The sequence below is a fragment of the Erythrolamprus reginae genome, chromosome 1, assembly GCF_031021105.1.
Source record: "Erythrolamprus reginae isolate rEryReg1 chromosome 1, rEryReg1.hap1, whole genome shotgun sequence".
NCBI lineage: Eukaryota > Metazoa > Chordata > Lepidosauria > Squamata > Dipsadidae > Erythrolamprus > Erythrolamprus reginae.
Window position 1 is genome coordinate 10,215,952 of NC_091950.1, and position 144,179 is coordinate 10,360,130.

At 43.7% G+C, this 144,179-nt stretch overlaps 2 protein-coding genes and 1 pseudogene across 3 annotated transcripts in view; all 3 read left to right on the top strand.

Moving 5' to 3' along the window:
* The first annotated feature begins 13,427 nt into the window (after positions 1 to 13,427).
* LOC139158283 (U6 spliceosomal RNA) lies at positions 13,428 to 13,512 on the top strand (annotated as a pseudogene).
* A 2,533-nt stretch (positions 13,513 to 16,045) lies between these two features.
* On the top strand, positions 16,046 to 114,598 carry SEMA6B (semaphorin 6B). Its single transcript, XM_070732103.1, has 16 exons — positions 16,046 to 16,154; positions 18,156 to 18,282; positions 36,884 to 36,944; positions 40,964 to 41,026; positions 59,477 to 59,578; positions 62,322 to 62,412; positions 65,619 to 65,736; positions 72,743 to 72,833; positions 77,810 to 78,027; positions 81,492 to 81,623; positions 83,444 to 83,593; positions 89,640 to 89,834; positions 91,572 to 91,712; positions 105,706 to 105,783; positions 108,535 to 108,593; positions 113,166 to 114,598. Exons 1-16 carry the CDS (start codon positions 16,049 to 16,051, stop codon positions 114,149 to 114,151), a joined length of 2,718 nt encoding a protein of 905 aa, XP_070588204.1. The 5' UTR covers positions 16,046 to 16,048; the 3' UTR covers positions 114,152 to 114,598.
* A 25,493-nt stretch (positions 114,599 to 140,091) lies between these two features.
* The window catches only part of LOC139163278 (phospholipase A2 inhibitor beta-like), a 6,693-nt gene continuing 2,605 nt past the window's right edge, over positions 140,092 to 144,179 (top strand). The window contains exon 1 of one of the 2 annotated variants that reach the window (XM_070744223.1): positions 140,092 to 140,166. The gene's annotated coding sequence lies outside the window, so the exon portion shown is untranslated. The remainder of the gene's footprint in view (positions 140,167 to 144,179) is intronic. The other variant, XM_070744224.1, reaches the window with a different exon arrangement.

Sequence of the window (144,179 nt, forward strand, 5' to 3'; positions counted from 1 at the left end):
TCTCAAATGGCAAAATTCCTACAGTTATGTGCTTTTTGTATTCCACATTCTCCTTTTAAGAACGGTTCTGCCCTCTGTTATGTAAGTTTGGGGACACTTGTTTCCAAGCCATGTTTTGATGTTCTCTGACTGCAGGTCACAATGTCCCGATCGATAAAACCTGTCAAGATCCCCTTGTGGAAATCCGACGGAAGGTCGATCTCTCCATACCAAGAACCAAGGCCTAAAAATGCCTGGTTTTGCTCCGCAGTTCTATGCGCCGAAAACATGATGATTTTCTGGCTCGCTTACACACCCGCTTCTCAAATAAATGGAGATTTCAATAATTTATTCCCCACACCCCTGCAAATCCTCCTCTCTTCTTCTTTAAGGCAGGAAGGTGCCATTAAATCCCAATTCTCACTTTCCGTTCACAGGTATGAGCGGTGGGAGGTGACAGCTAAAGAGAGAAAGAAATAATAATTTTTTTAAAAAAAAGAAAAGGTCCAGGAGGCCTTTTAACTAGATTAAATACTAGAAAAGGAGATATAATTTATTCATTTTTTAAATTTGCTGATCGAATTTCAATGCAGCCCATCTCGCACTTAGGTGCTGCCGTTAGCTCTGTATAGAATATTGGATGTAGGGGAATTCTGTGTAAGTCTGGAGATGGGGGAGGTATAGTTTGGTCGAGTGGTGAAGGCATCAGGCCAGAAACTGGGAGATGGGGAGTTCTAGTTCTGCCTTAGGAATGAAATCCGGCTGGGTGACTTTGGGCCAATCATCAGGAGGGAGTTCTAGTTCCACCTTAGCCATGAAAGATGGCTGGGTGTCTTCGGGACAATCACTAGCAGACAGTGAGTTCTAGTTCCACCTTAGGCAAGAAAGACAGCTGGGTGGCTTTGGGCCAATCACTAGGAGATGAGGAGTTCTAGTTCCACCTTAGGCAAGAAAGACGGCTGCGTGGCTTTGGGCCAATCACTAGGAGATGAGGAGTTCTAGTTCCACCTTAGGCAAGAAAGACGGCTGCGTGGCTTTGGGCCAATCACTAGGAGATGAGGAGTTCTAGTTCCACTTTAGGCAAGAAAGATGAGTGGGTGGCTTTGGGCCAATCACTAGGAGATGAGGAGTTCTAGTTCCACTTTAGGCAGGAAAGACGGCTGGGTGGCTTTGGGCCAATCACTAGGAGATGAGGAGTTCTAGTTCCACTTTAGGCAAGAAAGATGACTGGGTGGCTTTGGGCCAGTCACTAGGAGACGAGGAGTTCTAGTTCCACTTTAGGCAAGAAAGATGGCTGGGTGGCTTTGGGCCAGTCACTAGGAGACTGCAAATTCTAGTTCCAGCTTAGACAGGAAAGACGGCTGGGTGGCTTTGGGCCAATCACTAGGAGATGAGGAATTCTAGTTCCACCTTAGCCAAGAAAGACAGCTGAGTGGCTTTGGGCCAGTCACTAGGAGATGAGGAATTCTAGTTCCAGCTTAGACAGGAAAGACGACTGAGTGGCTTTGGGCCAATCACTAGGAGACGAGGAATTCTAGTTCCACCTTAGGCAGGAAAGCCAAATGGGAGACTTTATCTGAAATGGGATAATGTCTCCAACTCTTGCGTATTTGTACCCAGACTATCATTAAGAGTTGCACCTTAATAGGTACAAGCCATGGTGGCACAGTGGTTAGAGTGCAGTACTGCAGGCTAATTCTGCTGATCACTAGAGCTGCCAGCAGTTTGGCAGATCGAATCTCACCAGGCTCAAGGTTGACTCAGACTTCCATCCTTCTGGGGTGAGTAAAATGAGGACCCAGATTGTTGGGGCCAATATGCTTACCCTCTGTAAACCGCTTAGAGAGGGCTGTAAAGCACTGTGAAGCTAAGTCTAAATGCTATGGCTATATTGCTATTGATACCTTATGATTCTTGACGAACACTACGAACACTTAAATATGTAAAAAATAATAATTACCGGTATATCTGATGAAAGCTAACAGAGCAAATAAGATAAAGCCATGAATCATTAAGTTAGATTATCATCTGATTTCTATGTTACTTATATATTTTGAATCTATTTTCTTTTCTGCATTATCTAAAAGAGACAAATTGATCTTTGACAATAACTATAACTGGGCTAAAGAGAATTTCCATAGTTTACATAGTCCTCAATCTGAGTATTGCATTGGCAGTTCTGTGTTAGCAAAAACTTCAGAAGAAAAGGATTTGGGGTAGTGATTTCTGACATTGTCAAAATGGGTGAGAAGTGCAGTCAGGCGGTTGGGAAAGCAATAAGGATGCTTGGCTGCATAGCTAGAGGTATAACAAGCAGGAAGAGGGAGATTATGATCCTGCTATATAGAGCGCTGGTGAGACCATATTTGGAATACTGTGTTCAGTTCTGGAGTCCTCACCTACAAAAAGATATTGACAAAATTGAATGGGTCCAAAGACGGGCTAAAAAAATGGAGGAAGGTCTTAAGCATAAAACGTATCAGGAAAGACTTCGTGAACTCAATCTGTATAGTCTGGAGGACAGAAGGAAAAGGGGGGACATGATCGAAACATTTAAATATGTTAAAGGATTAAATAAGGTCCAGGAGGGAAGTGTTTTTAAAAGAAAAGTGAACAAAAGAACAAGGGGACACAATCTGAAGTTAGTTGGGGGAAAGATCAAAAGCAACGTGAGAAAATATTATTTGACTGAAAGAGTAGTAGATCCTTGGAACAAACTTCCAGCAGACGTGGTAGACAAATCCACAGTGACTGAATTTAAACATGCCTGGGATAAACATAGACCCATCCTAAGATAAAATACAGAAAATAGTATAAGGGCAAACTAGATGGACCATGAGGACTTTTTCTGCTGTCAGACTTCTATGTTTCTATGTTTCGGAAGAATATATATAGACCGATCTTGTACTCGCCTATATTTTAATATATATTTTTGATGTATTGGGGGGGGGGGTTTGTATTACTTTTTTTCTTTTCTTTTTCTTTCTTTCTTTCCTTTTTCTATATTATAATTGTAAATAAAACTTGTTCAAATTTTTTTAAAAAAAATCTTTCCTTTTATATACGCTGAGAGTGCATGTACCAGAGACAAATTCCTTGTGTGTCGAATCACACTTGGCCAATAAAATATTCTAGTCTAGTCTAGTCTACATTCTACATTCTAGATTCTATTCTATTCTATTTTCCAATATTATCTCCTCTCCTCTATTGTGTTTTCTATTGTATTCTGTTATGTTCCCTTCCTTTTCCTCTTCTCTCTTCTCCTCTCTTCTCATCTACGGAGAGGGGCGGCATACAAATCTAATTAATAATAATAATAATCATCATCATCTCCTCCCTTGCCTTCTCTCCTCTCCTCTCCTCTCCTCTTCTCCAATACATTCTATTCTGTTCTATTCTATATTCTGTTGTGGTTGGCTCTGGCCCAGCTCATGCCCCAGGGAATGGGGAGGTGGATGCAGGGGAAAATTCAACATGTTATTGCGGACAGAATCAGTTCAGAGTTTAGTTTCCTCGGACGAAGAAGAAGGTGGGAGTGACTCGGCAGAGGAGGGCTTGGCACACAGCCCAGGCAGTCAATCTCCCTTGTCTTCCTTTGATTCAGATGATGACTTTTTGGATCCACGCAAGCGCAGAATTACGCGTAGAAGAGACCAAGTAAGAACATATTACAGGAAATAAGGGAGGCCACCTGTGTTTGGGTGGGGCTCCAGTAATTAGGGCTGCTGCTATAAATAGCAGCATGTGGGTTTGGCCGTTGTGGAAGAATATCTGATCGGAGTTCGTCAGGAATCTTGTGTGTTGCACTTTGTTGCTTTTTCACGCCTTTGAAACCAAAGCAGAGCAGTGTGTGTGTGTGTGTCTCCCTTCGTTGGAAGAAGAAGAGGTGTGAAGTTTCTTCACAGCTGCTAGCTAAGTACTTAATGACTGCTTAAGGGAAATGTGTGGTTGTTTTGGGAAGAGTGCTCTTTGCAATACAAAAAGAGTGCTTAGTTTATTTTGACTTTTGTGATAAAGAACATTGTTTTGAATTTTCAAACGTGTGTGTGTGTCTGAAATTTGTATCCTTGAATTTTCGGGAGGCTCCTATCAGAGAGCCCGACAGAACGTATTCTATATTCTATATTCTATATTCTACATTCTACATTCTACATTCTACATTCTATATTCTATACTCTATATTCTATACTCTATACTCTATACTCTATACTCTATACTCTATACTCTATATTCTATACTCTATATTCTATACTCTATATTCTATATTCTATACTCTATATTCTATACTCTATATTCTATATTCTGTATTCTGTATTCTATATTCTGTATTCTATATATATTCTGTATTCTATATTCCATTCTATTTCTATTTTTCTATTCCATTCCATTCTAGTAAGAGGGTTGGACTAGAAGACCTCCAAGGTCCTTTTCAGCTCTGTTTTTCTGCCTTGGGACGGAGGCAAAGCAGCAGCAAGGGCCAAATCCCAACTCGCCAGGTGCTGTCCATCAAACTCAATCCGATGGTGAAACTCACTTACGAGGCTTGTTCGGGTGGTGGCTGCTGTACACCACCTCTCAAGGCTGTGGGACTCCCTAAGTAGATTATGCGATGCCTGATGAAATATTTTCCTTTTTGTTTGTCCTCAATTGGCTGATTTCATTAGTTCTCCCAGCAACCCCCCATCAGTCGGTGCACCGGGCGGAGGGAAAATGATGTTGTCTCTTCTTTCACTCTGCTCGGCAGGCACTTCGGTGTCTTCTCAGTGGGGAAGAAAGAAAACCAGTGTTTTTCACACCTTTCCCATTCCAGTCCTCCCCCCCCCCCTTGCTATTCACTGCAATCGGAGGCTAGTTTGGTGCATTGGTTGGGCACCAGGACAATCACCAGCAGACAGTGAGTTCTAGTCCTGCCTTAGGCCGGCCGAGAGGTGACACGGAGCTGGGCCCAGGAGATTGTCAACACCTCCTTGGGGAGGGGGTCCTTTCCGGCCCTTTATAAGGAGGCACTTGTGCACCCCCTCCTCAAGAAGCCTTCCCTGGACCCAGCTGTGTTTAATAACTACCGTCCAGTCTCCAAGCTTCCCTTTATGGGGAAGGTTGTTGAGAAGGTGGTGGCGCTCCAACTCCAGCGGTCCTTGGAAGAAGCCGATTATCTAGGTCCTCAGCAGTCTGGATTCAGGCCCGGCTACAGCACGGAAACTGCTTTGGTCGCGTTGATGGATGATCTCTGGCAGGCCCAGGACAGGGGCTTGTCCTCTGTCCTGGTGCTTCTTGACCTCTCAGCGGCTTTCGATACCATCGACCATGGTATCCTGCATCGGCTGGAGGGGTTGGGAGTGGGAGGCACTGTTCTTCAGTGGTTCTCCTCCTACCTCTCCGGCCGGTCGCAGTCGGTGTTAGTGGGGGGTCAAAGGTCGACCTCTAGGTTTCTCCCTTGTGGGGTGCCTCAGTGGTCGGTCCTCTCCCCCCTGCTATTTAATATCTACATGAAACCGCTGGGTGAGATCATCCAAGGGCATGGGGTGAGGTATCATCAATACACCGATGATACCCAGCTATACATCTCCACCCCATGCCCAGTCAACGAAGCAGTGGAAGTGATGTGCCGGTGCCTGGAGGCTGTTGGGGCCTGGATGGGTGTCAACAAACTCAAACTCAACCCAGACAAGACGGAGTGGCTGTGGGTCTTGCCTCCCAAGGACAATTCCATCTGTCCGTCCATTACCCTGGGGGGGAACTACTGACCCCCTCAGAGAGGGTTCGCAACTTGGGCGTCCTCCTTGATCCACAGCTGACATTGGAACATCATCTTTCGGCTGTGACGAGGAGGGCGTTTGCCCAGGTTCGCCTGGTGCACCAGTTGCCGCCCTATTTGGACCGGGAGTCACTGCTCACAGTCACTCATGCCCTCAGCACCTCGAGGTTCGATTATGGCAACGCTCTCTACATGGGGCTACCTTTGAAAAGTGTTCAGAAAGTTCAGATCATGCAGAACGCAACAGCGAGAGCCATCGTGGGGCTTCCAAGATTCGCCCATGTTTCCTCAACACTCCGTGGCTTGCATTGGCCCTACATGGCTTTGGACCAAACTATCTCCGGAACCATCTGCTACCGCACGAATCCCAGCGACCGATAAGGTCCCACAGAGTTGGCCTTCTCCAGGTCCCGTCGTCTAAACAATGTCGTTTGGTGGACCCAGGGGAAGAGCCTTCTCTGTGGTGGCCCTGGCCCTCTGGAACCAACTCCCCCCGGAGATTAGAATTGCCCCCACCCTCCCTGTCTTTCGTAAACTACTCAAGACTCATTTATACTGCCAGGCATGGGGGAGTTGAGATAGCTCTTCCCCCTAGGCCATTACAATTTATGCATGGTATGTTTGTGTGTATGTTTGGTTTTATAATAAGGGTTTTTAGTTATTTTATTATTGGATTGTCACATGCTGTTTATATCATTGTTGTTAGCCGCCCCGAATCTACGGAGAGGGGCGGCATACAAATCCAATAAATTATTATTATTATTATTATTATTATTATTATTATTATTATTATTATCATCATCATCATCATCATCATCAAGGCCAGCTGGGAGACTTTGGGCCAACCAGGAGATGGGAGTTCTAGTTCTTCCTTCAGTATAAAAGCCAGCTGGGTGACTTTGGGCCCATCACCAGGAGATGGGAGTTGTAGTCCTGCCTTAGGCATTCAATCCAGCTGGGTGACTTTGGACCAATTACCAGGAGATGGGAGTTCTAGTCCTACCTTAGGCATGAAAGCTGCTTGGGTGACTTTGCGCCAGTTGCCAGGAGACAGTGAGTTCTAGTCCTGACTTAGGCATGAAAGCCAGCTGGGTGATTTTGCACCAGTCACCAGGAGACAATGAGTTCCAGTCCCACCTTAGGCACGAAAACCATCTGGGTGACTGAGCCAATCATGAAGAGACTAGGAGTTCTAGTTCTGATGTTATACTTATAAAAGCCAGCTGGGTGACTTTGGGCCAATCACCAGGAGACAGTGAGTTCTAGTCCCGCCTTGGACCAATCACTAGGACAGTGATTTTCAACCTTTCTTGAGTCGCGGCACATTTTTTTACATTTACAAAACCCTGGGGCACATTGAGCGGAGGGGGGGGGGTTTGCTAAAAAAAGTTTGGACAAAAAAAAATCTCTCTCTCTCTTCCTCCCTTTTGCTCTATTTCTCTCTCCCTCCCTCTTTCTCCATCTTTTCTCTCTCTCCATCCCTCTTTCTTTGTCTTCCTTCCTTCCTCTCTTTTTTGCTCTCTTTCTCTCTCCCTCCCTACCTCCCTCTATGTCTTTCTCTCTCTCTTCTTCCCTCCCTCTCTTTCTCTTTCTCTCCCTTGCTTTCTCTCTCTCTTTCTCTCTTTCTTTCTCTCTTGCTTTCTTTTTCTTGTTCTCTCTCTCTCTCTCTTGCTTTCTCTCTCTCTTCTCTTTCTCTCTCGCTCGCTCACTCTTTCTCTCTCTTGCTTTCTTTTTTTTCTCTCTCTCTCTTCCTTTCTTTCTCTCTCTGAGCTTCGCGGCACACCTGACCATGTCTCGCGGCACACTAGTGTGCCGCGGCACACTGGTTGAAAAACACTGCACTAGGAGACAGTGAGTTCTAGTTCTGCCTTAGGCACAAAAACCAGTTGGGTGACTTTGAGACAATTATGAAGAGACTGGGAGTTCTAGTTCTGCCTTCAGTATAAAAGACAGCTGGGTGACTTTGAGCCAATCACCAGGAGACACTGAGTTCTAGTCCCGCCTTAGGCACGAAAACCATCTGGATGATTTTGAGCCAATCACGAAGAGACTGGGATCCTTAGTCCCGCCTTAAGCATGAATGCCAGCTGGGTGGCTTTAATAATACTGTGTTCTTATCCCACCTTTGGCATGAAAGCTGGTTGGTTGACTTTGGGCCAATCACCAGGAGACCGTGAATTCTAGTCCCGCCTTAGGCCTGAAAGTCAACCAGGTGACTTTGGGCCAGTGGCTCTATCTCAGCCCAGCCCACCTCACAGGACCGCTGTGGGCAGTGATGGGCTCCTACGGGTACGGTCAGGTACGCATAACTGGTAGAAAAAAATTGAATTTTTTTCTTTTTTTCCCTTCTGGGCTCTGTGCATGTTTTTCCTATTGCAGTAAATGAGGTTGAATGTGTATAATTTTAGATGAGCTGTGTGTGTGTGTGTGTAGATACACATACACTTTATATAGTAGATAATGTATTTTTTGTGTGCCTACGTGTAATATGTATGTATCCATATGGCATATATACATAAATAGTGTATTTTGGATGTTCATTCATAGTAAATAGAGATGGAAATTGTAATTCTTTGAGGCGAGGAGAGGCCAGGCACCCTAATCCTAACCCTTGACGTGAGTGACATCAAGTTGGCCACCTTTAAGCCAGTCACGTGATCTTTAAGCCATCCCCCTGACACATGATCATCAAGCCACTCCCACCTGGTCACATGGTCAGCAAGCCACACCCACAAAATAAGGCACGCCCACAGTGTGGTAATAAAGGGGCGGCATACAAATCTAATAAATAAATAAATAATTTTTGCAGCCCTTCACTGGTTGTGGGGCAGCTGGGAGGCAGAAGGCGCTTTTAGAGATGTTCACCACCTACAGTTATTTCTGTCAATAATAAAAGCGAGATTTAAAAAAAAATCTTTAAAAAAACGTGATGGCATGTGAATCAATCCATCCATCACCGCAGGAACAGATGGTCTCCTGTGTGTCCCACTCCTGTTTTTTGACTGACAGATGACTCGCCAGTGGATTTTGCAAGGAGGAAAATTTTGCAAACCGCTAATTATTCATTCGGAGGACAATCGGTCCCCAACGAATTTAATATAGGACAATTTCTAGAACCGATGCCTTAAAATACCATTTGCAAGCATTCGGAATGTTATAAAATCTGTAATATATTTTATGAATGGCTATAAATGAGGAAAGTACAAAATCAGACATAATAGTGGAATCAATATAAAAGTCTAGAAATTTATTTTCTTTAAAGAATAATTTTGTTTAAAAATGATATTTGATAGAATGTATGAATGACGGTCTTGGTATATTCGGGTTTCTTCCCGTGTAGGATTTGGAAATTTCTGGCGACGTTTCGACGAGGTCCCACTCGTCATCTTCAGGCTGGTGTTTCTGTCCTTGTCCTAAGGCAAACACTGCGAGACCTGAGCTGCCTTCCTTCTATAAATACTGGTGGCTGGGTGTGGTTTGATGGCTCAGCAATTGCCTGCTGTGTAGAAACTTCCTGGTGAGTCAGTGGGGTAACATCTGGGGTCGTTGATGTAGCTGAAGATTAGTTAATGGTTGTTGATTAGGCGTGATATCCTGAGTAGTTGGAGCTTGCAGGCTACTTGAATTGTTTTGCAATGTGTGTTCTGAGTCTAGTTTCAGTTTTTAGGGCTGGGTTACGTTTCTTCCCATGTAGGATTTGGAAATTTCTGACGACATTTCGACGAGGTCCCACTCGTCATCTTCAGGCTGGTGCTTCTGTCCTTGTTCTAGGGTGAATACCCTAGAACAAGTTCATATTGTAATTAGCAAGGATTTTTTCTTTTTTCTAACCAGTGGTAGAGTAAATTCCAACAATCATAAAATTATGAGTCTTCTTTATCTTTAATTTTTAGACCCTAAGAATGTAATCTGTATTGCTGAGCAAATTATATATCCAGACAACACAAAGTCTACTCAGCACTAACAAATGTAAACAATAGAAAATTAATAAAATAACATTCGGAATGTTATAAAATCTGGAATATATTTTATGAATGGTTAGAAACGAGGAAAATACAAAATCAGACATAATAATGGAATAAATATCAAAGTCTAGAAATTTATTTTCTTTAGAGAATAATTTTGTTTAAAAATGGTATTTGATAGAATGTATAATTTGTATCAAATGGAACTATTGGGAAATGATAACAGAAAGGCGGTGGAAGTAGAACAATATTACCTATAATATAATTAACCAATATAATTAATATGATAGAAATAGCCGTAAGAAAACCCTATGGCGTGAGATTAACAGATTAACTGTTCTGACTGTCAGGAAATTTCTGTTTAGTTCTATGTTATTTCTCTCCTTGTTTAATTTCCACCCATTGCTTCTTGTTCTACACTCAAGTGTTTTGAGGGTGCATAAACAAAAATGTATTTATGCACCTTTCTGGACGGTTAGTATATTGGCCTGTGGCGGAAGGCTTAACTCCTTGAAAACAGCAATATCAGAATTGGGAATGTAACCAAAGAACGGGAATATTTTATCATATGTGGCGGGACTGGTGTAAAAGCAAAAAAAAAATTGGGTAAAAATACATAGATGGGTAGAAAAGATGATAGGGAAACATAGAGATTTAAAACCTGAGCTGTTTTTATTAGGCATAATACCCAGAAAAATATGCTAAAACAAAGTAGATATTTAATATTGCATGTCTTAACAGCAGCAAGGATTATATGCTCCAAAGCACCTGAGGGTAGAACAAAAAGCAATGGGTGGCAACTAAGCAAGGAGAGAAGCAACTTAGAACTAAGGAGAAATTTCCTGAGTTAGAATAATAAACCAGTGGAACAGCTTGCCCCCAGAAGTTGTGAATGCTCCAACACTGGAAGTTTTTAAGAAGATGTTGGATAACCATTTGTCTGAAGTGATATAGGGTTTCCTGCCTAAGCAGGGGGCTGGACTAGAAGACCTCCAGGGTCCCTTCCAATTCTGTTGTTGTTGTTACTGGTGTTGGTGTTGGTGTTGGCATTGGTATTGGTATTGGTACTGGTATTGGTATAGGTATTGGTAGGAAGAAAGATACTAGATTGTGCATAAATGTGTAGATGCACTGTACATTGAAAATTAAACGGAAAGAAGAGACAGAATAATATCAGACTATTCTGGGCATGCCAACAAACCAACTGGACATGGCTAATTTAATGCAAAAAAGGACCAGGGGAGACATGATAGCAGTCATCATGTCAATATCTCAGGGGTTGCCACAAAGAAGAGGGAGTCAAGCTATTCTCCAAAGCACCTGAGGGTAGAACAAAAAGCAATGGGTGGAAACTAAACAAGGAGAGAAGCAACTAAGAACTAAGGAGAAAATTCCTGACAGTTAAAACAATTGATCAGTGGAACAGCTTGCCTCCAGAAGTTGTAAATGCTCCACACTGGAAGTTTTAAAAAAGATGTTGGATAACCATTTGTCTCAAGTAGTGTAGAGTTTCCTGCCTAAGCAAGGAGTTGGACTAGAAGACCTCCAAGGTCCCTTCCAACTCTGTTGTAGTTATTATTGTTGTTCTGTCGGGCTCTCTGGTAGACTTCTCCCAAAAATTCACAGGTACAAATTTCACACACACACACGTTTGAAAATTCAAAACAATGTTCTTTATAATGAAAATTCACTTAAACCAAGCCCTCTTTTGGTATAGCAAAGAGCACTCATCTCCAAACAAACTGGTAATTTGTACAAGTCCCTTATCAGTTCTGAGATACTTAGCTTGCAGCTGTGAGGCAATTCACAGTCCTTCTTCTTTCACAAAGTGAAACACACTTTGCTCTGGTTTAGTTTCAAAGCGGGGAAAAATCAGCACACAAAAGGTCAAAGTCAGTAAAGCAGTCACGAAACACAAGGATCAGATAATCCTCCACAATGGCCAAACCCACAGGCTGCTCTTTATAGCAGCCTCACTAATGACCACAGCCCCACCCAACCACATGTGGCCTCATTTTCTTTGATAATAATCTCTCAGTTGTTGCTGCCTATGCATCGCTCTCCACATGCGTGGCTGTATCATTAACTCTTGTTCTAAATCCAAGGAGGAGCTAGATAATTGATCTCCCTCTGAGCTGTCTGCCACATTCTCCTCCTCCCTGTCACTCATGTCTTCTTGGTCAGAGGAGCCTTCATCAGCAGATTCCACCTGGGGCAAAACAGGCCTGCAGCATGTGGATGTCTCTCCCCGCATCCACAGTCCTTGGGGCAGGCGCTGGGCCAGAGCGAACCACAACATATTATTATTATTATTATTAGATGTGGAATTTATATTACTAGTGTTTGGGGAAAAGGGATGGATATTAAGAATGTAATCTGTATTGCTGAGCAAATTAAATATCCAGACAACACAAAGTCTACTCAGCACTAACAAATGTAAACAATAGAAAATTAATAAAATCTCTCTCTCTCTCACTCTCACTCTCTCTGTGTGTGTGTGTGTGTGTGTGTGTGTGTGTGAGTGAGTGTATGTCTAAAAGAATTGACCCCCGTTCTTCACTTCCACTGAACCAAGTGAGGTTAAAAATTTTCCCAATGGAATTCAAACGGAGGGAAAGCAGAAATCGGATGATAAATTGGTCCGACACAGGGGGTCATCTGAGGGTAGATCTATCTTAGCAACTGGCATCTTCATTTCCGTAGCCAACCACTAAGGGAAAGAGGACAGGGCAGGCAAGACAGGCAGTTGGATGGATTTTGGAAATCAATCAACAATAGAACGACAAGCGTAGGTGCCTGGCGTGGCCCGGGGTTCAAGCTATTCAGATGCTATCTGTCTTTATTTGGGTTTGTCCCCAAGTGATACAGATGGTTTAATGTTTGATTTCGTTGGCCTAAGAGCTTGATATTCTTCATATATGCCAAAGCACATATTTAGTATATTTATTTATTAGATTTGTATGCTGCCCCTCTCCGAAGACTCGGGGCGGCTCACATCAGCAATAAAAACAATATAGCAGTGGAACAAATCTAATATTAAAAAAAACATATAAAACCCTATCATTATTTAAAAAACCAAACAGCACATTCATACCAAACATAAAACAAAGTATAAAAGAGCCTGGGGGAAAGGTGTCTCAACTCCCCCATGCCTGGCGGTATAAGTGAGTCTTGAGTAGTTTACGAAAGACAGGAAGGGTGGGGGCAGTTCTAATCTCCAGGGGGGAGTTGGTTCCAGAGGGCCGGGGCTGCCACAGAGAAGGCTCTTCCCCTGGGGCCCGCCAAACATTATTTAGTCGACGGGACCCGGAGAAGGCCAACTCTGTGGGAACTTATTGGTCGCTGGGATTCGTGCGGTAGCAGGCGGTTACGGAGGTACTCTGGTCCAATGCCATGTAGGGTTTTAAAGGTCATGACCAACACTTTGAATTGTGACCGGAAACTGATCGGCAGCCAATGCAGGCCACAGAGTGTTGAAGAAACGTGGGTGAATCTAGGAAGCCCCACGATGGCTCTCGCGGCTGCGTTCTGCATGATCTGAAGTTTCCGAACACTTTTCAGAGGTAGCCCCATGTAGAGAGCGTTGCAGTAATCGAACCTCGAGGTGATGAGGACGTGAGCGACTGTGAGCAGTGACTCCCTGTCCAAATAGGGCCCCAACTGGTGCACCAGGCGGACCTGGGCAAACGCCCCCCTCGCCACAGCCGAAAGATGATGTTCCATGATATGTGTGCTTCGGCATACTAAAATTGGAGTGGTACAGAGAAGATTAGCATAGCCCCTGCGCAAATTCGTGAAGTGTTCCATATTTTTACTAGAAGAGCTCTCCACTCCTCCACGTGCAACGGAACACCCTACGCAACAAGACATACAATCCTAGGTTTAGAAATCTTGGAGCTTTGTCGCCTTAAACACGACCTAAGCATAGCCCATAAAATCATCTGCTACAACGTCCTTCCTGTCAAGGACATCAGCTTCAACCACAACAACACACGAGCACACAGCAAATAAAAACTTAAAATAAACTGCTCCAAACTCAACTGCAAGAAATACAACTTTAGATGGATGGAACTCACTACCTGACTCTATAGTATCATCGTCTAAACCCCCAAATTTTACCCTTAGTCTATTCACTGTTGACCTCACCCAATTCCTAAAAGATCAGTAAGGAGCATGCATAAGGGCCATGCACCCCCTGTCCTAATGTTTCTCTGTTATTAGTATCGTGAATATAAATATTATATCTCTGTATGCCATCAATACGTACTTGACAAAATAAAATAAATAAATATAAATTTATTTATTGGTATTGGTTGCCGATCTGTTTCCGGACACAATTCAAAGTGTTGGTTATGACCTATAAAGCCCTACATGGCATAGGACCAGACTATCTCCGAGACCGCCTCCTGCCGCACGAATCCCAGCGACCGGTGAGGTCCCACAGAGTTGGTCTCCTTAGGGTCCCGTCGACCAAGGAATGTCAGCTGGTGGGTCCTAGGGGAAGAGCCTTCTCTGTGGGGGCCCCGGACCTCTGGAATCAAATCCCCCAAGAGATTCGTACTGCCCCCTCTCTCCTTGCCTTCCGAAAGAGTTTAAAAACACATCTTTGCCACCAGGCGTGGGGATATTAGACCTTCCCCTGTCCAACGAATGTTGTTAGTGTGATTATTGAATGAATGAAAATGAATGTTTTAAGTTAGAATTTTAAGAACTTTGTAGTATATTAATTCAATATAATGCTCTTAGAACATAAGAACCTAAGAAGAGCCCTGCTGAATCAGGCCAAAGCCCATCGCGTCCAGGATTCTGTGTCACACAGTGGCCCACCAATTGTCCATGGGGATCTTGAGCAGAAAGAGAAGGCAAGACCCTCCCTTTCCCTCGACCCCCAACAAATGGGACTCAAGGGAATCCTGCCTGCCTCAAACAACATAGAGGCAGCACTTGGACATCCGTTTCAATAACCACCTATGATACACTTGGCATCCATCACTCTGTCTAATCCTGCCTTGAAGCTATCAAGGCTGACAGCTGTCACAACCTCTTCTGGAAGGGAATTCCATCAACCAAGGACCCTCTGGGTGAAGAAATGTTTCCCTTTATTTGTCCTCGCTTTCTTACCTGTGAGCTTTAGGGAGGGGCCCCTCGTCCTAGTATTGTGTGATAGAGAAAAGAATTTTTCTCTATCCACCTTTTCTATCCCATAAATGATTTTATACACTTCAATCAAGTCACCCCTTCAATGCTGTCTTTCAAGGCTGAAGAGACCAAGGCGTTGCAACCTGGTTTCATAAGGGAGGGGCTCCATTTCCTTCATCATTCTTGTTGCCCTTTGCACCTTTTCCAGTTCCATTGTATCCTTCTTGAGGCGCGGTGTCCAGAACTGTACAGAACTGTTGTTTTTGCTATATGTTGTGAGCCGCCCTGAGTCCATGCAGAGGAGCAGCATACAAGTCCAATCAATCAATCAATAAATAAATAAATAAATAACCTTTACATTGATCCCGCTATGTAGAGCGCTGGTGAGACCACATTTGTAATACTGTGCTCAGTTCTGGAGACCTCACCTACAAAAAGATATTGACAAAATTGAACAGGTCCAAAGACGGGCTACAAGAATGGTGGAAGGTCTTAAGCATAAAACGTATCAGGAAAGACTTCATGAACTCAATCTGTATACAGTAGTCTGGACTCTGGAGGACAGAAGGAAAAAGGGGGACATGATCGAAACATTTAAATAAGTCAAAGGGTTAAATAAGGTCCAGGAGAGAAGTGTTTTTAATAGAAAAGTGAACACAAGAACAAGGGGATACAATCTGAAGTTAATTGGGGGAAAGATCAAAAGCAACGTGAGAAAATATTATTTTACTGAAAGAGTAGTAGATCCTTGGAACAAACTTCCAGCAGACGTGGTTGATAAATCCACAGTCACTGAATTTAAACATGCCTGGGATAAACATATCTCCATCCTAAGATAAAATACAGAAAATAGTATAAGGGCAGACTAGATGGACCATGAGGTCTTTTTCTGCTATGTTTCTAAGAGACCAAGGCGTTGCAACCTGGTTTCATAAGGGAGGGGCTCCATTTCCTTGATCATTCTTGTTGCCTTTTTTTGCACATTTTCCAGTTCCATTGTATCCTTCTTGAGGTGCGGTGACCAGAACTGTACAGAACTGTTGTGTGTTTGCTATATCTTGTGAGCCACTCCGAGTCCACGGAGAGAGGCAGCATGCAAGTCCAATCAATCAATCAATCAATCAATCAATCAATCAATAAACAAATAAATAAATAAATAACCATTACATTTTTTTTTCCAGGGGTGCGAAGGGCACGCTGCGTGGAAGCCATGAGCCCTGCCTGCTTGCCTCTCATCTTCTTACTGCTGCTAGAGAGGACGTCTCGCGCCCACTTCCCCGAAGAATCTGGGCCCATCAGCGTCGCTCTGGAGGACTGTAAGTACCCAGCGGGAGAGCGGGGTTTTTTTCCCCAACTGGTGACGTTAACAGAATTTTGCAAATCGGGAAGTGTTGTGAGCACTCCTTGTCCACCACTGGTCATGTCAGATTTGAGGAGGAGGATCCAGGCCCTTCTGGATACCCTGGGCCAGGGGGTTTGCCAGCTGATGCAGAGAGGGAGAATGAGAGGGAGAATGACCTGAATGAACCCGATGAACCACTAGAGGGGGCTGATATATTTATTTATTTTATTTTATTTATTTATTAGATTTGTATGCCGCCCCTCTCCGATGACTCGGGGCGGCTAACAACAATATAAAAAGACAATGTAAACAAATGGGGGAGGGTCCCAGTCGGAGGATGAGGAAGACATTAGGGTGGATAGTCTGTGGATAGACCCTCGCTGTAGAAGATTGCTGAAAAACAGTGATGGGCTCCTACGGGTACAGTGAGGTACACAGAACTGGTAGAAAATTCTTGGTCAGATACGTAGAACTGGTAGAATTCTAGTCCCACCTTAAGCGTGAAAGCCAACTGAGTGACTTTGAGCCAATCCCAAAGGTCCTGGGAGTTTAAGTCCCGCCTTAAGGGTGAAAACCACCTGGGTCACTTTAAGGAGATTTCGTTCTAATCCCGCTTTAGGCATGAAAGCTGATTGGTTGACTTTCGGCCAATCACCAGGAGACGGTGAGTTCCAGTCTCGCTTTGGGCCAATCACTAGGAGACAGTGAGTTCTAGTTCTGCCTTAGGCACGAAAGCCAGTTGGGTGACATTGAGACAATCCTGAAGAGACTAGGAGTTCTAGTTCTGCCTTAAATATAAAAGCCAGCTGGGTGACTTTGAGCCAATCACCAGGAGGCAGTGAGTTCTAGTCCCGCCTTAGGCATGAAAACCAACTGGGTGATTTTGAGCCAATCACGAAGAGACTGGGAGCTTTAGTCCCACCTTAAGCATGAAAGCTACCTGGGTGGCTTTAAGGAGACTATGTTCTAATCCCATTTTAGGCATGAAAGCTGGTTGGTTGACATTGGGCCAATCACCAGGAGACCATGAATTCTAGTCCCGCCTTAGGCCGGAAAGTCAACCAGGTGACTTCGGGCCAGTCACTCTATCTCAGCCCAGCTCACCACATAGGACCATTGTGGGCAGTGATGGGCTCCTACGGGTACAGTCAGGTACGCAGAACTGGTAGAAATAATGAAGAGACTGGGAGTTCTAGTCCTGCCTTCAGTATAAAAGCCAGCTGGGTGACTCTGGGCCAATCACCAGGAGACGGTGAGTTCTAGTCCCGCCTTAGGCACGAAAGCCAACTGAGTGACTTTGAGCCAATCCCAAAGAGACTGGGATCCTTAGTCCCACCTTAAGCATGAAAGCTACCTGGGTGGCTTTAAGGAGACTACATTCTAATCCCATTTTAGGCATGAAAGCTGGTTGGTTGACATTGGGCCAATCACCAGGAGACGGAAAGTCAACTTGGTGACTTTGGGCCAGTCACTTTATCTCAGCCCAGCTCACCACATAGGACCGTTGTGGGCAGTGATGGGCTCCTACGGGTACGGTCAAGTACACCGAACCAATAGAAAACAATTGACTCCCCCCCCCCCCCCGCTTCTGGGCTCTGGGTATGTTTTTCCTATCGCAGTAAATGAGGCTGAATGTCCATTTATATTTATTGATTGATTGATTTATATCACCTCTATACTACTAATCTCAATTTGTTTTATTTTTCTTATTCAGCCATGCAGACCAATTTGTCCCAAATTATGTAAAAAGTCTGTTTCATCCTTTTCCCTTAGTCGCAGTATTAACCTACTCACTGCAACTGGATTACTACTTTAACAACTACAGTAACTCCCTTAACAACTGCTGTGGGAAAGGACATAAAATGAAGCAAAAAACTTAACAACGGTCTCACTTAGCAGCGGAAATGCTGGACTCTGTGGTGGTCATAAGTTCAGAACCGCTTGTGACTCCCCACCTGTCTTTGATTTCCTGCAGACGTGAAGCAATATGCAGTGTTTGTGGGCAACGGACTGGGCCGATTCACCGGCCAAGACGGCGGGGCCGAGCGCCTCCATATTCAACGGATGCTGACCATCAACCGGACTCTGTTTATTGGAGAGAGGTAACTTAATGCTGTGACTTTTCTGTGGCCTCTGACATCTGGAACTTTTCCTGGCGATCAGCTGGTACGATCGAAGATACTAGGGTCGGTCAGAAAGTAATGTGCCACATTTTATTGATTGATTGATTGATTGATTGGATTTGTATGCCGCCTCTCTCCGCAGACTCGGGGCGGCTAACAACAGTAATAAAACAGCATATAATAATAATCCAATACTAAAAACAGTTAAAAACCCATTATTATAAAAACCAAACATACATACAGATATACCATGCATAAAATTGTAAAGGCCTAGGGGGAAAGAGTATCTCAGTTCCCCCATGCCTGGCAGCAGAGGTGGGTTTTAAGGAGCTTACGAAAGGCGAGGAGGGTGGGGGCAATTCTAATCTCTGGGGGGAGTTGGTTCCAGAGGGCCGGGGCCGCCACAGAGAAGGCTCTTCCCCTGGGTCCCGCCAAGCAACATTGTTTAGGTGACGGGACCCGGAGAAGGCCCACTCTGTAGGACCAAACTGGTTGCTGGGATTCGTGCAGCAGAAGGCGGTCCCTTCAACAATTATTTATTGAACACAATGAAACACAATGAAAATGAACACAATGAAACTTACACACAAGAGAGAATGATGTTTCTTCTGTCAGAAATAGGTTTATTTCTTGAGGTAATATTACAATGCAAGAAAATGGTCTGTAACTATGGGGGAAGACTGATGGAAGCCATAATCAGTATGTAATCATGAGTTTGCTAATTGTGCTGCAACCTGATTGGCTGTAACCTATATATAAGGAGAAACACCCTTATATGGGTGTGGTTTGTTATAGTAGAGAGTGGTTTGTTATAGTGAGTGGTTTGTGCTGGGTGGTTTGTAGTGAGTGGTTTATTATAGTGGTTGGTGGTTGAGTGCTTAGTGGTTTGTGGATGGTTGCAGTGGTGGATGTAATAGTAGAGTATGATAGTGCTGTGATAGGTGGGTTTTTTTAGAGAAACATTTTGCTAAGAAGAAAAAGTAAAATATATTTTTACAAGAAAGCCTGCTGCAGTATTTTTCGTTGAAGACTTCAACTAGGTATAGTGATGAACTGTGGCTAGTTGCTGGGGTTTGTTTATTTATTATTTATTTATTGGATTTGTATGCCGCCCCTCTCCGTGGAATCAGGGCGGCTAACAACAGTGATAAAACAACATGTGACAATCCAATAGTAAAACAATTAAAAACCCTTATTATAAAACCAAACATACATACAAAACATACCATGCATAAATTGTAAAGGCCTAAGGGGGAAAGAATCTCAATTCCCCCATGCCTGACGGCAGAGGTGGGTTTTAAGAAGCTTACAAAAGGCAAGGAGGGTGGGGGCCATTCTAATCTCTGGGGGGAGTTGGTTCCAGAGGACCGGGGCCACCATAGAGAAGGCACTTCCCCGCCAAATGACATTGTTTAGTTGACGGGACCCGGAGAAGGCCCACTCTGTGGGACCTAACTGGTCGCTGGGATTCGTGCAGCAGAAGGCGGTCCCTGAGATAATCTGGTCTGGTTACCTTCCGCGTGTGCAAAATTCTCCCCCAACATCTTCTACACTCCCTATTTTTCCATGTAATCTCCGTCCCGTTCTATGACCTTCCTCCAGTGAGACAAAAGGGCGTGTATGCCCTGTCGGTACCACTCCTTGTTCTGGTTACCAAGCCATTTCCGTCTTCTAATGGCCTCACTCTCTGTGCCCAGCGACTAACCGTACTTCTGTCGACTGCAGATTCCCCATAAACTGCACACAAGCGTGTGTGAACTTTCCCAAGAGTTTCTTTCTCTGCAGTGAGGAATTCAATGACGACACGCTGCTTGTAACGTACATCACTTACAGACGCCGTTTTGAAACACTTTGTCCTCCCTTTCTTACCTATGAGCTTTAGGGAGGACCCCCTCGTCCTAGTATTGTGTGACAGAGAAAAGAATATTTCTCTATGCACCTTTTCTATCCCATGCATGATTTTATACCCTTCGATCAAGTCATCCCTTAAACGCCGTCTTTCAAGGCTGAAGAGACCAAGGCGTTGCAACCTGGTATCATAAGGGAGGGGCTCCATTTCCTTGATCATTCTTGTTGCCCTTTTTTGCACCTTTTCCAGTTCCATTATATCCTTCTTGAGGTGCAGTGACCAGAACTGTGCACAGTACTCCAAGTGTGGTCTCACCATCATGTTTATTTATTTATTTATTTATTAGATTTGTATGCCGCCCCTCTCCGAAGACTCAGGGCGGCTAACAACAATGAAAAGACAATGAAAACAAATCTAATATTAAAAATAATCTTTAAAAACCCAATTTAAAGAACCACTCATACATACAAGCATACCATGTATAAATTCTATAAGCCTAGGGGGAAGTGAAATTTCAATTCCCCCATGCCTGACGACAGAGGTGGGTTTTAAGGAGCTTGCGAAAGGCAAGGAGGGTGGGGGCAACTCTGATATATGGGGGAAGCTGGTTCCAGAGGGTCGAGGCCGCCACAGAAAAGGCTCTTCTCCTGGGTCCCGCCAAACGGCATTGTTTAGTTGACGGGACCCGGAGAAGGCCAACTCTGTGGGACCTAACCGGTCGCTGGGATTCGTGCGGCAGAAGGCGGTCCCGGAGATATTCTGGTCCGATGCCATGAAGGGCTTTATAGGTCATAACCAACACTTTGAATTGTGACCGGAAATTGATCGGCAACCAATGCAGACTGCGGAGTGTTGGTGTAACATGGGCATACCTGGGGAAGCCCATGATTGCTCTCGCAGCTGCATTCTATAGCCCCATGTAGAGAGCATTACAGTAGTCGAGCCTCGAGATGAAGAGGGCATGAGTGACTGTGAGCAGTGAGTCCCGGTCCAGATAGGGCCGCAACTGGTGCACCAGGCAAACCTGGTTTAGTTTCCATCCACTGCTTCTTCTTCTACTCTCAGGTGCTTTTGAGAATAGGTTGACTCCTTTTTCTTTGTGGCAACCCCTGAGATATTAGAAGACTGCTATCATGTCTCCCCTGGTTCTTCTTTTCATTAAATAGACCTATCCTGTTCCTGCAACGGTTCTTCATATGTTTTAGCCTCCAGTCCCCTAATTATCTTTGTTGCTCTTTTCTGCACTTTTTCTAGAGCCTCAACATCCTTTTTACCATATGTTATGTTATGGTTTGTTTTATGGAGTTGCTAAGAATCAACACCAACCTTAGACTTAGAATATCTTTATTGTCACTTTGAATGTACACTCATCGGCAAACATTAAAATGAAATTTCATTGCAATATTTGGAGGTGGTGGTGACCCTTTGAGAGCTGTAGGCAGCGAAATCTCATTTTGATGTTTGCCGATGAGTGTACATCCAAAATGACAATAAAGATATTCTAAGGTTGGTGTTGATCCTTAGCAACTCCATAAAACAAAAGATAAGAGGATAAATAAATACAAAATTATGCACATATTCCCACAGATATTATATGACACAGAGAAACAACATACAACCTGGCAGAATATAAACAGTTCAGAGCAGGGATCTTGAATCTTGGCAACCAGAGTTCTGGGAGCCGAAGTTAAATATGTTAAAGGGTTAAATAAGGTTCAGGAGGGAAGTGTTTTTAATAGGAAAGTGAACCCAAGCACAAGGGGACACAATCTGAAGTTAGTTGGGGGAAAGATCAAAGGCAACATGAGAAAATATTATTTGACTGAAAGAGTAGTAGATGCTTGGAACAAACTTCCAGCAGATGTGGTTGGTAAATCCACAGTAACTGAATTTAAACATGCCTGGGATAAACATATATCCATTGTAAGATAAAATACAGGAAATAGTATAAGGGCAGACTAGATGGAACAGGAGGTCTTTTTCTGCCGTCAGTCTTCCATATTTCTATGTTTCTATGTCCACAAGTCCTAAGGTTGCCAAGGTTGGAGACCCCTGGTTTAGAAGATCCCAGAACATAAGAGCTACGGTATTTAAATACTAGGATCCTGTCCTTCTACAGACCGGAATTAAGCTATTATTGGTGAAAAGGTGGGCCTGTGTTCATTTAGTAATTCTTCCATTTAACATCTCTGTAGGGCTAAATACAGTGATGGGTTCCTATGGATATGGTCAGGTACACAGAATCGGTACAAATAGTTTGATATTTTCCCCCCTTTTTTTTCCTTTCTGGGTTCTGGGTATGTTTTTCCTATTGCAGTAAATGAGTTGAATGTGTATAATTTTAGAAGAGCTGTGTGTGTGTGTGTGTGTGTGTGTGTGTGTGTACATACAGAGCCTTCTCTGTGGTGGCCCCGGCCCTCTGGAACCAACTCCCCCCAGAGATTAGAACTACCCCCACCCTCCTTGCCTTTCGTAAACAACTTAAAACCCACCTCTGCCGCCAAGCATGGGGGAATTGAGATCCTCTTTCCCCCTAGGCCTTTACAATTCTATGCATGGTATGTCTGTATGTATGTTTGGTTTTTATATTAATAGATTTTTAATCATTTCTAATACCAAATTACTACTGTACACTGTTTTATTGTCGCTGTTAGCCGCCCCGAGTCTACGGAGAGGGGCGGCATACAAATCCAAAAAATAAATAAATAAATAAACATACCATTTATATAGTAGATAATGTATATTTTTCTGTGCCTGTGTGTAATATGTATGTACCCATATGGCATATATACAAATCTAATAAATAAATAAATAAATAATATACATAGAATTAAATAGTATATTTTGGGTGTTCAGTAATAGTAAATAGAGAGGGAAATTGTATCCTTGAGGCGAGGAGAGGCCAGGCACCCTAACCCAAACCCTTGACATGAGTGGCATCATGTTTGCCACCTTTAAGCCAGTCACATGACCTTTAAGCCATCCCCCCGGTCACATGATCATCAAGCCACTCCCCACCTGGTCACATGGCTGGCAAGCCACACCCACAAAATAAGCCACACCCACAATGTGGTAACAACATTTTTTGCAGCCCTTCACTGGCTAAATGCATATTGCTTAGAAAGGTTCCCTTCACATGCTCAGAGGCTAGTGGGTTTGGAAACAGGTTGGCTTCTGGGGATCCTGCTCCATTTAAATATGTTAAAGAGTTAAATAAGGTCCAGGAGGGAAGTGTTTTTAATAGGAAAGTGAACACAAGAACAAGGGGACACAATCTGAAGTTAGTTGGGGGAAAGATCAAAGGCAACGTGAGAAAATATTATTTGACTGAAAGAGTAGTAGATGCTTGGAACAAACTTCCAGCAGACGTGGTAGATAAATCCACAGTCACTGAATTTAAACATGCCTGGGATAAACATATATCCATCCTAAGATAAAATACAGAAAATAGTATAAGGGCAGACTAGATGGACCATGAGGTCTCTTTCTGCCGTCAGACTTCTATGTTTCTATGTTTCTATGTTTCTATGTTTCTATGTTTCTATGTTTCTATGTTTCTATGTTTCAAAGGAAGCCCTGGAGTGGGGTTCACACCCCGGATTTGCGAGTCTGGATTCTTCAAGTTTTGCAAACGCAGGATGCTGAAAGGCAGAATGGAATGGAATAGAATAGAATAGAATAGAATAGAATTCTTTATTGGCCAAGTGTGATTGGAGACACAAGGAATTTGTCTTTGGTGCAGATGCTCTCAGTGTACATAAAAGAAAAGAGACATTAGAATAGAATAGAATAGAATAGAATAGAATAGAATTCTTTATTGGCCAAGTGTGATTGGGCACACAAGGAATTTGTCTTGGTGCATAAGCTCTCAGTGTACATAAAAGAAAAGATACATTTGTCAAGAATCATGAGGTACAACACTTAATGATTGTCATAGGGGTCAAATAAGCAATCAAGAAGCAATCAATGTTAATTAAAAATCTTAAGAATACAAGCAACAAGTTCAGTCATACAGTCATAAGTGGGATGAAATGGTTGATAGGAATGATGAGAAAAAATTATTAGGAATAGTAGTGCAGACTTAGTAAATAGTTTGACAGTGTTGAGGGAATTATTTGTTTAGCAGAGTGATGGCGTTCGGGGAAAAAACTGCTCTTGTGTCTAGTTGTCTTGGTGTGCAGTGCTCTGTAGCGACGTTTTGAGGGTAGGAGTTAAAACAGTTTGTGTCCAGGATTATTATTATTATTATTATTATTATTATTATTATTATTATTATTATTATTATTATTATTTATTAGATTTGTATGCCGCCCCTCTCCGTAGACTCGGGGCGGCTCACAACACAATAAAACAATTCATAACAAATCTAATAATTTACAATTTAAAATATTTTTAAAAACCCATTATTAAGCAGACATACGTACAAACATACCATACCATACATAAACTGTATAGGCCCGGGGGAGATATCTCAGTTCCCCCATGCCTGACGACAAAGGTGGGATTTGAGGAGTTTACGAAAGGCAAGGAGGGTGGGGGCAGTTCTAATCTCAGGGGGGAGCTGGTTCCAGAGAGTCGGGGCCGCCACAGAGAAGGCTCTTCCCCTGGGGCCCGCCAAACGACATTGTTTAGTCGACCGGACCCGGAGAAGGCCAACTCTGTGGGACCTAATCGGTCGCTGGGATTCGTGCAGCAGAAGGCGGTCTCGGAGATATTCTGGTCCGATGCCATGAAGGGCTTGCGAGGGGTCAGTAAATATTTTCCCCACCCTCTTTTTGACTCGTGCAGTCTACAGGTCCTCAATGGAAGGCAGGTTGGCAGCCATTGTTTTTGCTGCAGTTCTGATTCTCCTCTGAAGTCTTTGTCGCTCTCGTTGGGTTGCGGAACCAAACCAGACAGGAGAAAGCACTTGGCCCATGCAGCAGTTCCCTCTCATGGGCTTCCAGGGAGGCTTTGTTTTTATTATAATGGCTTGAAATCCCAGTTAAAGGAGGCCCTGCCTTAAGCTGGCACCACAGGGGCGAGAATAAGAGAGGCTTCTGTCATATGAGGCGATCTCGCATAGCGGTCTGATACCGGAGTAAGCAGGCCGGAGGATGGAGCCAGGGGCCTGCTGTGTTACCACGGCAACCTACGGACCACAGGAAGAAGCGCCTGAAAAGGGAGAACCAGGAAAGCGAGACAAATCAGCAACGGTGGTCAGGTTGCAAGCTGTAGGAAGGAGCGAGAGGTTTTTCGGAGGTTGCGGGAAAGAGACCGCTGCAACAACATTGCCATAAAGGCTTTAAGAGTTGTTAACCTAAATCCTTCACAGCTTCTTCTCTGGTAACACTGATCTGCTAACCAGAGCATGCAAAACATTTGTCAGACCAATCCTAGGATACAGCTCGCCTGTATGGAACCCACATCGTGCTTCATTGCTCTGACAACTCAAACAGAATTGTAGGTCTCTCAGGCAACTGCATGAGGACTAGCATCTTGGCTGGGCCAAAGAAAAATTAGCAACAACTGCACGGTCTTTCTGGGGTTGGCACCAGACATGGCCCGACAGGCTGCTTTTTCTACTGCGCACCGTGCCCAGCAAAGCATGGGATCATGGTGTTATATGAGGGTTTAAAAGGGCAGGCGGAGGGGCGAGCGGAGGGGGAGCGTGAATTTAATGAATTAATGCACCCGCTGTGACATCACATGCAGGCAATGTGAAGGGTTAAGCCTAGTGGTTAAGGCATCGGGGAAGAAAACAGGAGACAGTGAGTTCTAGTTCTGCCTTAGGCATGAAAGCTGGCTGGGTGACTTTGCTCCAACCGCTAGGAGTCTGTGAGTTCTAGTTCCTGTTTTAGGCATGAAAGCTGGTTGGGTGATTTTGGATTAAACACCAGGAGACAGTGAGTTCTAGTTCTGCCTTAGGCATGAAAGCTGGCTGGCTGATTTTAGGCCAATTATCAGGAGACAGTGAATTCTAGTCCTACCTTAAATATAATACCCAGCTGGTTCACTTTGAGCCAATCACCAGGCAACTGTGAGTTCTAGTCCTCCCATAGACATGAAAGCTAATTGGTTGATTTTAGTCCAAACACTGAGAGCCTGTGAGTTCTAGTCCTAACAGGCATAAAAACTAGGTAGGTGACTAATAGCCAGGAGACTGTGAATTCTAGTTCCATCCTAGGCCAGAAAGCCAGCTAAACTAAAGAATCTCTCCGGGTGTTGTTGTTGTTGTGGAGAAAAGAAGAAAAGATCCTTGTTAATTTTTTGTGTGTGTGTGGTGCAAGATCGCTTTATCTTACAGCCACGTTGTCTTGGTTCTGCAGCCTTTGCAACAATTACCGAAGTTTTCACCAGCTTCGCAGCCCCTGGACCTGCCGAAATCTGGGAATTAATTAATTTAGGTTTTGAGGGTATCTTTGCGAGTCGAGTTAATGGCGCCCTCACGCCTCAAAGAGCTTCGGTTGCCATTCTTCGAGTCCCAGATGCGATCAATTGGTGCGTAGGAAATAAGGACCAGGCGCCTCCTCGGGGGCAAATTCTCGTCTTTCTCCAGCTCAATTAGGCGAACGTGCTGCCGTCGGCGATGCGAAAAATCGAATTGCGCAGAATCCTAGAAATTGGCTGAGAGGAGAAAAATCCACCCGTCCCCCAAAGATTCTGTAGTTTGGAAATTAGGTCCCAAAAGTGAACATGTCAAAAAAGAAGATTTAGATCAGTAGTAAAAATTTCTTTTTTTAAATAGTCCTTTTCAGGAATAATTCCTTGGAGTTTTTCTTTAGGGAGAAGTCTACTTGCTTCTTCATTTATCCTTCCTTCCCTCTTTCTATCCTTCCTCCATTCCTTTTTATTTTTCCTTCCACCCTTTTTACCTCCCCCTTCCTCTTCCTCTTCCTATTTCTTTCTTCCCTCCCTCCTTCATCTACCTTTTCTATCCCTCCCTCCCCCTTTCCTTCTCTCTGCCTGCCTTAATCCCTCCCTTTCTCCCTTCTCTCTCCTTCCTTCCTCCCTCCCTTCTTCTTTCCCTCCTCCCTCTCTTCCTTCTTTTCCCCCTTCTCTCCTTCCTTCTCTCCTTTCTTACTCCCCCTCCCTTCTTCTTTTTATTCTATTTGACTTATATGACCGCCTATCTCAAGTACACTTAATTTATCTCCTTCCTTCCTTCCTTCCTTCCTTCCTTCCTTCCTTCCTCTATTCCTTTTTATTTTTCCTTCCACCCTTCTTACCACCCCTTCCGTTTCCTCTTTCTTTCCTCCCTCCCTCCTTCCATCTACTTTTTCCCTCCCTCCTTCCCCCATTCCTTCCCTCTGCCTGCCTTAATCCCTCCCTTTCTCCCCTCTCTCTCCTTCCTTAATAATAATAATAATTTAATAATAATTTATTAGATTTGTATGCCGCCCCTCTCCGAACACTTGGGGCTGCTCACAACAATAACAAAACAGTTCCTTCCTTCCTTCCTTCCTTCCTTCCTCACTCACTCACTCACTCACTTCTTCTTTCCCTCCTCCCTCCCTCCCTCTCTCTCTTCCTTCTTTTTTCCCTTCTCCCCTTTCTTCCTTCTCTCGTTTCTTATTCCCTCCCTCCCTCCTTCCTTCCCTCTTTTTATTTTGTTTGACTTATACGGCCACCTATCTCAAGTACACTTAATTTATCTCCTTCCTTCCTTGCTTACTCCATTCCTTTTTATTTTTCCTCCCACCCTTCTTACCTCCCCCTTCCTCTCCTCTTTCTTTCCTCCCTCCCTCCTTCCACCTACCTTTTCCTTCCTTCCCTCCCCCTTTCCTTCCATCTGCCTGCCTGCCTTCATCTCTGCCTTGCTCCCTTCTCTCTTTTTCCTTCCTTCCTTCCTTCATCCCTCACTCACTTCTTCTCTTTTTTCTTCCTTCTTTCCCTCCCTCCCCCTCTTCCTTCTTTTTCCCTTTTCTCCTTCCTTCCTTCCTTCCCTCCTTTCTTACTCCCTCTCTCCTTCCCTCTTTTTATTCTGTTTCATTTATATGGCCACCTATCTCAAGTACACTTAATTTATCTCTTTGTCGAATTTATACAGCCACCCATCTCACAAATGTGACTCTGGGCAGGGTACAATAAAATCAACAATTCAAACCATCTTAAATAACCATTAAAAGCCATTAAACCCAAATCTAAACAAGATCGCAGGAGGAAATACATGACTCTGAGCAACTCGCATCATTAAAAACAAATATATATCTATATATATACACCCCCACACACATCCCACACACATACAGTACAAGAAAATAAGAGCATGAAAATACACAGCTGGTGAAGAATCATTAAAAATGCTTTTCACAGAGCCGAGGGTCATATTCATTAGATGAGGAATAAGGATTAAGGAAAGAATAAAATAAGGAATAAAGAAAAAATAGAATGAAATGCAATGCAATGCAATAAGGAATAAGGAATAAGGAAAGAATAAAATAAGGAATAAAGAATGGAATGGAATAGAATAGAATAGAATAAGGAATAAGGGAAGAATAGAATGAGAAATAAAGAAAGAATAAAATGGGATAGAATGGAATAGAATAAGGTATAAGGAAAGAATAGAATAAGGAATAAAGAATGGAATAGAATAGAATAGAATAAGGAATAAGGGAAGAATAGAATGAGAAATAAAGAAAGAATAAAATGGGATAGAATGGAATAGAATAAGGTATAAGGAAAGAATAGAATAAGGAATAAAGAAAGAACAGAATAAGGAATAAAGAATGGAATGGAATAAGGAATAAAGAAAGAATGGAATGGAATAAGGAATAAAAAATAATGAATAAAGAAAGAATGGAATGGAATAAGGAATAAAGAAAGAATAGAATAAGGAATAAAGAAAGAATGGAATAAGGAATAAAAATAAGGAATAAAGAAAGAATGGAATAAGGAATAAAAAATAAAGAATAAAGAAAGAATGGAATAAGGAATAAAAAATAAGGAATAAAGAAAGAATAGAATAAGGAATAAAGAAAGAATGGAATGGAATAAGGAATAAAGAATAAGCAATAAAGAAAGAATGGAATGTAATTCAACGGAAGAGAACAAATGCTTTATCCTAGGCTGTTCTGGCTATGGAATTTTTATCTATTTATTTTTCCCACGGGAATGTTAAATCTGAAGCAACGCAGCAGAGGTCATGGGATAACAATACACAGACACCACATTTATAAACAACGCACCCTTCTCCCCATGGGTCCAGCTGCTCCCTGCAGCCAAACTGCCACATCTTCGTCAGCGACCCCTCCCTTCACCCACCCACCGCCACACCACATTGCCCCCTTTCTAGCGTGATCGCGGAAGGGTGGGTGGTGATTAGAAGAGCTTTGAACCGGGATGGTAGAAGATCTGCCTGGACCAGAAGACCTCTGAGGTGCCCTATGACTCTACGTACTAGGAATCATCCTAGCGAATGTGTAGATAACCTTGAGAGAAGAGAGGAACGGATGCTGCCTAGCAACCCACCAGATAAGAGATGCTTGGTTACCTAACAGCCAGAGGAAGACACTAGAAAAGAACCCACTCCAATGGATCAAGCAGTTCGACGTGGGTGGAGGGACATTGCTACCGGTGGTCCTCAACTTACAACCATAAGGAAACCCAAAATTTCCCTCGTTAAGGGAGTCGGTTGTAAAATGAGTTTTTCCCCATTTTCCTATCATGTCACCCCTTAATCCTTCTCTTCATTAGATTAAGATTTATTAGATTTGTATGCCCCCCTCTCCGAAGACTCGGGGCGGCTCACAACAACAACAATACAATACACAGAGTACAAATCCAATAGAGTTAAAAAACGAGATTTAAAACTCATAGATATTAAAAGCAATTATTGTCATAGGGGTCAAATAAGCAATGAAGAAACAATCAATATTAATAAAAATCTTAGGACACAAGCAACAAGTTACAGTCATACAGTCCTAAGTGGGAAGAAAAGGATGATAGGAATGATGAGAAAAACTAATAGAATAGAAGTGCAGATTTAGTAAAAAGTCTGACAGTGTTGAGGGAATTATTTGTTTAGCAGAGTGATGGCGTTCGGGGGGGAAACTGTTCTTGTGTCTAGTTGTCTTGGTATGCAGTGCTCTGTAGTGACGTTTTGAGGGTAGGAGTTGAAACAATTTGTGTCCAGTTTGTTATAAACAGTTTGTTTATTGTTGAAATGTCGTGAGTCTCGCCAAGTCCACAGAGAGGGGCAGCATACAAGTCCAATAAATAAATACATAAATAAATGATAGAAATATCCCAATATTTGAGGAGCTGCCATAAAGAAGAAGGGGTGTATCTATTCTCCAAAGCACTGGGGGGTCGAGCAAGAAGCAATGGATGGAAACAGATCAAGGAGAGAGGCAACCTGGAACCAAGGACTAATTAGAAGACTAGAGTCTTTGTAATATCGAAACTGGGTGCAATATTCCAAGTGTGGTCTTACCAAGGCATTGTAAAGCAGGACTAATAGGCACAGTTTCTGCTTCAATTGCTGCTTTGGTTTCACACTACAGAGGCTCAGAACAGGAAGCCAGTCAGAAAAAAATAGAATAGAAATAGAAATAATAGGAATAGAATAAGGAATAGAAAGGGAATAAAGAAAGAATGGAATGGAATAAAGAAAGAATAGAATAAGGAATGAAGAAAGAATGGAACGGGATGGAATAAGGAATAAAGAATAGAATTTTATTTTATTTTACTTATTTATTTTGTCCAATACACAATGAGGGTTTTAGTGGGTATATATCTATACACACATAGTAAAATACATGATGAAGGTTATAGAGGAGATACTCATAATAAAATATATCTATGAAAGAATAGAAAAGAAGATATAGTAATAGAACATATCAATGAAAGAATAGAAGAAGAGATATAGGAATAGAAGAAAGGTATAGGAGATATAGGAGAGCAATAGGACAGGGGACGGAAGGCACTCGAGTGCACTTGTACTTGCCCCTTACTGACCTCTTAGGAATCTGGATAGGTCAACCATGGATAATCTAAGGGTAAAGTGCTGGGGGTTTGGGGATGACACTATGGAGTCCGGTAATGAGTTTCTTGCTTCGACAACTCGGTTACTGAAGTCATATTTTTTACAGTCAAGTTTGGAGCGGTTATTATTAAGTTTAAATCTGTTGTGTGCTCTTGTGTTGTTGTGGTTGAAGCTGAAGTAGTCGCCGACAGGCAGGACGTTGCAGCATATGATCTTGTGGGCAATACTTAGATCTTGTTTAAGGCGTCTTAGTTCTAAACTTTCTAGGCCCAGGATTGAAAGTCTAGTCTCGTAGGGAATTCTGTTTCGAGTGGAGGAGTGAAGGGCTCTTCTGGTGAAGTATCTTTGGACATGGAATGAAGTGGAGTGGAGTGGAGTCGAAGGGAAGGGAAGAGAAGAGATTTACAGAATGGAAGAGAAGAAAGAAGAGAAGAGAAGAGATTTACAGAATGGAAGAGAAGAGAAGAGAGAAGAGAAGAGAAGAAGTAGGGAGGGACCTTGGAGGTCTTCTAGTCCATACCCCTGCACAGGCAGAAAACCCCATATTATTTCAGACCAATGGTTGTCCAATCTCTTCTTTAAAACATCCAGTGACAGAGCATTGACAACTTCTGAGGTCAACCCGTTCAACAGACTAATTGTTCCCTAACAGCCAGGAAACCCCTCCATAGTTCTAGCTTGCTTCTCTCCTTGATTAATATTTGGAGGTTCTCTGGTGTCTCGTTCTGCTGGCTCCGAAGGGAAAGCCCCAGCAACTGCTTCTTCAAGCCGTTCCGTCTCGTTTTTAATGGGGATGGTTAAAAGTTTAAAGAAGGACAGATGTGCGCAAGATGGGAACCAATTCCCTGGGGTGTACGTGGTCCTCGAACTGCAGTGGGAACAGACGCTTTGGAGGTGACACCGAAAGACGCCAGCTGCTGCTATAATTGCCTGGCAAGAGAAAGGTGATGGCCATTAGGTGGTGCGCCAAAGCAGTTCTTTCAATCATTCACCGTAAGTTTTCGCCTCCAGCTCCCAAATCCTCTTCGTTGCTCTTCTCTGCACCCATTCTGGAGTCTCAGCGTCTTTTTTGTGTTGTGGGTGCAGTATTCCAAGTGTGGCCACACTTAACATTTCTTGATATTGTAGGAAGCCCCCAGTTATGGGCTCCTATGGGAACGGTCAACAACGCAGTTCCGGTAGCAAAATTTGGAGCTCCACCCCAGAGCACCCAATTGGCAGTGAAAGATGTTGAAACAAAATGCATAAGCCACACCCACAGTGTAGCAGTAAAAATTTTGATAGCCCATCACTGGAAACCCCCCCCCCTTCACGAGGTGGCGCAGTGGTTAGAGTGCAGCACTGCAGGGTCCTTCAGCTATTAATTTATTTTTAAAAAATTTACAAATAAAAAATTTACACCGCCCTCGACACAATTCAAATACAGTAATCCTTCATTTTTCGTGTGGGATATTATGTCAAGTTTTGATTGATTTGAACATATTCAAACATTATGATGCCAAAAAGTCAGGTGTTTCCATTTTCTTGTCCACCCCCTGTATATACCACTTCGTAGTACTTTTTATAGCCCTCTCTAAGCGGTTTACAGAATCAGCCTCTTGCCCGCAACAATCTGGGTCCTCATTTGACCCACCTTGGAAGGATGGAAGTCTGAGTCAACCTGGAGCCGTGAGATTTGAACTGCTGAACTACAGCTAGCAGTTAGCTGTAGCACACAACAGATTTAAACTTAATATTTATTTATTTATTTATTTATTTATTTATTTACTCACTCATTCACTCACTCACTCACTCACTCACTTACTTACTAACTAACTTATTAAATTTGTATGCCGCCCCTCTCCATAGACTCGGGGCGGCTCACAACAGTAATAGAAAAAACAATGTAGAATACAAATCTAATAATTAAAACTAAAAACCCATAATTTAAAAAACATGCACACAACATACCATACATAAACAATATAGGCCTGGGGAAGTTATCTCAGTTCCCTCATGCCTGACAGCAGAGGTGGGTTTTAAGGAGTTTACGAAAGGCAAGGAGGGTGGGGGCAGTTCTAATTTCAGGGGGGCACTTACTTACCTTATTTGATTTCTATGCCACCCTTCTCCTGAGACTCGGGGAGGCTTAAAGCGAAGGTAATGTGTTAGAAATAGAACTAGACTTACAATCCTAGGTTTAGAAAGCTTAGAAATACGTCGCCTTAAATGTGTCCTGAGCAAAGCCCATATAATCATCTGCTGCAATGTCCTTCCTGTCAACGACTACTTCAGCTTCAACCACCACAACACACGAGCTCACAGCAGATACAAACTTAAAGTAAACTGCTCTGAACTCAACTGCAGGAAATACGACTTTAGTCACCGAGTAGTATGTTTATATGATATACCTTTAAGAGATGGATCATAGTTGGCCTTAAGAGGAAGCCAACGGAGTTCCTGTTTGGGGAGAGGGTTTTTTTTACTGATAGTCGCTCTGTGTCTAGAGCTGTGTATTGTATTGGATATTGAGATTGTATTTGTGATTAGACATGTAAAGAGATTATTCTACCTTATTACTCTTATATAATATATACTTTTGTACTGGTTTATGTGTCTGAACAGTCCATTACTATTACCGCTCACACCTCACGTTGTCTTTGAGTTGTTTTGTGGATATATTTTTCCCCAGGAGAAATGGAGAAAAATCTTAACAAAGGCAGAAAAACAGTCCCAACAGCCTCCATTAGATGCTTGAAGACTTTACAGAGGGATATTTGGGGCCTGTCAAGAAATCTAGCCTATTCGCAAACAAAATACCGTCAGCTGCTGTTGAAGGGAATAAGAATTTACCTTCCCTCCCCCACCCCACCACCCCAATTTTAAGAACAGGATGTGTAGCTCATAATCTGAGTATTGCATTGGCAGTTCTATGTTAGCAAAAACTTCAGAAGAGAAGGATTTAGGGGTACTGATTTCTGACAGTCTCAAAATGGGTGAGCAGTGTGGTCGGGCGGTAGGAAAAGCAAGTAGGATGCTTGGCTGCATAGCTAGAGGTATAACAAGCAGGAAGAGGGAGATTATGATCCCCTTATATAGAGTGCTGATGAGACCACATTTGGAATTCTGTGTTCAGTTCTGGAGACCTCACCTACAAAAAGATATTGACAAAATTGAACAGGTCCAAAGACGGGCTACAAGAATGGTGGAAGGTCTTAAGCATAAAATGTATCAGGAAAGACTTAATGAACTCAATCTGTATAGTCTGGAGGACAGAAGGGAAAGGGGGGACAGGATCGAAACATTTAAATATGTTAAAGGGTTAAATAAGGTTCAGGAGGGAAGTGTTTTTAATAGGAAAGTGAACACAAGAACAAGGGGACACAATCTGAACTTAGTTTGGGGAAAGATCAAAAGCAACGTGAGAAAATATTATTTTACCGAAAGAGTAGTAGATCCTTGGAACAAACGTCCAGCACACGTGGTTGGTAAATCCACAGTAACTGAATTTAAACATGCCTGGGATAAACATACTATATCCATTCTAAGATAAAATAGTATACGGGCAGACTAGATGGACCATGAGGTCTTTTTCTGCCGTCAGTCTTCTATGTTTCTATGTTTCTAATAGGATTAACTCACCATCATTAGAATAGCAAAAGGCCACAAGGCTCACTACATTGGACAACACCCCTGGAGTGTCTCAAAATCCTTGTACTCGTCCAACCAATTGGCCAGCTGCCCCAGAACTACACGCTGTTGTAGATTCTTCTCATCCTTCTTTCCAATCAGTCTCCCAGATTGGAACTGGACTGGATTTTTCTTCCTACAATATTATCCCGCTGTCCATACAGTTTAGGATTGCATTGGCTTTTTATGAGGTGCGGGGGGCTAACTCTGAGGTTTCAATGGCTCTCTTTGCCGAAAGAGAAGCCTGCCAGCTGGTGCTACATTCAAAGGATCAACTAGGCAGGGGGGGGGAAAGCTTTTTCCATCCATGCCTGGAGAGGCCTGCTATCCCCTAAGGGCGTGCAATCCAAGAACTCACATTTTCTAAGCATCCATCAAGCGCCTGGCAGGGCGGGAGAGAGAACAAACCTTTTGCATGATTTTAAAATCTCAAAAGAGGGCAAGCAGAGAGAATATTCACGCGCTGTTTAAGTTCCGACTTCAGATTTGAAGCGCCTGGCATGTTCTCGCTTTGCAAAACATTCTTTTAAAATTATTATTATTATTATTATTATTATTATTATTATTATTATTATTATTTCTTAGATTTGTATGCCGCCCCTCTCCGTAGACTCGGGGCGGCTCACAGCAATAGTAAAAACAATATACAATAACAAATCTAATAATTAAAATATCTAAAAAACACTTATTTAAAAGCAAGACGTACACACAAACATACCATGCATAAACTATATAGGCCAGGGGGAGATTTTATTTATTTTTTATTTATTTATTTTGTCCAATAGATAATACACATTGAAGAGAATAGATATGTAATAATATAAATAAAGAAAAGAATAGAAGAAAAGATATAAAAGTATAGGTGAACATATTTGAAAGGAAGAAAAGATAAATGAGATAAGGGGAGACAATTGGACAGGGGACGGAAGGTGTACTTATGCATGCCCCTTACTGACCTCTAAGGAACCTGGAGAGGTCAATTGTGGATAGTCTAAGGGAAAAATGTTGGGGGTTAGGGGTTGACACTATTCCCCCATGCCTGACGGCAGAGGTGGGTTTTAAGGAGTTTATGAAAGGCAAGGAGGGTGGGGGCAATCCTAATCTCCGGGGGGAGCTGGTTCCAGAGGGTCGGCGCCGCCACAGAGAAGGCTCTTCCCCTGGGTCCCGCCAGATGACATTGTTTAGTCGACGGGACCCGGAGAAGGCCAACTCTGTGGGACCTAACTGGTCGCTGGGATTCGTGCGGCAGAAGGCGGTCCCGGAGATATTCTGGTCCGATGCCATGAAGGGCTTTATAGGTCATAACCAACACTTTGAATTGTGACCGGAAACTGATCGGCAACCAATGCAGACTGCGGAGTGTTGGTGTAACATGGGCATTACTAGGGAAGCCCATGATTGCTCTCGCAGCTGCATTCTGCACGATCTGAAGTTTCCGAACACTTTTCAAAGGTAGCCCCATGTAGAGAGCATTACAGTAGTCGAGCCTCGAGGTGATGAGGGCATGAGTGACTGTGAGCAGTGACTCCCGGTCCAAATAGGGCCGCAACTGGTGCACCAGGCGAACCTGGGCAAACGCCCCCCTCGCCACAGCTGAGTTGCGAACCCTCTCTGAGGGGGGTCAATGATTCCTCCCCCAGGGTAATGGACGGACAGATAGAATTGTCCTTGGGAGGCAAGACCCACAGCCACTCCGTCTTATCAGGGTTGAGTTTGAGTTTGTTGACACCCATCCAGGCCCCAACAGCCTCTAGGCACCGGCACATCACTTCCACTTTTACAGACAGCTTCAAACATTGTTTCTTTATTATTGTGTTAAACTCACATTGCATTTTGAAGGTGCGCGCGCATGCCCGTGTGCACTTTTGGCGCTAGGTACGAAAAAGGTTCGCCAATACTAGTCTAGAGTTTCCTGCTCGAGCAGGGGGTTGGACTGGAAGACCTCCAAGGACCCTTCCAACTCTTGTTATTAAACGTGGTCTGGCTGTATTTGGGGAGGTCTCCAAGCTTTGACAAAGGATGAGGAAATGCAAAGTTCTTTCTCTCCGTGAGTTTCATGTTTTCTCCGTTCTCTCTCCCTCCTTCGTTCTCCGCAGGGATAATTTATACCGGATCAGCTTGGAATCTGCTGTGGCCGGAGAGATGCGATACCACCGGGTGAGTGCTGAAGCTTTCCCTCCTGCTGGTAAATTGGAGATTAGAAAGACAACCAATTGTAAACAATATTATTATTGCATTTTGGTCTATTGGTGACGGCTGGCTTTGCTGACTGAGTGAATCACCAGGAGACGGTGAGTTCTAATCCTGCCGTAGGTATGAAAGCTGGCTGGCTGACTTTGGGCCAATCATCAGGAGACGGTGAGTTCTAGTCCCGCCTTAGGCATGAAAGCTGTCTGAGTAACTGTGGGAACAGATGCCCGTCGTAAGTCGAGGTACTACCTGTATAACTCCAAGTAAATCAAACTTCTGTGAAATCAAACTGTCCATGTAGGAAGCAACACTGATTGACAATCAATTTCACCTGCTGTTGTGCACATTGAACTTTGCACAGAACGAAGGATTCGATGAGAATATTTCATTCATTTGTACCTAGGATGTCTAATTTGAGTGTTCCCTTTATTTTTTTTGAGCAGTATAGAAAACTAACTAAACTAAACATCACGCAGTCCTAGACGCTTGGGAAGTGATAGCCTTGTTATATTGTGATATAAAATCCAGCATAGTGATCTCGTTTGCTGTGTTGTATTGAAAAAAAATTAATAATTATTATTATTATTATTATTATTATTATCATTATAACAATAATAACAACAACAACAACAATAACAACAACAATAACAACAATAACAACAACAATAACAAAATAACAAAATAACAATAACAACAATAATAATAATAATAATAATAATAATAATAATAATAATAATAATAATAATAATAATATAAAAATAATATTCATCTGGCCATCAAAACTACATGGCTATGGATGAAACATAGAAACATAGAAGACTGACGGCAGAAAAAGACCTCATGGTCCACCTAGTCTGCCCTTATACTATTTTATGTATTTTATCTTAGGATAGATATATGTTTATCCCAGCCATGTTTAAATTCAGTTACTGTGGATTTATCTACCACGTCTGCTGGAAGTTTGGTCCAAGGATCTACTACTCTTTCAGTAAAATAATATTTTCTCATGTTGCTTTTGATCTTTCCCCCAACTAACTTCACATTGTGTCCCTTTGTTCTTGTGTTCACTTTCCTATTAAAAACACTTCCCTCCTGAACCTTATTTAACCCTTTGACATATTTAAATAGAAACATAGAAATGTTTTGATCATGTCCCCCCTTTCCCTTCTGTCCTCCAGACTATACAGATTGAGTTCATTAAGTCTTTCCTGATACGTTTTATGCTTAAGACCTTCCACCATTCTTGTAGCCCGTCTTTGGAGCCGTTCAATTTTATCAATGTCTTTTTGTAGGTGAGGTCTCCAGAATTGAACACAGTATTCCAAATGGGGTCTCACCAGCGCTCTACATAAGGGGATCACAATCTCCCTCTTCCTTCTTGTTAGGGTATCACATATAAAAGTGATACCCACTGTCACATCGGGGCACTTGCTACCATGTCCAGGAATTTCACAAAACACATCAAGAAATTGCAGCTTCCTGCAATAACACCAGCGGAGCTACAAAAAACTGCACTATTCGGAACATCTCCACACATGATGATACCTAGGATGCTGGCCTCCCCCTATGTCAACCCTCAGCACCAGTCAGTGGTATTTGTGACACTTTTTAAAACATTCATATTGACTGAGTTTCATATTTAATGGAGAAAGGTAATAATAATATGAATCAATAGCAGCCCACCGCCACTCAAACAATTTCTCCTTTTCCTACATACTCACTAAAACACTTGTCCAGATGGCATTAGAGAGGTATAACTGGCTTTTTATTGCTATCTTTCTAAATTTGCTCTTTTAATTCTCCAGTTGCTCGCCGCCAGTAATTTAATTTTTCCAGTCGCTTCGTCATGTTGAAACATCCACGTGTGCCTGTTTTAAAAATAAATTATCCATTCCTTCTTTTTTTTATTATTTGTTGAGAGAGAGAGAGCTATCTCAATGGTTCTCTGGAGAAAGGATCAGAAAGGGTTTATATTTTTCAGAGAGGCTCTCCAGAAAAATCTCATAAAAAGAAAATGCGTTTTTGCACTCTCTCAAAGGGAATATGGAGAAATATATTTGCTGTATGCATTTGAAAAGAAACTTAATGTGTTTTGCATTTTAGAACAATTCAAGCAATGTTTGCAAGGCTAGATTAGCAAACATTAGGAACAAATGTAGACATACTCAAAAAAAAATTATGTATAATATACGGTAATATAGCATAATTAATAGAATAGAATACAACACAATATAATTAACATATATTGCACTATATGCATTACATACATGGACATATGTATATGTGGATGTATGCATGTGGATGCATATATGTATGTATAATATATATGTATATGACATAATATACAGTATATGTATATGTATCCCAGTGACCAGTTAGGTCCCACAGAGTTGGCCTTCTTCGGGTCCCGTCAATTAAACAATGTTGTTTGGCAGGGCCCAGGGGAAGAGCCTTCTCTGTGGCGGCCCCAGCCCTCTGGAACCAACTCCCCCCAGAGATCAGAATTGCCCCCACCCTCCTCGCCTTTCGTAAGCTCCTTAAAACCCACCTCTGTCATCAGACATGAGGGAATTGAGATATACCTTCCCCCTAGACCTATACAATTTATGCATGGTATGTTTGTGTGTATGTTTGGTTTTTAATAAGGGTTTTTAGTAATTTAAATATTAGGTTTGTCATATGCTGTTTTTATTATTGTTGTTAGCCGCCCCGAGTCTACGGAGAGGGGCGGCATACAAATCTAATAAATAAATAAATGTATATTAAATATATTATTATAGTAATACAATACAATACACACACAAAAACATACAAATACACACATGTGTATATATATCTCTCTTCTGCCGGCGTGTCTCATCCGCCCGTAATTACAGGGTAATTAGTCCAGGAAGACACACACCACACGATAAAAGGAAAAGCCAAATGTTTTTATAAACAGAAAAACAGAAACAGCTCCCTTTTTAAATGTCAAAGGGGTTTTCTGGTACACACAAGGCACAGGTTAAATGCAGTCCAATTGCTCACCCAATAACTGGGAAATTGAGTCCAATTATAAAGTCCAGAGAGTCCACACACACAATCCTGAAGAGCAAAAACCACGATCTTGACGAAACAATGAATCAGATAAACTGCCATGAGGCTAAAACACCAGGCTGCAATTTTATCTGTAGCACTAATTACAGCAGCCCCACCCAACCACAGGTGGCCTCCTTTTCTCTTGTAATAATCCTTCAGTTGTTGTCTCCTATGCATCACTCCACGCATGCGTGGATGTGTCATTAATTCTTGTTCAGAATCCAGGGATGATACAGATGACTGATCTCCTGGGCTGTCTGCCAAACTCCCCACTTCCCTGTCACTCATACTTCCTTGGTTAGAGGAGACTTCGTCGGCAGATTCTACTGGGAGCAAAACAGGCCTGCGGCATGTGGATGTTTCCCCCACATCTACCTCCACATTCCTTGGGGCAGGAGCTAAGCCAGAGCTAACCACAACAACAACAACAACAACAACAACAACAACAACATATTATTATTATTATTATTATTATTATTATTATTATTATTATTATTATTATTATTTATTAGATTTGTATGCCGCCCCTCTCCGCAGACTCCGGGCAGTTATAATAATAATATTTTATAATAATAATAAAATCAACAATGCAATACAAAAACAATACTATCATTTTAAAAAAATATATACATTCTTGCAATCAATCAATCATTCAAAAACCACACATACCTGCCTTAACAAAATGAACTTCTTCTTTTTAAAACATTTTAAAGTTGCAGATTCACCTTGGCTGATCTGATGCAGAAAGATGTAAATGTTCGTTTTTGTCAGGGTATGTGGGTTGAGTTGGGGACAGGGTGTATGTTGAGAGGGAAGGGGGAGGCAGAATATATTTTTCTAAGCTATCCACGGTACCTTTTTTAAAAAAAATTGATGGGCTGTGTTTTTTTGTCCTGCTCTTGACACAGAAAATGACCTGGCGATCGAATAAACACGACATCAACATCTGTCACATGAAGGGAAAACACGAAGTAAGTAAAAAATTTCCATTTCAAATGATGCTCTGGGGTTTTCTGCAGGGTGGGGTTAGAAACATAGAAACATAGAAGATTGACGGCAGAAAAAGACCTCATGGTCCATCTAGTCTGCCCTTATACTATTTCCTGTATTTTATCTTAGGATGGATATATGTTTATCCCAGGCATGTTTAAATTCAGTTACTGTGGATTTACCAACCACGTCTGCTGGAAGTTTGTTCCAAGGATCTACTACTCTTTCAGTCAAATAATATTTTCTCAGGTTGCTTTTGATCTTTCCCCCAACTAACCTCAGATTGTACCTCCTTGTTCTTGTGTTCACTTTCCTATTAAAAACACTTCCCTCCTGAACCTTATTTAACCCTATAACATATTTAAATGTTTCGATCATGTCCCCCCTTTCCCTTCTGTCCTCCAGACTATACAGATTGGGCCACATGATTCTTGACAAATGTATCTTTTTCTTTTATGTACGCTGAGAGCATATGCACCAACACAAATTCCTTGTGTGTCCAATCACACTTGGCCAATAAAATTCTATTCTATTCTATTCTTCATGAAGTCTTTCCTGATAAGTTTTATGCTTAAGACCTTCCACCATTTTTGTAGGCTGTCCGAACAACTGTTTGAAGTTACGGCAGTGGTTAAAAAATGACTTATGATTGACGCTCATATTTAGGGTTTATTTGTAGCATCTCCATGTTCACATGATCAAGATTTGGGCATTTCACAACCAGCATGTACTATACAGCGAGATCACAATCTCCCTCTTCCTGCTTGTTATACCACTAGCTATGCAGCCAAGCATCCACCTGCTACCGCACGAATCCCAGCGAGTTGGCCTTCTCCGGGTCCCGTAGACTAAACAATGTCGTTTGGCGGGGCCCAGGGGAAGAGCCTTCTCTGTGGCGGCCCCGGCCCTCTGGAACCAACTCCCCCTGGAGATTAGAACTGCCCCCACCCTCCCTGTCTTTCGTAAACTACTCAAGACTCATTTATACCGCCGGGCATGGGGGAGTTGAGATAGCTCTTCCCCCTAGGCCATTACAAGTTATACATGGTATGTTTGTGTGTATGTTTGGTTTTTATAATAGGGGTTTTAGTTGTTTTTTTATTATTGGATTGTATATGTGGTTTTTATTATTGTTGTTAGCCACCCCGAGTCTACGGAGAGGGACGGCATACAAATCCAATAAATAATAATTATGATTATGATTATTATTAATAATAATAATATTAATTATTATTATCCTATTGCTTTTCCTACCACCTGACCGCACTGTTCACCCATTTGGAGACTGTCAGAAATCCCTACCCCTAAATCCTTCTCTTCTGAAGTTTTTGCTAACAGTTGAACTACAAGACCTCCAAGGTCCCCTCCAACTGTTCTGTTATTCTGTTACACCCAGTATTAGGTTCCAACCAGTACGGGCCACGCTGTAGCTCCAGTAGGGAAAATGGAGTTACACATGCAGCTGTGTGTCTCCAGCATGTGTGAGATTTCAGCGGTTTTTTGTTTCTGGGCATGCGCAGAAGCAAAAAAAAAATGCTGAAATCTCACGCACGTCCCCTCGCAAGATTTTCCTTCCTGTTCATGTGCAGAAGCAAAATCTCGCTCAGGTGTGCGCTGGAGTCACGGAGCTCCACAGGGAGTGGTGGCGGTAAGTGGAATCCATCCCTGGTTACATCCCGCTTTACCTCTTGAGAACCATAACTAGCAGGCATTGGATGGAGACATTCCGTCCCAAGGACCGTCCCATAGATTTCCACTGCTCTCCTCTCCTCTGCCTTCTGTGCATCAGGCACTGGACCCAGCTGTTCCTCCTCTTCTTCATCAGCCACCTCCAGGCCTGGGGGCTGTTGACTCTCCATTTGATGGCCCAGACTCCGCATCCACCTTTTGACCCAAAGGCATAAGAACCTAAGAGGAGCCCTGCTGAATCAGGCCAAAGCCCATCAAGTCCAGCATTCTGCGTCATACAGTGGCCCATCAATTGTCCATGGGGATCTTGAGCAGAAAGAGAAGGCAAGACCCTCCCTTTCCCCTGATCCCCAACAAATGGGACCCAAGGGAATCCTGCCTGCCTCAACCAACATAGAGGCGGCACATGGACATCCATTTCAATAATCATCTATATGCTTGGCATCCATGAATCTGTCTAATCCTGCCTTGAAGCTATCCAGGCTGACAGCTGTCACAACCTCTTCTGGAAGTGAATTCCATAAACCAACGAAAGGACCATCCCATAGATTTCCACTGCTCTGTTCTCCTCTCCTCTGCCTTCTGCGCATCAGGCACTGGACCCAGCTGTTCTTCCTCTTCTTCATCAACCACCTCCAGAACATAAGAAGAGCCATGCTGAATCGGACCAAAGCCCATCAAGTCCAGCATTCTGTGTCCCACAGTGGCCCACCAATTGTCCTTGGGGATCTTGAGCAGAAAGAGAAGGCAAGACCCTCCCTTTCCCCTGACCCCCAACAAATGGTACTCAAGGGAATCCTGCCTGCCTCAACCAACATAGAGGCGGCACATGGACATCCGTTCCAATATTCCCATTGAGCACAAAATTAAGCTCCCATTGAGCTTAAAAACCGTGGCATTTTTTTTCCTTTTAACAACCATTCTGTTCACTTTGCAATAGCGGTATTTGCTTTACGAGTCCTGCAAACATGTTGGTAAAATCTGGTGGATCACGTAGTTGTCTCAAATTACGACTGTCAAAGACCCACAAATAGAAATTCCAAGTTCCGTTACGTGATAAATCAAAGACTACCTGTATTTGTTTCTTGTTTCTTTAGAAAAAAGTTTATTAAATATATAAACATTTTAAAAATACATAATCTTTTTTCTCTATTTCATACTCGTTTGCACTAATATTGTGTTGTACAATGTCTTAAGCCAGACAAAACAAATATAGAAAGGAAAATAGCAGATAGAGATAGAGGAAAGAAAAAGGATCATAGAAACATAGAAATATATAACCATCAATGTTGTGGTTAGCTCTGGCCCTGCTCCTGCCCCAAGGACTGTGGATGTGGGGGAGACATCCACATGCTGCAGGCCTGTTTTGCCCCTGGTGGAATCTGCTGATGAAGGCTCCTCTGACCAAGAAGACATGAGTGACAGGGAGGAGGAGAGTGTGGCAGACAGCTCAGAAGGAGATCAATTATCTAGCTCCTCCTTGGATTCAGAACAAGAGTTAATGATACAGCCACGCATGCGGAGAGCGATGCATAGGCAACAACAACTGAGAGATTATGATCAAAGAAAATGAGGCCACCTGTGGTTGGATGGGGCTGTGGTAATTAGTGAGGCTGCTATAAATAGCAGCCTGTGGGTTTGGCCATTGTGGAGGATTATCTGATCGTTGTGTTTCGTGACTGCTTTACTGACTTTGACCTTTTGTGTGCTGATTTTTCCCCGCTTTGAAACTAAACCAGAGCAAAGTGTGTTTCACTTTGTGAAAGAAGAAGGACTGTGAATTGCCTCACAGCTGCAAGCTAAGTATCACAGAACTGATAAGGGACTTGTACAAATTACCAGTTTGTTTGGAGACGAGTGCTCTTTGCTCTACCAAAAGAGGGCTTGGTTTAAGTGAATTTTCATTATAAAGAACATTGTTTTGAATTTTCAAACGTGTGTGTGTCTGAAATTGTATCTGTGCATTTTTGGGAGGATTCTACCAGAGAGCTCGATAGAACAGTCAACCACCCACAAATGGAAATTCCAAGTTCTGTTACGGTGATAAATCAAGGACTACCTGTATTTGTTATGTTAAATTTTTTATTTGGTTCTCCGGATTTCAGATTCATGCAGCTAAGATCCTGTTTTCCAGGAAAATCCGCCTCTGCAGCTGGAATAAATGATGCGTTTCTGCAAATTTGCTAATAATTGTCATATTGGGGGCAGCGTGGCTCCCACGCTGATAAAGCAAAGCTGATAAACAAGAAAATTTCGTTGCAGCTTCTGGAAGTAGAAAAACAAAAAGTAAAAAAAACCCCAACCAGTTGGAGCAACATAATATGTGCAAAATGCTCCAGGGAAGGAAATTGAGTGTGTTTCACACCAGCCACAGAGGATGGAAATTGTGCTAAGCTCTTAAAGTGACCTTCGGCTTGCTTTGCCTTGGAGAAATTGCCAGCAAATCTGAAGGAAATTGCAAAATCTGTCTGGCCATAATTCCCAAATTTTGCAATTTAGACAAGTCTCTGAAACCTGCAATTATTCTGCAAGGTTCCTTTGCTCTCCTGGCTTGGGGAAATCATGTGGGTTTGCAACTTGAATGTCAGAAAGGAGGCAAAAATTTATCTCGGTTATATTTTTTAGATGGATAGATAGATAGATAGATAGATAGATAGATAGATAGATAGATAGATAGATAGATAGACAGACAGACAGACAGACAGACAGACAGACAGACAGACAGACAGACAGACAGACAGACAGACAGACAGATAGAGACAGAGGAAGGAAGGAAGGAAAGAGGGGAGGAAAGGGAAGGGAAGAAAGGAAGGGAAGGGAAGAGAAGAGGGAGGGAAGGAAGGAAGGAAAGAGGGGAGGAAAGGGAAGGGAAGAGGAAAGGAAGGAAGGAAGGAAGGAAGGAAGGAAGGAAGGAAGGAAGGAAGGAAGGAAGGAAGGAAGGAAGGAAGGAAAGTTGTTAGGGGCACTGAAAAATCCACCTTTGACTTTCAACAGTTCATTTAGTGACCGTTCCAAGTTACAATGGCACTGAGAACAGTGATACATGATCACTTTCCACACTTACGACCATCACAACATCCTCTTGGCCACATCATCAATATATATATATGTAGATAATATGTAAAAATAGAGGAGAAGATATATGAAAGGAAGAAAATATATATGATATATGAGATAAAGGAAAGACAATTGGACAGGGGACGAAAGACACACCAGTGCACTTATGTACGGCCCTTACTGACCTCTTAGGAACCTGGAGAGGTCAATCATGGAGAGTCTAAGGGAGAAATGTTAGGGGTTAGGGGTTGACACTACTGAGTCCGGTAATGAGTTCCACGCTTCGACAACTCGATTGTTAAAGTCATATTTTTTAGAGTCAAGTTTGGAGTGGTTAATATTAAGTTTGAATCTGTTGAGTGCTCTTGTGTTGTTGCGGTTGAAGCTGAAGTAGTCATTGACCGGTAGGACGTTGCAGCATATGATCTTGTGGGCAATACTTAAATCGTAGTTCTAGGCTTTCTAGACCCAGGATTGTTAGTCTATTTTCGTAGGGTATTCTGTTTCGAATAGAGGAATGAAGGGCTCTTCTGGTGAAATACCTTTGGACGTTTTCAAGGGTGTTGATGTCCGAGATGTGGTATGGGTTCCAGACAGATGAGCTGTATTCAAGGATGGGTCTGGCAAACGTTTTGTAGGCTCTTGTGAGTAGTGTGAAATTGCCGGAGCAGAAGCTACGTAGGATCAGGTCAACAACTCTAGAAGCCTTTTTGGCGATATTGTTGCAGTGGGCTTTAGCACTTAGGTCATTTGATATTAGTATTCCAAGGTCTTTTACTACTTACAAACTTTTCTACTTAAGAACCTGGTCACGGAACAGCTTAAGTTCTTAAGTAGAGGCACCACTCTATTTATTAACATTAGAAATCTTTGTGGGTTTCTGATTTCAGATTTTTCTTTCAATGCTTTTTCTCTTCCATATGCTAAATATTTAAACACCTCGCTGGAAGGATGGGTTGTCAGTCCTTTGAGTGCCACCATCTTTTTTCTTTAATTTTCAAATATTTTTTGCGTCCTGCACATGGACAGCAGCAAAATCTCACAAGAGGATGCTCGCATGCACGAGATTTTTTTGCTTCTGTGCATGTGCTGGAATTTTTTAAAACCACTGAAATTATGCACGCATGTCCCCTTGCAAGATTTTGGTGGATACACAGAAGCAAAAATTCACACTGGGGATGTGCATATGTGTGCATGTGTTAGCACATGTGTGTACACAAGAACACCCCCCCAAGTTGTGTGTGCACACATGTGCTAAGAAGCAGTGGGAGTGATGTGCCGGTGCCTGGAGGCTGTTGGGGCCTGGATGGGTGTCAACAGACTCAAACTCAACCCTGATAAGACGGAGTGGCTGTGGGTTCTGCCTCCCAGGGACAATTCCATCTGTCCGTCCATAACCCTTATTGACCCCCTCAGAGAGGGTCCGCAACATAGAAACATAGAAACATAGAAGTCTGACGGCAGAAAAAGACCTCATGGTTCATCTAGTCTGCCCTTATACTATTTTCTGTATTTTATCTTAGGATGGATATATGTTTATCCCAGGCATGTTTAAATTCAGTTACTGTGGATTTATCTACCACGTCTGCTGCAAGTTTGTTCCAAGGATCTACTACTCTTTCAGTAAAATAATATTTTCTCATGTTGCTTTTGATCTTTCCCCCAACTAACTTCAGATTGTGTCCCCTTGTTCTTGTGTTCACTTTCCTATTAAAAACACTTCCCTCCTGAACCTTATTTAACCCTTTAATATATTTAAATGTTTCAATCATGTCCCCCCTTTTCCTTCTGTCCTCCAGACTATACAGATTGAGTTCATTAAGTCTTTCCTGATACTTTTTATGCTTAAGACCTTCCACCATTCTTGTAGCCCGTCTTTGGACCTGTTCAATTTTGTCAATATCTTTTTGTAGGTGAGGTCTCCAGAACTGAACACAGTATTCCAAATGTGGTCTCACCAGCATTCTATATAGCGGGATCATAATCTCCCTCTCCCTGCTTGTTATACCTCTAGCTATGCAGCCAAGCATCCTACTTGCTTTCCCTACCGCCTGACTGCACTGTTCACCCATTTTGAGACTGTCAGAAATTATTACCCCTAAATCCTTTTCTTTTGAAGTATTTGCTAACACAGAACTGCCAATACAATACTCAGATTGAGGATTCCTTTTCCCCAAGTGCATTATTTTACATTTGGAAACATTAAACTGTAGTTTCCATTGCTTTGACCATTTATCTAGTAAAGCTAAATCATTTACCATATTACAGACCCCTCCAGGAATATCAACCCTATTGCACACTTTAGAGTCATCGGCAAATAGGCAAACTTTCCCTACCAAACCTTCCCCTATGTCACTCACAAACATATTAAAAAGAATAGGACCCAGAACAGACCCTTGTGGCACACCGCTTGTAACCTGACTCTGCTCAGAATACTCGCCATTAACAATAACTCTCTGATGTCTATGCTTCAGCCAGCTGCAAATCCATTGAACTATCCAGGGATTAAGTCCAATCTTCACTAATTTATCTATCAGCTCTTTATGTGGAACCATATCAAAGGCTTTGCTGAAGTCCAGGTAGGCAATATCCACGGCACCACCTTCATCCAACACCTTTGTGACATAGTCAAAGAAATCAATGAGATTAGTCTGACATGATTTGCCTTCAGTAAAGCCATGCTGATTTGGGTCCAATAAGTTATTGTTTTTTAGGTGCTGATTTATCCTCTTTTTGAGTAGAATCTCCATCATTTTAACTACAACTGATGTCAAGCTAACTGGCCTGTAGTTACCAGCTTCTTCTCTACTGCCCTTCTTGTGGATAGGCACAACACTGGCCATTCTCCAATCCTCAGGAACTTCTCCTGTTAACAAGGATTGGTTAAACAAATCAGTCAGGGGGATAGTAATGACAGATCTGAGTTCTTTAAGAACTCTGGGGTGGATGCCATCTGGACCCATTGCCTTATTTATCTTTAATCGTTCAAGTTCTTCTAAGACATCGGCTTCTAAGATCACTGGAGCTGAATCCGTACAGCTGGAAGCAATGCTATATCCCTCTATAGTATTATTTTGTAAGGTGTCTTTTGAGAAAACTGAACAGAAGTAGCTATTGAAATGGTCAGCGATCTCCTTATTCCCATTAATGCATGTATTATTCCCGGTACTAAGTTTCGTGATGCAACTTGGGCGTCCTCCTCGATCCACAGCTCACATTAGAGAAACATCTTTCAGCTGTGGCGAGGGGGGGGGGGGCTGGTGCACCAGTTGCGGCCCTATCTGGACCGGGACTCACTGCTCACAGTCACTCATGTCCTCATCACCTCAAAGTTCGACTACTGTAATGCTCTCTACATGGGGCTACCTTTGAAAAGTGTTCGGAAACTTCAGATCGTGCAGAATGCAGCTGCGAGAGCAATCATGGGCTTCCCAAGGTATGCCCATGTTACACCAACACTCCGCAGTCTGCATTGGTTGCCGATCAATTTCCGGTCACAATTCAAAGTGTTGGTTATGACCTATAAAGCCCTTCATGGCATCGGACCAGAATATCTCCGGGACCGCCTTCTGCCGCACGAATCCCAGCGACTGGTTAGGTCCCACAGAGTTGGCCTTCTCCGGGTCCCATCGACTAAACAATGTCGCTTGGCGGGACCCAGGGGAAGAGCCTTCTCTGTGGTGGCCCCGACCCTCTGGAACCAGCTCCCCCCAGAGATTAGAACTGCCCCCACCCTCCTTGGCTTTCATAAAGTTCTTAAGACCCATCTCTGCCGTCAGGCATGGGGGAACTGAGACATCTCCCCCAGACCTATACAGTTTATACATGGTATGTTTATGTGTATGTTTGCTTTTAATAATAATAATAATAATAATTATTATTATTATTATTATTATTATTATTTTTATTATTTATTAGTTTTGTATGCTGCCCCTTTCCGTAGACTCGGGGCGGCTCACAACACAATAAAAACAGTTTATAACAAATCTAATAATTTACAATTTAAAATATTAAAAAACCCCATTATTAAACAGACATACACACAAGCATACCATACATAAATTGTATAGTCCCAGGGGAGATATCTCAGTTCCCCCATGCCTGACGACAAAGGTGGGTTTTAAGGAGTTTGCAAAAGGCGAGGAGGGTAGGGGCAGTTCTAATCTCTGGGGGGAGCTGGTTCCAGAGAGTCGGGGCCGCCACAGAGAAGGCTCTTCCCCTGGGGCCCGCCAACCGACATTGTTTAGTTGACGGAACCCGGAGAAGGCCCACTCTGTGGGACCTAATTGGTCGCTGGGATAATGGGGTTTTTAGCGTTTTTAAATTATTAGATTTGTTCTTACATTGTTCTTGTTATTGTTGTGAGCCGCCCCGAGTCTACGGAGAGGGGCGGCATACAAATCTAATAAATAAATAAATAAAATAAATAAATAAATAAATAAAATAGTAGCAGGAGGTCGGGGCAATCTGCACTTGCCTTGCTGGGTAACAGGCAGAAAATATGAAAACCATCCTTGTGTTAATTTGGTTAGACTTCTGTCGTGAATATATTTTGCACCTGCAAAGAGCCAACTGCCTTTGTGGTCCAAGAGCAACTACTGTATATTAATTGTTTTTCCTGGCAAGTCGGCCGGGAACCCGCTCCGTCGCTTAAAGTCATATCTCGCCTCTTTCTTCCTCCCTTTTTCCCCCCATCTTATTACGACCATTTTGTAGATGAGAAAAAAAAAATAGAAGGAAGACGAAATAATGGAGAACAGGGATGGCCGACGGCCAATACGGTCTTTTTTATTTTTATTTTTTCAATTCAGTGCACTCAAAGAGTGGGGGGGGGGGGTTTCTCCAAGAAAATGAAATCCTTTAACACAACTCTTGAGTAGGAAAGGAAAGGCTGTAAGAATTTACTGTGGTGTTTTTCAACAGTGGCAATTTTGTGTGTACTTTTTTTTTTATTTTTCTCCACTTTAAAAGCATACATACACAACAGCACATATACCTTCAATGAATAAGAATATGTTTGGAAAATCTCTTCTATAAAAGTTACTATTTTTATACAAGAGATTTTACAAACGTAGAAACATAGAAACATAGAAGATTGACGGCAGAAAAAGACCTCACTATTTCCTGTATTTTATCTTAGGATGGATATATGTTTATCCCAGGCATGTTTAAATTCAGTGACTGTGGATTTAACAACCACGTCTGCTGGAAGTTTGTTCCAAGCATCTACTACTCTTTCAGTAAAAACATATTTTCTCATGTTGCTTCTGATCTTTCCCCCAACTAACATCACATTGTGTCCCCTTGTTCTTGTGTTCACTCTCCTATTAAAAAACACTTCCCTCCTGAACTTTATTTAACATACTCTTGTTCATTGAAGGTATATGTGTTGTTGTGTAGGTATGCTTTCAAGGTGGAGAAAAATTAAAAAATACTATACTTTACTATCCCAAATCACGTTTCAACTCACAAATTATTCAGTCTGTCTATTCAATAGGTAATTTGGATTTAATAGACGACAGGCCAAGCAATTTTTCTTCACTTTTCAATTCTAATAATCCTATTCTTAAATCTGAAAATCAATTTTCAACCTATCCTAACCTATTTAATTTTAAGTATACTGTATGTTACATATTTATCGAATGCTAACATTGGCAATTTTGCGAGGGGTGGACTTCAACTCCCAGGAGTCCTCGGGCAGCATTGCTGGAGTTGTGAAATGCATCTATCTTAAAGCATGTGCAGCCTGGGGAATTCTGGGAGTTGAAGTTCACATATCTTAAAGCATGGTGGCAAAAATTTGGACCTGAAAATCTTTGCATCTTAGACTTAAATGATGCTGGCTGGGGAATTCTAGGAGTTGAAGTCCACCTGTCTTAAACCATGCTGGCTGGAGAATTCTGGGAGTTGAAGTCCACTCACCTTAAAGCAGGGGTCCCCAAACTTGGCAACTTTAAGACTTGTGGACTTCAATTCCCAGAATTCTGGGAGTTGAAGTCCACAAGTCTTAAAGTTACCAAGTTTGAAGACCTCTGCCTTAAAGGATGCTGGCTGGGGAATTCTGGGAGTTGAAGTCCACAAGTCTTAAAGTTGCCACGTTTGAAGGCCTCTGCCTTAAAGGATGCTGGCTGGGGAATTCTGGGAGTTGAAGTCCACAAGTCTTAAAGTTGCCACGTTTGAAGGCCTCTGCCTTAAAGGATGCTGGCTGGGGAATTCTGGGAGTTGAAGTCCACCCATCTTAAGGCATGCTGGCTGGGGAATTCTGGGAGTTGAAGTCCACCCATCTTAAGGCATGCTGGCTGGGGAATTCTGGGAGTTGAAGTCCACCCATCTTAAGGCATGCTGGCTGCTGAATTCTGGGAGTTGATGTCCACCCATCTTAAAGGATACTAGCTGGAGAAGGCTAAGAGTTGAAGTCCAGCCATTTTAAGGCACGCTGGCTGGAGAATTATGGGTGTCAAAGTCCATCCATCTTAAAATTGCCAATTCAGGAAAAACACAGCATTAAATCTTCCCCTACTAAAACAAGATTCCCCAGCTACCCTCCTGTAATCACAACCTCCCACTCCCCAGGTTTTATTCCAAATGCATTGAATCCAATCCATTATCCAGCCCATCAGAGAACACACAACCTATCCAAAATGGTATCTGTACCAAATTTGGACCTGTGGTGACACCCCGATTCTCCCTATACACACACATACACACACACACACATTTAAATTTCTTTCCCATTTCACAGAAGATCGCTTCTCTCTGCTACTTATAAATCAGGAGAGAAAGGAATTTAGGTAAGCAAGCCCACTGGGCTCCTATCACTTTATTTATTTATTTATTTATTTATTTATTTATTTATTTAGTTAGTTAGTTAGTTAGTTAGTTAGTTAGTTAGTTAGTTAGTTAGTTAGTTATTTTTATTTTTTTTATTGGATTTGTATGCCGCCCCTCTCCGCAGACTCGGGCCGGCTAACAACAGTAATAAAACAGTATATGACAATAATCCAATACTAAAAACAGTTAAAACCCCATTATATAAAAACCAATCATACATACAGACATACCATGCATAAAATTGTAAAGGCCTAGGGGGAAAGTGTATCTTAATTCCCCCATGCCTGGCGGCAGAGGTGGGTTTTAAGCAGCTTACGAAAGGCAAGAAGGGTGGGGGCAATCCTAATCTCTGGGGGGAGTTGGTTCCAGAGGTCCAGGGCCGCCACAGAGAAGGCTCTTCCCCTGGGTCCCGCCAAGCGACATTGTTTGGTTCACGGGACCCGGAGAAGACCCACTCTGTGAGACCTAACTGGTCGCTGGGATTCGTGCAGCAGAAGGCGGTCCCTGAGATAATCTGGTCCAGTGCCATGCAGGGCTTTATAGGTCATAACCAACACTTTGAATTGTGACCGGAAACTGATCGGCAACCAATGCAGACTGCGGAGTGTTGGTGTAACATGGGCATATTTGGGAAAGCCCATGATTGCTCTCGCAGCTGCATTCTGCACGATCTGAAGTTTCCGAACACTTTTCAAAGGCAGCCCCATGTAAAGAGCACTTTGCCGCATTGGAGCCAGGAGACGCACAGCATCTCCCCACAAATGACACCCTCCCCCCCCTCCTCGAGACCCCTTGAGATCTGCCATCCCACCCACCCCCACCCCTCTGGGACCAGACACTTCTGTCATCTCTGCAACCCGGCGAGGTGTTAATAGAATCTGGAAATTGGATTTCGCACTGATTACGCGATGTGTCTGTTCCGATCAACAGACCAGAAATAATTAATTACAAAAGCAATTAAGCCGGGCTGTTAATAAATCACATTGGATGTTAAAATGTTTGCCCGGGAGGAGACTCTGCAGAGGGCCCAGGGGGTGATTCTTGGAGACCACCTCGCTTAGCACCAGCAAAGAACGATTTCCCCCCCGAGAGGAGAAAAGGGCTGGGGATTAGAGGTTTTGTTGCAGTGACGGGCATTAAGGGTTCATGATTCAATTTGCGTTGGGAAAAATGAGGGCCATTATCGCGGCTCGTGTGCGGTTGCTTCCCACACCTGGAGAAAAAGGTGATTTGTAGAGCATGCAACGTTATTGTGTTCAGAAGGAATGGAAACCAGGAATGACATCCGAGCAAGGATGTGACTTGTAGGATGGCTGATCGGCGTCCCTGGAGAGGTGGTGGGTTGGGACCAGGGATGGGCAGCAGGCAGGACGGGGTGGAACGCAGTTCCACCAGCGGAAATGAAGCTACATGCCCAGCTCCAGCTGACCGGCGGCAGTAACTTCCTGGATTACCAGTCTCAGTTCGGCTCTCCTTTTTTCCCTGCTGCTGCTGTGCGCTCCTCTCTTTTTTCCTCTTTCCTCCTTCCTGGCCTCAGACAAGCTTCCCTCTCTTCTGCCCGGCTCCCCTCCAGCCTCACGCAGCTACCTCCCAAAGGCCAGGAGAGCCACACCGCACTGAAGCAGTCTGGGCTGCGGACTTTTTCCCTTCGCGAAACCCTCACTCAGCCCACAGCTGAGATGAAAAGTAGTGTTGGGCGAACCAAACCTGCAAAGTTCGGGTTCATATCAAACTTTGCGCAGTTCGGTATACCGAACCCGAACCTGAATTTTTGCAAAAGTTCAGGTTCGGGTTTGGGAGAGCGCCAGGAAGCGCCGCCGCCCAGCTGTCACCTTCCGAAACAGCCGGGGAGCTGTTGGCCAGGCGGGAGGCGAAAAAGGAGGTGGGGAATCCCACGAGGAGATTCCAGGGGTGGAGCTTTGACATCACTGAGATGTCCTTCCTGGCCATCTGAAACAGGGACTCCAGGAAGGATGTCTCAGTGACGTCAAAGCTCCGCCCCTGGAATCCCCTCGTGGGATTCCCCACCTCCTTTTGCACCTCCTGACCATCCGAAGCTTCCCGGCTGTTCTGGGAAGTGCTACCGCCCAGCTGTCACCTTCAGAAACAGCCGGGGCGCTTCTCGGCGGTCTCCTGAATGCCAAACCCAGACGTTCGGCAAAAGTTCGGGTTCGGAAAAGCGCCGGGAAGCGCCCCGACTGTTCTGGAAGGTGACAGCTGGGCAACGGCGCTTCCTGGCGCTTTCCCAATCACTGAACTCGAAAGTTCGGCAAAAGTTCGGGCTCAGGTTCGGATGCCAAACCCGAACTTTTTAAAAAATTTGGGTGCCGAACCCGAACCCAAACTTCGTTGGGTTTGCCCAACATTAATGAAAAGGCATCATACAGCAATAACAGTTCACTTGAACGATGATGATCGTTCAAGCCACTCCCGCCTGGTCACATATATATATATACCCATTAAAACTCTCATTGTGTATTGGACTAAATAAGTAAATAAATAAAATATGAAAAAAGAGCATGCAGTAAATCCAAGCAGTCATTGCTCACATTCAAAAGTTGACTTCTGCAATGATTTCTCACAAGGCCCACCCTTAAATAGCCACAAGGCGTGGCCAAGTGTTCCTCCTGCTCAGCCACTCTTGCCTTCTGACACTTCTGCATACTCTGGCATCAAGAAGAGGCTCCTCCTCTTCTCCTGATTCACTCATGGGCACCTCTGGAGGTGCTACAGGCTCTGATTGGTTTTCAGCCTGTGACTTCACACCCTCTCAAAGCTCCTCGCTATCAGACTCGGGTCTATACACTGGCCTAGAATAACAAAACATACCCATGTCTCGATCCTCAGAATCCGTAATCAACTGTGCAGGGCGTGGGCGGGCTACACCATTAAGAAGAAACAGATGGGGAACATCATGGAGAGAAGCAACCAAGAACGAAGGGGAAATTTCCTGATCAAGAGAACAATAAATCAGTGGATTCCAGAAGTTGTGGGTTCTCCATCGTGGGAGGCTTTGAAGAAGAGACCACGGGACCGTTTGACAAAGATGGAATCAGGCCTCCCACTTGAGCAGGGGGGTTGGACTAGAAGGCCTCCGAGGTCCCTTCCAGCTCTTACGATTCTATATTCTATGCCTGAAAACAGATTCTTCTTTGGACAGGCAGCCTCCAACCTCTGGATATTCATTTTTGGATAAATTTGAATCCGTTTCCAGCTCGGCGAGTTAAATGGTCCCTTTTTCAATCTCCTCCGTCGGCCAAAACACGAAGCTTTCTATAAAAAAAATTTAAATGGCGGAAAAAACCAACATTGAAAAGAAGGAATGGTGGAAGTCACACACTCGGTTTTGTGTGTGTGTGTTTCTATTTTTTTCTTTTTCCTTATGAAGAATATCTTTTTTTTTTCCCCTTTCTCTCTTTTTCCTCCGGTCTCTTCTGCAACCATAGAAACTAGGGAGACGGTGGGGGGAGGAAAGGTGCTGGGTTACAGAAGCTAAAGGACAATGAATATTATCTCCAGAAAAAGCACAAAAGGCTCTTTGGGAGAAGATGAGAAGCTACGAGTCCAAAATAACATCGTTTCCGCCCTCGGCAACGGCAGAAGAACAACCTGGCTTGGAAAACAACGGGCATGTTTCTAACAGAAGGGGTGGAGTGGGGAACTGTGTTTTTTTTTAAGGATGCCATGTACCAACAACATCGGCACCAGCCTGAATATTCTAGGCCCGTAATGGCAAATCTGTGGCCTGCGGAGCCATATTGGAGGGCACGTAAGGCTATGTCAGCTCTAGCATGCATGTGGGCACTAGTCAGCTGATTTTCAGCCTTGGGGAAGGCCCTGTCGCCCTCCGGAGACTTCGGGGAAGCTTCCCTGAAGGCTCCAGAGTGCAAAAAAACAGCACAACGGGCAAACCAGAAGTTCAGAAAATGGACTTCCGATTTCCTGTTTGTTGTGGTTCAGCCTGAGGCTGCTCAGGGACTGGCTGTGTCTCTGCTGGCTCCATGCCCGGAGGAGGATGACAGCGCAGAGGAGGGGGCTGAACAATCGGACGGGGGAGAGGAAAATCAGGAATGGGATGAAGGAGAACAGCATGAGAGCCCCGGGGGGGGCTCTCCCCAGCCAGTAGCTTGGAGTCATTAGGTGATGATGCACAAGCTGTCATTGATATGAGACAGAGACGTTCAGAGCAACAAAAGGAGCAGTTAAAGAAATATTATCACCATTGAATTAGAAACAGCTGGGTTTGGGTGTGGTTCTCATCAGCAGGGTTTAAAAGGCAGGCAAGCCCTTGAAGCCATGTGGAGTGTTATCAGCTTGGCGTGGCGTTATGCTGTCTTGTTTCTCGGCGTCTCTGTTCCTGGCTTGTGGCCCAGCAGCTTTGGAAGATCCGTGGGAGGTATAGGTCTGCTATCTACAGCCTCGGCTTGGCAGCAAGAATTCTGTATTGCTGCATGGACTTTTGGCCTTCGTGGATATATCTGAAGATACAGCATTTTCCTGTTTGTAAGGACATTTTCTGTTATCTGTGTTTTTCTTGAATTTTATAAAACTGCCTTTGCCTTTTACCAGTGTGTCTGGCTTCTCTTTTTGGGTTGGTATTGGCTTCTGGAGTGACCCAGACAGAACACTGTTGGGCTATTTTTCTCACTCCAGAGACCTCAGGAAACCTTCCCTAAAAGCTCCAGAGTGCGAAAAATAGCACAACAGGCAAACCGGAAGTTCAGAAAATGGATTTCCATTTTGCCTGTTGTGCTGTTTAAAGACATGATTGATTGATTGGTTGGTTGATTGATTGATTGATTGATTGGTTGGTTGATTGATTGATTGATTGATTGATTGATCGAGTTGAAAGGGACCATGCAGGTCATCAAGTCCAACCTCCTGCCTGAGCAGGAATCCTAAAGCACCCCAGCCAAATGGCAGTTCAATCTCCTCTTGAAAGTGTCCAGAGTTGGGGAGTTCACAACCTCCGCAGGCAGGTTGTTCCACTGGTTGATCGCTCTGACCATCAGGAAGTTCTTCCTTACTTCTAGGTTGAATCTCTCCTTGGTCAGCTTCCAGCCGTTGTTCCTCGCCCGGCCCTCTGGTGCTCTGGAGAATAGAGTGCCCCCCCTCTCTGTGGCAACCCCTCATATACCTGTATACAGCCATCATGTCCCCTCTGGCCCTCCTTTTCTCTAGGCTATCCATGCCCAGTTCCTGCAATCTCTCTTCGTAAGTCTTGGTTTCAAGTCCCCTAATCATTTTGGTTGCTCTTTTCTGCACCTTCTCCATAGTTTCAATGTCTCTTTTGAAGTGTGGTGACCGGAACTAGATGCAGTACTCCAGGTGTGGTCGGACCAGGGCAGAGTAGAGTGGTATTAAGACTTCCCTGGTCTTGGAGTGTATTCCCCTGTTGATGCAGCTTAGGATTGTGTTGGCTTTTTTAGCTGCTGCTGCACATTGTTGGCTCATGTTTAGTTGATTATAAAGACTTATTACTTTGAAAATCCAAGCCTTGAAAAGAGAGCTTTTTGGAGCAGTTCAGCTTGATCAGAACAACAAAGGCCTTGGAAAAAGTGACCTACAACCATTTTTCACACTTACGACCACTGCAGCATCCCCGCGGTAAACTGATCCAAATTCGGACTCCTCGTTTATGTCGGTCGCGGTATCCCAAGGCCACATGATTCCTCTTTGAGACCTGCTGACCAGCGAAGGGAAGGCAGATTCACGTAACCACCGAGTTGTTAATTGAAGAGCTGCAGCTATTTGCTTAACAACGGTGATAGGTTGTAAAATGGGGCAGAATCCACTTAAGGGATTGTCTCGCTTGAGCAGCGGAAATTTGGGGGCTCCATTGCAGCCATAAGTCGAGGATTAGTCATATGTTATTACATAAAAGTTTTAAAAAATGAGGTGGTGTGGTATTACCTGTGCCCAAAAGTGTTCTGTCGAGCTCTCTGATAGACTCCTCCCAAAAATTCACAGGTACAAATTTCAGACACACACACGTTTGAAAATTCAAAACAATGTTCTTTATAATGAAAATTCACTTAACCTAAGCCCTCTTTTGGTATAGCAAAGAGCACTCGTCTCCAAACAAACTGGTAATTTGTACAAGTCCCTTATCAGTTCTGAGATACTTAGCTTGCAGCAGTGAGGCAATTCACAGTCCTTCTTCTTTCACAAAGTGAAACACACTTTGCTCTGGTTTAGTTTCAAAGCGGGGAAAAATCAGCACACAAAAGGTCAAAGTCAGTAAAGCAGTCACGAAACACAATGATCAGATAATCCTCCACAATGGCCAAACCCACAGGCTGCTCTTTATAGCAGCCTCACTAATGACCACAGCCCCACCCAACCACAGGTGGCCTCATTTTCTTTGATAATAATCTCTCAGTTGTTGCTGCCTATGCATCGCTCTCCGCATGCGTGGCTGTATCATTAACTCTTGTTCTGAATCCAAGGAGGAGCTAGATAATTGATCTCCTTCTGAGCTGTCTGCCACATTCTCCTCCTCCCCTGTCACTCCTGTCTTCTTGGTCAGAGGAGCCTTCATCAGCAGATTCCACCGGGGGGCAAAATAGGCCTGCAGCATGTGGATGTCTCCCCCACATCCACGGTCCTTGGGGCAGGAGCTGGGCCAGAGCTAACCACAACAAAAAGGAGTTGGAAATTAATGCTTTTTTTTATTTTTGCTTTTACCCTACACTTTTCCCCCTCTTTTACTTTTCCTCCCTTATTTTCTCTTTCTTTTTCTTATTTCTTTCTCTTTGTAGTTGTGATAAACTGATAAAAACGTCAACACCCCAAAAAAGCTTCCATGGAAAACCTCACTGAATTATACGCTGTAAATATTTTTCTCTCTTCAGGCAGAATGCCGGAATTTTATTAAAGTGCTTCTTCTACGCAACGACAACGTGCTGTTTGTGTGCGGTACAAATGCCTTCAACCCCGTTTGCTCCGATTACAGTGTGAGTACCTGATCCCGGTCCCTAAATGTCCTCTGCATGACTTGACAGCTGACAACTACAATCCATCCATCCATCCATCCATCCATCAAGAGCTGGAAGGGACCTTGGAGATCTTCGAGTCCAACCACTTATCCAAACCATCTTCATTCCTTCCTTGCTTCCTTCCTTTCTTCCTTCCTTCCCTCCCTTCCTCTCTCCTTCCTTCCTTCCTTCCTTGCTTCCTTCCTTCCATCCTTCCTTGCTTCTTCCTTCCTTCCTTCCTTCCTTCCCTCCTCCCTCCTTCCTTCCTTTCTTCCTTCCTTCCTTCCTTCCTTCCTCCTTCCTTCTTTCCTTTCTTCCCTCCCTCCCTCCTTCCTTCCTTCCTTTCTTCCTTCCTTCCCTCCCCTCCCTCCTTCCTTCCTTCCTTCCTTTCTTTCTTCCCTCCTTCCTTCCTTCCTTGCTTGCTTTCTTTTCTTGCTTGCTTCCTTCCTTATTTCCTTCCTTTATTCTTGCTTCCTTCCTTGCTTCCATCCTTCCTTGCTTCCATCCTTCCTTGCTTGCTTCCTTCCTTGCTTGCTTGCTTCTTTTCTTGCTTCCTTTCTTCCTTGCTTTTTCCTTGCTTCCTTTCTTGCTTGCTTCCTTTCTTTCTTTCTTCCTTCCCTCCTCCTTTCTTCCCTCCTTCCTTTTTTCTTGCTTCCTTCCTTCCTTCCTTGCTTGCTTTCTTTCTTGCTTGCTTCCTTCCTTATTTCCTTCCTTTATTCTTGCTTCCTTTCTTTCTTTCTTCCTTCCTCCCTCCTTCCTTCCTTCCTTCCTTTCTTTCTTCCCTCCTTCCTTCCTTCCTTGCTTGCTTTCTTTCTTGCTTGCTTCCTTCCTTATTTCCTTCCTTTATTCTTGCTTGCTTCCTTTCTTTCTTTCTTCCTTCCCTCCCTCCTTCCTTCCTTCCTTCCTTTCTTTCTTCCCTCCTTCCTTCCTTCCTTGCTTGCTTTCTTTCTTGCTTGCTTCCTTCCTTATTTCCTTCCTTTATTCTTGCTTCCTTCCTTGCTTCCATCCTTCCTTGCTTCCATCCTTCCTTGCTTGCTTGCTTCTTTTCTTGCTTCCTTTCTTCCTTGCTTTTTCCCTTGCTTCCTTTCTTGCTTGCTTCCTTTCTTTCTTTCTTCCTTCCTTCCCTCCCTCCTTTCTTCCCCTCCTTCCTTTTTTTCTTGCTTCCTTCCTTGCTTCCATCCTTCCTTGCTTGCTTGCTTCCTTCCTTGGTCCCTTCTTTTCTTGCTTCCCTCCCTCCCTCCCCTCCTTCCTTCTTTTTCATTTTCCTTCCTTCCCTTTCTCTTTTCAGCTGCCCATTCCTATCTCTGTCTGCCTGCCTGCCTGCCTGCCTGTCTGTCTGTCTCTCTGTCTGAATTAACAGAATAACAGTGTCAAGCCTGGGTGCAGACATTGATGATCAATTAACAGCTTGTCATGTTGCCCACTCAGATTGTGCCAGCCTGGCAAGTCCTCCCTCTGTTTCCGCCCAGGTGGGTGGGTATCGGGTGGCCTTGAACCTTGACGAGCAAGAATTGGAAGGGACCTTGGAGGTCTTCTAGTCCAACCCCCCTGCTCAAGCAGGAGACCCTGAATCATTATAGACAAATGGCTGTCTGGGGAGGGTGTTTTTCACTCTGCACTTACATGGCAACCCAAATGGGCCTTGTGGAGACTTCTGGGAGGGAAGGGGCAGTGAGGGCAGGGTGAGCCACTCCTTGGAACAACCAATTCAGTGGACCAGATTCAAATTAACATCCGGGTTTGCCCGAGCTGGTCCGAACCGGCTGACTCCCACTCCTGGTTGTAAGTTGAGGACTGCCTGTAGACGTTGGGTGGGTTCTTAAATTCTTCCTTAAATTCCTTAAATTCTTCCAGTGTCCTCAGAGGGGGGTGGCATATAAAGCCCTTCATGGCACCAGACCAGAATATCTCCGGGACCGCCTTCTGCCGCACGAATCCCAGCGACCAGTTAGGTCCCACAGAGTTGGTCTCCTCCAGGTCCCGTCAACTAAACAATGCCATTTGGTGGGGCCCAGGGGAAGAGCCTTCTCTGTGACGGCCCCGGCCCTCTGGAACCAACTCCCCCCGGAGATTAGAATTGCCCCCACCCTCCTCGCCTTTCGTAAGCTCCTTAAAACCCACCTCTGCCGCCAGGCATGGGGGGAACTGAGATACGCTTTCCCCCTAGGCCTTTACAATTTATGCATGGTATGTTTGTTTGTAGGGATGTTTTGGTTTTACAATAAGGGTTTTTTAGTTGTGTTAGTATTGGATTTACATGTTGTTTTTTATTATTGTTGTTAGCCGCCCGGAGTCTACCGGAGAGGGGCGGCATACAAATCCAATAAATAAATAAATAAATAAATAAATAAATAAATAAATAAATAAATAAATGAAGAAAGAAAGAAAGAAAGAAAGAAAGAAAGAAAGAAAGAAAGAAAGAAAGAAAGAAAGAAAGAAATCCAATTAATAAATAATAGATTAAAAAATAAATGGAGAAGGAATAATCCGTACGTCAGCTACAGTGGTGTGATGCACATTTTTTATTAAAAATAAAAACCAGGAGAGCTTTTGATGTTCACCATGGCCACCATCTTGACTTTTTTGACCTACCCCATGCCTCTCAAATCTGCTCTACAAAGATTTGTAAGCCTAAGAGCTTGTTACCAAAGCTAAGCCAGTCCTGGTCTCTCTTGTGTTGGAGTTTCTGTGTAGGTTCTAAGTCTTTCTCCCTCTCTTCTAGCTGGACTATCTGGAACCGATGGGGGACAATATCAGCGGCATGGCCCGGTGCCCGTATGATCCCAAGCACGCCAACGTTGGCCTCTTTACAGGTCAGTGGCGGTTGGAAGGAAGGTCTGCTGGGTTTCGGGGTGGGGTTTTTTTCTTCATTGTGTTAAAAATGAAAATGAAATTTTCTTCTTACCGTCGCCTCTCTTCCTAAGATCTCCAAGTGATGCCCTTTCCCCCAGAAAGCCTTCCTGAAGGGGCTTAGGAAGCCTGGGGAGCATTTATTTTGTTTGCCTTTAATAACATTGGAAATAGTTCCCCCCAAATTCCAGATTCGACTCCTTGATGGTCCCAAACAACAACAACTCTTCTTCCTCCTCCTCCTTTCCTTCTCCTCCTCTTCCTCCTCCTCCTCTTCCTCCCCTCCTCCTCCTCCTCCCCGTCCTTCTTCTCTTCTCCCCTTCTCCTCCTCCTTCCTCCTCCTCCTCCGTCTTTTTCCCCCTTCCTCCTCCTCTTCTTCCTCCCCCTCTTTCTTCTCTTCCTCCCCTTCTCCTCATCCTTCTCCTCTTCTTCCTCTTCCTCCTCCTGTCTCTGTTTTCCTCTTTCTCCTCCTCCCCCCTCTTCCTCCCCGCTCTTTCTTCTCTTCTTCGCCCCTTCTCCTCTTCCTCCTCCCCCTCCTCTTTTTCCTCTTTCTCCTCCTCCTCTTCCTCCCCGTCCTTCTTCTCTTCCTCCCCTTCTCCTCCTCTTCCTCCTCCTCCTCTTTTTCCCCTTCCTCCTCCTCTTCTTCCTCCCCCTCTTTCTTCTCTTACCTCCCCTTCTCCTCATCCTTCTCCTCTTCTTCTTCCTCCTCCTCCTCCTTCTCTTTTTCTGCTTTCTCCTCCGTCCGCCCTCCTACTCCCCCTCTCCTCCCCCTCTTTCTCCCTCTTCTCCCCTCTTCCTCCTCTTCCTCTCTCTCTCCGTCCTCCTCCTCCCCTTCCTTTTTCCTCTTTCTCCTCCTCCTCTTCCTCCCCGTCCTTCTTCTCTTCCTCCCCTCTCCTCCTCTTCCTCCTCCTCCTCCTCCTCTTTTTCCCCTTCCTCCTCCTCTTCTTCCTCCCCCTCTTTCTTCTCTTCCTCCCCTTCTCCTCATCCCTTCTCCTCTTCTTCCTCCTCCTCCTCCTTCTCTTTTTCCTCTTTCTCCTCCTCCCCCTCTTCCTCCCCCTCTTTCTTCCTCTTCTTCCCCCTTCTCCTCTTCCCTCCTCTTCCTCTTCCTCCTCCCCCTCCTCTTTTTCCTCTTTCCTCCTCCTCCTCTTCCTCCCCGTCCTTTGCTCTTCCTCCCCTTCTCCTTCTCTTCCTCCTCCTCTTCCTCCTCCTCCTCCTTCTCTTTTTCCTCTTCTCCTCCTCCCCCTCTTCCTCCCCTCTTTCTTCTCTTCTTCCCCCTTCTCCTCATCCTTCTCCTCTTCTTCTCCTCCTCCTCCTTCTCTTTTTCCTCTTTCTCCTCCTCCCCCTCTCCTCCCCCTCTTTCTTCTCTTCTTCCCCCCTTCTCCTCTTCCTCCTCTTCCTCTTCCTCCTCCCCCTCCTCTTTTTCCTCTTTCTCCTCCTCCTCTTCCTCCCCGTCCTTCTTCTCTTCCTCCCCTTCTCCTCCTCTTCCTCCTCCTCCTCCTCTTTTTCCCCTTCCTCCTCCTCTTCTTCCTCCCCCTCTTTCTTCTCTTCCTCCCCTTCTCCTCATCCTTCTCCTCTTCTTCCTCCTCCTCCTCCTTCTCTTTTTCCTCTTTCTCCTCTTCCTCCTCTTCTCTTCCTCCTCCCCCTCCTCTTTTTCCTCTTTCTCCCTCCTCCTCTTCCTCCCCGTCCTTCTTCTCCCCTTCTCCTCCTCTTCCTCCTCCTCCTCCTCTTTTTCCCTTCCTCCTCCTCTTCTTCCTCCCCCTCTTTCTTCTCTTCCTCCCCCTTCTCCTCATCCTCTCCTCTTCTTCCTCCTCCTCCTCCTTCTCTTTTTCCTCTTTCTCCTCTTCCTCCTCTTCCTCTTCCTCCTCCCCCTCCTCTTTTTCCTCTTTCTCCTCCTCCTCTTCCTCCCCGTCCTTCTTCCTCTTCCTCCCCATCTCCTCCTCTTCTTCCTCCTCCTCCTCCTCTTTTCCCCTTCTCCCCTCCTCTTCTTCCTCCCCCTCTTTCTCTCTTCCTCCCCCTTCTTCCTCATCCTTCTCCTCTTCTTCCTCCTCCTCCTCCTTCTCTTTTTCCTCTTTCTCCTCCTCCCCCCTCTTCCTCCCCCTCTTTCTTCTCTTCTTCCCCCTTCTTTTCTTCCTCCTCTTCCTCCTCCCCCTCCTCTTTTCCTCTTTCTCCTCCTCCTCCTCTTCCTTCCCCTCTTTCTTCTCTTCCTCCCCCCTCCTCCCCCTTCTCCTCCTCTTCTTCCTCCTCCTCCTCCTCTCTACAAATCCCACTCCCCCTAGATATGTTACCTAGTTTGGTAATGGGATGTCTACAAGAAAACAAGCAAGCTCAGAGAACAAACTCCTCTAGGTCTTCCTCCACCTCCTCTCCAGATAAACCCCACCACCTCCCTAGCACTGAGGGTTGTTCCCTAGTTTGGTCATGAAATGTTTGCAAGACAACAACCAAGCTCGGAGAGCATCAAGGACCATATAGTCCTTTTATCCTCCTCTCGCTCCTCCGCATTCTCATCACGAACAAGCCCACCCGAGTCTTCGGAGAGGGGCAGCATACAAATCTAATAATAAACTATAAACTCCACTCCCTTCTAGATAACATCTGATGATGTTACATAGCTGGATCATGAAATGTCTGCAAAAAACCCCCCACTGTTCATCCCTGAGCCACAAATATTTATTTTATTTATTTATTTTTTTTATTTAATTTACTGGATTTGTATGCCGCCCCTCTCTGGAGACTCGGGGAGGCTAACAACAGTAATAAAACAATGTACAATAATAATCCAATAAATACTAAAAATGATTAAAAAACCCATTAATATAAAAAACCAAACATACATACAGACATACCACACATGAAATTGTAAAGGCCCAGGGGGAAAGAGCATCTCAGTCCCCCCATGCCTGGCGGCAGAGGTGGGTTTTAAGGAGCTTACGAAAGGCAAGGAGGGTGGGGGGCAATTTCTAATCTCCGGGGGGAGTTGGTTCCAGAGGGCCGGGGCCGTCACAGAGAAGGCTCTTCCCCTGGGTCCCGCCAAGCGGCATTGTTTAGTTGACGGGACCCGGAGAAGACCCACTTGCCCCCAACTCTTTTCCATTTTTTGCTGTCATGATTTCTTTAGCACTTCTTTTCTTACTTTCTTCCTTCTTTTCTCTCTCTTTCTTCTGGGTAGGAGGGATGCTCTTCACGGCCACGGTGACGGACTTCCTGGCCATCGACGCAGTGATTTACCGCAGCCTGGGAGACAGCCCCACTCTGCGCACAGTGAAGCATGACTCCAAGTGGTTTAAAAGGTAAGGAACGCTGGACGCAAAGGGGTTTTGCGGGTTGTGGAGTTTAAAAAAGGAGAGGCATAACTTCTTTCCCAAGAATATCTTTCTGTAATTGGCATCCTTTGGAAAAAACAGGAAGAAGAAATAAGTCAACCTATTCTCCAAAGCACCTGAGGGTAGAACAAGAAGCAATGGGTGGAAACTAATCAAGGAAGAAGCAACTTAGAACCAAGGAGAAATTTCCTGACAGTCAGGACAATTAATCCATGGAACAGCTTGCCTCCAGAAGTTATGAATGCTCCAACACTGGAAGTTTTAAAGCAAATGTTGGATAACCATCTGTCTGAAGTAGTGTAGGGTTTCCTGCCTAAGCAGCGGGTTGGACTAAGAAGACCTCCAAGGTCCCTTCCAACTCTGTTGTTGTTGTTTGTTGTTGTTGTTGTTGTTGTTGTTGTTGATAAGAGGGGGGAAATGAGAAAAAATAAAAAAGAGAAGAGGGAGATTGTGATCCCCTTATATAGAGCGCTAGTGAGACCACATTTGCAATACTGTGTTCAGTTCTGTACTGTGTTCAGTTCTGGAGACCTCACCTACAAAAAGATATTGACAAAATTGAACGGGTCCAAAGACGGGCTACAAGAATGGTGGAAGGTCTTAAGCATCAAACGTATCAGGAAAGACTTCATGAACTCCATCTGTATAGGAGGACAGAAGGAAAAGGGGGGACATGATCGAAACATTTAAATATGTTAAAGGGTTAAATAAGGTTCGGGAGGGAAGTGTTTTTAATAGGAAAGTGAACACAAGAACAAGGGGGCACAATCTGAAGTTAGTTGGGGGAAAGATCAAAAGCAACATGAGAAAATATTATTTTACTGAAAGAGTAGTAGATCCTTGGAACAAACTTCCAGCAGACGTGGTTGGTAAATCCACAGTAACTGAATTTAAACATGTCTGGGATAAACATATATCCATTGTAAGATAAAATACAGGAAATAGTATAAGGGCAGACTAGATGGACCACGAGGTCTTTTTTCTGCCGTCAGTCTTCTATGTTTCTATGTTTCTAGATATAAGAGGGGAAAATGAGAAAAAATAAAAAGAGAAAAGAGAAAAAAGAATAAGAAAAAAAGGAAAAAATAAAATTAAAAATTAAAAAAATAAAAAGGAGGAAAAAGAAAGAGAAAAGAGAAAAAGGGAAAAGAGAAAAAAAGAAAACGCAGAAAAAAAGAAAAGTAGATTCATTTTAACAACAGCATTTGGGGCGCCAGAAGTTTTAAATGCTCCAACATTGGAAGTTTTTAAGACCCCTATTTGTCTGAAATGGTGCTATAGAGCAGTGTTTCCCAACCTTGGCCACTTGAAGATATTTGGACTTCAACTCCCAGAATTCCCCAGCCAGCATTTGCTGGCTGGGGATTTCTGGGAGTTGAAGTCCAAATATCTTCAAGTGGCCAAGGTTGGGAAACAGTGCTATAGAGTCTCCTGTTTGAGTGGAGGGTTGGACTAGAAGACCTCCAAGGTCCCTTCCAACTCTATTATTCGGTTAGCCAATGTCTCTGGAAGGCATCAGCTTGTTAAAAACTGCAGTGTGGCAGCTGGCAAAGTCCCCAGCTCCAAAAATCAAAAAGCTTCCCTAATAAACTGACCGAATCGATACAGGAGACTTAAAGGCCCTGAAATTTGAGCAGAGAATTATTTCATCTCATATATTTCTGCGCTGCAGCTTTGTGGAGAGTTCACAAACCAGTTAAAAGAATGAAATACACCATGCCAGGACTACAAAACAAAATAGAATATAAACTGGGAAAAGTTAATCTAAAACTTTACAAGCTGGATTTCAAATGCCTGAACGAATAAAAAGAAGGTTTTTTTAATTTATTTTTTAAAAAATAAATAAATAATCTGAATTTTGCTCTGTTTTGCAATGTTTATGCTCCAAGACCAGAATGTGAGCATCCTTGAGAAAGCAAGATATATTTTTTTTATTAGGAATCCCTGGAAAATGTCTTAAAACTAGAGGCAAAGTGTACACAGGCAATATTTAAAGCCAAATTAATATTTTATTAATTTATTCCCAGTCTTGCAGCACTCAGTAAATATACATGTACAAAGCTAATTGTAGCCTTAGCTGCTATTCCTTCCAGTCAGTCAATTAAAAGATTCTGGAATAATTTTAAAGGTTGCCTTGGAGTGTGTGTGTGTGTGTGTATCTGCGTGTGTGGGTTTATGCACATCTGTGGGCTTATGTGTGTTTAAAATTACAAAATTGACAAAATCTCAGGGACAAATTATAGAAGCCGGGAGTCATGAGCGAAAAGAATGAAGCGGAACGGAACCGAAGGGAATGGAATGGAGGGTGGGTTTGGAATTGGAACAGAACGGAACAGAACAGAATATGGAATGGAATGGAATGGAACGGAACGGAATGGAATATGGAATGGAATGGAATGGAATAGAAAATGGAATAGAATAGAATACAATAGAATAGAATACAATATGGAATAGAATAGAAAATGGAATAGAATAGAATAGAATAGAAAATGGAATAGAATAGAATAGAATAGAATAGAAAATGGAATAGAATAGAATAGAAAATGGAATAGAATGGAATAGAAAATGGAATAGAAAATGGAATAGAATAGAATAGAAAATGGAATAGAATAGAATAGATTAGAAAATAGAATAGAATAGAATAGAATAGAAAATGGAATAGAATAGAAAATGGAATAAAATAGAAAATGGAATAGAATAGAATAGAATAGAAAATGGAATAGAATAGAAAATGGAATAAAATAGAAAATGGAATAGAATTGAATAGAATAGAATAGAAAATGGAATAGAATAGAATAGAAAATGGAATAGAATAGAATAGATTAGAAAATGGAATAGAATAGAATAGAAAATGGAATAGAATAGAAAATGGAATAAAATAGAAAATGGAATAGAATTGAATAGAATAGAATAGAAAATGGAATAGAATAGAATAGAAAATGGAATAGAATAGAATAGAAAATGGAATAGAATAGAATAGAAAATGGAATAGAATAGAATAGAAAATGGAATAGAATAGAATAGAAAATGGAATAGAATAGAATAGAAAATGGAATAGAATAGAATAGAATAGAAAATAGAATAGAATAGAAAATGGAATAGAATAGAATAGAATAGAAAATGGAATAGAATAGAAAATGGAATAGAATAGAATAGAGAATTGAGTGCAGTGCAATGCAGTGGAGCACAGCTGGAAGGGGCCTTAGAGATCTTCTAGTCCAACTGTCCGCTATACCACTTCAGACAAGCGGCTATTCAGTCTCTTCTTAAAAACTTCCAGCGTTGGAGCATTCACAACTTCTGGGGGCAAGCTGTTCCACGGCTTAAAAAATTTCTCCTTCGCTCCAGGCTGCCTCTCTCCTTGTTTAGTTTCCATCCATGACTTCTTGTCCTGCCTGCAGGTGCTTTGAAGAATAAATTGAAACCCCCACCCCACCCCTCTTTTTGGGGGGCAGACCCTCAACTACTGGAATCCTGCTCTCATGACCACCACCCCCAGTCCCCCTTTTCTCTAGCCAAATCTCAGGGACCGCCTTCTGCCACATGAATCCCAGCGACCAGTTAGGTCCCACAGAGTGGGCCTTCTCCGGGTCCCATCAACTAAACAATGCCGCTTGGCAGGACCCAGGGGAAGAGCCTTCTCTGTGGCGGCCCCGGCCCTCTGGAACCAACTCCCCCCAGAGATTAGAATTGCCCCCACCCTCCTTGCCTTTCGTAAGCTACTTAAAACCCACCTCTGCCGCCAGGCATGGGGGAATTAAGATTCCTTTTCCCCCTAGGCCTTTACAATTGTATGCATGGTATGTTTGTATGTATGTTTGGTTTTTTATATTAAGGGGTTTTTAATTCGCTTTTAGTATTGGATTGTTATTGTACACTGTTTATGATTGCTGTTAGCCGCCCCGGGTTTTCGGAGAGGGGCGGCATACAAATCCAATAAATAATAATAATAATAATAATAATAATAATAATAATAATAATAACCTTCGTTCGCCTGTTTTAGTCTCCAGGCCTTGAATCATCTTCTTAGCTTTCTGCACTTGCCCAGACAGCCCATCTGTCTATCAAATTCTCCCAGCTTCCTTCGCTTTGCAGCGAGACCTAAGAGCCCAGCGGCCGTTCACTCTCATTTATTTAGGAGATAAACAGCATCTGAACTTAATCACAGCCGCAGGAATCGCTAGCTGCTGGTTGTCTTGTTTTGGGGGGGGGGGGTGTTTGCAAGATTGTCCATAAATGGGCAAGCTCTGACGACTCCCGTTTCTGCACAATTGGGTACATTCATGTGCTAATTGATGCCCTCGGTCTCCGACTCCCGTCCTGTCAATTACATTGTTATTATTTTTTTAAATGCCTTCATGATCCTATGCGAGAGAGAGAGAAAATAAGACCTTGGAAATATCGTGGAGCTCAGGCTGCGGATGAGTCAGCCGGGGTTGCAAAGGAGGGGTGGAAATAAAGGAAAACAAGAGAGGAAGCAATGTTGGTTTCGACCCTGGAAGATGTTTTTCTTAACCGGAGGGAAGTCGTGCGTTCATGTTGATGAGAACACCACAGACCGGGTCCCCTGCGTGAGAATCGTAGTCAAGGGCCCGAGGGAGGATCAACGGAGCAAACTCGAGGTCCCAGGATGGATTTAGCCTTGAGAAAAGTCAACGGAGGAGACACGTCGAACAACCAAGTCTGCTATTCCGGAATGTTAATTCTAGAATGTTATTCCAGGAGAATCCTTGGAGAGCTACACTGTTTCCCCCCCCCCCCCCAAAATAAGACATCCCTTAATAAGACCAATCGGGCTTTGCATGGCAATAAGGCCAAGTGCTTATTTCAGGGTTCAAAACAATAGAAGATAGAGTCTTATTTTCAGGGAAACACGGGAGGTAGGTAGATAGATAGATAGATAGATAGATAGATAGATAGATAGATAGATAGATAGATAGATAGATAGATGGGAAGGTAGGTAGGTAGATAGATAGATAGGTAGATAGGTAGATGATAGAAAGAGCTAGACAGACAGGCAAACAGAGATACAGAGGATTGATAGATATAGACTTAATGAACTCAACCTGTAGAGTCTGGAGGACAGAAGGAAAAGGGGGGGACATGATCGAAACATTTAAATATGTTAAAGGGTTAAATAAGGTCCAGGAGGGAAGTGTTTTTAATAGGAAAGTGAACACAAGAACAAGGGGACACAATCTGAAGTTAGTTGGGGGAAAGATCAAAAGCAACGTGAGAAAATATTATTTCACTGAAAGAGTAGTAGATCCTCGGAACAAACTTCCAGCAGACGTGGTTGGTAAATCCACAGTAACTAAATTTAAACATGCCTGGGATAAACATAGATCCATTGTAAGATAAAATACAGGAAATAGTATAAGGGCAGACTAGATGGACCATGAGGTCTTTTTCTGCCATCAGTCTTCTATGTTTCTATGTTTCTAGATAGCTAGACAGAAAAACAGATAGATACAGATAGACAAATGATAAATAGAGAGATGGTGGGGATAGATGGATGGATGGATTATAGAAAACAGATGATAGATAGATAGATAGATAGATAGATAGATAGATAGATAGATAGATAGATAGATAGATAGATAGAGACAGACAGACAGAGAGACAGACACTGTGTTTTCCCAAAAATAAGACCCTGTCTTATATTTTTTGCAATATAATAATAATAACAATTGGAAGGGAACTTGGAGGTCTTCTAGTCCATCCGCTGTTTAGGCAGGAAACCCTACACCACTTTTTAAACATTTATTTATTTCATTTATTTGTTTGTTTGTTTGTTTGTTTGTTTGTTTGTTTTGTCAAGTACGTATTGGTGGTATACAAAGATATCACAATGTTTATATACATGGTCCTAGTAAGAGAGAAACATTAAGGGAGGGGACGGAAGGCACGCTGGTGCACTTATGCACGGCCCTCACTGACCTCTTAGGAATCGGGAGAAGTCAACAGTGGAGAGTCTAAGGGTAAACTTTTGGCTGTTAGGTGATGATACTACAGAGTCAGGTAGTGAGTTCCATGCATTAATTATTCGTTTACTAAAGTCGTATTTCCTTCAGTCACGTTTGGAGCGGTTTAGACATGGTTCAGACAAATGGTTATCCAACATCTTAAAAACTTCCAATGTCGGAGCATTCACAACGTCTGGAGGCAAGCGGTTCCATTGTTCTAACTGTCAGGAAATTTCTCCTTAGTTTTTTTATTTTATTTATTTTTATTTATTCATTTGTCCAATACACAAATACATAGGAAGAAAAATAGACATGTGATAATATAAAAGAGGGTGAAAGTGAACTTAGAGGAGAGGATATATGAAAGGAAGAGAATATATAAGATAGGTGAAAGAAAGGAAAGACAATTGAACAGGGGACGAAAGGCACACCAGTGCACTTATGTACACCCCTTACTGGCCTCTTAGGAATCTGGAGAGGTCAATCGTGGAGAGTCTAAGGGAGAAGTGTTGGGGGTTGACACAATTGAGTCCGGTAATGAGTTCCACGCTTCGATAACTCAATTATTGAAATCATATTTTTTACAGTCAAGTTTGGTGCGGTTCGTATTAAGTTTGAATTTGTTGCGTGCTCTTGTGTTGTTGCGGTTGAAGCTGAAGTAATCATTGACTGGTAGGACATTGCAGCATATGATCTTGTGGGAGATACTCAAATCATGTTTTAGGCGCCGTAGTTCTAGGCTTTCTTGGCCCAGAATTGTTAGTCTATTTTTGTAGGATATTCTGTTTCAAGTGGAGGAGTGAAGGGCTCTTCTGGTGAAATATCTTTGGACATTTTCAAGGGTGTTGATGTCTGAGATGTGGTATGGGTTCTAGACAGATGAGCAGTAGTCTTAGATGGGTCTGGCAAAAGTTTTGTAGGCTCTTGTGAGTAGAGTGAGATTGCCTGAGCAGAAGCTGCGTAGTTCTAAAAGTTCTCCTCTATTTTCTTCCCTCGCCCTGTCTAGAACCCTACTTTGTCCATGCTGTGGAGTGGAAGAACCATGTCTACTTCTTCTTCAGAGAGATTGCGATGGAATTCAACTACTTGGAGAAGGTGAGTCCAACCTGCGTGGTCCAATGGTTGGGTGGTTGACCTAACTTTGTGTTGTCCTCACGAACTACTGGGTGGCTGAGCCTCTGAATCACCATAGACCATGGTTATCCATCTTGACAACTTTAAGACATTTGGACTTCAATTCCCAGAATTCCCCAGCCAGCTGGCTGGGGAATTCTGGGAGTTGAAGTCCACGTGGCTTAAAATGTTCAAGGTTGTTCTACTGAATAGAATAGAATTTTTTACTGGACAAGTGTGATTGGACACACAAGGATTTTTTCTTTGTTGCAGATGCTCTCAGTAAAAGAAAAGATTCATTTTTCAAGAATCATGAGGTACAACACTTAATGATTGTCAAATAAGCAATGAAGAAACAATCAATATTAATACAAATCTTAAGGGTACAAGCAACAAGTTACAGTCATACAGTCAAACTTGGGAGGAGATGGGTGATTAGGAATGATGAGAAAAAACTAGTAGTAATAGTAGTGCAGGCTGAGTAAATAGTTTGACAGTGTTCAGGGAATTATTTGTTTAGCAGAGTGATGGCATTCGGGAAAAAACTGTTCTTGTGTCTAGTTGTCTTGGTGTGCAGTGCTCTGCAGCGACGTTTTGAGGGTAGGAGTTGAAACAGTTTATGTCCAGGAAGCCCCGTTTTCAACCCTCTCCTAGCAAAAACGGAGGAGAGGACTGCAGGAGGCCATCGTGGCCTAAAACGGGCCCCGTTTCCATTGGCAGTGAGGTAGCAAAGCAAACTAAAAATGAAACAAAAGGAGAAATGTTTACCTTTTGCATTTGAAAGGAGAAAGGGAAAGAAGAAAGAAAAAGAAGGAAAGATGGGAAGATAACCAAGGGAGGAAAAGGAAGGAAAAGGAGGAAGGAAGAAGAAAGAAAGGAAAAGGATGTGTGAAGGAAAAAGAGGAAGGAAGGAAGGAAGGAAGGAAGGAAGGAAGGGAAGAAGGAAGGAAGGAAGTGGAAAGAAGGAAGGAAGGAAAGAAGAGGAAAGGAAAGGAAGGAGATGGAAGGAAAAGAAGGAAGGAAGGGAAGAAGGAAGGAAGGAAGTGGAAAGAAGGAAGGAAGGAAAGAAGAGGAAAGGAAGGAGATGGAAGGAAGGAAAAGAAGGAAGGAAGGAAGTGGAAGGAAGGAAGGGAGATGGAAGAAAGAAAAGTAGGAAGGAAGGAGGGAAGGAAGGAAGGGAAGGAGAGGGAAGGAAGGAAGGAAAGAAGGAAGGAAGGGAAGGAGAGGGAAGGAAGGAAAAGAAGGCATGAAGGAAGTGGAAGGAAGGAAGGAAGGAAGGAAGGAAAGGAAAGGAAAGGAAAGGAGAGGGAAGGAACAAAGGGAATGAACGAAGGAAGAAAGGAATGAACAAAGGAAGGAAGCAAGGAAGGAGATTATAATGAGAGAAAGGGAGGGTCCTGCCTTAGCACTTGACCACCACAGGCTGGCCACGCCCATTTTGGCCATACCGTGGCCACACACCCTACCACCCGAGGTCGAATACTACCCAGATGTGACCTTCAATGAAATCGAGTTTAACGCTCCTGGTATAGGGTCTCCTACTTGAGCAGGAATAGAAGACCTCCAAGATTCCTTCCAGCTCTATTCTGATTGATTGATTGATTGATTGATTGATTGATTGATTGATGACTGGGGTGCTTCTGAATTTTGTCAGAACATTTAAAAAAAGAAGCGATTTGCGATAGTAATGCCACGTTTTACAATTTTGTAGAAATGTCAAATGATTTCTTAACCGCCTCTAAGGCATTTTGTGCAGAAAAGAAACTGAATTTCCATCTTTACGATCGTTGTCAAATCTTTTTATTTACCGGTCTTTTATTCTTATGTCGACGATGTCTCTTTGTCTTTTTATCGTTGCTGTATTTATTCCGTTTCTTTAAATGTTTTCATCAATAAAACCCTTTCAGGAGAAGGGAGCTGATTCGCCGGGGAGGCATCGGCTTAAATTGCAACGGGATATATTATAATGGAAGGCAATGCTTTATTCCGTTGCATTGCGATATATATATATATATTATTGTCATTCTATCATGTTCTCTATTATAGCCACGCAGGCAATGAAACTAAAAATGAAATGTTTGATTTGATGCATTGGAAATCTTAACCCAAACTCGTAAATCAGCAGGGAATCAAACACAAATATTACAAGTATCTAAAAAACCCGAGCATTTCTTTAGCGCTAGTCCTCAAATTACGAACGCACAACATGACAAGGATTTCTGGGGCCGAGCAGGATGGTTGTTAAATGAGCAGCAGGAATGGGAAGCTGCCCCTGATTCCCATTCAGTTTTACAATTAATGTGCTGACCCTAACAAACCCATTATAACCTGCCCCCCAAAAAAGAACCAATCTAACAAACATACATACCAAACCAACATAATTTGGGCATGTCTGATGTTAGAGTTTACGGCCCCCAGGCCTGTCGACAAAGCCAGGTTTTAACAATTTTTTGAAAAGCTAGTAGAGGGGGAGCAGTGTGAACATCAGTGGGGAGTTGGTCCCATAGAGCCAGGGCAGCAACAGAAAAGGCCCCGCCAACCTACATTTTTTAGTCAACAGGACCTGGAGGAGGCCTGTGGGAGGTATGTGGCAAGAGATACATTTATTTATTTATTTATTTATTTATTGGATTTGTATGCCGCCCCTCTCCGTAGACTCGGGGCGGCTAACAACAGTGATAAAAAACAGCATGTAACAATCCAATATCAAAACAGTTAAAAACCCTTATTATAAAACCAAACATACATACAGACATACCATGCATAAAATTGTAAAGGCCTAGGGGGAAAGAGTATCTCAGTTCCCCCATGCCTGGCGGCAGAGGTGGGTTTTAAGAAGCTTACGAAAGGCAAGGAGGGTGGGGGCTATTCTAATCTCTGGGGGGAGTTGGTTCCAGAGGGCTGGGGCCGCCACAGAGAAGGCTCTTCCCCTGGGTCCCGCCAAGCGACATTGTTTAGTTGACAGGACCCAGAGAAGGCCCACTCTGTGGGACCTAACTGGTCGCTGGGATTCGTGCAGCAGAAGGCGGTCCCTGAGATAATCTGGTCCGGTGCCATGAAGGGCTTTATAGGTCATAACCAACACTTTGAATTGTGACCGGAAACTGATCGGCAACCAATGCAGACTGCGGAGTGTTGGTGTAACATGGGCATATTTGGGAAAGCCCATGATTGCTCTCGCAGCTGCATTCTGCACGATCTGAAGTTTCCGAACATTTTTCAAAGGTAGAGAGCGTTACAGTAGTCGAGCCTCGAGGTGATGAGGGCATGAGTGACTGTGAGCAGTGACTCCCGGTCCAAATAGGGCTGCAACTGGTGCACCAGGTGAACCTGAGCAAACACCCCCCTTGCCATAGCCAAAAGATATTTCTATAAATAGTCATTTGCCATTATTTCTTTCCTAGGGCTGAGAGAAAGAGGGTGACCTTGCCCAGAATTCCCTCCCAAGGTAGAATTTGAACACAGAACTTCCTTGTTCCCAACCCGATTCCTTTAACCCACAGTTTTCCCAAACTTAAGCCGCTCGCGAACGACGAAATAGTTTCTGAGAAGGTGCCTGGAGTCCAGCCATGCTGCATTTTATTCTAATAATAACTCCAAACAAACATTTTGAGTGACAGCAGTTTTTATGCCACTTCATCTGCTCGAAGTTAACGCAGCTGCCCAAAAAAGCCAATGTAGTCCTGGATTGCCGCAACGGAGGGAGAGTATCGACATCACCAGAAGCGTTAGTATCATCCCATACAGCAGTGTTTCCCAACCTTGGCAACTTGAAGATATTTGGACTTCAACTCCCAGAATTCCCCAGCCAGCATCCAAATATCTTCAAGTTGCCAAGGTTGGGAAACACTGCTATACAGCACACCTGGAATACTGCATCCAGTTTTATTCACCACGATGCAAAAATGAGATTTTGAGAACCCCCCAAAAAATGCAGAGAAGAGCAACGAAGATGATTAGGGGTCTGGAGGCTAAAACATAGGATGAAGAGTTGAGGGAATTATGTATGCCTAGTTAATGAAAACAAGGACTAAGGGTGACATGATAGCAGCCTCCCAATAATTGAGGGGCTGCCCCAAATAAGAGGGGGTCCACTTAGTCTCCAAAGCACCTGAGGCCAGACTATCTGTCTGTCTGTCTATCTGTCTATCTATCTACCTATCTATCTACCTACCTACCTACCTATCTGTGTATCTATGTCTGTCAATATTTATCTTTGATCTATCAATCATCTAGCTATATCCATCATCTCTCTATTTATTATCTGTCTAACTATATCTGTCCTTCTGGCTATCATCAATCTAGATCTATCCATCATCTCTATGTGTCTCTCTATCTCAATCTGTCTTTTATCTCTCTCTCTATCTCTATTTATCTCCTATCTACCTACCTACCTATCTATCTATCTATCTATCTATCTATCTATCTATCTATCTATCTATCCCCATCATCTCTCTATTTATCATTTGTCTATCTGTATCTATCTGTCTTTCTGTCTATCATCTATCTATATCTATCTATCCATCCTCTCTATCTGTCTACCTGTCTGTCTGTCTGTCTGTATGTATGTATGTATGTATGTATGTATGTTTATATGTATGCATCTATACTTATCAATATTTATCTCTGATCTATCTCTATCTATCTATCTACCTACCTACCTACCTACCTACCTATCTATCTATCTATCTTCTATCAACTATCTATATCCATCATCTCTCTATTTGTCATTTGTCTATCTGTATCTATCTGTCTTTCTGTCTATCATCGGTCTATATCTATCTAGCCATCGTCTCTATCTCTGTCTGTCTGTCTCTATCATCTCTCCATCCAACCAAGCAAAGCCCAGAACAAGTGTGAAGAGGCTATTCTGGTAGAACCTTCCTGTTCTTTGCCCAAATAAAACAGAATCCCAGAGAAATCCAGCATCTCTCTTCTTTCTCTCTTCCACCCTGTAGATGGTGGTTTCCAGAGTGGCTCGAGTTTGCAAGAACGACATGGGTGGATCTCAACGGGTCTTGGAGAAACAGTGGACTTCCTTCCTCAAGGCTCGTCTGAATTGCTCCGTCTCTGGAGATTCTCACTTCTACTTCAACGTTATCCAGTCGGTCACGGACATTTTGGAGATCGAGGGGAGGCCGATGGTGCTGGCCGTTTTCTCCACACCCACCAATAGGTGAGCTGGACGGTTGAAACAGGGATCCCCAAACTGGCAACTTTAAGACTTGTGGCCTTTAACTCATTACAACTATTATTGTAAACTGCCTAGAGTCCAATTGGAGTTGGGTGGCATATAGGTTTTACAGATAGATAGATAGATGATAGATAGATGATAGATAGGTAGGTAGGTAGGTAGGTAGGTAGGTAGGTAGGTAGATAGATAGATAGATAGATAGATAGATAGATAGATAGATAGATAGATAGATAGATAGATAGATAGATGTTCTGTCTCACTTCATTGGAAGAAGGAGGGCTGTGACATTTCTTCACAGCTGCTAGCTAAGTACTTAAGGACTGATTAAGGGAATTGTACAGCCTACAAGGTTGTTTTGAGATGAGTGCTCTTTGCAATACAAAAAGGGTGCTTTGTTTCTTTTGAATTTTGTGATAAAGAACATTGTTTTGAATTTTCCAACATGTGTGTGTGTGAAATTTGTACCCTTGAATTTTCGGAAGGCTCATACCAGAGAGCCCGGCAGAACAGGGTAGAGGAGTGAAGAGCTCTTCTGGTGAAATATCTCTGGACATTTTTGAGGGTATTAATGTCAGAAATGCAGTATGGTTTCCAAACAGATGAGCTCTATTCTAGGATGGGTCTGGTGAATGTTTTATAAGCTCTGATAAGTAGTGTGAGATTGCCAGAGCGGAAGCTACATAGGATTAGATTAACAACTCTTAAAGCCTTCTTGGCAATGTTGTTGCAATGGGCTTTGGCACTTAAGTCTTTAGTTATTAGTACTCCGAGGTCCTTGACCGAGTGGGGATTATCTGTGATAATTTGTTGATTCAGTTTGTATTTGGAGTTTTGATTCTTTTTGCCGATGTGAAGGACAGAGCATTTGCTGGTTGAGATTTGGAGTTGTCATGTGTTAGACCAATCAGAAACAGAGTCTAGGTCTTTTTGGAGAGCACTTGTGTTATCGGTGGTGTTGAAGAGTTTTACATCATCTGCAAAGAGAACACAGTTGCTTGTGATGAGATCGCAAAAGTCATTTATGTAGAGAATGAAGAGCATTGGTCTCAGAACAGTACCTTGGAGGACACCACTTTTAACAGGGACAGGGGTAGATATCGTGCTTCCTATTTTAACCACTTGTTGTCTGTTTGACAGGAATGCTGTAATCCATCTGTGGAGGGATCCTGAGATGCCATAGGATTTGGTTTTTGAAGTAGTTTGTCGTGGACCACTGAATCGAAGGCTTTGCGGAAGACAATATAAATTGCATCTATAGATTTTCCTTGATCAAGATGAGTTGTCCATATGTTTTGCAGTGGAGGAGCTGCAGGTTGCAGGATAGTTTTTTTCTGAGTCCAAATTGTTTGTTAGAGAGCAGATTATTAGTTTCTAGGGGGAGAGTAATTGATTGATTTATAATTGATTCCATGACTTTACATGGGATGCAGCATAGTGATATTGATTTGTAGTTATCGACAAGAGAGGGGTCTCCTTTTTTTGAAGATGGGGATGACCATAGCTTTTGACCATAGTTTGGGAAGCGTGCTGGTTCTGAAGGATTTTTTGAAGATTATGCTCAGTGGTTCAGCTATAGCAGAAGAGAGGTTTTTTAGGAAGTATGCACATAGGCCATCTTGTCCAACTGATAGAGAGGGTTTAAGGTCACGTAATGCTTTTTCAACTTGGTCTTCACTGAAGTCTATTTGGGTTAGGTCATTGAGAGAGTTTGTGGTACGAGAGATGAATTTGGGGGATGAGCCATTGCTGTTGACAAAGACAGAGCCAAAGAATGGGTTCAGGAGGTTAGCTTTGGATGAATCGTCATGGCATTCTTTGTTGTTGGGTCCTTTGAGAGGTGGGATAGGTCTACAGTCCTTGAGTTTGTTGTTGACAAAGTTGTAGAAGGCTCGATTGGATAGGAGCATAGGAGGTTTTCCTCTTGTATGCTGTGGTAGTTGAGACATTCTGCTTTTATTTGGTTGCATATGCTTTTATAACGGCTTTTGAAGTTTGCTACTTGTCCTTTTTTGTTTTTACGCCAGAGATTTTTTTTTTTAGTTTGTAATTTTCTTATTGAGATGGGGAGGTTATTTTTCTTGATTGAGGTAGATGTTAATGGTACGTAAAGTCTGATGATTAGTCTGATGATTATTTTCATCTCAAGCAAGAATGTGTTGTAGAGGTCATCCATAGAGTTTCAGTTTGCGAATAAAGTTTGCCAGTTTAAAGTTGAGAGATGGGTATCAATGAGTTCATAGTTTGCTTTTTTGAAGTTAAATTTTTGTGTCGCATTATTTGGGTGGATCTCGGTGTGGCTTAGGTTGAGACTGAAGTTTATCATGCTGTGGTCATTGTTGGAGAAAGGTTCTGTTATTTGTAAGCCATATATTGTACTTTTGCTGTTGCAGAAGATGAGATCTAGACAGTTATCTACTCTAGTATTGTTAGTTACTAGTTGGTCAAGTCCCATATTGGTGACGGTGTTATATATAGTAGAGGGGATAGGTTCCGTGCTACATTCATTTAATGTCCAGTTGATGTGTGGTAAGTTGAGGTCTCTGAGGAAGATGATGGGGTGTGGGCACTGGGCAGCTCACGTTAGTAGTTCTGATAATTTGTTTGCATGTGCGATGTCATAGTCCAGAGCTCTGTAGCATAGTAAGAAACGAATTGTGGTATTTAGGGAAAGATCACAGACAATAGTTTCAGGGAGTAATAGATCCTGTGCAACTTTGATGTTTTTTAGGTTTAGAGATTTTTTGTAGAATATAGCTACCCTGCTTCCTCTGCGGGATTCACGGTCATAACGAGAGACAAGATAGTTCCTTGTTGTAATAATGGAGTCTGAGTAGGATGCATTGAGCCATGTTTCACAAACAAAGATAGTATCAAAGACTGAGGAGTTAAGAAGGAGGAGGAATTCTGATATTTTATTGGCTATACTTCTGGCATTTAATAATTTGCATTTGAGATTATTCTTTCATTGATATATTTTAATCCTACATCTTCTCTTCTATTGTTTCATTGATATATTTTAATCCTACATCTTCTCTTCTATTGTTTCATTGATATATTTTACTATGAGTATATCCTCTGTAACTTTCATTGTGTTTTGGTCAAAATAAAATAAAATAAAAAATAATAATAAAAGAAAAGAAAAGAAATGATATGATATAATATAATATAATATAATATAATATAATATAATATAATATAATATAATATAATATAATATAATATAATATAATATAATATAATATAATATAATATAATATAATATAATATAATATAATATAATATAATATAATATAATATAATATAATATAATATAATATAATATAATATAATATAATATAATATAATATAATATAATATAATATAATATATAAATAAAATCAATCCACTGATCTGGAGCTATGCAGTTTTCCTTCCCAAAACATTTTTTCGCGCCTGTCTTTTCACAGCATTCCCGGCTCGGCCGTCTGCGCGTATGACATGGCCCAAATTGCATCCGTTTTCGAAGGTCGCTTCCGGGAGCAAAAATCTCCAGAATCCATTTGGACCCCAGTACCGGAAGAGCTTGTTCCCAAACCACGGTAAGAGAATACACCACAGGTTGCCTAGAAGCCTATAAGGCCTTGGTAAAGCCACACTTGGAATACTGCATTCAGTTTTGGTCTCCACGATGTAAAAAGGACGTTGAAACTCTAGAAAGAGTGCAGATAAGAGCGACAAAGGTGATTGGAGGACTGGAGGCTAAAATATGTGAAGAACAGTTGCAGGAACTGAGTATGTCTAGTTTAATGAGAAGAAGGACCAGGGGAGACATGATAGCAGTCTTCAATATCTCAGGGGTTGCCACAAAGAAGAGGGAGTCAAACTAATCTTTCATATGTGGTGGAAGTGTCTCGAAGCTAAAAGTTAATGGAAGAATATACATAAATGGATGCAGGAAATAACAGGTATAATGATAAAGTATACACTTCAATTTTTCTTATTAGGAATTATGGGGGAACAATATCCTAAAAATATCAAATACAGTAATAACTCGTCTTACGAACCTAATTGGTTCCAGGGGGAGGTTCGTAAGACGAAAAGTTCGTAAGACAAAACATTGTTTCCCATAGGAAACAATGTAAAATCAATTAATCCGTGCAACGAAAAAAACCCCGCAAAAAAACAACGACGCCCAGCTGTCACCTTTTGAAACAGTCGGGGGTGCTTCCCAGCGTCCTCCTGAACCCGAACGCCAAACCCGAACGTCCAGGTTTGGCGTTTGGGAGGCCGCCGATAGGCCCCCCGGCTGTTTTAAAAGGTGACAGCCGGGCAGCGGGGCTTCCCAGTAACTCCCGAACCTGAACGTTTGCCGAACTTCCGGGTTCGGCGTTCGGGAGGCCGCCGAGAAGCCCCCCGTCTGTTTCAAAAAGCAACAGCCGGGCGGCGGGGTTTCTCGGCGGTGGCGGGTTCGTAAGAAGAAAAAAGTTTGTAAGAAGAGGCAAAAAATTTCTGAACCCCGGGTTCGTATCTCAGGTTGTTCGCAAGACGAGGGGTTCATATCATGAGGTACCACTGTATTTAGTGCTACACATCAAGACAGTGGCAATGTTTACATTTGCACAATGATGGAAAGATTCTCAGACATTCACGGAAAAGGAAATTATAAAAAAAAAATATGAGTGTGCTGAAATGGACAGACTAACAGTGGAGTTAAATGGACAAAAAGACTCTGAGTACCATACCATATGGATTAAATGGTACAAATGGATAAAAGAAGGAAAGACTAAGAGACAATGTGGGATGGAAATGGGAGAAGAGACAATAAGAAAAAGTGACATATAATATACACTGCTCAAAAAAATAAAGGGAACCCTTAAACAACAGAATATAACTCCAAGTAAATCAAACTTCTGTGAAATCAAACTGTCCACTTAGGAAGCAATCAATTTCACATGCTATTGTGCAAATGGAATAGTTGTGCAAATGGAATATTCAGTGAAAATATTTCATTCATTCACATCTAGGATGTGTTATTTGAGTGTTCCCTTTATCTTTTTGAGCAATATATAGAAACATAGAAGATTGATGGCAGAGAAAGACCTCATGGTCCATTTAATCCGCCCTTGTACTATTTCTTGTATTTTATCTTCAGATAGATATATGATAAGATACAGGAAATAGTATAAGGGCAGACTAGATGGACCATGAGGTCTTTTTCTGCCGTCCATCTTCTATGTTTCCATGTTTCTATGTAAGTCGAGGACTGCCCATACAAAGATGGACAAGTGGTTAAGGAGGCTGGAAGGAGTGGGGGGGACTCCGGTCGAGGGAAGAAAAGAGGTCAGGCCACGGGTCCCCCCCCCCCCGAAACATCAACTGTGTTCACACTCAATTCACGCTCTCCTCTTTGGTTTCCCAGACCAGGTTGTTGTGCGGCGCCTGGAATGCAGCACAATTCCTCCAGCCTTTTTCCTGACGAGATCCTGAACTTTGTCAAGACGCATCCCCTGATGGACGAGTCGGTCCCATCATTGGGCAACGCCCCTTGGATCATCCGGAGTGTGGCTCGGTGAGAAATGAGGAATATTCTGTCTTTCACTTTCACTTTCATTTCACCTTCATTTTTCTTTCTTTCTTTCATTCTTTCTTTCTTCCTTTCTTTCCTTCTTTCTTTCTCTCTTTTTTCTTTCTTTCTTCCTTCTTCCTTCCTGTCTGTCTGTCTTTCGTTACTTTTTTTCCTTCTCCCTCTTCTTCTTCTTCTTTCTTTTTTGTATATACTGTAGTACTTCTTCTTAAGAATTTCATTTCTTTCTTTCTTTCTTTCTTTCCTTTTTTCTTTCTTTCTTTCTTTCCTTCTTTCTTTCTTTCTCTCTTTTTTCTTCCTTCTTTCTTCCTTCCTATCTGTCTGTCTTTCTTTCCTTTTTTTCCTTCTCCTTCTTCTTCTTCTTCTTCTTCTTCTTCTTCTTCTTCTTCTTCTTCTTCTTCTTTTGTATATACTGTGGTACTTCTTCTTAAGAATTTCCTTCTTTCTTTCTTTCTTTCTTTCCTTCCTTCTTTCTTTCTCTCTTTTTTCTTTCTTCCTTTCTTCTTCCTGTCTTTGTCTTTCTTTCCTTTTTTTCCTTCTCCCTCTTCTTCTTCTTTCTTTTTTGTATATACTGTGGTACTTCTACTTAAGAACTTCCTTCTTTCTTTCTTTCTTTCCTTCTTTCTTTCTTTCTTTCCTTCTTTCTTTCTTTCTCTCTTTTTTCTTCCTTCTTTCTTCCTTCCTGTCTGTCTGTCTTTCTTTCCTTTTTTTCCTTCTTCTTCTTCTTCTTCTTCTTCTTCTTCTTTTGTATATACTGTGGTACTTCTACTTAAGAACTTAATTCATGGGTCAATAATTGGAAAATGACAAAATCAGTGTCATTAAAAGAAAATCAAATTAAAATGTTTTATAGATGGCATCTCCCACCTAACAGGATAGCAAAAATGTTTCCTAAAACTTCTCCGTTGTGTTGGAAATGCAAAAAAGAAATAGGAACCTATTATCATCAATGGTGGACATGTGGTAAAGCTAAAATATACTGGAAGATGATAGAGAAAATAACAAAAGAAATAGTCAAGCAGGATATAGAAATTACCCCGGAATTTTATCTATTAGGAATTACTAATCAGAATTATAAGAAAGAAATTTTAGATTTAATTATACACATTTTAACTGCGGCTAGAATTATTTATGCGCAGAATTGGAAAGGGGAGGATATCCCCAAAGCAGAGGAAGTTATTGTGAAAATATTAGATTGCGCTGAAATGGACATGATGACAAGACGTTTGAATGATCAAGAAGATACGAAATTCTATGAAACATGGAACAAAGTTTATACATGGATAGATAAGAAAAAATAAGATATATAATCTATTTTGAGTAAGCATAAAGTATTTATTTTTGCCTTGGGTTATATTAGTATTAGTTAAACCAATTTTGTTTAAGAATTATATTAGCATTACTTCATATATAAGTAGTATGGTAAGAATTTTAGTTTTATATTTGTTTTAGAGTAAATTTGAAAAACTTCAATTTAAAATTTAGCAAAATTTTTAATATTTAACATATATCTAATTATGTATTCTTTTTCTGTATTTGAATCTACACTTTCGAGATAAGCGGGGAAAATGTATCCCCACTTTGTGTTTAATGTTGGTGTGTCTGTTCGTCTATTTTATGAAAATCAATAAAAATATTATTAAAAAAAAAAGAACTTAATTCGTTCCGTGACCAGGTTCTTAAGCAGAAAAGTTTGTAAGTAGAAGCAATTTTTCCCATAGGAATCAATGTAAAAGCAAATAAGGCATGCAAACCCATTAGGAAAGAAATAAAAGCTCAGAATTTGGGTGGGAGGAGGAGGGGGGGAGGAAGAGGAGGAGGACAGTCGCTGCCGAAGGAAGAAGGGGAGGTGAAGGGAATAAAAGAAATCCAAAACTTTAAGGCTTAAAAAAAAAAGAGGGACTCTGAGACAGCGAGGAAGAGCACGTGCCTCCCATATACCTGGTGCGAGGCTGCCCCCCATACACTGCTGCAGAGAGAGAAACCCAGGGGGGATAGCAGGAAACTGGCCGGGCCTTCATGCTGCTCTCAAATTTCCTCTCTCAAATTTTTCCGGGCTCAAGTTCTTAAGTAGGAAATGGTTCTTGAGAAGAGGCAAAAAAATCTTGAACACCCAGTTCTTATCTAGAAAAGTTCCTAAGTAGAGGCGTTCTTAAGTAGAGGGACCATTGTATATATCACAGCAAAAACATGTTATATATATATACAGTGATACCTCGTCTTACAAACGCCTCATCATACAAACTTTTCGAGATACAAACCCGGGGTTTAAGATTTTTTTGCCTCTTCTTACAAACTATTTTCACCTTACAAACCCACTGCCACCGCTGAGATGCTCCCCCTCCGGACTGCCGTTGCCAGCGAAGCACCCGTTTTTGCACTGCTGGGATTCCCCTGAGGCTCCCCTCCATGTGAAACCCCACCTCTGGACTTCCGTGTTTTTGTGATGCTGCAGGGGAATCCTAGTAGGGGAATCCCAGCAGCGCAAAAATGGGCGCTTTGCTGGCAACGGAAGTCCAGAGGTGGGGTTTCCCAGCGAGGGGAGCCTCAGTGATATCGCAGCATTGCAAAAACACAGAGGTCCAGAGGTGGGGTTTCCCATGGAGGGGAGCCTCAGGGCAATCCCAGCAGTGCAAAAATGGGCGCTTCGGCTGGCAAAAGGGGTGAATTTGGGGCTTGCACGCATTAATCGCTTTTCCATTGATTCCTATGGGAAACATTGTTTTGTCTTACAAACTTTTCACCTTAAGAACCTTGTCCCAGAACCAATTAAGTTTGTAAGACAAGGTATCACCGTATATGTTTTTTCAAACATACATCGAAAATTTACAATATTTTTCCGTTTCCATCAGTCGCTAAATGAACGGGTCGTAAGTCGAGGATTGCCTGCACGCCGAACCTGGCATGGTTTTCCTTGACTTTGTTTCTTGCCAGGCAGGTGGAAGGGAGCGGGGGGGAAATGCTATCTTCCCTTCATCTCCTACCCGTCTCAGCCAAGACCGTCTGGATCTAATTAAATCTGTCTTAATTGCTGTTTTATGTGAAATTAATCAAGCATTATTTCTGTCGTCTTGCAAAAATTGCACACCAGGAGATGGCATGGCTGGGGGAGGGGTGGGGCTGAGTTTATCTCACGCACGTGGGTTGGCTGTTTTACAACTGTGCGTAGGACTGTGTGTGTATGTGTCGTCCATGTGGGTGTGTAACAACCTGTGGCCCTTGCAAAAAAAACCCCGAGAAAGCTTCCCTTGTTGTGCAGGCTGTATGCAGGTACTTCTCAATGGTCATTAAACGAATCGGGTTTCTCCCGCTTGCCTTTGAGCAAAGGCTGGAGCATTGGGCGAAATCCAATTTTTTTTACTACCGGTTCTGTGGGCGTGGCTTGGTGGGCATGGTGTGGCTTGGTGGGCGTGGCTTAGTGGGTGCGACTGCAAAATCTCCGTTCCCACCCCACTCGCTAGGGGAAGGATACGGCAAAGGTGGGATCCAAAATGTTTTTCAATTAACAGATTGGCAGAGTTGAAAGGGACCTTGTAGGTCATCTAGTCCAACCTAGTAGTGGGTTGCTACTGGTACAGTAAAGGGCAGCGCACCGGTAGTGATTGCTGCGCTGCGCTCACACATGTCCCAGTGTGTTTTTGCTTCTGTGCATGTGCAGGAATCAAAATCTTGTGAGGGGACAAGAACGTGAGAGAGATTTCAGTGATTTTTTACTTCTGCGCATGCACAGGAAGCAAAATCTTCTGAGGGGACATGTGTGTGAGAGAGATTTCGGAAATTTTTTGCTTCTTCTCATTCGCAGGAAGCAAAATCTTGTGAGGGGACGTGTGCGTGTGAGATATTTCAGTGATTTTTTGCTTCTGCACATGTGCAGGAAGCAAATTCTTGTGAGGGGATGTCTGTGTGAGAGAGATTTTGGCAGTTTTTTTGCTTCTGCGCATACGCAGGAAGCAAATCTTGTGAGGGGACAACCATGTGAGAGAGATTTCAGAGATTTTTTACTTCTGCGCAGGAAGCAAAATCTCATGAGGGGATGTGTGCACGAGAGAGATTTCGGCGATTGTTTGCTTCTGCACATGCACAGGAAGCAAAATTTCATGAGGGGATATGTGTGTGACAGAGATTTCAGCAATTTTTTGCTTGTGCGCATTCACAGGAAGCAAAATTTTGTGAGGGGACAAGAACGTGAGAGAGATTTCAGTGATTTTTTACTTCTGCGCATGCACAAGAAGCAAAATCTTCTGAGGGGACATGTGTGTCAGAGAGATTTCAGTGATTTTTTATTTCTGCGCATGCACAGGAAGCAAAATCTTGTGAGGGGACAAGAACGTGAGAGAGATTTCAGTGACTTTTTACTTCTGCGCATGCACAGGAAGCAAAATCTTGTGAGGGGACAAGAACGTGAGAGAGATTTCAGTGATTTTTTACTTCTGCGCATGCACAGGAAGCAAAATCTTCTGAGGGGACGTGTGTGAGAGAGATTTCAGTGATTTTTTTATTTCTGCGCAGGAAGCAAAATCTTGTGAGGGGATGTGTGCACGAGAGAGATTTTGGCGATTGTTTGCTTCTGCGCATGCACAGGAAGCAAAATTTCATGAGGGGACAAGCACATGAGAGAGATTACAGTGATTTTTTACTTCTGTGCATGTTCAGGAAGTAAAATCTCGTGAGGGGATGTGTGCGCAAGAGATATTTCGGCAATTTTTTACTTCTGCTCATGCACAGGAAGCAAAATCTTGTGAGGGGACAAGCGTGTGAGAGAAATTTCAGTGATTTTTTACTTCTGCGCATGCACTGTAAGCAAAATCTTGTGCGGGGATGTATACATAAGAGAGATTGCGGCTGTTTTTTGCTTCTGCGCATGCTCAGGAGGTAAAATGTCATGAGGGGACAAGTGAGGGGACGTGGGGACGAGCAGTTTTTTTGCTTCTGTGCATTCACAGGAAGCAAAATCTCATGTGGGGAGGTGTGTTTCTGCGCATGCGTGCGCATGAGAGATTCCAGTGATTTTTTTTTGCTTCTGCACATGCACAGGAAGCAAAATCTTGTGAGGGGACATGTGTGTGAGAGAGATTTTGGCAGGTTTTTTGCTTCTGCGCATACGCAGAATGCAAAATCTCATGAGGGGACGTAATTTATGAGAGAGATTTCAGTGATTTTTTATTTCTGCGCAGGAAGCAAAATCTTGTGAGGGGATGTGTGCACGAGAGAGATTTTGGCGATTGTTTGCTTCTGCGCATGCACAGGAAGCAAAATTTCATGAGGGGACAAGCACATGAGAGAGATTACAGTGATTTTTTACTTCTGTGCATGTTCAGGAAGTAAAATCTCGTGAGGGGATGTGTGCACAAGAGATATTTCGGCAATTTTTTACTTCTGCTCATGCACAGGAAGCAAAATCTTGTGAGGGGACAAGCGTGTGAGAGAAATTTCAGTGATTTTTTACTTCTGCGCATGCACTGTAAGCAAAATCTTGTGCGGGGATGTATACATAAGAGAGATTGCGGCTGTTTTTTGCTTCTGCGCATGCTCAGGAGGTAAAATGTCATGAGGGGAGGTGTGTTTCTGCGCATGCGTGCGCATGAGAGATTCCAGTGATTTTTTTTTTGCTTCTGCACATGCACAGGAAGCAAAATCTTGTGAGGGGACATGTGTGTGAGAGAGATTTTGGCAGGTTTTTTGCTTCTGCGCATATGCAGGATGCAAAATCTCGTGAGGGGACGTAATTTATGAGAGAGATTTTGGCAATTTTTTTGCTTCTGCATATGCAGAAGCAAAAAAATTGCCAAAATTTCTCGCGCGGGGGTGTCCCCTGACAAGTTTGTACTTCCTGCACATGTGCCGAAGCAAAAACATGCTGGGATGCACTGATGGCGGCGGTAATGGGAATCCACACCTAGTCCAGCCCCTTCTCCCAAGCAGGGGACCCTAAACATTTGCTGTCAAATTACAAAGTAATTTACACAACCACCTGGCCCAGTGTGTCAATTCTGTGTCCAGCCGATTAACCTTCCATCCTTTCCCGGAAAAGGTACCAACTTCGGAAGATTGTGGTGGACAATGCCGCTGGACCAGGTCAGAATTACACCGTCGTCTTTCTGGGCTCCGATTCGGGAACGGTCCTGAAATTCCTCATCCATGCCAACCTCAGCACCAGCTCGCCTCCTGCCCGGGCCAGTAGCCACAGTTTGCTGCTGGAGGAATTTGAGACCTATGCCAGTGACAAGTGAGTCAACACCAACAAACACAATTTGTGCAAACCAATCACACGGACGCGCACACGCCTCTTCGTTTACCAGAGTTCTTGGTGGTGGAAGCTACAAACAAACAAACAATTCTCCCAGCTGGAGAATTCTGGGAACTGAAGTCAACGAGTATTTGTGCTTTTAAAACCCACCCTTGCATTAAACAGTCATTCTATAATGTTTCTCAGCTGGAACGACATGTGATATCCTACCAGTTTCTTTAATAGAGTACAGTAGGACTGTAGAAAAAAATTATGAATTAATAAGTGATCCCCTTATATAGAGCGCTGGTGAGACCACATTTGGAGTACAGTACTGTGTTCAGTTCTGGAGACCTCACCTACAAAAAGATATTGACAAAATTGAACGGGTCCAAAGATGGGCTACAAGAATGGTGGAAGGTCTTAGGCATAAAACGTATCAGGAAAGACTTCATGAACTCAATCTGTATAGTCTGGAGGACAGAAGGAAAAGGGGGGACATGATCGAAACATTTAAATATGTTAAAGGGTTGAATAAGGTTCAGGAGGGAAGTGTTTTCAATAGGAAACTGAACACAAGAACAAGGGGACACAATCTGAAGTTAGTTGGGGGAAAGATGAGAAGTAATGTGAGAAAATATTATTTTACTGAAAGAGTAGTAGATCCTTGGAACAAACTTCCAGCAGACGTGGTTGGTAAATCCGCAGTAACTGAATTTAAACATGCCTGGGATGTACATATATTCATGGATTTAAAATTTTCAATGGATTTAATGGATTTAAGCCCCCTTTGAAAACCCGCAAAGTAGCGAATCCGCAAAAGATGAACCGCGAATTCCCCGGGACTCGGTGGAAGGGTGGATACGCGGGCCAAATCCAGACTAAGCCTCCAACTCAGGGGTCCCCAAACGTTTTACACAGGGGGCCAGTTCACTGTCCCTCGGACTGTTGGAGGGCCGGACTATAAAAAAACCTATGAACAAATCCCTATGCACACTGCACATACCTTGTTTTAAAGTAAAAAACAAAATGTGAACATACTATTTAGAGGGGGGAGAAGATCTGAAATTCATATATGTTTATGTTTTGTTTTTAATTTTATTTTGTTAACATCTGATTGGCTATACAAGGTTTTCTTGGCTTATGAAAAATGTATAAAGAAAGAAGGAAGCACTTTGGCATAATGATTAATAAGTTAGAAATATAATTAGTGTTGCACTTTTTGAAGGAACATTAAGGAGGGAATTTAATTAAAAGAAAATGAATGTAACTGGATGACAAAATTAGAAAAAAAAACCTTTTGCAACTTTTTTGATGATTGATATTAGTTACTAACAAAATACCACATTTTATTCATGGAAAATTAGATGGTACACTTTGTTGTTTGAATGTATGTTGAGAGAAAAATTTAAAAAAATTACCCCCACACAAAACAGTCCTTCTTTCCTCTGTCCCTCCATTTCATTCTTCCTTCCTTCCTTTCTTCCTTGTTCCCTCCATTTCTCCTTCTTTCCTTCCTTCCTTCCCTCCTTCATTCCTCTCCACTTCTCCTTCCCTCCCTCTCTTTCCCTATTCTTTCTTTCTCTCTCTCTTTTCCCTGTGCTCTTGTCACTCACTGGCGGGCCGGATAAATGGCCTCAGTGGGCCGCATGTGGCCCGCGGGCCGTAGTTTGGGGACCACTGCTCCAACTGATTCTACAACCCACCCTACTCACCTTCCTCTTCCTCTTTTGCCAGGTGTGGCAAGGACGCAACGGGCGAACGGAAACTGCTGAGCATGGAGCTGGACAAGGCCACAGGATCGCTGCTGCTGGCCTTCCCACCATGCGTCGTGCGGGCCCCCGTGGCCAGGTGCCACCAGCACTCCACGTGTATGAAGTGAGTCTAGTAATCCAGTGATTTTCAACCTTTTTTGAGCCGTGGCACATTTTTTACATTTACAAAAGCATGGGGCACATTGAGAGGGGGGGCGCGGCTAAAAAAAGTTTGAACAAAAAAATTATCTCTCTCTCTCTCTTCCTCCCTTTTGCTCTATTTCTCTCTCCCTCCCTCTTTCTCTCCCTTCCTCTTTTTTCTCTCTCTCCATCCCTCTTTCTTTCCCTCTTCCTTCTTTCCTCTTTTTTGCTCTCTTTCTCTCTCCCTCCCTCCCTCCCTCTATGTCTTTCTCTCTCCCACCTTCCCTCCCTCCCTCTCTTGCTCTCTCTCTCTCTCTCTTTCTTTCTTTGTCTCTCTTTCTCTCTCTCTCTCTCTTTCTTTCTTGCTTTCTTTCTCTCTTGTTCTCTTTCTCTCTCTCTCTTGCTTTCTTTCTTTCTCTCTCTCTTGTTCTCTTACTTTCTCTCTCTCTCTCTTGCTTTCTTTCTCTCTCTCTTGTTTTCTTTCTCTCCCTCTTGCTCTTTCTTTCTCTCTCTTTCTTTCTTTCTTTCTTTCTCTCTCTCTCTGAGCTTCGCGACACACCTGACCATGTCTCACAGCACACTAGTGTGCTGTGGCACACTGGTTGAAAACGACTGCAATAATCGGTTCCTGGTTACACTATCCGGTGCGCTGTCGCGGGAGAGAAATCCAGGATGTGCATGCAGCTGTGCACCCCCGACATGCATGCATGCGCCCCCACATGAGATTCAGCTTCTGTGCATGCGCAGCAAGTGAAATCTCATGGGAGGATGCCTGCGCGAGAGGGATTTCAGCGAGTTTTGCTGATTTTTTTTGCTTCTGCGGATGCACGGAAAGAAAAATATCGGCAAAAATCGCCGACATCTCGCTCACGCATGAGTCCTCGCGTGAGGCTTCACTTCCTGTGCATGCGCAGAAGCTGGATCTCACGCTGATGGGCACGTGTGCATGCCGGACATGCATGTGCCCGTGACGGTCTCAGAGGGCGCACCAGTAGCGCTGAAGAGGAGGAAACTGTCAGTGAGTGAGTCCCCACTTTTGCGCCTGCTGAGCTAGGGGTGTCGCTTGGCCTGTGGGAAGGCAGGGATTCCTGATGAATCAGAAAGAAGCACAATGGATATCAAGCCATGCCAGTCGATGGGATTTCGACAGCAAATTTATTTATTTATTTATTAGATTTGTATGCCGCCCCTTTCCGAAGACTCGGGGCGAATTGAGTGCCGGTTTGGCCTAGTGGCTAAAAGGGAGGCTTAAAAACTAGGAGACCAGGGAGTTCTAGTCCCCTGTAATGCATGAAAGCCAGTAAGGTGACTTTGTACCTGTCACCGGGAGATGGCGAGTTCTAGGCCCGTGTTAGGAAGGAAACCCAGCATGGTGACTTTCATCCAATTGCTTGGAGATGGTGAGTTCGAGATCCAGCTTAGGTATGAAAGACAGATGGGGGACCTTCGGCCAGTCACTAGGAGACGGTGAGTTCTAGTTCATTCCTAAGTATGAAAGCAGGCTGATGACTTTGGGCCAATCACTAGGAGACGGTGAGTTCTAGTTCATTCCTAAGTATGAAAGCAGGCTGATGGCTTTGGGACAATCACTAGGAGACGGTGAGTTCTAGTTCATTCTTAAGCATGAAAGCAGGCTGATGACTTTGGGCGAATCACCAGGAGATGGTGAGTTCTAGTTCATTCTTAAGTATGAAAACGGGCTGATGACTTTGGGCCAATCACGAGGAGATGGTGAGTTCTAGTTCATTCTTAAGTATGAAAGCGGGCTAGTGACATTGGGCCAATCACTAGGAGACGGTGAGTTCTAGTTCATTCTTAAGCATGAAAGCAGGCTGATGACTTTGGGCCAATCACTAGGAGATGGTGAGTTCTAGTTCCATTTTATGTATGAAAGCCGGCACAGTGACTTTCGGTCAATCATTAGGAGATGGTCAGTTCTAGTTCATTCTTAAGTATGAAAGCGGGCTGATGACTTTGGGCCAATCACCAGGAGATGGTGAGTTCTAGTTCATTCCTAAGTATGAAAGCAGCCTGATGACTTTGGGCCAATCACTAGGAGACGGTGAGTTCTAGTTCATTCCTAAGTATGAAAGCAGCCTGATGACTTTGGGCCAATCACTAGGAGACGGTGAGTTCTAGTTCATTCTTAAGCATGAAAGCAGGCTGATGACTTTGGGCGAATCACCAAGAGATGGTGAGTTCTAGTTCATTCTTAAGTATGAAAGCGGGCTGATGACTTTGGGCCAATCACCAGGAGATGGTGAGTTCTAGTTCATTCTTAAGCATGAAAGCAGGCTGATGACTTTGGGCGAATCACCAGGAGATGGTGAGTTCTAGTTCATTCTTAAGCATGAAAGCAGGCTGATGACTTTGGGCGAATCACCAGGAGATGGTGAGTTCTAGTTCATTCTTAAGTATGAAAACGGGCTGATGACTTTGGGCCAATCACGAGGAGATGGTGAGTTCTAGTTCATTCTTAAGTATGAAAGCGGGCTAGTGACATTGGGCCAATCACTAGGAGACGGTGAGTTCTAGTTCATTCTTAAGCATGAAAGCAGGCTGATGACTTTGGGCCAATCACTAGGAGATGGTGAGTTCTAGTTCCATTTTATGTATGAAAGCCGGCACAGTGACTTTCGGTCAATCATTAGGAGATGGTCAGTTCTAGTTCATTCTTAAATATGAAAGTGGGCTGGTGACATTGGGCCAATCACTAGGAGACGGGGAATTCTAGTTCATTCTTAAGTATGAAAGCGGGCTGATACTTTCGGTCAATCACTAGGAGACTGTGAGTTCTAGTTCATTCTTAAGTATGAAAGCGGGCTGATGACTTTGGGCCAATCACTAGGAGATGGTGAGTTCTAGTTCATTCTTAAGCATGAAAGCGGGCTGATGACTTTGGGCCAATCACCAGGAGATGGTGAGTTCTAGTTCATTCTTAAGTATGAAAGCGGGCTGGTGACATTGGGCCAATCACTAGGAGACGGTGAGTTCTAGTTCATTCTTAACCATGAAAGCAGGCTGGTGACGTTGGGCCAATCACCAGGAGACGGTGAGTTCTAGTTCATTCTTAAGTATGAAAGCAAGCTGATGACTTTGGGCCAATCACTAGGAGACGGTGAGTTCTAGTTTATTCTTAAGCATGAAAGCAGGCTGATGACTTTGGGCCAATCACCAGGAGATGGTGAGTTCTAGTTTATTCTTAAGTATGAAAGCAGGCTGATGACTTTGGGCCAATCACCAGGAGATGGTGAGTTCTAGTTCATTCTTAAGTATGAAAGCGGGCTGATGACTTTGGGCCAATCACCAGGAGATGGTGAGTTCTAGTTCATTCTTAAGCATGAAAGCAGGCTGATGACTTTGGGCGAATCACCAGGAGATGGTGAGTTCTAGTTCATTCTTAAGCATGAAAGCAGGCTGATGACTTTGGGCGAATCACCAGGAGATGGTGAGTTCTAGTTCATTCTTAAGTATGAAAACGGGCTGATGACTTTGGGCCAATCACGAGGAGATGGTGAGTTCTAGTTCATTCTTAAGTATGAAAGCGGGCTAGTGACATTGGGCCAATCACTAGGAGACGGTGAGTTCTAGTTCATTCTTAAGCATGAAAGCAGGCTGATGACTTTGGGCCAATCACTAGGAGATGGTGAGTTCTAGTTCCATTTTATGTATGAAAGCCGGCACAGTGACTTTCGGTCAATCATTAGGAGATGGTCAGCTCTAGTTCATTCTTAAATATGAAAGTGGGCTGGTGACATTGGGCCAATCACTAGGAGACGGGGAATTCTAGTTCATTCTTAAGTATGAAAGCGGGCTGATACTTTCGGTCAATCACTAGGAGACTGTGAGTTCTAGTTCATTCTTAAGTATGAAAGCGGGCTGATGACTTTGGGCCAATCACTAGGAGATGGTGAGTTCTAGTTCATTCTTAAGCATGAAAGCGGGCTGATGACTTTGGGCCAATCACCAGGAGATGGTGAGTTCTAGTTCATTCTTAAGTATGAAAGCGGGCTGGTGACATTGGGCCAATCACCAGGAGACGGTGAGTTCTAGTTCATTCTTAAGTATGAAAGCAAGCTGATGACTTTGGGCCAATCACTAGGAGACGGTGAGTTCTAGTTTATTCTTAAGCATGAAAGCAGGCTGATGACTTTGGGCCAATCACCAAGAGATGGTGAGTTCTAGTTTATTCTTAAGTATGAAAGCAGGCTGATGACTTTGGGCGAATCACCAGGAGATTGTGAGTTCTAGTTCATTCTTAAGTATGAAAGCGGGCTGATGACTTTGGACCAATCACCAGGAGATGGTGAGTTCTAGTTCATTCTTAAGCATGAAAGCAGGCTGATGACTTTGGGCGAATCACCAGGAGATGGTGAGTTCTAGTTCATTTTTAAGCATGAAAGCAGGCTGATGACTTTGGGCGAATCACCAGGAGATGGTGAGTTCTAGTTCATTCTTAAGTATGAAAACGGGCTGATGACTTTGGGCCAATCACGAGGAGATGGTGAGTTCTAGTTCATTCTTAAGTATGAAAGCGGGCTAGTGACATTGGGCCAATCACTAGGAGATGGTGAGTTCTAGTTCATTCTTAAGCATGAAAGCAGGCTGATGACTTTGGGCCAATCACTAGGAGATGGTGAGTTCTAGTTCCATTTTATGTATGAAAGCCGGCACAGTGACTTTCGGTCAATCATTAGGAGATGGTCAGTTCTAGTTCATTCTTAAATATGAAAGTGGGCTGGTGACATTGGGCCAATCACTAGGAGACGGGGAATTCTAGTTCATTCTTAAGTATGAAAGCGGGCTGATACTTTCGGTCAATCACTAGGAGACTGTGAGTTCTAGTTCATTCTTAAGTATGAAAGCGGGCTGATGACTTTGGGCCAATCACTAGGAGATGGTGAGTTCTAGTTCATTCTTAAGCATGAAAGCGGGCTGATGACTTTGGGCCAATCACTAGGAGACGGTGAGTTCTAGTTCATTCTTAACCATGAAAGCAGGCTGGTGACATTGGGCCAATCACCAGGAGACGGTGAGTTCTAGTTCATTCTTAAGTATGAAAGCAAGCTGATGACTTTGGGCCAATCACTAGGAGACGGTGAGTTCCAGTTTATTCTTAAGCATGAAAGCAGGCTGATGACTTTGGGCCAATCACCAGGAGATGGTGAGTTCTAGTTTATTCTTAAGTATGAAAGCAGGCTGATGACTTTGGGCCAATCACCAGGAGATGGTGAGTTCTAGTTCATTCTTAAGCATGAAAGCAGGCTGATGACTTTGGGCCAATCACCAGGAGATGGTGAGTTCTAGTTCATTCTTAAATATGAAAGCGGGCTGGTGACATTGGGCCAATCACTAGGAGACGGTGAGTTCTAGTTCATTCTTAAGCATGAAAGCAGGATGATGACTATGGGCCAATCACTAGTAGATGGTGAGTTCTAGTTCATTCTTAAGCATGAAAGCGGGCTGGTGACTTTGGGCCAATCACTAGGACACGGTGAGTTCTAGTTCATTCTTAAGCATGAAAGCGGGCTGGTGACTTTGGGCCAATCATTAGGACACGGTGAGTTCTAGTTCATTCTTAAGCATGAAAGCAGGCTGATGACTTTGGGCCAATCATTAGGACACGGTGAGTTCTAGTTCATTCTTAAGCATGAAAGCGGGCTGGTGACTTGGGGCCAATCACTGGGAGACGGTGAGTTGTAGTTCATTCTTAAGCATGAAAGCGGGCTGGTGACTTTGGGCCAATCACTAGGAGATGGGGAATTCTAGTTCATTCTTAAGCATGAAAGCGGGCTGATGACTTTGGGCCAGTCACTAGGAGACGGTGAGTTCTAGTTCATTCTTAAGCATGAAAGCAGGCTGATAACATTGGTCCGACTACTGGGAGACAATGAGGTCTAGTCCTGCCTTAATCCCACCCATCTTTAAATTGCCGCTGTTGATAAAGACTGATGTGAGGGAAAGGAAGGCAGGCAGATAAACCACAAACCCAAACGATTCTAAAAGTAATATATTCTGTTACCTCGTTAGAAGTTCTCCCTATTACGAGATGTTTTATCTCCATTTCCTAAGCAACATCCGTAAACCTGTTCGGTTTTGAGCAAAATAAAAATAAAAATGCTTGGTTAGCAGTACTCGGATCATTAAAAGGAAACTGTAGGCAATAAATAATGCATTAAGTCAATACTGTACTATAAATTATACATCACATTTTAAAAAAAAGAAAGAAAAGGACTTTGAAGCCCTAATTTTTGATGTGGCACAATTGAGGGTACAACATTTCCAATTAAAAAATTCCAGGTCAGATTTCGTTTTTAAATAGAAGGTTATTCTAGACATTGAGGTAAACTTGCACACGTAGGTAGACATTCTTCCAGGCAGAGAAAGATCAAAAAAGTTTTCCAATAAAAGGTACATAAAATCCTTACAGCCATTAAGATAAAGATTGCCAATTCTGTACATTTGATATTTTACTTCCTTCATCTCTTTCCTTTCTTTCCCTTCTCTCCTTCCTTCCTTCCTTTTCCCTTCCTCCATTTCTCTTCTTCCTTTCCTCCCTCCCTCCATCCCCTTTGTCCCTTCTTTTCCTTTCCCCCCTCCTTTCCTTCCTTCCTTCCTTCCTTCCTCATCCCTTCCTTTTTCTTCCTCCCTTCCCATCCCCTTTCTTCCCTCCTTCCCTCCCTTCTTTCCCTCCTTCCTTCCTTCTTCCCTCCCTCCCTCCCTTCCTACTTACATTCCTTTCCCTTCCTTCCTTCTTCCCCTCTTTCCTCCTTCCCTTCCTCCTTCCATTCCTTTTCCCTTCCTTCCTTCTTTCCTTCCTTCCTTCTTTCCTCCCTCCCTTCCTACTTCCCTTCCTTCTTTCCTTCCTTCTTTCCTCCCTCCTTCCCTTCCTACTTCCATTCCTTTTCCCTTCCTTCCTTCCTTCCTCATCCCTTCCTTTTTCTTCCTCCCTTCCCATCCCCTTTCTTCCCTCCTTCCATCCCTTCTTTCCCTCCTTCCTTCCTTCTTTCCTCCCTCCCTCCCTTCCTACTTACATTCCTTTCCCTTCCTTCCTTCTTCCCCTCTTTCCTCCTTCCCTTCCTCCTTCCATTCCTTTTCCCTTCCTTCCTTCCTTCTTTCCTTCCTTCCTTCTTTCCTCCCTCCCTTCCTACTTCCATTCCTTTTCCCTTCCTTCCTTCTTTCCTTCCTTCCTTCTTTCCTCCCTCCTTCCCTTCCTCCTTCCATTCCTTTTCCCTTCCTTCCTTCCTTCCTTCCTCATCCCTTCCTTTTTCTTCCTCCCTTCCCATCCCCTTTCTTCCCTCCTTCCCTCCCTTCTTTCCCTCCTTCCTTCCTTCTTTCCTCCCTCCCTCCCTTCCTACTTACATTCCTTTCCCTTCCTTCCTTCTTCCCCTCTTTCCTCCTTCCCTTCCTACTTCCATTCTTTTTCCCTTCCTTCCTTCTTTCCTTCCTCTTTCCTCCCTCCCTCCCTTCCTACTTCCATTCCTTTTCCCTTCCTTCCTTCTTTCCTTCCTTCTTTCCTCCCTCCTTCCCTTCTTCCATTCCTTTTCCCTTCCTTCCTTCCTTCCTTCTTTCCTCCCTTCTTTCCTCCCTCCCTCCCTTCCTACTTCCTTTTCCCTTCCTTCCTTCCTTCCTTCTTTCCTTCCTCTTTCCTCCCTCCCTCCCTCCCTTCCTACATCCATTCCTTTTCCCTTCCTTCCTTCTTTCCTTCCTCTTTCCTCCCTCCCTCCCTTCCTACTTCCATTCCTTTTCCCTTCCTTCCTTCTTTCCTTCCTCTTTCCTCCCTCCCTCCCTTCCTACTTCCATTCCTTTTCCCTTCCTTCCTTCTTTCCTTCTTTCCCTCTTTCCTCCCTCCCTTCCTACTTCCATTCCTTTTCCCTTCCTTCCTTCTTTCCTTCCTTCTTTCCTCCCTCCCTCCCTTCCTACTTCCATTCCTTTTCCCTTCCTTCCTTCCTTCTTTCCTCCCTCCCTTCCTACTTCCATTCCTTTTCCCTTCCTTCCTTCCTTCTTTCCTCACCCCCTCCCTCCTGGCTTCCCTCCCTTCTTCTCTTCCTTCCTCCCTGCCTCCTTCCCTCCCTTCCTTACTTCCTTCCTTCTTCCCTCCCTTCCTCCCCCTGCCTCAACCTCACCCTCCCTCCCTTCTTCCCTTCCTTCTTCCCTCCCTTCCTTCCTACTTCCCTTCCTCCCTCCCTGACCATTATCCTATCCTCCTCCCCCTACTGCATTTCCAACCACTTGCAGTGTCTTCTGGCCCCCTGACCTTGATTGATGGCATTTTTGCCAAAACCCCAACATCTACTTCTTAGCAAAGCCACCCCCCCCCAAAAAAAGCTCCTAAAATCATGTAGCTCACACGATCTGCTTTATGACCCTCACAACGTACCATGTCTTAAGTCGAGGACCCTCCCTGTACTACATCTCTCCTCCAGCAAAGAACATTTTTGGGCTCGGCCTCACAGCCCCGCTCGCCCACCGATGTTCCTCGGCCGCGTTCCATCGATGCCACGTATCAGGGAGGCGGTCAGCGGCCCTCACACATCTGTCTCCCACATTCTTTGACCAATTATCGGGAAACGCTGCCGACTCTGGCGACCGCGAAGGCCCCTGTTTGCTTCGTTCATCACTCACCGCGGCAGCTTTTTGCTTCCCTCTGCTGTTCTGGCAACGATTCCGCGCTTAATTGCCAGCGATGAAAATCCTGTTATTCACCTTGGCTTGAAACGCCTGATCCCTGGACAAGGATTGGCAATAAAAATCAAGGATACGGCTGAAAGGCAAGCTGGCTCTTCAAAATTCAAAATAAACATATATCTTTTGGAGTGTAAGACGCCCCTTTTTCCTCCCTAAAATAGCCTGATAATTTGAGTGTATCTTATACTCTGAATGTAGCTTTTTTTCCCAGCCCTAACTAGCTGCTAACAATATTTCCTATTGAAAACACTTCCCTCCTGGACCTTATTTAACCCTTTAACATATTTAAATGTTTCGATCATGTCCCCCCTTTTCCTTCTGTCCTCCAGACTATACTTAATGAACTCAATCTGTATAGTCTGGAGGACAGAAGGAAAAGGGGGGACATGATCGAAACATTTAAATATGTCAAAGGGTTAAATAAGGTCCAGGAGGGAAGTGTTTTTAATAGGAAAGTGAACACAAGAACAAGGGGACACAATCTGAAGTGAGTTGGGGGAAAGATCAAAAGCAACATGAGAAAATATTATTTTACTGGAAGAGTAGTAGATCCTTGGAACAAACTTCCAGCAGACGTGGTTGGTAAATCCACAGTAACTGAATTTAAACATGCCTGGGATAAACATAGATCCATCCTAAGATAAAACACAGGAAATAGTATAAGGGCAGACTAGATGGACCATGAGGTCTTTTTCTGCCGTCAGTCTTCTATGTTTCTATGTTTCTATTTCCAACTCTTACCATGCAGGCTTTTTCATTGTTTCTCTCTACAAAGAATGTTTTCCAAGCCCTAATTCTTTGCAGGGTTTTTTTCCCCATTGCTCTAACTTGCTCTGAGTAAGTTTCTTTCCAGCCCTAACCAGATGCTAACAATGTTCCCAGCTCTTATCGGCTTGCAAGCTCTTTCATTGTTACTCTCTACCAAGAATGTTTTCCAAACCCTGTCTTTGTAGGGGTTTTTTTTCATTGCTTTACTTGCTCCAGATGTTTCTTTCCAGCCCTAACCAGGTGCTATTAATGTTCCCAGTTCTTACCCGCTTGCAAGCTCTTTCATTGTTACTCTCTGTGAAGAAGAATGTTTTCCAAGCCCTAAGTCTTTGCAGGGTTTTCCCCATTGCTCTACCTACTCAGGCTCTTTCTTTCTAGGTGCTAATGATGTTCCCAGCTCTTACTGGCTTGCAAGCTCTTTCATTGTTACTCTCTCCAAATAATTTTTTAACCCCTTAACCAGGGGATAAAATAACATGCTGAAACTGACCAGACTAAGGACGCTAGCCAGATGAATACCTAGTAAGCAGATTCTTTTCTGTGTTTTCCTCCCACAAAACCAAGGTGCGTCTTATATTCCGGTGCATCTTATACTCCGAAAAATATGGTATATTTATTTATTTATTGGATTTGTATGCCGCCCCTCTCCATAGACTCGGGGCGGCTAATAACAGTAAAAGACAGCATGTAAATCCAATACAAAAACAGCTAAAAACCCTTATTGTAAAATCAAACATACATACAAACAAACATACCATATATAAATTGTAGAGGCCTAGGGGGAAAGAATATCTCAGTTCCCCCATGCCTGACGGCAGAGGTGGGTTTTAAGGAGCTTACGAAAGGCAAGGAGGGTGGGGGCAATTCTAATCTCCCGGGGAAGTTGGTTCTAGAGGGCCGGGGCCGCCACAGAGAAGGCTCTTCCCCTGGGCCCCGCCAAACGACATTGTTTTGTTGACGGGACCCGGAGAAGGCCCACTCTGTGGGACCTAACCGGTCTCTGGGATTCGTGTGGCAGAAGGCGGTCTTGTAGATACCCTGGTCCGGTGCCATGAAGGGCTTTATAGGTGATGACCAACACTTTGAATTGTGACCAGAAACTGATCGGCAACCAATGCAGACTGCAGAGTGTTGGTGTTACATGGGCATTTTTGGGAAAGCCCATGATTGCTCTCGCAGCTGCATTCTGCACGATCTGAAGTTTCCGAACACTTTTCAGAGGTAGCCCCATGTAGAGAGCGTTACAGTAGTCAAGCCTCGAGGTGATGAGGGCATGAGTGACTGTGAGCAGTGACTCCCGGTCCAATTAGGGCCCCAACTGGTGCACCAGGTGAACCTGAGCAAACACCCCCCTCGCCACAGCTGAAAGATGTTTCTCTAATGTGAACTGTGGATCGTGGAGGACGCCCAGTTTGTGGACCCTCTCCAAGGGGTCAATAATCCCCCCCAGGGTAATGGACGGACAGATGGAATTGTCCTTGGGAGGCAAAACCCACAGCCACTCCGTCTTATCCGGGTTGAGTTTGAGTCTGTTGACACCCATCCAGACCCCAACAGCCTCCAGGCACCGGCACATCACTTCCACTGCTTCGTTGATTGGACGCAAATCCACGCTCGCCGCAGAGCAGAAGGTCAAAAATCCTTGGAATCAGCAGATGGAGCAGAATCCAGACAGAATTCCTCAAATCTTGCTGTGAATATTGGAAGTTGGGTTTGGAAACTGGGAGGGGGAAAAAGGGGGAATGCTTTTTGGGATGCACCGTTCCGTTATCAAATTCTCTCTAAGCCACAAATTCCCATTTCACTCCAAAAGGAATTTTTTTTATTCCTCCTGCAGATTTGAGGAAAATAACCAGAAAAAGGTCACGCTAGGGAGAAAGAGACGGATTCCGATTTGCATCTCCTCAGCGTAGGATGTTTGCAGAATCAGAGTTTTGATTATGCAAGAAGCCTCTCCCTGACAACAGTTCAAGTTAAAGTTTCAAGTTTAATTGGATTAGAAACATAGAAGTCTGACAGCAGAAAAAGACCTCCTGGTCCATCTAGTCTGCCCTTATACTATTTCCTGTATTTTATCTTAGGATGGATATATGTTGATCCCAGGCATGTTTAAATTCATTTCCTGTGGATTTACCAACCATGTCTTCTGGAAGTTTGTTCCAAGGATCTACTACTCTTTCAGTCAAATACCCTGTTTCCCCGATAGTAAGACACCCCCGATTGTAAGACGTATCGGGGGTTTCAGGGGGGTCGGCTAATATAAGCCATACCCCGAAAGTAAGACATATGTCTTACTTTCGGGGAAACACGGGGGTATTGCCGCCTCCCTCTCATCTAGCTGCGCGCTGCCTCCTGCCCACGTCCGCACCGTCCCCCTCTCTATACGTCGACGCATCTGCCACCTCCCTCTGATCTTAATGAACGCCGCCTCCTGCCCACTTCCGCGCCGCCCCCCTCTCTATACGTCACCGCGCCGTCCCCCTCTCCATACGTCACCGCGCCGTCCCCTGCACTTGTCACTGCCGCCTCCTGCTTAAAATACGGTAATGCACACAGTATTAATCATACATCAGTAAAACATACACACTGGCATACTGGGGTATCATCTGCTGTTTTGTGGTGAATGCAATACTGTTCAGGTTGTTAATAAATGTTAATTTTATGGTTAAAACAAAACATTTGACAATTTTTTTTCCAATATAAGACATACCCCGAAAGTAAGACATAGTGGGGCTTTTGGGGATAAAAAGAAAGTAAGACACTGTCTTACTTTCGGGGAAACACGGTAATATTTTCTCATGTTGCTTTTGATCTTTCCCCCAACTAACTTCAGATTGTGTCCCCTTGTTCTTGGGCTCACTTTCCTATTAAAAACACTTCCCTCCTGAACCTTAGTTAACCCTTTAACATATTTAAATGTTTTGATCATGTCCCCCCTTTTCCTTCTGTCCTCCAGACTATACAGATTGAGTTCATTAAGTCTTTCCTGATACGTTTTATGCACTATTTTTGTAGCCCATCTTTGGACCCGTTCAATTTTGTCAATATCTTTTTGTAGGTGAGGTCTCCAGAACTGGTCACAGTATTCCAAATGGGGTCTCACCAGCACTCTATATAGCGGGATCACAATCCCCCTCTTCCTGCTTGTTATACCTCTAGCTATGCAGCCAAGCATCCTACTTGCTTTCCCTACCGCCTGAATGCACTGTTCACTGGATTTGTATGCTTCCCCTCCCTGAGAACTCGGGGTGGCTCACAGCATATAAAGGAGACAGTATTAAACAATCCAGTAAATATACATAAAAAACAATCTATGGTTTTTTTAAAAAAAAAATCATTTAAAGTTCATTTAGTGACGGCGATCACTGGATAATTCACTTAACAACTGCGGCAACGAAGGATATAAAATGGGGAAAAAATTCACTTGTGAAATGTTTCCTTTAGAAACAGAAATTTGGGGTTCAATTGTGGTCGTAAGTCCAAGACTTATATCGGAAGCTCAGCGACCACTTAAAATTACGACGGACAGCCCCTCAAGGAATCCTCGACTTACAACTGTTTCATTTAGGGACTGTTCAATGTTACAACGGCACTGAAAAAAATAAGTCATGACCATTTTGCACACTTACGACTGTTCCTGCATACCCACCATCACTTGATTAGAACTCAGACACTTTGCAACTGATTCATATTTATATTCATATTTAGTGTCCGGAGGTCATGTGATCCCCTTTTGCGACCTCCTGCCCAAGGTCATGTAATAGGGTAAAATTGACTTAACTGCTTGGCGCAGCAACAGAAATTTTGGACTCAATTGTGAGCATTCTCTATAAATAAAAATATGTTCGCCATCTTCAGTTGTTTGTAAAAAAAAAAAAAAAAAGCCAGGGTACAAATAAAATTAAAATATAATATTAAATAAGTAAAACAAAACATAGATTTGTCATAATATAGTGTGATAGATAGATAGATAGATAGATAGATAGATAGATAGATAGATAGATAGATAGATAGATAGATGGAGGGATGGAGGGATGGATACATACACAATTGATAGATGATAGGTAGGTAGGTAGCTAGGTAGATAGATAGATGATAGATAGATAGATGGATGGATGGATGGATGGATGGATGGATGGATGGATGGATGGACCGACGGACCGACGGACCGACTGACGGACAGATGCATAGATACATAGATACACATAGGCTTTGATTATTGATTGATTGATTGATTGATTGATTGAAGATAGACAGACAGACAGACAGATAGATGGATACATAGACATAATTGATAGATGATTGATAGACTGTCTATCAGATACATACATAGACCGGAACTGAAGGCCAGTTTGCAAAGTTGCAAAGCTTCAAACTCTGTGGGTTGTGAGAGGATCCTTGCCCAAGAGGAGGGGGGAAGGGTTGGGAAGAGGGGCTTTGCAGCACTCCAAATTAATCTCTTCTTCCACCTGGGTTTGAGTCATCTCCTCAATGCCTCTTGTTTGTCTTCTGTCTTTCAGGAATTGTTTGGCCAGCAACGATCCGTACTGTGGCTGGACGTCTGAAGGGTCTTGTGTTTTTGTGGAACGCAACACCAGGTATTCTTCTTCTTCCTCCTCCTTCCTCCTCCTTCCCCTTTTCTCTTCTTTTTCTTCCTCCCCCTCCTTTTCCTCCTCCTTCCCCTTCTCTCTTCTTCCTCTCCCTCTCCTTCTCCTTCTTCTTCTTCCTCTTCTTCTTCCTCTTCCTCTTCTTCTTCTCCTTCCTCCTCCTCCTCTGCTCCTCCTTCTCCTCCTCCTCTTCTTCTTCCGCTTCCTCCCGCTCCTTCTCCTCCTCCTTCCCCTTCTCTCTTCTTCTTCTTCCTCTCCATCTCCTTCTTCTTCTTCCTCCTCCTCTTCTTCTTCCTCTTCGTCTTCCTCTTCTTCTCCTCCTTCACTCCCTGCTCCTCCTCTGCTCCTCCTTCTCTTCCTCCTCCCCTTCTCTCCTCCTCCTCCTCCTCTTCTTCTTCTTCTTCATCATCTTCTCCCTCTCCCTCTCCTTCTCCTACTCCTTTTTTTCCCTCCTCCACCTCCTCCTCCTCCTTCCCATTCTCTCTTCTTCTTCCTCTCCCTCTCCCCCTCCTCCTCCTTCTTCTTCTTCCTCCTCCTCCTCTTCTTCCTCTCCATATATCCCCTCATCTCTTCTAGTACCGATGATGTTACCTAGTTGCAGGGGTTGACTGCCGCCTGTATGGACGGGGGGACACAATGGGGCAGCGAAAATGGAGCTCCACCCCAGAGAACCCAATTTACACTGAAAGTTGTTGAAAGAAAATGCAGGGCGTCCTGCATAACCTACGCCCACAGTGTGGTAGTAAAACTTTTGGTAGACCTTCACTACCTAGTTGGGTCATCTGCAGGAAAAAGAACCAACCCCAAGAGTCCTTCTCCTCCACCTCCTCCCCATCCCAATTAAGCCACTATCTCCTAGACCAGCGTTTCCCAACCTTGGCAACTTGAAGATATTTGGACTTCAACTCCCAGAATTCCCCAGCCAAGATTTTATTTACACAAATACATAGGAAGAAAAATAGACATGTGATAATATATATAAGGGTAAAAGTGAACTTAAAGGAGAGGATATAAGAAAGGAAGAGAATATATGAGATAGGAGAAAGAAAGGAAAGACAATTGGACAGGGGACGAAAGGCACACCAGTGCACTTATGCACGCCCCTTACTGGCCTCTTAGGAACCTGGAGAGGTCAATCATGGAGAGTCTAAGGGAGAAATGTTGGGGGTTAGGGGTTGACACTATTGAGTCCGGCAATGAGTTCCACGCTTCGATAACTCGATTGTTGAAATCATATTTTTTACTGTCAAGTTTGGAGCGGTTCGTATTAAGTTTGAATCTGTTGCGTGCTCTTATGTTGTTGTGGTTGAAGATGAAGTAGTCATTGACCGGTAGGACGTTGTAGCATATGATCTTGTGGACAATACAGTGTTCCCTCGATTTTCGCGGGTTCAAACTTCACAGAAAGTCTATACCACGGCTTTTCAAAAATATTAATTAAAAAATACTTTGTGGGTTTTTTCCCTATACCACGGTTTTTTCCACCCGATGATGTCATATATCATCGCCAAACTTTCCTCTGCCTTTAATAAATATTTTTTAATAAACTTTAATAAATAAACATGGTGAGTAATAATCTGAATGGTTGCTAAGGGAATGGGAATTTGCCATTTAGGGATTTAAAGTGTTAAGGGAAGGCTTGTGATATTGTCCATAGCCAAAAATAGTGTATATACTTCCGCATCTCTACTTCACGGAAATTTGACTTTCGCGGGCGGTCTCGGAACGCATCCCCCGCGAAAAGTGAGGGAACACTGTACTCAAATCGTGTTTTAGGCATCATAGTTCTAGGCTTTCTAGGCCAAGGTTGGGAAACACTGGTCTAGACTGATGATGTTCCCCGATGATGGGATTCAAAAATATTACTACCAGCCCTGTGGGTGTGGTTAGGTGGGCGTGGCTTGTGATGGGTGTGGCAGGGGAAGATTATGGCCAGTCAGAGGTGGTATTTCATGGTTCTCTGAACAATTCAAAATTTCTGCTACCGGTTCTCCAGAACTGGTCAGAACCTGCTAAAACCCACCTCTGATGTTCTAGCACTGAAGATGTTTCCTAGCTTAGTCATGAAACGCCTCCCCAGAAACAACCAAGCTCAGAGAGCACCAAGGACACCCGAGCTACAGATATTCTCCTTTATTAACATATTAAGATCTTTTCCTCAATTCTACAGTGAGACCCCATTTGGAATACTGTGTCCAGTTCTGGTGACCTCACCTACAAAAAGATATTGATCAAATTGAACGGGTCCAAAGACGGGCTACAAGAATGGTGGAAGGTCTTCAGCATAAAACTTATCAGGAAAGACTTAATGAACTCCATCTGAGGACAGAAGGGAAAGGGGGGACATGATCGAAACATTTAAATATGTTAAAAGGTTAAATAAGGTTCAGGAGAGAAGTGTTTAGAAACATAGAAACATAGAAGACTGTTAGCAGAAAAAGATCTCATGGTCCATCTAGTCTGCCCTTATACTATTTCCTGTATTTTATCTTACAATAGATATATGTTTATCCCAGGCATCCATTGTAAGATAAAATACAGGAAATAGTATAAGGGCAGACTAGATGGACCATGAGGTCTTTTTCTGCCGTCAGACTTCTATGTTTCTAGTTTCCATTGTAAACTGCTCAGAAGCAGGCAGCTGAGATGGGTGGCATAGAAATATGATAAATAAGTAAAACAAATTTTAAAAAATAACACATGTAAATAAACATTTACAACTCCCTCTCCGTGAATTTGCAGGCTGGCGTTTGAACAAGACATTGGTGGCATCAAGACCTCGTATCTCGGGGACTGTGAAGGTGAGGCCTACCAGTTTTTGCTGAGCCAGCCTATTTCTGACTTTTGAATTTAGTTCCTGGAAGATCTGAGATTAACGGCCTAAACCCTGGTAGAAAGCCAGACCGACTAACAAACAGACCATCTTCAGCTAGAGAGTATAAATCAAGGGTGCCAAACTGGATTTATTTATTTATTTTATTTATTTAGGTTTAGGTTTATTGGATTTATATGCCGCCCCTCTCCGCAAACTCGGGGCGGCTCACAACAATAATAAAAAAACAGTACAGTACACAATACCAAATCCAATGCCCACCCATCCAGATTCCAATTGAAATTAATAATCTCATAAAAAAAAACAAAAAAAAAACAGTATATATAAAAAACAGGCACACAGTCAATCAATCAACAAAACAACATGGGCAAGGGGGAGGTGTTTTAGTTCCCCCATGCCTGACGGCAAAGGTGGGTCTTAAGGAGTTTACGAAAGGCAGGGAGGGTGGGGGCAATCCTAATCTCAGGGGGGAGCTGGTTCCAGAGGGTCGGGGCCCCCACAGAGAAGGCTCTTCCCCTGGGTCCCGCCAGACGACATTGTTTAGTCGACGGGACCCGGAGAAGGCCAACTCTGTGGGACCTAACCGGTCGCTGGGATTCGTGCGGCAGGAGGCGGTCCCGAAGATATTCTGGTCCGGTGCCATGAAGGGCTTTATAGGTCATAACCAACACTTTGAATTGTGACCGGAAACTGATCGGCAGCCAATGCAGACTGCGGAGTGTTGGAGTGATATGGGCATACTTGGAGAAGCCCATAATTGCTCTCGCAGCTGCATTCTGCACGGTCTGAAGTTTCCGAACACTTTTCAAAGGTAGCCCCATGTAGAGAGCGTTACAGTAGTCGAGCCTCGAGGTGATGAGGGCATGAGTGACTGTGAGCAATGACTCCCGGTCCAAATAGGGCCGCAACTGGCGCACCAGGCGAACCTGGGCAAACGCCCCCCTCGCCACAGCTGAAAGGTGTTTTTCTAATGTGAGCTGTGGATCGAGGAGGACGCCCAAGTTGCGGACCCTCTCTGAGGGGGTCAATAATTCCCCCCCCAGGGTAATGGACGGACAGATAGAATTGTCCTTGGGAGGCAAGACCCACAGCCACTCCGTCTTGTCTGGGTTGAGTTTGAGTTTGTTGACACCCATCCAGGCCCCAACAGCCTCCAGGCACCGGCACATCACTTCCACTGCTTCGTTGACTGGACATGGGGTGGAGATGTACAACTGGGTATCATCGGCATATTGATGATACCTCACCCCATGCCCTTGGATGATCTCACCCAGCGGTTTCATGTAGATATTAAATAGCAGGGGGGAGAGGACCGACCCCTGAGGCACCCCACAAGGGAGAAACCTCGGGGTCGACCTCTGACCCCCCACTAACACCGACTGCGACCGACCGGAGAGGTAGGAGGAGAACCACTGAAGAACAGTGCCTCCCACTCCCAACCCCTCCAGCCGGCGCAGAAGGATACCATGGTCGATGGTATCGAAAGCCGCTGAGAGGTCAAGGAGCACCAGGACAGAGGACAAGCCCCTGTCCCGGGCCCGCCAGAGATCATCCATCAACGCGACCAAAGCAGTTTCCGTGCTGTAGCCGGGCCTGAATCCAGACTGCTGAGGACCTAGATAATCGGCTTCATCCAAGGACCGCTGGAGTTGAAGTGCCACCACCTTCTCGACAACCTTCCCCATGAAGGGAAGGTTGGAGACTGGACGGTAGTTATTAAGCACGGCTGGGTCCAGGGAAGGCTTCTTGAGGAGGGGGCGCACAACCGCCTCCTTATAAAGTGGCGGAAAGGACCCCCTCCCCAAGGAGGCGTTGACAATCTCCTGGACCCAGCTCCGTGTCACCCCTCGACTGGCCGAAACCAGCCAAGAGGGACACGGATCCAGTAAACAGGTGGCGGAACTCACAGCTCCAATGGCCTTGTCCACTTCATCATTTATTTATTAGATTTGTATGCCGCCCCTTTCCGTAGACTCGGGGCGGCTCACAACATAATAAAACAATTCATAGCAAATCTAATAATTTACAATTTAAAATTTAAAGTAGTTAAGAAAAAACCTTTTTTTTTTAAGCAGACATACCTACAAACATACCATACATAAATTATATAGGCCCTGGGGAGATATCTCAATTCCCCCATGCCTGACGACAAAGGTGGGTTTTGAGGAGTTTACGAAAGGCAAGGAGGGTAGGGGCAGTTCTAATCTCTGGGGGGAGATGGTTCCAGAGAGTCGGGGCCGCCACAGAGAAGGCTCTTCCCCTGGGGCCCGCCAACCGACATTGTTTAGTTGACGGGTCCCGGAGAAGGCCCACTCTGTGGGACCTAATCGGTCGCTGGGATTCATGCAGCAGAAGGCGGTCTCGGAGATATTCTGGTCCGATGCCATGAAGGGCTTTATAGGTCATAACCAACACTTTGAATTGTGACCGGAAATTGATCGGCAACCAATGCAGACTGCGGAGTGTTGGTGTAACATGGGCATTTTTGGGAAAGACCATTTCTTGGAAGGCTGAATCAGCTGGATCAGAGATTGGATAGATGGACTCCTTCAGCACGTCACCGGCCAAAATGGTGTTGGGGGGGCTCAGGCAGCCCCTGGGTGGCTCATTTTTTGTCTCCTGCAGAATCCTGCCAGCCAAAAAGAGGGGGCTCAGGTGGCCCCTGCGTGCCTCATTTTTTGCCTCCCTAGCTTTCTGCAGCACCCTGCCAGCCAAAGAGCGGGGGCTCAGGTGGCTCCAGCGTGGCCCATTTTTGGCCTCCCTGCCCTCCTGCAGCACTCTGCTGACAAGAACAGACTACGCAGAGTGAAAACTACACAGGCCAAAAAGAAGCTGCGAGAGAGCCTCATGAGGCATCTGCACAGCACATTTTTGGCCGGCACAGTGCTGTAGGAGGTTGAAAATGGGTCAAGGAGGGAGCCGCACATGCCCCCCCCTCACAACCCCCACAAATATTTACAATACCATTAGCAGATTATTCTTCAAGTAAACCCAAGTAGGAGTTAGTTTCATTTCAGCAGAGCAGACAAGCACAGAGAGTACAGAGTGGGATAAGAGTACCGAGTGAACTGAGTCACGCCCAGCCTTAAGCTTAAGTTTTCAGTTTCGATTCTCTGCACAGACTCAGAAGTCGTTAGCTCCCGTCGGGTGACTCAGTTGCTATGCATATTCATTGTCTGACCATGTTATCACCTTATCACTTCAAGATTGGACTACTGCAGTGCTCTCAACATGGGGCTACCTTTGAAGAGCGCTCAGAAACTACAAATCGTGCAAAACATAGCCGCACGAGAGGTCATGGGCCTTCCTAGACATGCCCATGTTTCTCCAAAACTCCGGGGACTGCATTGGTTGCCGATTGGTTTCCGGACACAATTCAAAGTGTTGATCATGACCTAAAAGGCCCTACATGGCATCGGGCCAGACTACCTGCAGGACCACTTTCTGCCGCATGAATCCCAGTGACAGGTTAGGTCCAACAGAGTCAGCCTTCTCCAGGTCCCATCAACTAGACAATTTCGATGGCGGGACCTAGGGGAAGAGTCTTCTCTGTGGGGGCTCTGCCCTCTGGAATCAGCTCTCCCTGGAGATTCGTATTTCCCCCACCCTCCTCGCCTTCCGTAAGAGTCTTAAGACTCATCTATGCCACCAGGTTTGGGGCAATTAGATCTTAGGCCCCCAACCGATGAATGTTACGTATGGTTGTTGTTGGAGTGGGCATGATTGGGTTTTTAAAAATAATATTGGGTTTTAGTTTTTTAAATTAATTGGATTTAGACGATTATATTGTATTGTTCTACTTTTTTATGTGTTGCAAGCCACCTTGAGTCCTCAGATAGGGGCAGCATATAATGATGAGCCGGGGTGGCGCAGCAGGTAGAGCGCTGTACTGCAGGCCACTGAAGCTGACTTGTAGATCTGAAGGTCAGCGGTTCAAATCTCATCACCGGCTCAAGGTTGACTCAGCCTTCCACCCTTCCAATGTGGGTCAAATGAGGACCCGGATTGTGGGGGCAATAGGCTGGCTCTGTTACAAAAGTGCTATTGCTAACATGTTGTAAGCCGCCCTGAGTCTAAGGAGAAGGGCGGCATAAAAAATCGAATGAATGAATGAATGAATGAATGAATGAATGAATGAATGAATAAATAAATAAATAAATAAATAAATAAATAAAAATCTAATTGGATGGGTGGATGGATGGATGGATGGATGGATGGATGGATGGATGGATGGATGGATGTTACCACTGATTCTCCCAGTTCACGAATATCTTAACAAACCGTCTTCCAATATTAGAGGGGCTGTCACAGGTGAGCTAAAACCTAGAACTAAGGAAAAATTTCCTGACAGTGAGAATAATTAATCAGTGGAACCGCTTGGCACCAAACATTGTGGGTGTTCCAACACTGGAGTTTTAAAGAATAGATTGGACAATCATTTGTCCAGAATGATGCAGGGTGTCCTCCTTAAGAAAGGGGTTGGACTGGAAGACCTCCAAGGCCCCTTTTCCAACCCTGTTATTCCATGTCATTCCTACAGGCCTGGTGACAGAAAGCTTTGTGGATGAACCTAACGGGCTGGTGTCCGTCAACTTGCTGGTCATCTCATCTGTTGCTGCCTTCGTCATCGGAGCGGTGATCTCAGGCTTCAGCGTATGCTGGTTCATCGGACATCGTGACCGTAAGGAACTGGCTCGGCGCAGAGACAAAGAAAACATCCTCGCGCACGGCGAATCCGTGGTCAGCGTCAGCCGGCTGGGAGATCGGCGCTCCCGGGGACCCGGCGGCCAACCGGAGAACTTGTTGGCTCCACTCATGCAGAACGGGTGGCCCAAAGGACTGATGAAGATGGGCCAGCATGATCTTGATTCAGGGGTACTGCCCACCCCGGAGCAGACCCCCTTGCAGCAAAAGCGGTACCCCAAGCCGTGCACCTGGGAGTACAGCCACAATCTCATTAACGCTTCCCTTCGCGGGGGGGAGCCGCCATCCTCAGTTATCCTTCTTCATGCAGGACACACCCCAGTGCCGTCCCACCTGAGTTCCGGACGAGTCATTCCCATTTCCTGCCAGTCCGTGTTGATGGACCAAGAACTGGACAGTGAAGGAGTGGACCTCTCGCTAGACATGCGTTATCTCCCGGTTAGTGGTGGTGACGGACCTAGAAGTATCCAATCACAGCCAGGCCCGCTGGCGCACCGACCTTGCGGGACTCGGAGCTCATACGGCAGCGAGCTGCCCATCACGCCGCACGACAGCCCGGATCGGCGGCGGGTTGTATCCGCTCCGACCGGGGACACGGGCAACCAGTGGAATTCCGAGAAGCTGAACTTCAATAGTAACAGCATGGGCAGCAAAGGAAGCTCACACCTCCGGCGCACCCACACGTTCAACAGCGGGGAAGGTCAGACCGCCCACGCCCGAGCCCAGCGGACATCGACGCCGGGACCTCATCACACCCTCACAGACTACAGTCATCTCTTGAAATACAGTGGTGCAGAGCGGACTCCATCTTCGGTCAAATAGGGCTGGTCGGGTGTGTGGCTTGGCTTGGTAACCTTCTTCCTCACATGAGGGGTGGGGTTTTGCCGCAGAGAGGAAGAGGAGGAGGAGGAGGAAGAGCAAAGCAGGAAAACAACAGTGAGAGATGCTTGATTTCCCCTATAAGGTGGCCTGGAGGGACCGGAATGTGCCCCACTTCCCAAGCGTTCCAGATCTGCGCGAGATACAAAAAAAAAGGAGGTTCTTTTCTTCGTGTGTGCGTGTGTGTGTTTTTGGGGTTCTCTTCATCCTGGCGCTTCCTCATTGGATTCTTCCTTGCCTTTGCAAAACTCCTCCTCCTCCCTGAGGGGGTGGGCAGGCAGGGGCAGGCACAGGAATCTGCCCCACCCACCAGCGCGTGGGCAAAGGTACTGTGAGTAAGTCAGGAAGGAACAGCGATCGTGAAATGAGTTGCAACGATTATCTGCTGCTAAGGGAAAAAACAAAGAGCAGGAAGGCTGCACAAAGTATCGGGGGTGGCCCTCCTGATTTCTTTACTCATTCTCTCCCCCACCCCCTTTTTTTTCTTTTTGGCTCTGGAAGGGTGGGGGGGTCTGTTTCAGACTGGGGAAGAGCTCTCCGAAAATCACCATTGTCTGTTTTGTTTTTCCTCTTCCTGTTTTTTAAAGTGGTTCCGGCGCGTCCCACGCACGCCAACCCTGCACAGAAGGGAACCCCGCACTTCCTGAGCTCCTGCAGGGCTGCCGTTCCTCTCTAGGAACAAGAACTTTCTGGGGGGAGGAGGAGACCTCTGACTCCCCTTCTCCTTGGTGCTACATATGGGTCCCACCACTGCAAAAGTTGTTCTCCAGTCACACCAGCTCTTGAGCACAGAATTCCTGGGTGTTCCACAGTCGGTGATGGGAAAGGAAGTGGGTCAGGCTGGAAAATTCACCCCAGCTTTCAGCAATCCCAGCTGGGCCCACTTGGAGAGGTTTTCCGGCTTTTTAAAATGCCGTTTCTTACCGAGTCGCTTAGGTTGAGTTCGCACAACATGCTAAAGCTGCCAATTCCTCAACTGGGCTTCAGAGAATGAAATTCCCGGGTTTGCCCCACAGACGGAAAGTAAAGTAGCCAGCCCCGTTTTAACTGTGCTCTGTGGACCTTTTTAGAAGCCGGACGGTGCTCTGGCCAGCTTGGTCTGATTGGAGCAAAGCTGTATCTTGAACGGGTTTTATCAAATTACAAAATGAGGCGGTGGAAGTACGCTGGTTTCAATTCTGGGTTTCCAAACGACTGTGACCAGTATTGGGTTCCTACTGGTACCGGCCACTCTGTAGCTCCAGTAGGGAAAATGGAGCTGTGCTCGTAGCTCCGCATCCCCGTCGCGCAAACACACACGTCCGAGCGAGATTCTGCTTCTGCACATGCGCAGAAGCAAAATCTCGCTCAGACGCATACAGGTGAGAGTTGGGATCTCAGAACTCCATGGGAAGTGCACAGTAGCAGCGGTAAGTGGAAACCACTGATTGTGACACTTTGGCAAAGCCTTGGCTAAGCCCTGCTAGTGATCCAGGCACAGGGCAGAGGTGGTATTCTTCCAGTTCAAACCGGTTTGGGTGAACCAGTAGTGGTGACCTGTGGGTGGTCCTTTCTCCACCCATCTGCCACAGTGCTATGCTGCATGTTTTGAAGTCGGGTGCATGTGTGCAAGCAGCACGATAGAGCAAAGTTCACATTTCTGAACCAGTAGGAAGGTAAATGAATGCTGTCGGAAGGGGAGGTCGCCTGCAGCTCCTTGTCCTGTCTCATGCACTCCATGGGAATTCCATGCACTCTGCGGAAGCTCCCTACTGTTCTGCCCCAGCTAAGAATGTAGCAAAACACACCGTTTGTTCAAACTTATTTTTAACCAATAACTGACTGCTAATAACTGTCTTAGTAGGGGTCACAGAGACACAAGACCCTCAAAGCAGCCTTTTCTTGCAAAAGCCCAACTCCTAATTACTCATTGATAACAGTTGGCTTAAGTTCAGAAACTCTTAAATCATAGAAGAGCCATTCATCTTTGATAGCTCATGAAGTTTGGCAAAATGCCCAGGAGTTGTCTTCACTAAACAAACCAAAAACAGATATGAGGAGCAGAGATTTTTCCAGACACAACGAACCACATGGATTTCAAACGTTTCCTGCAGAGATTCAGCTGCTTCTGCTTTCCTTAAGAAGACTAGGGGAGTGGCCAATTAGCTCCAACTCTTACTCCTGAGGAGACCTCCTCTGGAGTAACCATTCCTGTCTCTTGGCAGCTCTGCACACTCGTGCATCAGGAAGAGGAGAAGCCTCTTCTTCCTCATCGCTGCTGTGAGGTGCTGGAGGATCCGAAGGCCCTGTCTGAACCTCTGCCTCTGTCACAGAGTCCGTGTCAGCCTCCTCACTTTCTGACACAGGCGCCAGTTGCACAAGCAACTGGTGCATCACCAAGTTGGTCGGTCTCTCGAACTGGATCCGTTATCAGTTGCATGGACTGTTGGCGGGCCACAACACATAACACTCTGTGGAAGCTCCATGGAAGTCCCATGGAAGTCCTGTGGAACCATGCCAGAACTGGATGCCTTGGGTAGACAACATTGTCTTCTATTCAATTCTTCCATCACCTTCGTTCTTAGGTTTAATTACAAGGGTTTTCCGGAAAGTCAGGTTACAAGGCATGTAGCTCTCATGGAGAATGTTCGTGGGGGAGGTTGGTATTACTCTCGTGTAGCGGGAAGCCATCGGAAGAGAACGAGCAATGCCAGTAGTCAGTAGATCATCGACTGGCATTGTGGTGACGGTTAGAGATGAGCATCCTCATTCTGTATCCCTCCAAGTGTGAAGCACGCGCGGTAAATACACTACCTGAATGCTAAGAGCAGGAATGCTGCTGCAATGAGTGCCCAAGATTTGTGCGCAATAGGTGCCCAAGATTTTTCTCACCGATTACTGAGTTTTGAATTTTTTGGCTGAAGGAGAATCCTTATGGTGCCACTGCATCGACTGACGTTTGCTCTCTGGAGTAAGGTGATAAGCCCAAGTTTCATCTCCTGTCACAATACAGTTAATATGTTTGTGAGTGACATAGGGGAAGGTTTGGTAGGGAAGGTTTGCCTATTTGCCGATGACTCTAAAGTGTGCAATAGGGTTGATATTCCTGGAGGGGTCTGTAATATGGTAAATGATTTAGCTTTACTAGATAAATGGTCGAAGCAATGGAAACTGCAGTTTAATGTTTCCAAATGTAAAATAATGCACTTGGGGAAAAGGAATCCTCAATCTGAGTATTGCATTGGCAGTTCTGTGTTAGCAAAAACTTCAGAAGAGAAGAATTTAGGGGTAGTGATTTCTGACAGTCTCAAAATGGGTGAGCAGTGTGGTCGGGCGGTAGGAAAAGCAAGTAGGATGCTTGGCTGCATAGCTAGAGGTATAACAAACAGGAAGAGGGAGATTGTGATCCCCTTATATAGAGCGCTGGTGAGACCACATTTGGAATACTGTGTTCAGTTCTGAAGACCTCGCCTACAAAAATATATTGACAAAATTGAACGGGCTACAAGAATGGTGGAAGGTCTTAAGCATAAAACGTATCAGGAAAGACTTCATGAACTCAATCTGTAGAGTCTGGAGGACAGAAGGAAAAGGGGGGACATAATCGAAATATTTAAATATCTTAAAGGGTTAAATAAGGTTCAGGAGGGAAGTGTTTTTAATAGGAAAGTGAACACAAGAATAAGGGGGCACAATCTGAAGTTAGTTGGGGGAAGATCAAAAGCAACATGAGAAAATATTATTTTACTGAAAGAGTAGTAGATCCTTGGAACAAACTTCCAGCAGACGTGGTTGGTAAATCCACAGTAACTGAATGTAAACATGCCTGGGATAAACATCTATCCATCCTAAGATAAAATACAAAAAATAATATAAGGGCAGACTAGATGGACCATGAGGTCTTTTTCTGCCGTCAGTCTTCTATGTTTCTATGTTGAGAAAAGCTACACCTTCAATTTCAAAACAGTCCAGAATTTCTCCGGTGGCATTGACTGTTGATTTTGTGCGCTTCATTAAGCATCTTGGGTACCCGTCACAGCAGCGTTCCTGCTCTTAGCATTCACGTAGCATATTTACCGCGCGCACTTCGCACTTGGAGGGATACGGAATGAGGACGCTCATCTCTAACCGTCCCCACAATGCCAGTCGATGACCTACTGACCACTGGCATTGCTCGTTCTCTTCCGATGGCTTCCCGCTACACGTGAGTAATACCAACCTCCCCCACGAACATTCTTCACGAGAGCTACATGCCTTGTAACCTTAGTTTCCAGGGAACCCTCGTATTTTTAAAGGAGATCTTGGCAGCTGCCTACACACAGTAGAAGTTTAGAAGCAAGGCCAAAAGAAAGACAATCTTCTCTTTTACATTGTGTAGAGAAGACTGCTGCTTTCCGTCCTTCAAAGAAGGTCCCTTTGGTCATTCATGCCACTTGCTTAATCGTTCACAGGGCTTATCGCATCTGAATCTCCACAAGGAACCATGGAAGCACGGATTCCACATGACGTGGTTGGACGAGGGTGGAAGCCCCCACCTGCCCCGTGCCTCCCAAACGTCCGATATCTAAGCCACCGCCATAATTCTTGAAGTGTGCACCACGTTTCTTTCTCATTTGCACATGTTATGCACCTGTACAAGAAAGAAATTTGGCATGTACAGTGTTCCCTCGATTTTCGCGGGTTTGAACTTCGCGAAAAGTCTATGCCACGGTTTTTCAAAAATATTAATTAAAAAATACTTTGCGGGTTTTTTCCCTATACCATGGTTTTTTCCCACCCGATGACGTCATATGTCATCGCCAAACTTTTGTCTGCTTTTAATGAATATTTTTTTTAATAAACTTTAATAAATAAACATGGTGAGTAATAATCTAAATGGTTGCTAGGGTAATGGAAAATTGCAATTTAGGGCTTTAAAGTGTTAAGGAAAGATTTTTGATACTGTTCATAGCCAAAAATAGTGTATTTACTTCCGCATCTCTACTTCGCGGAAATTCAACTTTCACGGGCGGTCTCGGAACGCATCCCCCGCGAAAAGTGAGGGAACACTGTAACCACAATCGAGCCCAAAACATCTGCGGGTTAAACAAGATCTTTAGCCAGCGAGGTTTGCACCATTTTATGACCTTTCTTGTGCCACGGTTGTAAAGCAAATCGCTGCGGCGGAGAAGTCAGTAACCCGGCTGTTAAGCGAATCTGGCTTCCCCCCCTTGACTTTGGCTGTCAGAAGGTCACAAAGGGGGAATTGCATGAGCCCAGGGCTCTGGACATCTTGCCTAGGCGTTAGTCGCCCAGCATTGACAATTTGATCACGTGACCACTCTGATGCAGCCACAGTTGGCTCCGTTAAAAGTGGTCGTGAGGCACTTTTTTTTCCAGTGATGTCATAACTTGGGACGGTCACTAAGCGAACTGTCATAAGTCAAAGACGACCTATATTAGAGTCAGTTCAAACATCCCTGTACCCAAATTGCAGGTTTTATCTGTTTTCAGCCATGGTTGGTAGAGCCCTAAAGTCAGCGTTTCTCAACTTTAGTGACTTTAAAAATGGGTGGACTTCAACTCCCAGAATTCCCCAGCCAGCATGCCTTGAAACAACTACAGTATTACTTCTAGATACGAGCTGCTCCACATGCAAGTATTCCAAGTTACGAGCTGAGACGCGAGCAAAATTTCTGTTCGACACCCAAGCTCAAATTCGGGATACGAGCCGAGTGTCCACTAGGTGGCGCAAGAATTCCATTTTTCCAGTTATCTCGGCGCGAAAAGCCAAATCTAAATGCATTCATTCGAGATACGAATTGATCGACATACGAGCTCGGCTCTGGCACGAGTTAAACTCGTATGTCGAGGTACCACTGTATAGAGAATTAAAGGAGTGACCCTTATACAGGTACCGTATTTTTCAGCATATAAGATGCACCTTTTTCCCCCCTAAACGAGGCTGAAAATTTGGGTGTGTCTTATACCCTGAATGTGGCTTTTTTGAAGCTTTAACTTTTTCAGCTTTAATGAGGCAATAACAATCTTCCCGGCTTGCAGGCTTTTTCATTGCTACTCCTTCCAAAGAATGTTTTTTTTCCAGCCCTAAGTCTTTGCAGGCCATTTTTCATTGCTACTTGCTATGAATAAGTTTTTTTTCCAGCCGTAACCAGGTGCTAATGATCTTCCCAGCTCTTACTCTCTTGCAGGCTTTTTCATTGTTACTCACTCCGAATAAGGTTTTTTAAACCCCTAAACCAGGGGATAAAATAATGTGCTGAAGCTAACCAGACTAATGATGCTAGTCAGATGAATACCTGGTAGGCAGACTTTTTTTCCTACTGTTTTCCTCCTCCAAATCTAAGGTGCGTCTTATACTCTGGTGTGTCTTATACTCCAAAAAGTACAGTAAGTCCTCGGTTTACAACAGTCCACTTAGTGACCATTTGAAGTTACAACGGCATTGAAAAAAGTGACTTACGGCCATTTTTCACACTTACAGCCATTGCAGCATCCCCACAGTCACATGATCGACGTTCCATATGCTTGACTCACATTTACGACGGTCGCAGTGTCCTGAGGTGCAGTGTCCGCAATCCCTTTTTGTGACTTTCGGATGAGCAAAATCAGCAGGGAAAACCCAATTCGCTTGACGACATTTTAGCAGCTTAAACGCTGGCTGTGATTCGCCAAACGGCAAAAAAGTCATAAAACAGAGCAAACATAACTCGTTTTTCACTGAGCAACCGAAGGTTTGGGGCTCAAATGTGGTTGTATGTTGAGGACTACCTGTATCTCTGTTAAGGCTGGTTTAACCCTGGAAATTGCGCAAATTCAGCCATTCCCTCCTCAACTGCCCCCAGCCTTGGCTAACATAGCTTTGGTGGATGCAAAGTTATTATTATTATTATTATTTATTAGATTTGTATGCCGCCCCTCTCCGTAGACTCAGGGCAGCTCACAACAATAACAAAGACAATGCAAGAACAAATCTAATAATTTAAAAAGCTCTAAGTTGTTTTTCCACGACTTATATTTCTTTGACATTTCTGACAATCATCCTGGGAACTGCATGGCGGGAAGCGGGAGCTCCCCGCGCTCCACTGTGAACCGAGGTTTCTCTACCTCGCCAACAATAGTGGGCTGCTACGGGCACAGTTGAAAACGGCGCACTGTGAGCGCGGCTTCTATTCTGCATGCACGCATGCGTGTTCCAGCGTGCTTTTGTTTGCTTCTGCTCATGCACAGAAGGCAAAATGTTGCGAGGGGACACATGCATGCATGAGATTTCACCGGGTTTTTTTGCTTTTGCACATGCACAGAAGCAAAAAAATAAAATCACCGAAATCTTTCACGTGTGTTTCTCACAAGATTTTGTTTCCTGCGCATGCACAGAAGCAAAAACACTCTGGCATGCATGCAGGAGAACAGAAGCTGCACACACAACGCACTAATAGTGGCGGTAATGGGAATCCACCCCTGGTCGCCAACTTTAAGACGTGAGGACTTCAACACCTTTTAAAGTTGCTAAAAGCAGAGCAACGTTGCTCTAAACACCGGACGGGATTCGAACTCATTTGGCAGGACTGTGCTTCCACCGCTTTGCACATTGGGGCTGTGTGGAACCTCCCTGTCTCAGGGCAGTGTATCTCCACTGGGGACGGCAGGTGTAGGGGTGGGTTTTTACCTTTTACTCTCTCGTGAAAGGCATCTGATGGGCCACTGTAGGGACGGGATTGATCGGGTCTATTTTAACATCTTGAGTTAACAGAAAGAATTCACTTTTTGGGTGGGTTGGAAGCTGGTGGAATTAGGGCCGGGGTGTATTTCACGTTGGAAGGGAGGGGGTGATTGCAGCTCTCTCGTGGGCTCAGAGGTTGTCGTTGACCCCAAATTTCCTTCCCCCCCCCCTCCTCGGGCAGCGCCTCTTCCCCATGGAGACGAGAAAGCACACTGTATATATGAAGTGTGGGGCGCATGTGGCCTCGGGGGAAGGGGGTCTCGTAGAATGCAAGTTCTCCCACCTACCCCCCCCCCCAACCCACCTGGTCATTTTTCATCTTTGTGTTCCTGCATGCAATAGCAGTAACGGGTTTTCTCTGTATCACTCAAGAGAACAAAATTTCCCTTCCAATAAACCTTGTTTACAACAATCGGTCTGGCGGCATTATTTCCGCGTCCAGCTTTCGGTCTCTATCCGGTTCGTGTGAACCGGTATTGGGTTGCTACCGGAACAGTTGAGGACGGCGTGCCGGTAGCAAAAGTTGTGCTGTGTGTGCAGCTTCTGTTCTCCTGCGTATGCGTGAGCGTGTCCCAGGGTGATTTGGCTTCTGCATATGCACAGGAATCAAACTCGCAAAAGGGGACACATACACACATGGGTTTTTGGCATGTTCTTTTGCCCCTGCGTGTGTGTAGGAGCAAACAAATTGATGAAATCTCTCGCGCATGCCCCCTCACAATATTTTGCTTCCTGCTCATTGGGCAATAGGGTTGATATTCCTGGAGGGGTCTGTAATATGGTAAATGATTTAGCTTTACTAGATAAATGGTCAAAGCAATGGAAACTGCAGTTTAATGTTTCCAAGTGTAAAATAATGCACTTGGGGAAAAGGAATCCTCAATCTGAGTATTGCATTGGCAGTTCTGTTTTAGCAAAAACTTCAGAAGAGAAGGATTTAGGGGTAGTGATTTCTGACAGTCTCAAAATGAGTGAGCAGTGTGGTCGGGCGGTAGGAAAAGCAAGTAGGATGCTTGGCTGCATAGCTAGAGGTATAACAAGCAGGAAGAGGGAGATTGTGATCCCCTTATATAGAGCGCTGGTGAGACCACATTTGGAAGACTGTGTTCAGTTCTGGAGATCTCACCTACAAAAAGATATTGACAAAATTGAACGGGTCCAAAGACGGGCTACAAGAATGGTGGAAGGTCTTAAGCATAAAACGTATCAGGAAAGACTTCATGAACTCAATCTGTATAGTCTGGAGGACAGAAGGAAAAGGGGGGACATGATCAAAACATTTAAATATCTTAAAGGGTTAAATAAGGTTCAGGAGGGAAGTGTTTTTAATAGGAAAGTGAACACAAGAACAAGGGGACGCAATCTGAAGTTAGTTGGGGGAAAGATCAAAAGCAATGTGAGAAAATATTATTTCACTGAAAGAGTAGTAGATCCTTGGAACAAACTTCCAGCAGACATGGTTGGTAAATCCACAGTAACTGAATTTAAACATGCCTGGGATAAACATAGATCCATTGTAAGACAAAATACAGGAAATAGTATAAGGGCAGACTAGATGGACCAGGAGGTCTTTTTCTGCCGTCAGTCTTCTATGTTTCTATGTTTATCTACATTCGGAGGCTGTGAGCATGCCCAGAAGGCTTTGTGAATGTATGAAAGCAGCATGTGTGAACTTAGTGAGCACATGCGCCGCTCACATTTACGAACTGGTAGAAAAGCTAAGTAAATATCCCCCCTAGACAGTGTTCTGCCGGGCTTCACGTCACGAGCCCCCAATTAAGTGCAAAGGTAGGAATTCAGACACACACACTGGAAAAGTCAACACTGTTTTTATCAAAAGTAAAATAGAAGTAACACACCCTTTTGGTAGTCAAAGGGCTCACCTTCAAAGCAACAGACTTGAATGCTGTGAAAAACAATAAACAAACACAAAGCAATTAACAAGCAGTTGTGAAGACATCACAGCCACTCTCCTTCAAACGTTTTCTATCAATGCAAAGAGAGTCCTTGGAGAATCCTGAGACAAAAGCCATTTCCTCTTTCACCGAACGGATAAACTTCCACGCTCAGACGCCAGAACGCTGCCAATTTAACAGCCGCCCCAATTAGATCTCGACATATGACTACCAGCGAGTCCCAAATCCCCCACCATTGAGCCCCAAATCTGAGAGAGTTGTTAAGTGCCATGGCAGTTGCAAACATTCTATATTTACAGCAGCACGAAGCTTATAACGTCAGCCTGATGATGGTGAATGTGATTTCACCGAAACATCGCATAGACACTCAAAATATTACACGGGGCAAAACCCGAACTCAGAACAATCTACATACATATACCCGTGAAAATCTACGAATATATATATATATATATATATATATAATGTCACATGTTTTTTTGCTGAATTTGAAAATTAAGGATGACTAGGATAGATCTAATATATATATATTACGGAAGGTGAGGAGAGTAGGGGCAGTTCAAATCTCCAGGGAGAGCTGATTCCAGAGGGCTGGGGCTGCCACAGAGAAGGCTCTTCCCCTGGGTCCCGCCAGATGACATTGTTTTGTCGACGGGACCCGGAGAAGGCCAACTCCTTGGGACCTAATCTGCATGCGCAGAAGCAAAAAAAAATCACCAAAATCTCACTGTGGCACACACGCATTTACACCAGCGATGCGGCGCTGCATGAGCCTAGCACCGGTAGAAGCGGTAAGAAGGAACCCCCCCCCCCGCCTGGTTGCAACCCATGAAGACGTGTGCACCTGCACAAACACACTCACATGCAAACACACAACACGGCGGGAGTGTTCACAACAGCTGACAAAGCCCTTGCACTCCCACAGACGCCGTTTGGATAAAGAAAACATCCCGCTTGCTTTTTTGGCCTCAGCCGTAGCTTGGCAGCTAGTTCGCTAGTTCCACGCATGCCAATAAAGCTGATAGGATTTAATAGAAGGGAAATTGACTGTGTCGGAAGCAAATGTGCCTATTTGGGGAGACTAACGCCCCTCTCCCCCCCCCCCGCTTTCTCCTTTGATGTTCCTGGGCCTTCTTCCCACGGACCACGACTGCCAAGCAAACGTGGACACCATTCGGGGAGTGGAAGCTAAAACATATCAAGAGTGGCCAGAGACATCGGGTGTGTCTCATTTAGTGACATGATGGCAGTATTCCAGTATTTGAGAGGCTGCCACAAAGAGAGGGGGGGGCAAATGAGGTGGGCTGTCTGTGAGATGTTTTAAGTTAAGGGGATGGGTTTATAGTGATGTTTTATAATGTTTTTTTTATTTAATTTTGATTTCTTCCATTGTTATGTATTAATGTGTTGTAAGCTGCCCTGAGTCTCAGGAGAAGGGTGGCCTAGAAATCGAACAAACAAATAAACAAATAAATTAATCAATGAATCAAACGAATCAACAAATAAACAATTAAAAAATGAACAAACCAACAAACGAATAAACCAACCAACAAACAAACAAACGAATTAACGAATTAACGAATTAACGAATTAACGAATTAACAAATCAACAAATCAACAAATCAACAAATGATGGGCTCCTACAGATACACAGAACCAGTTGAAAAAATTTGGTCAGGTACAGAGAACCGGTGGAAAAAAATTGAATTTTTTTCTCTTTTTTCCCCTTCTGGGCTCTGGGTCTGTTTTTCCTATTGCAGTAAATGAGGTTGAATACGTATAATTTTAGAAGTTCGGGTTCGGGTTCGGTATACCGAACCGTACAAAGTTTGCAGGTTCGGTTCACACCAACACTACCTTTCAGCACAATCCCAACACTCGCCCTCACAATCCCGCCCCGAACACTCAGCAAATCATCGGGTTTTCCTCCACCGTTTTTTCAAAGGCCAGGATGGTCAGTCAGGGTCCATTTTAATAACAATAACAATAACAATAACAATAACAATAACAATAACAATAACAATAACAATAACAATAACAATAACAATAACAATAACAATAACAATAACAATAACAATAAACAATAACAATAACAATAACAATAACAATAACAATAACAATAACAATAACAATAAATTAGATTTGTATGCCACCCCTCTCCGAATACTCAGGATGGTTCACAACAACAATAACAATACAATATAAGAATAGAATAGAATAGAATAGAATTTTTCATTGGCCAACTGTGATTGGACACACAAGGAATTTGTCTTGGTGCAGATGCTCTCAGCGTACATAAAAGAAAAAGATACATGTGTCAAGAATCATGTGGTACAACACTTAATGATTGTCATAGGGTCAACTAAGCAATGGAGGAACAATCAATATTAATAAAAATCTTAGGATACAAGCAACAAATCTAATGCAAATCTAATATTTTAAAAAAGTTAAAACCCATTACAGTAATCTCTCGCTACTTCGCGGTTCATCTTTTGCAGATTCGCTACTCCATGGGTTTTCAAAGGGGGCTTAAATCCATTAAATCCATTGAAAATTTTAAATCCATGAAAAATTCATAAAATTCTTCTACAGTCCTACTGTACTCTATTAAAGAAACTGGTAGGATATCACATGTAGTTCCAGCTGAGAAACATTATAGAATGACTGTTTAATGCAAAGGGTAGGCTTTAAAAGTCCAAATACTCATTAAATACATAAAAAATATATTTCCTCTACTTCGCGGGAATTCGTTTTTCACGGGTGGCCTTGGAACGCATCCCCCGCGAAAAACGAGGGATCACTGTATTACTAAAAACAATCAATGCTACACAATGACACCACACTCAAATGCTACAAGTCAGAAGGTGGGGGGGGGATTAGTGCGAAATACTGGCTGCCCCCCCCCCCCCCCCCCCCCCCCCCCCCCCATGTCAATGAAGCCTCTCTTTTTGGGCGGGGTCTGTCTTGTTAGCTGGGGAATTCTGGGAGTTGCAGTCCACAAATGCTGGCTGTTATGATTCCAGAACTACAGAACCCATCTTCGTCACATGACGATGGGTAGATTTCAATTCCCAGAATTCCTCAACTGGCACGACTGCAATTCCCACAATTCCCCAACCAGCATGAGGGAACTTCAACTCCCAGAATACCCCAGATGGCATGAGCAGACTTCAATTCCCACAATTCCTCAGTCATGCATGAATGGCTGTCGACTTTCCACAGCTGCCTGGGGCATTCTGGGACTGGAAGTCCACCCATCTTCAAGTGGCCACGTGTCGGATTATCCTGGCATGTTTCACACGCACAACATTATTTATTATTATTTTATTATTTATTCAACTTCTATGCTGCCCAAACCCGAAGGACTCAGGGCAGCTCACAATAATGATAAAAATACAACAAAATAGATACTTTTATTATTATTTATTATTATTATTTATTGGATTTGTATGCCGCCCCTCTCCGGAGACTCGGGGCAGCTAACAACAATAATAAAACAGTATACTTATTTATTTATTTATTTATTTATTTATTTATTTATTTATTTATTTATTTATTTATTAATAGAGTTGAAAGGGACCGTTAGGTCATCGAGTCCAACCCCCTGCCTGAGCAGGAAACCCTACAGCACCCCAGCCAAATGGAAGTCCAATCTCCTCTTGAAGGTGTCCAGAGTTGGGGAGTTCACCACCTCCCCTGGCAGGCAGTTCCATTGGTTGATCGCTCTGACCGACAGGAAGTTCTTCCTTATTTCCAGGTTAAATCTCTCCTTGGTCAGCTTCCAACCATTGTTCCTTGTCCGGCCCTCTGTGCCCTGGGGAATAAAGAGACCCCCTCCTCACCGTGGCAACCCCTCAAGTATCTGTAAACTGCTATCATGTCCCCTCTAGACCTTCTCTTTTCTAGGCTGTCCATGCCCAGTTCTCTCAATCTCTCTTCGTAAGTCTTATACAAAATAATCCAATACTAAAAACAATTAAAAACCCATTAATATAAAAAAAAAACCCCAAACATACATACAGACATACCATGCATAACATTGTAAAGGCCTAGGGGGAAAGAGTATCTCAGTTCCCCCATGCCTGATGGCAGAGGTGGGTTTTAAGCAGCTTACGAAAGGCAAGGAGGGTGGGGGCAATTCTAATCTCTGGGGGGAGTTGGTTCCAGAGGGCCGGGGCCGCCACAGAGAAGGCTCTTCCCCTGGGTCCCGCCAAGTGACATTGTTTTGTTGACGGGACCCGGAGAAGGCCCACTCTGTGGGACCTAACTGGCCGCTGGGATTCGTGCAGCAGAAGGCGGTCCCTGATACAAAAGATAACAGAAGTCAAACATTTCTAAAACTAAAACATTATAAAATGAAAAACCCCATAAAAATAAAGACAATCACCGTCATACAAATACGCACCATTCATAAAATTTGGCCTTACGAAAAGCCGGCAGGGTGGGGGCGGTACAGACACCGGGTGGAAGCTAGTTCCAAAGAGACGAGGCAGCCACAGAGAAGGCCCTCCCGTGTGGTCCTGCCAACCTGCATTGCTTAGTCGACGGGACCCGGAGGAGGCCAACTCTGTGAGTTCTTATTGGTCTCAGTGAGTTATGCGACAAAACCCATCAGCCCCAGTTGTCAATCGAGGCCATTGAACTGCGGGGGCGAAAATGAACAAAATGCATCCTAAAACTCAAAATGTCTGAATTTTGGCAAAATTTTACTCTCTGCAAAGGTTGGAATCGATTGCTCCGTGATGCAATGTAGATTTTTTCCCCCTGTTTTATGCAAAGCTTAGACTGATGGAGCCCTCTAGTGGATGGCACTTCTTTCGAGGACTCTGCACCAGCGCCCCCTGGTGGCAGAACTATGGATACAATTAGATCTTTTTCTCTAAGAATGAAGGAGGGGAGAAATTTGATTTCATTTGAAATAGACCAATTTCAATTTCAATTTCAATTTATTAGATTTGTATGCCGCCCCTCTCCGAAGACTCAGGGCGGCTCACAACAATAATAAAAACAATATTCAAGCGAAAACAAATCTAATATTAAAAAACCACATAAAACCCTATCATATTTAAAAAAGCAAACAACATATACATACCCAAACATAAATATAAAAAAGCCTGGGGGAAAGGTGTCTCAACTCCCCCATGCCTGGCGGTATAGATGGGTCTTGAGTAATTTACGAAAAACAAGGAGTGTGGGGGCAGTTCTACTCTCCGGGGGGAGTTGATTCCAGAGGGCCGGGGCTGCCACAGAGAAGGCTCTTCCCCTGGGGCCCACCAAATGACATTGTTTGGTCAATGGGACCCAGAGAAGGCCAACTCTGTGGGACCTTATCGGTCACTGGGATTCGTGCGGTAGCAGGCGGTTCCGGGGGTACTCTGGTCCAATGCCATGCAGGGCTTTAAAGGTCATAACCAACACTTTGAATTGTGACTGGAAACTGATCGGCAGCCAATGCAAGCCACGGAGTGTTGCAGAAACGTGGGCGAATCTAGGAAGCCCCACGATGGCTCTCGCGGCCGCGTTCTGCACAATCTGAAGTTTCCAAACACTTTTCAGAGGTGACCGTGTTTTCCCCAAAATAAGTCCTCCCTCAAAAATATTTAAACCGCTGGTAAGACGGCAAGGGGAATCCTGTCTTGCTCCATGCACTCCACAATAATAAGACCACCCCAAAAATAGGATATTGAGACTCTAGAAAAAGTGCAGAGAAGAGCAACAAAGATGATTAGGGGACTGGAGGCTAAAACATATGGAGAACGGTTGCAGGAACTGGGCACGGCTAGTTTAATGAGAAGAAGGACCAAGGGAGACATGATAGCAGTCTTCCAGTATCTCAGGGGTTGCCACAAAGAAGAGGGAGTCAATCCATTCTCCAGAGCACTTGCGTTTAGAACAAGAAGCAATGGGTGGAAATTAAACAAGGAGAGAAGTAACTTAGAATTAAGGAGAAATTTCCTGACAGTCAGAATGGTTCATCACTGGAACAGCTTGCCACCAGAACTTGTGAGTGCTCCAACACTGGAAGTTTTTACGAAGATGTTGTATAACCATTTCTGAGCAACATTTCTCTATCCTCCCTAATTTCTGAGATTTCTACAGGCTGTAACATCTGTTCTTCCTCATTCTCTTGCTTAACCTGACACTGCATCCTGGAAGAACTTACTACATCCTCATGATCACCATTAACTATTTATTTATTTATTTATTTATTCATTCATTCATTCATTCATTCAATTTTTATGCCTTCTCCTTAGACTCAGGGCTGCTTACAACATGTGAGCAATAGCACTTTTTAACAGAGCCAGCCTATTGCCCCCACAATCCGGGTCCTCACTTGACCCACCTCGGAAGGATGGAAGGCTGAGTCAACCTTGAGCCGGTGATGAGATTTGAACCGCTGACCTTCAGATTTACAAGTCAGCTTCAGTGGCCTGCAGTACAGTGGTCTACCGGCTGCACCACCCCGGCTCACTAACCTGGTTCGTTCTAAACATACCTCCTTATTTGAATGTATTTTGTCCCACCCTTGATGATTTTCCAAATTTACATCCCTGGAAATAATTACCTTTACAAGTGAGCTAGAAATCCTGTAAACTTTTGAATCTTCATCATAAACCTAAGTTTTTGCCATCTAGGCTGCCTCTTCAAACGTTTCGCTTCAGGAATAAGAACATGGGCAAAAGAATCAAAAATCTTCAAATATTTTAAATTAGGTCTCTTCTTATATAACATGTAGTGCGGAGTCTGGTTCACACTGGAACTCCAAGTCCTATTAACTAAATATATTGCAGTGTTAACCGCACTGGCTGCCATCAGTTTCCGGTCACAATTCAAAGTGTTGGTTATGACCTATAAAGCCTTACATGGCATCGGACCAGAATATCTCCGGGACCGCCTGCTGCTGCACAAATCCCAGCGACCGATTAGGTCCCACAGAGTGGGCCTTCTCCAGGCCCCGTCGACGAAACAATGCCGTCTGGCGGGACCCAGGGGAAGAGCGTTCTCTGTGGCGGCCCCGGTCCTCTGGAATCAATTCCCCCACAGAGATTAGGACTGCCCCCACCCTCCTTGCCTTTCGCAAACTTTTGAAAACTCATCTATGTCGCCAGGCATGGAGGAATTGATATATCCTTAGCTGTCTTTGATTTTATGGATGGTGTGTTTGGGCTGTATGACCGTTTTCATAGGGTTTTTTTTTAAAGACTGTCTTAACATTGGATTTGTATATGATGTTTTATTGTTTTGAGCTGCTCCAAGTCCTCGGGGTGGCATACAAATCTAATAAATTATTATTATTATTATTATTATTATTATTATTATTATTATTATTATTATTATCCCCAGAAACTAAATGGCAATCTTGCATCTGTTAATAAAGCATCTCTAACCATTTTCCTCTCTACAACTCCATTCTCTGCTGGGGAACAAGGTTTAATCATCATGTGAACTATTCCTTTAACAGGAAATGTAGTCTTCCAAGTCTTCGGAGAGGGGCGGCATACAAATCTAATAAATTATTATTATTATTATTATTATTATTATTATTATTATTATTATTATTATTATTATTATTATTTGTTCCTACACATTACAACTACAGCCAGGATGATATACTCACAAACATGGAAAAAAGAAACAGTGCCACCAACTTTATCTTTAGGCATCAAAACCATGGAATACCTCCGGAACCGCCTTCTACCGCACGAATCCCAGCGGCCGATAAGGTCCCACAGAGTTGGCCTTCTCTGGCTCCCGTCGACCAAACAATGTCATTTGGCGGGCCCCAGGGGAAGAGCCTTCTCTATGGCGGCCCCGGCCCTCTGGAATCAACTCCCCCCAGAGATTAGAACGGCCCCCACCCTCCTTGTTTTTCGCAAATTACTCAAGACCCACCTTTGTCGCCAGACATGGGGGAGTTAGGATATTTCTTCCCCTAGGCCATTACAAGTTATGTATGGTATGTTTGTGTGTATGTTTGGTTTTTATAATAAGGGTTTTTAGTTGTTTTATTCAATTGGATTGTTACATGTTGTTGGTTTTCTTATCATTGTTGTTAGCTGCCCCAAGTCTGCGGAGAGGGGTGGCATACAAATCCAATAAATAATAATAATAATAATAATAATAATAATAATAATAATAATAATAATAATAATGTGCAGAAATGACCAAACTGACCCTTGAACTTCAAGAAACAGATAACTCCGATTTTTATAATGCCTGGGGAAATTGGTACAAATGGCAAGAAGAGAAAAAATATCTTCAAATTTAAGAAATACAAACAAGCGATGCCCCAGTACTGAAGATGCATAAAACAACATGCTAAAGTTAGGTATTGTAAACCTTTTTACTTTTACCCTGCTCCAAAGAGAACAATTAAGAAATGAATTGCAATCTTTTACATTTACATCACAAATACCAGTCATCCTCCTCAATGTGCCAAAATTTCCATAACTCTATGCAAATAGTGTATGCAACTATCAAGAACTGGTTTGTTAGTTACACAGGTGGCATTCCCCATATTATTCTTATCTTTCATAACATATAACCTGTTTTTCATTATACCTCCAGCACAAATTACATTATCTTTCATTATTTTACATCCCTTTTCATAAAAATGAACTATAGACCCCTCTGCTGTTAATTTCCCTACACTTAACAAACGGTATTTTAGATTAGGTACATATATTACATTTGATACCGTAGTTCCTAAACAGGAAATATAGGCTGAACCAGATAAGTGCACATTAGACTCAGAACCATCAGCTAACGTTATGTGGCTAATTTCTGACATTTTCAAGTCACCAGTTAACAATTTTTCACAGTTAACAATATGCTCAGGGCATGCTGAGTCCAGGATCCATGTGGCTTTTCCCCCGATAATTTTTTGAAGATAATAACAATGCTGAGTCATCTTCTTCTTGCTTCGTTCCTCTGAAATGCCCCTTCTTGGTGCTAATCATTGATAGAAACATAGAAACATAGAAGACTGACGGCAGAAAAAGACCTCATGATCCATCTAGTCTGCCCTTATACTATTTTCTGTATTTTATCTTAGGATGGATATATGTTTATCCCAGGCATGTTTAAATTCAGTTACTGTGGATTTATCTACCACGTCTGCTGGAAGTTTGTTCCAAGGATCTACTACTCTTTCAGTAAAATAATATTTTCTCACGTTGCTTCTGATCTTTCCCCCAAATAACTTCAGATTGTGTCCCCTTGTTCTTGTGTTCACTTTCCTATTAAAAACACTTCCCTCCTGGACCTTATTTAACCCTTTCACATATTTAAATGTTTCAATCATGTCCCACTTTTCCTTCTGTCCTCCAGACTATACGGATTGAGTTCATGAAGTCTTTCCTGATATGTTTTATGCTTAAGACCTTCCACCATTCTTGTAGCCCATCTTTGGACCCGTTCAATTTTGTCAATATCTTTTTGTAGGTGAGGTCTCCAGAACTGGACACAGTATTCCAAATGTGGTCTCACCAGTGCTCTATATAGCGGGATCATAATCTCCCTCTTCCTGCTTGTTATACCTCTAGCTATGCAGCCAAGCCTTCTACTTGCTTTCCCTACCGCCTGACTTGATTTATTTTTCTTTTTTAAACATTTATTGGCAATATGTCCATTCTTACCACAATAATAACATTTAATGACAGCTACATGTACATTCCTTTCATGTCTGCTAACAGCCCCTTCATCCCCCCCCCCCTGAAACCTCGGTTGTTTATCACAATCAATTAGCTTTGCTGTTACAAAGTCCAAAGTCATTTCAGAATCAGGAACACTGTGTATACTGAGCACGAATTGCTCCCAGCTTGTTTTTTATCAAATGATGACAATAAAATGTAAGCTTTGTGTTCTTCCGGGAAAGTCAGTCCTCGAACCTCCAATTCAACAAATAAAGTCTTTATTTTGTTCTTATGAACATGAACACATTCACACAGCTGCAGCTTTAAATTAAACCTCGGCACCAGCTGTCTCCCTTTGGAATAATGCTTTAAATCTTTCCCAAACCTGATTTGCATTATCTTCAGGCCTTATGTTTGCCAACTGGGAATCCTCCACACATAAAGTGATAGTAGCTTTTGCTTTACTGTCCAGCCTCCGCTGAGCTAAATCATCATCATTTGGCGGTGTAACTATAATGGCCCAGAGGCCTTCCATTACTAACAGGCTCTGCATCTTCACACTCCAAGAATGGTAATTACCTTCATTTAGTTTTGCAAACAGCATACTGATTGTTGAGAAAGCCATGCTTACCAACTCAAACAGCCCCTTACTACAAATAAACAGTTCACTTTAAAGTATGTCTTTGTAGTGCACCCAGTTCCGACTTGCTTCAAACACTGGACTTCTTGCCAAATCGTTTGCCTTCTGCCTTCACTCCTACCAGCTCTGGCCACCAATCCTGGTTTCTGCCAATCTGGCTTTCTTCTCAGTCCTTCTCCAGCTCAGGAACACAGGAACAATCGAACACTCGAACACAGGACCTTCAGACCGGGCTATCACTGGTCTAGTCTGAGCTTAATCTGAGCTTAATCTGGCCTTAATCTTGGCTAGTCTGGGCCCATAACCTGTTGGAGTAACGTTTTGCTAGCCCACCCAGAAAGCCAAAGCAGATAACCAACGTGCCTCAGACCAGGATATCAGGAACCTTTATCTTGAAGATAATTGAAGATACTTACTGCAGAGTTTCTTAGGAAAATCTTTACATATTTTGTAGCAAACCTGCACTAACTATTTACACTGTAGCCCTCTAGTAGTTAATATACAAAGTACAGTGATCCCTCGATTAGCACGGTCTCGATTAGCGCGAAACGCTGCAACGCGGTTTTTCAAAAAATATTAATTAAAAAAATAAAATATTAAAAAATAAAAAATAAGTCCACGCTAGTTCTCTCTCTCTTTCTCTCCCTGTTGCCGGCGTGGTATATGAGAGAGAAAGAGGGAGGCAGAGGTCGGGCGCATTACCGGGAGGTGGAGGCGGCGTGGGGACGCTGAGTGCCGGGGACACCGAGGAGGGGGTGGACGTCTGTTCCCTGAATGGAGACCGCCGGCTGCTCAATCGGGCCGGCAGGGAACAGAATGGAGCCTTCCGCGGCGGGGCTGGTAAGGGGGGGAGCCGAGGGGGGAGCCGAGCCCAGCCCCGTGGCATTCGCTTTCCTCCCGCCCGCAGCCGACTGATCATGGGCTCCTTCGCAACCTCGGAGAGCTTCCTGGTTTTCGTGAGCTTTCATGCCCTGGAAGCTCTCTGAGGTTGCGAAGGAGCCCACGATCAGTCTCGGCTGCGGGTGGGAGGAAGGCGAATCCCCCGTGGGCTCCGTTACATCTTCCGCTGCCAGCCAGGCCATGCTGGCGGCAGCGGAACAATCGCTGGCTGTCAACTTTTCTTTTTAAAACTGGGCAGGAGCTGACTTGCCTCCCCAGTGCTAAAAAGAAAAGTTGACAGCCAGCGCTGCGACTGACGGAATGCTGAGCCTCCCGTTTTCTCTCTCCCCCCCCTCGCCCCTTCGCCTCCCTGTGTTCCTAGGAGAAGTGCTGGGGATTGAGGCAAGACAGACCTTCTGCTCCTCACCAGCACTTCTCCTAGGAACAAAGGGGGGCGAAGGGGCGAGGGGGCGGAGAGAGAACGGGAAGCTCAGCATTCCGTCAGCCGCAGCGCTGGCTGTCAACTTTTCTTTTTAAAACTGGGCAGGAGCTGACTTGCCTCCCCAGTGCTAAAAAGAAAAGTTGACAGCCAGCGCTGCGACTGACGGAATGCTGAGCCTCCCGTTCTCCCCCCCCCCACCTCGCCCCTTCCGGTTTCGGCGTTCGGCAACGGAGTCCGGCGCTGGGGCCATGCGGAGCCGCTCATCCAGGGGGGCGTGGACTGGCAAGCGGCAAGCGGCAAGTGATCTTGGGGTTTCCCCTTTGCCTGGGTGACGGGAAGACCAAGGGAAGGTTCCTTCAGCCGCCCAACACCTGATCCGCTCCGCAGCGAGGCAACGGGGAAACCCCATCTTCGGCTCCTCGCTGCTTCCGCGCTGCGGAGCAGATCAGCTGTTGGGCGGCTGAAGGAACCTTCCCTTGGTCTTCCCCGCCGCCCACACGCAAACTCCACCATCTGCGCATGTGCGGCCATGAAAAAAATGGTGCACATGCGCAGATGGTGTTTTTACTTCCGCATCCAGTATAACGCGGAAATCGGTTAGCGCGGGAGGTCTTGGAACGTAACCCCCGCGCTAACCGAGGGATCACTGTACTCACAATTCTCTACCTACCATTCTCAGTTACAATATCTAGCTACAATTCTTCAGCCACCACAAGCCACTTAATTTACAAGCCACTCTAAACCATACTTAGCCACAATACCTTCAAGCCAAGCCACACACCACACCTATGCAAAAATGCATCATCAGCAGTGGGCTACTAGCTGGAACGCTAAATTGTGCTCACCATTGCGGCTCATAAATTATTGTGGGGCCAGCGCAATTTTGCTGCTGGACCTGTGGAGGTAGCAAAATTGTGCATGGAGCCGCAGGGGCATCTGTGTTTTGGCAAGGTTTTTTGCTTCCGCGCATGCCAAAACATTGGTGCACCTGCAGCTCCATGCATGATTTTGCTACCTCCACAGGTGCAGCATCAAAATCGTGCTGGCCCTACAACAACTTGCGAGCCTTGCAGCGAGCACAATTTAGCATTCCAGCTCATAGCACACCGCTGTGCATTATATACTTTTATCAGCCAATCAGGTTACATTACAATTTGCATATTCATCATGACTAGGCAGTTTCACATTGTTAAAGTTATACTGTACAATTATTCTCTCTGCAATTTTTATTCATTACTTTTTATTTATTCATTTGTCCAATACACAATACATATGGAAGAGAATAGACATGAAGTAATATATATAAAGATAATATGTAAAAATAGAGGAGAAGATATACGAAAGGAAGAAAATATATATGATATATGAGATAAAGGAAAGACAATTGGACAGGGGACGGAAGGCACACTAGTGCACTTATGTACGCCCCTTACTGGCCTCTTAGGAACCTGGAGAGGTCAATCGTGGATAGTCTAAGGGAGAAATGTTGGGGGTTAGGGGTTGACACTATTGAGTCCAGTAATGAGTCCCACGCTTCGACAACTCAATTGTTAAAGTCATATTTTTTACAGTCAAGTTTGGAATATTCTCTCAGATAGGCCTGATCTTGACAATCTCTTCATTAAATTCCCCTGCCTAAGCAGGGGGTTGGACTAGAACAGTGTTTTTCAACCAGTGTGCCGCGGCACACCAGTGTGCCGTGAGACATGGTCAGGTGTGCCGCGAAGCTCAGAGAGAGAAAGAAAGCAAGAGAGAGAGAGAGAAAGAGAAAGAAAGCAAGAGAGAGAAAGAAAGAGAAAGAAAGCAAGAGAGAGAGAAAGAAAGCAAGAGAGAGAAAGAATGAGCGAGAAAGAGAACAAGAGAGAGAGAGAGAAAGCAAGAGAGAGAGAAAGAGAACAAGAGAAAGAAAGCAATAGAGAAAGAGAGAAAGAGAGAGAAAGAAAGCAAGAGGGAGAGAGAAAGAGAGGGAGGGAAGGAGAGAGAGAGAAAGACATAGAGGGAGGGAGGGAGGGAGAAAGAGAGCAAAAAAGAGGGGAAGGAAGGAAGAGAAAGAAAGAGGGATGGAGAGAGAGAAAGAAAGAGAAGGAAGGGAGAGAAAAAGGGAGAGAGAAATAGAGCGAAAGGGAGGAAGAGAGAGAATTTTTTTGTCCAAACTTTTTTTAGCCCCCCGGGGTTTTGTCAATGTGCCCCGGGGTTTTGTAAATGTAAAAAATGGGCCGCGGCTCAAAAAAGGTTGAAAATCACTGGACTAGAAGACCTCTAAGTTCCCTTCTAACTCTGTCCTTCTATTCTATTCTAAAATGTGGTTTTGTTTCGGGGTGAAGTGGAAAGCTGGATAAAGCTCCATCCTTGGTTCAGTTTGGGATTTTTTCTCCTTGTTCCAGGCCACATTTTCAAAAGATAAATAGAAGAAAAAAGAAAAAATAGAAATATTTCTCCACTCAAAGTTCAGGTAAACATGAGAACACCAAATACAAGCTGAATAAACAAGATCTTACAGGCAATCCTCACTCTGTAAAAGACCTTGAAATACTCCTATCCAATAATCTAAGTGCCAAAGCCCACTGCAACAACATTGCCAAAAAGGCTTCAAGAGTTGTACACCTAATCCTACGTACCTTCTGCTCCGGTAATCTAACACTACTAACCAGAGCATACAAAACTTTCACCAGACCAATCCTCGAATACAGCTCATCTGTCTGGAACCCACACCGCATTTCAGACATAAACACTCTAGAAAACGTCCAGAGATACTTTACTGGAAGGGCCCTTCACTCCTCCACTCACAACAGAATGCCATACGCAACCAGATTTACAATCCTAGGATTAGAAAGTTTAAACACAACCTAAGCATAACCCATAAAATCATCTGCTACAATGTCCTTCCTGTCAATAACTACTTCAGCTTCAACCATGGACAATGCAAAATTGGTACCGGTACATGGTGGACCACATTCAATTTGAGATTGTGGATAAAAGGATGATTTTGGTTAATGAAACTGACTTGCGACAACTGATGGGACGATGGGACAAGACAAGACGATATATGATGAGTAGAATCCGAGACCAAGCTACAAGAAACAAATTGGAATCACTTTATAATATGTAAATAGATACTTTGCTCTTGGGTTCAAATGGTATATACAAGGAACACCCCCGATTTGGTGGTGGGCTATAAATGTTTGTCTGGTGGTGGGCACAATTCACCAAACACTTGTTTTATGTTGTGTGAGTCTTATATTATAAAAAAAAATCAATAAAAATATTAAATAAAAAAAATACTTCAGCTTCAACCACAACAACACACGAGCACACAACAGATACAAACTCAAAGTGAACCGCTGCAAACACGACTGCAGGAAATACGACTTTAGAAACCGAGTAGTTGATGCATGGAACTCACTACCTGACTCTGTAGTATCCTCACCTAATCCCCAAAACTTTATCCTTAGACTATCCACCGTTGACCTCTCCTGATTCCTAAGTGGTCAGCGAGGGGCGTGGCATAAGTGCACCAGCATGCCTTCCGTCCCCTGTCCTAATGTTTCTCTCTTACTAGCATCATGTATATAAATATTATTTATTTATTTATTTATTTATTTATTTATTTATTTATTTATTTATTTATTCTTTGTCCAATATACAATACATATGGAAGAGAATAGACATTAAGTAATATATATAAAGATAGAAAGTAAAAAAGAGGAGAAGTAGATGGGAGGGAGAGAATATATATGATATAAGAGATAAGGAGAGAATATATATGATATATAGATAGATGGATGGATGGATGGATGGATGGATGGATGGATGGATGGATGGATGGATGGATGGATGGATGGATGGATAGATAGATAGATAGATAGATAGATAGATAGATAGATAGATAGATAGATAGATAGATAGATAGATAGATAGATAGATAGATAAGGAGAGAATATATATGATATATAAAATAAGGGAAAACAATTGGACAGGGGACGATAGGCACATCAGTGCACTTATATACGCCCCTTACTGGCCTCTTAGGAACCTGGAGAGGTCAATCGTGGAGAGTCTAAGGGAGAAATGTTGGGGGTTGGGAGTTGACACTATTGAGTCCGGTAATGAGTTCCACGCTTCGACAACTCGATTGTTAAAGTCATATTTTTTACAGTCAAGTTTGGAGCGGTTAATGTTAAGTTTGAATCTGTTGCGTGCTCTTGTGTTGTTGCGGTTGAAGCTGAAGTAGTCGTTGACCGGAAGGACGTTGCAGCATATGATCTTGTGGGCAATACTTAAATCGTGTTTTAGGTGCCGTAGTTCTAAGCTATCTAGACCCAGGATTGATAGTCTGCTTTCGTAGGGTATTCTGTTTCGAGTGGAGGAGTGAAGGGCTCTTCTGGTGAAATATCTTTGGACGTTATTATATCCTCGTATACCACCAATACGTGCTTGACAAAAAAACAAACAAACAAACAAATAAATAAATAAATGTTCTTTTTCCTTTCAGGAAGCCTTGGAAGGAAACAGATTTTCAACATTTGGGCAGTCTTTGAACTGAAACTGAGCTCCACACACAAAAGTTGAGCCAAGTTGGTTTCTCAATGTGATGCAATCAAGGCAGGGGACTTTTTTAGTGATCGTTTCCGGGAAGGTTTTTAAGGACAGGACTTTCCTCCTTTGGGTACATATTGCACGAGGCTTCCTGGCTGGAGGCAGTGTCCAAGAACCTGGCAGAGGGGAGGTTTGGAGAGAGCTCCAGGTGAGTGTAGAGGCTGCGGGGCATGGAGGGTTTTTTAAAATAATAATAATAATAATTTGCACAACCTGAGTGTCAGTGAATTTGGAAAGAAAGGGGAAGTTGGCGAAGGGAAGGGTGGGGATCCTGTCTACGAAAGGCAGCTTTGATTTTGCACCTGCAAAATATCTAGTTGTTAAGATTCCCTAATGAAGAAAGCTAGAAAAGAATGGAAGGAGGGAGGGAGGGGATCACAGGGAGAGAGAGAGTGCAGAACTGCAGAAAAAACCATTGCTACCAACCTGCCCTCCATTGAGGACGTGTATACTGCACGAGTCAAAAAGAGGGTGGTGAAAATATTTACTGATCCCTCACATCCTGGGCACAAATTGTTTCAACTCCTACCCTCAAAACATCGCTACAGAGCACTGCACACGAAGACAACTAGACACGAGAACAGGTTTTTTTCCCCGAATGCCATCACTCTGCTAAACAAATAATTCCCTCAACACTGTCAAACTTTTTACTAAGTCTGCACTACTATTTTTACTAGTTTTTTCTCATCATTCCTATCATCCTTTTCCTCCCACTTAGGACTTTATGACTGTAACTTATTGCTTGTATCCTAAGATTTTTTATTATTATTGATTGTTTCTTCATTGCTTATTTGACACACACACCCCATGACAATCGTGTTGTATCTCATGATTCTTGACAAATGTATCTTTTTCTTTTATGTACACTGAGAGCATATGCACCAAGACAAATTCCTTGTGTGTCCAATCACACTTGGCCAATAAAGGATTCTATTCTATTATATTCTATGATTGCCCCAAATCTCTTTTTCAAGAGGCAGTAGGACTTTATTGTATGATTTGTTTGTTTGTTTGTTTAATTAATTTATTTATTTATTTAAAAACATTTCGCTGCTTTTTCAAGAATTTTCTTCAATTCAGTTCTGAAGAAACCTCTTGGATGAGGAGTGAAATGTTTTCCAAGATAATAAAAAAATATTTCAGAGAGAGAGAGAAAGAAAAGGAGAAAGAGAGAGAAAAAAGAAAAGAAAGAAAGAGAAGGGAAAGGGGGAAGGGTTTGGGAGAGTTTGGGAAGAAGGAAGGAAGGAAAAAGGAAGGAAGGAATGAAGAAGGGAGGGAAGAAGGGAGGGAGGGAGGTAGAGAGGAAGGAAGGAAGGAAAGAATGAGTGAGTTTGGGAAGAAGTGAGGGAGGAAGGAGGGAGGGAAGGAAGGAAGGAAGAAGTGAAGGAAGGAAGAAGTTTGGGAAGAAGGAAGGCAGGGAGGGAAGTAGAGAGGAAGGAAGGAAGGAGTGAGTTTGGGAAGAAGGGAGGGAGGGAGGAGGGAGGGAAGGAAAGAAGGAAAAAGTGAAGGAAGGAAGAAGTTTGGGAAGAAGGAAGGCAGGAAGGGAAGTAGAGAGGAAGGAAGGAAGGAGTTTGGGAATAAGGGAGAAAGGAAGGAAGAAATTTGGGAAGAAGGAAAGAAGAAGGGAGGGAGGAAGGAAGGAAGGAAGGGAGAAAAGGAGAAATGGAAGGGAAGAAGTTAATGAATCCTTCCCCAGCCACAACCTTGTCTGACCTCCTTCCATCATGTCCCCCTTATCAGGTTTGCAGATAACTTGAAGGTCAGGAAGGGAAGCAGCTATTTCAGGGGAGCTTTCCACTGGATTGAGCAATCCTTTGACCATGTGCGAAATGCAAATAGAAGGATCGGTCAGTTCTGCAGCTGAAACAGAAAGGCAGAAAGCGAGGAGGGGGCAACGTGGTTGGGCAGGGGCAGGTCAGAAAGTCCTTTGTGGCAGTCCAGCATCCATCCTTCCCTCTCTCCCTCCCTCCCTTTCTTTACTGCCTCTCCCTTCTGGAGATTTGTTTTCCAGCCCAGTCCTGCTTTCCACTCCAAGTTCTCCAGTTACCAAACTGATGGGTGGGGTGTGAGGCACTTCCTGCTATCTCTCTGTCAAAGCTTATTTATTTTATTTATTTATTTATTTATTTATTCATTCATTCATTCATTTATTTAGTCCAATACACAATGAGGGTTTTAGTGGGTATATATCTATATACACATAGTAAAATACATGATGAAGGTTATAGAGGAGATACTCCTAGTAAAATATATCTAAGAAATAATAGAAAAGAAGATATAGGAATAGAACATATCAGTGAAAGAACAATAGAAGAAAGGAATAGGAGATATAGGAGAGCAATAGGACAGGGGACCGAAGGCACTCTAGTCCACTTGTACTTGCCCCTTACTGACCTCTTAGGAATCTAGATAATCTAGGGGTAAAGTGTTAGGGGTTTGGGGATGACACTATGGAGTCCAGTAATGAGTTCCGCGCTTCAATAACTCGGTTACTGAAGCCATATTTTTTACAGTCAAGTTTGGAGCGGTTAATATTAAGTTTAAATCTGTTGTGTGCTCTTCTGTTGTTGTGCTTGAAGCTGAAGTAGTCGCCGACAGGCAGGACGTTGCAGCATATGATCTTGTAGGCAATACTTAGATCTTGTTTAAGGCGTCTTAGTTCTAAACTTTCTAGGCCCAGGATTGAAAGTCTAGTCTCGTAGGGTATTCTATTTCGAGTGGAGGAGTGAAGGGCTCTTCTGGTGAAGTATCTTTGGACATTTTCAAGGGTGTTAATGTCTGAGATGCGATATGGGTTCCAAACAGATGAGCTATATTCGAGGATGGGTCTGGCAAAAGTTTTGTAAGCTGCATTTACACAGCCCACGAGAGGGGGAAACTGTCCCTTTTCGCTCACAAGATGAACCCCAAGCCCGTAAGGTCGTTCAGCTGCTAAAAAGAGGCCAATGCAATCTTGGGGAGCAAGAGCAGAGTCCAGAAGAATCTTGAGACTTGGGGGGGGAGTGTGGAGAAGAGCAATGAAGGGGATTAGGGGACTGGAGGCTAAAACATCTGAACAACAGTTGCAGGAACTGGGTTTGGCCTGTCACTGGATTGAGAAATCAATAGATGCAATTTACACTGACTTCCGTAAAGCCTTCGACTCAGTGGTTCATGATAAACTACTTCTAAAACTCAAATCCTACAGCATCTCAGGATCCAGTGAAGGGCTACCAAAAATTTTACTCCCACACTGTGGGCGTGACTTATGCAGGACGCCCTGCATTTTCTTTCAACATCTTTCAATGCAAATTGGGTGCTCTGGGGTGGAGCTCCATTTTTACTACCCCACTGCATCCCCCCCCGTCCAGGTAGTAACCCACCCCTGTCAGGATCCCTCCATTATTCCAGTAAAAATTACTGGGATTTTTGCTTCTGAGCATGCGCAGAAGCAAAGACATTGGTAATTTTTGCCCAAATCTCACTGCTGGATATTTTGGCTACTGCACATGAGCAGGAGAGCACAGAACAGGCTGCTCAGCCAGAGCCCGGGGCCACCTGGCCTTCTCTCCACGCCATGGCCCATCTTCTCGGTGTCCCTGGTCTGCAAGCATGCTCCACACAAGGTAAGGGCCGGGCAGGCCGCTCATAGTGGGCAGTGGTGTGGTGCAGCGGGCGAGTAGATGGGCCGCTCGCGATGGCTGTCACCTTATTTTGGTCAGTTTCAGGGCCTTTTTCTGCAGGCGCAGAAGCAAAAAATACCCAGAGAAATCTCGCATATGTGCATCCTCGTGCAAGATTCAGCTTCTGCACATGAGCAGAAGCTGGATCCTGCACCAAGCGAATGCGCACCAGACACGTGCACACTCCCGTGTTTCCGGCCCATTCTAGTAGCACCAGGAATAGAAACATAGAAGTCTGACGGCAGAAAAAGACCTCATGATCCATTTAGTCTGCCCTTATACTGCTTTCCCTACCGCCTGACTGCACTGTTCACCCATTTTGAGACTGTCAGAAATCACTACCCCTAAATCCTTTTCTTCTGAAGTTTTTGCTACCACAGAACTGCCAATACAATACTCAGATTGAGGATTCCTTTTCCCCAAGTGCATTATTTTACATTTGGAAACATTAAACTGCAGTTTCCATTGCTTTGACCATTTATCGAGTAAAGCTAAATCA

Bases quoted from the DNA above. Each gene is read 5' to 3' on its own strand.
- SEMA6B (XM_070732103.1), top strand. From the start codon at position 16,049: ATGAGCCCTGCCTGCTTGCCTCTCATCTTCTTACTGCTGCTAGAGAGG. The intron at 81,624-83,443 runs GTAAGAGAATAC...TTGGTTTCCCAG, and splicing joins GAGCTTGTTCCCAAACCACG to ACCAGGTTGTTGTGCGGCGC. The intron at 89,835-91,571 runs GTGAGTCAACAC...CTCTTTTGCCAG, and splicing joins GAGACCTATGCCAGTGACAA to GTGTGGCAAGGACGCAACGG.